General features: G+C 45.5%; 2 protein-coding genes across 4 annotated transcripts; both read right to left on the bottom strand.

The window, feature by feature from the left end:
* Positions 1–39,951: 39,951 nt before the first annotated feature.
* OCSTAMP (osteoclast stimulatory transmembrane protein) lies at positions 39,952–47,268 on the bottom strand. Its single transcript, XM_060079162.1, is given in 4 exon segments — positions 39,952–40,227; positions 40,230–40,730; positions 43,508–44,510; positions 47,225–47,268. Coding segments are annotated over 4 exon segments (1,692 nt in total). The 3' UTR covers positions 39,952–40,083.
* A 5,992-nt stretch (positions 47,269–53,260) lies between these two features.
* SLC13A3 (solute carrier family 13 member 3) lies at positions 53,261–100,867 on the bottom strand. Of its 3 annotated transcripts, XM_060078030.1 has the most exons (12): positions 100,608–100,858; positions 97,756–97,916; positions 88,542–88,608; positions 85,435–85,620; positions 83,081–83,206; positions 78,777–78,872; positions 77,697–77,801; positions 73,266–73,363; positions 67,860–67,972; positions 59,281–59,442; positions 56,215–56,352; positions 53,261–54,801 (listed from the first exon to the last, which is right to left on the bottom strand). In XM_060078030.1, exons 1-12 carry the CDS (start codon positions 100,841–100,843, stop codon positions 54,625–54,627), a joined length of 1,665 nt encoding a protein of 554 aa, XP_059934013.1. In that variant the 5' UTR covers positions 100,844–100,858; the 3' UTR covers positions 53,261–54,624. The 3 variants fall into 3 exon arrangements, with proteins under 3 accessions (XP_059934013.1, XP_059934015.1, XP_059934014.1); XM_060078032.1 differs by lacking the exon at positions 88,542–88,608 and having other exon boundaries at positions 83,081–83,125; positions 85,437–85,620; positions 100,608–100,867; XM_060078031.1 differs by lacking the exon at positions 77,697–77,801 and having other exon boundaries at positions 100,608–100,843.
* Positions 100,868–144,179: the final 43,312 nt, after the last annotated feature.

Below are 144,179 nucleotides of genomic sequence, written 5' to 3'. Positions count from 1 at the left end.
ACTATACTTCAATAAAAATATATATATAATAGAAAAAACAAAAAAACCCAAAACAAAAAATAAATTAAAGCAGAAATTAAAAATTTAACACCTACAGAAGTCCAAGTCCATTTGTGTAAGCAATTTTCCCCAAACCTTCAAGAAAAACAATAATCTACAGAATACATGCCAGAAACAGAAAAATAAACTTCCCCAATTCAATCTGTATGGCTCCTGTACTCTTGAGGCCAATGTCAGTTTAGGATAAATGGAGAAAAACTTAGCCACTTGTTTCCCCGTATAAACTTAGATGCAAAAATCCTAACAAGGATTAACAAACTAAATAAAGCAATTCAATTAAAAAAATTTTTTAAAGAGCAAGCTGTAGGTACTATTATTATCCCATTTTATAGAAGAGGAAATTGAGAAGTTAAAGTAATGCCGTAGAGCTGGGCTTTGAATCCTGGCGGTGTGGCTCCAGAAACCCTGTATTTAACCCCAAGCTAATTACTTCCTCAGGCTCCCAACTGAGGCAGGATTACAGAACTCCTGAAAACTCTTCCTGTACCCGGATAAAGTCAGGGATGGGGGGGCATATCTCTAAATTTATGTGATGATGGGTGTGGCTTGAGGGCTGTGCAAAATCCTGGAAGAGGGGCTGGAGAATTAAGGGCATCCGGGAGGAGTTTCTGGGAGGAGTGGAGAGAGTGCCTCCCTAGCCCTCCTCCCAGACGTGTCCTCATCAACCGTCCTCAGAATTTCCTCTTCCTGAGAAGCCTGCCTCCTGTCCACCACCCTCAGCCCAATTCCCCCTCCCTTTGAAAAGTTGGCCCACACCTCATGGACCAATGGTTCTCCACAACCTCTGGTGTGGCGGTGTTACTCAGGGCAGAAGGATCAGGAATTGCTTCCAAGCCAGCAAACAGAGAACCTGCTTGTTTCTGGGATCTCTGCCCTGCAGCTGTGGTGAGCGTGTCTGGGTAGCGTGAGGGTCTCCCAGGTGAGAGTCCTGCTCCTGGTACCCCCTCCTTCTTTCCTCACAAGAGCTGTGTGATCCAGGGAAAATTTGTACCTGGCTGGGGTGGGGGGAGGGTAAATTCAAACAACTGGAATCTTCAGCCCCAGTCCCAACTCTCTCTTGCAATGAATTCATCATCCTCTACAACAGAAGTTCTCAGAGTGGTCCCCAACCAGCAGCATCAGTGTCACCTGGGAACTTGATAGAAATGCAAATTCTTGGGCCCCTCCCCAAACCTCCTGAACCAGAAACTCTGGGGGTGAGGCCCAACAGAGCTATTGGGTTTTAACAAGCCCTCCAGCTGTTTCTGATACATACTCTTTTGAGAACCACTGCCAGAAAATCTGGCTTGGGAGTCTGTAAACTGCTGCGGGCAGAGGACAGATGGACAATGAGAGGAGAGTCTAGAAGCCTCAATTATGCAGTAACCCAAGGGCTCTGAACAGATACCAAGAAATCTCCAGAGCTTCTGGAGAAGACTCAGTCCCTGTACACTCCAGGTCCTTCCCTGTGGCTCTTAGGGACGTGCCACTCTGCTTAGTCCTGTGAAGGATGTGCTGCTAGACAAAACCCAGCACGAGATTTGGAAATAAAACTGTTTGAGGTTTGTAATCCCAGCTCCTTCAATTACTGGCCTGGAGACTTCCCCTCCAGAGTCTTGGTTTTCTTGTCAGTTAAAATGGGATGGGTAATACTGACTTTCCAGGGGGTCTATGAGAACCAACAACGATTTTAATGAAAAGAACAGTGATAAAGGCAATTAACATTTCCAGGGTGCTTAGTGAATGCCAGGACCACTGCTGAGTGTTTACAGGTTATCTTAATTCAATCCTCAAAACGACTTTGAGACAGGTTTTTGGAATAACTTCCTTTGGCAGATGGGGAAACTGAGACTTAGAGGCTCATCATTTTGTCCATGGAGACCCAGTGGCCAGGCTAGAATTTGAACTTGTCTTAGTTCAAATTCAGGCTCTTAAATCAGCCTGCACATAATAAATGTTATCAGAATTTATTCTCACCCCCGCCGGTGTCCTGGATTTGACTCGATAATGAATGGTTGGCCAGGGCACATGCAAATTCGAGGAGCTTCTGGAAACAGCTCGTTACCATTTGGATGCTTTTTCTCAGCGCACTTCATTCTGACCTAGTAACCCGCGCTTCTCCCTTAGCCTCTTCGTGGAACCTGTAGGTCCGTAGCCAAGCTGCTCTGTCACTTGGCTTTCTTTAGCGGCAAATGCAGACCAGACTCAGGAACAAGTGCTATATAGGGTCTCAGCCTGCGTGGGATTCGCGCAAGTTTTTGTTTCCACCAGGTGTGGGCACAAAACCTACCCCAAGCTCAGCAAAAAAACCCCTCCAAACTAGGTTCTCACCTGTAGCGCACATCCTTCGTGCAGGACCCCTCACTGAGCAATGCGTAGACCGGAAGGCTCCGGAATTACCTGCCGCGAGAAGCTGGAGACCAGGGAGCGGGCGAACAATGAGGAGAACTGCACATGCGCAGAAGGAGCCGTGAGGGGCCAGTTCCCTGCGCTCTCCTCCCGGTAATCCATCAAATTCGGGACTCCGTTTCCCATAAGTCTCAGCGTCCCCTTCCTTAGAGAATGTCAGAGGAGCTCTTGCTTTACTTGGTGAGTTGGACAATTTGTCCACCTCCACTCAAAACTGGATTTCAAAAGTAATACACCAAAACTGTGGCTAAAACGGCAGATACACATAAATCTAATGAAGATTTGATCAAAGGAGAGTACTCATAATCTCCTCTCCCAAAAATGACCATGTTAGGTGATACCTTTATTAAAATAGGACCCTAAAAGTGGTATGTTATTTTGACCTTGTCATTAAACAAGTGGTTAATAATTTTCTTATTCTTTTTGCATTTTTACTTTGAAAAATTGCAGACTTAACAGAAAAGTTGCAGGAATGATTCATTTCGAATGAACATCTGTAAAATGTTTACTTAGCCCCAATTGTTATTATTTTGCCACATTTGCATTCTCTCAATTGCCGTCTCATCTTCCTCACCATTTGAGAGTAAGTTCAAACACGAACTGTCACCCCTAAAATTAGCATATATTTTCTAAGAGTAGAACATCCTTTCACATAACCACCACAAATCAAATTCAAGAAAGTGAACACTGATATACTATTATTATCAAATATGTAGACCATATTCAAATTTCACCTGTTGTACCAATAATGTCCTTTATAACTTTTTTTTTCTGATCTAGCATCTGATTCAGAGTCCTTATATCCAGTTGTCATGTCATTTAGACCTCTTTCATCTAGTTTCTCAGCCTTTTTTGTCTTTTATGACATTGGTAACTTTGAAGAGGACAGACTTGTTTTGAAGTGTTCCTTCATTTGGATTTGTCTGTTTCCCCACAATTAAATTCAGCTTATACATTTCTTGGCATAACATAATGGATGTTATGTTCTTCTCAGTAAATTATCCCAGATGAGTTTCACACACATGATGTCGGCTTGTCCCACTTTTGGTAATATTAACTTTGATTCCATGATTAAGATGATGTGCAGGTCATCACAGACTTCAAACTTTATCTGAGCAGTTCCTTTTCCAACTCTCCTTCGGAACGGTTATAACCTTTACCGTATTTCACAGGCTATTTTCACCCTCTGATGTTTTCTCTTCTTTCACAGATCGTAAACTCAGGCAGTCCCTCAAAATCTGATCTTCCATCCTCCATTTCCAGCTTCATCCCCATTCTTCAATGTCTCTTCCACTCTTCCATTAGAGGAAGACATTTCCTCTTGTTTTGTATCAGAATATATAAAAAAATCTTATACTCAAATACAGATAAGCTATAGCTGGAAATAGGCTTTATTTCCTATAAGTTCCTGACACTGAACTCTCACAACATGCAATGTGATCACTTCCAGGTCAGTTCCATCCAATTCAGTGAATGCTTGCTCAGCCCCTTCAATTTGATGACAGTCATGTTCAGGATTACTTCCTCTTCACCCACTTCCTTCCTCACTTTCCCATATTTTAATTGTGCTTTTAAAAATTGAGACCATGTTCCTAACTGCTGCTGATATATCCATTAAAGGGCAGGTCAAATTCTACTCCTTTATGGAATGTTCATTGTAAACCATTTACAAATATATAGGGTAGCCAAAAAGTTGGGAAACATGGGTAAGTATCTGATTTATGTGACCATGTTACATCATTAATGCCTACACTCCGACAGGGTAGGGGGAGGTCACACAGCGTGAGTCTAACAGGATGATGTGCTACCTCATTGTGCCAGAATGGAGAGGAACTGGTTGGATAATTAATTTCCAAAGCTGGGTTGGATGATATGGTCATGTGGAATTGGCTGCACATTGTCTAGATCTGAAACTCTGACTTCTGAGGGATGCTAAAGGCAAGCATTAATCTTGTGAAAGAGACACAAATCAGCTGAAGGATGCACCCCATATGCAATTAGAAAGGCTGATGAAAATGCTATGTTAATGTCCTATGTTCAATGCAATTTTGCAAAGCATATGGAACCACATGTTGCTAAGGAGGGATAAGAATTTGAATATATCACATAAGTCATTAAATATATCATGTATTATAACACCAATAAACCATTATACGTATCCAGAACTTATTGCCACCATGTATATTGATGGGAAGGAGTCAATAACCAGAATAATTAGATTATGCTGGTTAAAGTCCACAGCTATAGGAGTTTAAAGTCTCATAAGAAGCCCTACCTCTCTACAAGATGCTTGAAATCTTTTTTTTTTTTTTTTTTTTTTTTTTTTTTTGTGGTATGCGGGCCTCTCACTGTTGTGGCCTCCCCCATTGCGGAGCACAGGCTCCGGATGCGCAGGCCCAGCGGCCATGGCTCACGGGCCCAGCCGCTCCGCGGCATATGGGATCCTCCCAGACCGGGGCACGAACCCGTATCCCCTGCATCGGCAGGCTGACTCTCAACCACTGCGCCACCAGGGAGGCCCTTGAAATCTTCTTGCTTATATTCTTCATTTACATTCTGGGGCTAGTGCATATATATATATTTTTTTTTTTTTTTTTTCTTTTTGCGGTATGCGGGCCTCTCACTGTTGTGGCCTCTCCCGTTGCGGAGCACAGGCTCCGGATGCGCAGGCCCAGCGGCCATGGCTCACGGGCCCAGCCGCTCCGCGGCATATGGGATCCTCCCAGACCGGGGCACGAACCCGTATCCCCTGCATCGGCAGGCGGACTCTTAACCACTGCGCCACCAGGGAGGCCCGCTAGTGCATATCTTAATCAAAGCTCTGTTGTTAAGGCTAAGGGTAAAGTGTGTAAAGAGTAAAGTGCTTAACAGAAGGTCTTCAATAAATAAGGTGACTGTATAATTTATTGCTCTAACCAGGATACCTTTGAGACCGAAAAGGGGCACAAGTAATAATTTCACCAAGCAGCATAAACTTTTATTGCCTTGGTTAAATCAGAATACATGGCAACCCTATCAATAAATGGTAGTTCAGTGAGAGAAGTTCGTGAGAGACAGAGATAGAGAGACTGGGAGGGACAGAGAGAGACAGGGACATGAAGAGATTATCAGAGCTGACAAGAACCCTCAATATCACCCAGCACTTATTCTCACATTGTGATTTACATGCCCTAAGGAATTGGTGGATCTATGCAGCAAATAAAGAAAACCACAGGATTTACTTGACACATCATCTTAGATGATCAACTTTATTTTATGTCATATAATATAAGCCATGATTTTATGAAAAATATAAACATGGAGTAAGTTACAAGATCATCATGCACTTTTAAAATAAAACCAAACCTTTTCAACAAATGCTATTGGAGCAATTGAACATCCACAGGCAAAAAAATAAACCTTCACCTCAACTTCATACGCTTATGCAAAAATTAATTCAAAATGAATCATGGACTTAAATGTAAAACTATAAAACTTTCAGGAAAAAAGTCTTCAGGATTGAGTACTAGGCAAAGAATTCTTAGACTTGACACCCAAAAAAGCATGATCTATAAAAGGAAAAATGTATAAACTGACTGCATCAAAATTAAAAAGTTTTGTTCTGCAAAAAGAGCCTGTAGGGCTTCCCTGGTGGCACAGTGGTTGAGAGTCCGCCTGCCGATGCAGGGAACATGGGTTCGTGCCCCGGTCCGGGAAGATCCCACATGCCGCGGAGTGGCTGAGCCCGTCAGCCATGGCCGCTGAGCCTGCGCGTCTGGAGCCTGTGCTCCACAACGGGAGAGGCCACAACAGTGAGAGGCCCGCGTACCGCAAAAAAAAAAAAAGAGCCTGTAAAGAGGATGAAAAGACGAGCTACAGACTGGGAGGAAATATTTGCAAACCAGACATCTGACAAAGGGTTGGTATTTAAAATATGTAAAGACATTTCACAACTCAACAGTAGAAATAGTCCAATTAGAAAGTAGGAAAAAGTCAAGGTTATTTCACTGAAAATGATATTCAGATAGAAGATAAGCACATGAAAAAATAACATCATTAGCCATTAGGAAAATGCCAATTAAAACCACAATGAAGTATCACGACACACCTATCATAAAGGCTAAAATAAACAATAGTAACATCAAATGCTGGTAGAGCTGTGGTGAAACTGGATCATTCATACATTGCTGTTGGGAACGTAAAATGGTATAACCACTTGGAATAGTTTGGCAATTTCTCCTACGCAATTGTCATACAACCCAGCAATTTTACTCCTGGGCATTTATCCCAGAAAAATAAAAATTTATGCTCACACGAGAACCTATATACTAATTTTTATAATAGCTTTATCTGTAATAGCCCCAAACTGGAAACAGCTCAGATGTCCTTCAAGAGGTAAATCATTAAACAAACTATGGTACATCCATCCCATGGAATACTACTCAGCAACAAAAGGCAAATTATTGGTACATATAACAGGTTAGATGACTCTTCAGGGAATTATGCTGAGTGATAAAAGCCAATACTATATGATTCCATTTCCATAGTATTTTTGAAATGAGAAAACTTTAGCACCTGAGATTAGTGGTTGCCAGGGATTGGGGAGGGGGGTGGAGGGAAGTGGGTGTGGTTATAAAAGGGCAACACCAGAAATCCCGGTGGTGATGGAAATGTCTGACATTATTATAGTGGTGGATACACGAACCGACACATGTGATTAAATTGTATAGAACTAACACACATGAAGTAAACTGGGGAAATCTGAAAAAGAATGGAGAATTTTATCAATGTCAATATCCCGGTTTTGATACTGTACTGTGGTTTTGCAAGATGTTACCATTAAGCCAGGGAAAACTGATCTAATGGTACATGGGATCTCTTTCTTATTTCTTACAACTACATATGAATCTATAAATATCTGAATAAATTGTCAATTATTAAAAATAAAAAATAAGAGACTCAAAAGGTCTTCACTTTTTTGTGCAGTCTCAGGTCACACCTGCAGAAGCTCAGGTATGTTTGTATCAAGCTCCTGATAAACAATGTGAAAGAACCCAACACCCTTACTTTAAAGATGAGAAAACAGAAGTACATCAAGGTTAGGTACCTAAGCCCCTAAAGCTTGTTAATATTAAACAAATTATCATGATTTCTGCCTCTATAATTACAATGATGGAGAATTTGGTGGCAACTGTCAAGATCTCCAGCCCTGGGTTCAAAGACCTTTGGGATACATCCCATCAGTACTACAACTGGCCGTGTGATCTTAGAAAACTAATCTGTTTGGATTTTCTACTCCTTAAAATGAGTTAATTGTACCTACACCAGTGGGATTTCAAGATGCTGAAATAAAGATAATTCATGCTAGCACAATGGATGCGTGGTAGGAGACTCTCAAAATAACCCTTTTTTGGGGGGCATATTAAGTGCTAGATGCTATAACTAAAGGCTTTTTGTATAGAAAGATAAAAGGTACAGTCCTGGCTCCATGAGCGAAGCCTTGGAAGAGAAAATAACATCTATTTTTAAAAACTGTGCAGCGCGAAGTATAAAAAATAAGTGGGTGCAGGGAGTTGATGAGCCTGGTTAAGAAAAAATGTGGCCAGGTGAGGAGGGGACAGCCTCAGAAATGTGAACTATGCCCAAGATTATGCCCTTGCGGGGAGTGCCAAAGAGCTCAGTCTTTTATTTTTTTAATTAAAAAAATTTTTTTCCCTATTTTTTGGCCATACTACACACCACGAGGGATCTTAGTTCCCCCACCAGGGATCGAACCCATGCCCCCTGCAGTGGAAGCAAGGAGTCTTAACCACTGGACCGCCAGGGAAGTCCTGAGCCCAGTCTTTTAGAGTCGGACAGATCAGCGGGTGAAGCCCTGTGCTGCCCCTCAGTGCTATGTGACCTTGGGCAAATCGCTTATATCTTGAATCCTCCCTTACTTTGTCTCCAAAATAAGAATAATGATTTCCTTAGAGGGCGACTGTCAGGAAATAAGATCACGAGTATGGAAGCACTTAGCACCTGCTAGGTTCTCAGTATCTTCCTGCAGCCGGCTAAAATGGCCCCAGTAGATGCAAAATGTCACCGTCTTTACTTTCTGTATAATCCAATTCTACTTGCTCAGCCACAGATGATGGCAGAAAACATGTATTTATACGACTCTAAGGTAATTTCACATCTTCGTTCTTAAAAACAGACTCCTCTGAAGTTGTCAGTTGATTGAGAAATGAGGTTCTGATTTTAGAGAAGCTCTCAGGCACATCCTCTCCCCACATGTGCTCTTTTCCTTTCCTCCTATTGTGCCTCTGAATTAAGTGTTCCCTGCATGAAGGCCAAACAAGGGAAGGAGCAGGCGGATGGCTCAGGGGTGGGTGCTGTCTGATGGGGCTACTAGAACAAAATGTCATAGACTCAGTGGCTTATAAACAACAAACATTTCTCCCAGTTCTGGAGGCTGGAAAGTCCAAGATCAAGGTGCCGGCAGATTCAGTGTCCAGATCCGGCTGGCCTCTGCCTGGGGCATCTCACCTTGCTTGGGCTTCGGTTTTGGCTTCTGTCCTGCTGCAGCGTTTGGTCCCCCTGGCTTTTAGAGGGAGTGAGCATCTGGACCTGACCTCCCCTTTCACGGCCTCTGGTCCATGAATCCACCCTCTATGCCCACCTCATCCCAACCTAGGCCATTCTCAGTCTCTGGCCCTCTGCACGTTTCCCCTGCTGCTATCAAAACCCCCCACAAACACAAGGGCCTTAAAACAACACTAATCTGTTATCTTACAGTCTGGGGGTCAGAAGTCTGAAATCGGTTTGAAATCAGTGAAAAAACCAAGGTATTGGCAAGACTGCATTCCTTTGGAAGGCTCCAGGGAGGATCCGTTTCCTTTCCTTTTTCAGCTTCCAGAGGCTGCTTACCGTTCCTGGGCTCTTGGCTTCATCACCTGATCTTCCTGCCTCTTTTTTATAGGGGCCCTTTTTTTTTTTTTTCTCTTGCGGTACGTGGGCCTCTCACTGCTGTGGCCTCTCCCATCGCGGGGCACAGGCTCCGGACGCGCAGGCCCAGCGGCCATGGATCACGGACCCAGCCGCTCCATGGCATGCGGGATCCTCCCAGACCGGGGCACGAACCCGCATCCCCTGCACCGGCAGGCGGACTCCCAACCACTGCACCACCAGGGAAGCCCTATAGGGGCCCTTTTGATTCTATCTGGACCGCCTGGATATTCCAGAATACTCTCCCCATCTCAGGATCCTTAGCTTACTCACACCTGCAAAGTCCCTTCTGCCATGTAAGGTAACATATTCACAGGTTCTGGGAATCAGGATGTGGCCCCCTTGGGGGTGGTGACGGTCATTATTCTGTGGACCACGCCCTTCCATCGTTCCCAGCCCGTGTGGGGCAGGCAGCACATGCTGGATTCCTCCACGTCACTGATGGGCCATGGGACAGTGGAGGTGCTATTTGACACCATTTCCCTGCCAAATGCAGGTAACTGCCTCTCCTCCTCTCCAGCTGCCTCACGTGGGGGAGGGGCACCACATGGGACCCCTCATCTCAAAGATCCAAGTGGGGAGAGTGTCAAGTGGAGTGTGTTATATGACATCATGATCGGGGTACACAGCAGGCATGAATAAGATCACTGGGGAATTTCCACCCTAAACCTTGACCAGACCATCCTACATCCCCTAATCCTTCCTGTTTCCAATATACTCAGGACCAGAAGATTTCCATTTCTGTTACGGTCATGACCAATGACTTCATGACTTTAATTTTCAAGTCCAAATTGATATGTTTATATCTGCCTTCATTTTTAAAGGGTATCTTCACTGGGTATAGAACTCCAGGTGCATGGCCTCAACCAAACGCCCCATCACCCCATTCTCCTCTCTGGCTGGAATCCCACTTTCTTACCAGCACCGTGTGACCTGCAAAACTTCTGTTTGACCCAGTATCCCAGTCCTGTAGGCAGTGACTGGCTTTGATTGGGAAATGAGAAGATCCTGGGTGTGACGGTCTGAACTCTATATAAGCAGGCTCAGGTGTGTGCCAGGCTTGCTGGCCGTGCTGGGGCTGACCTCTCTGAGAGGATGAGTTCACGCCCTGTTTCACTGCAAGGCAGAGGAAGTTTTGTTCACTGCAGATCTGGGAAATAGAGTAGCACACTTTGGCACGTGGGGACAGGCCCAATATAACTGAAATCCCAGCTACTGCAGTATCGTGTGTGGGCTCCTTGTAGGGCCCAGGAGAAGAGGGGAAACTTCAGGCCCAGGTTGGGAGGCTGTCGTGCGTTCCTGGTTTCCTCTGTGTATGTGGCTGAGGTATGTGGTAGTGTATGTGGTATGTGATTTGGGGTGGGGACGGGGGGCTTGGGTGCTTGATCTCACTTATTTCTGCCCTCAGTTTTAAGGAGTGAGCTCTCTGGAGCCTGTTTTGCCCTGAGAACAGAAGGAGGAAGAGGAGAAACATGGTTCTTTCATTTCTAAAGGTGACATCACAGGTGAATCACTTACTTCTGAGTTCCTTCCCAAATACCAATTTACAGGCCTAATAACATTTGGCTGTTTGGGGCTGTAAGGGAGTATCTTTTGCAGGCCTCTCCCCTGGCTTCTGGTGGTTGCTGGCAGTCCTCGGCATTCCTTGGCTTGTGGGTGCATCACCCTGGTCTCTGCTCTTATCCTCGCGTTGTGTTCTCCCCGTGTCTCTTCACATAGTTGTCCCTCAGTGCATGTCAGCCTCTGTATCCAGATTTCCCTTTCCTAAACCATTGGATTAAGGCCCATCTGTTTCTCATTTTAACCTGATTACTTCTGTAAAAACCCTATTTTCAAGCAAGATAACATTTCTGAGGTCCTGGGGGTTAGGACTTCCATGTATCTTTTTCCGAGGACCACTATGAATCCATAACAGACTGATACAAGAAAAATTAACAAGACTTATTTCTTCTGGTAGAGAAGTTTTCCATTTCTGTTATGGTCACTGGTCATTCAGTTTTCAAGTCCAAATTGATACATTTATATCTGCCTTAGTTTTTAAAGGATATCTTCACTGGGTATAGAACTCCAGGTGCATGGCCTCAACAAAATGCCCCATCACCCTATTCTCCACTCTGGCTGGAATCCCACTTTCTTACCAGCACTGCATGACCTTCAAAACTTCTGTCTGACTCAGTATCCCAGCAGCTGTTCTTACAAGCCTGGCCCCGTGTAGGCACAATTCCAATGACAGCCAAGGACCCAAGGGAAATTTTCACACAAGCGTTTAAGGCTCCCTGTGTAGCACCCTGCCCTCCAAATCCCAGCTGTTTTGGAAGCTCCAAACTCTGATGCCCAATCCCTACATCCAGCAAGGTCACTGCTTTCTACTTGGGTTCTATGTCCCTGCACTGTGGCTCTAGAAATGCCATCAAAGAGAATGCCAGGATGACGTGCTTTTCCTCTGTCAAGGATCACAACCTTGAATAGGTTGCTTTCCGGGGTGTAAAAGTAGTGGTTGTATATTTATCTAGCTTTTTCCACCCTTTCACAGTGAGAGGGTAATTCAGAGCAACTATTTCATCATGGCTAGAACCAAAGGTGTCTGTCCTTTCATATAAAGTACAGTTCAAACTGATTTCATTTTTGAAGGTCTCCCTTGATGCCTCAAGCCCATATAATCTCTATCAATCCACACTGTGTGGCATTGAACTAGTGATTGTATTAATCAGGGTTCTCTGGAGAAACAGAACCAACAGGATATATCCATCCATATAGATAGATATTGGTATATTATATAGATATAATGACTAATTATAAGGCTGAGAATAATGTAATTATGAAGGCTGAGAAGTACCAAGATCTGCAGTCAACAAGCTGGAGATCAGGAAAGCCGATGGTTTTGTTCTAGTCCAAGTCTGAAAGGCTGAGAACCAGGAGAGCCGATGGTGTAAGTTCCAGTCTGAAGTCTGGCAGGCTTGAGATTCGAGTGGCGTTTCAGTTTAAGTCTGAAGGCAGGAAGAGAGCGATGTCCCAGTCCAATGGTCGGGCAGGAGTGTCTTTATTATTCCACCTGGCTGGGAGTCTGATCAGAGGCTGGCAGTCATAATCCTGCAGATGGTAGCTTCACTTTGTTGACTCCTCAGCCAAACATACACAAAATGTATGTTTCTTTAGCTGTTACTTTTTCATGAGGATAGGTAATTTTGCCTTCCAGACTCTACAAGGACAAAGTTTATTTCTTACAGTTTCCATTGTGTATATGTGTGTGTGCGTGTATATGTACGTATATATTCATTCCTTATATTCTGCCTGCCTCCCTATTATGGACAACCTGAAAGATATCTACCAAGGGCCACAGGAAAGCATGTATACCTATAAAGAATAAATTGTTATTTCAGGAGTCAGTAAAGTTTAGAGACGTGGCTGTGGTCTTTCCTCCGGACCAGTGGGCTCATCTGAGCCCTGAAGACAGAGAATTGTACCGGGATGTGATGCTGGATACCTGTGATCACCTTGTGTTTTTGGGTAAGGAGAGCTTTCTTTGTTAGTTTAAAACTGCCCAGGGTAGAATTTTTCCTTCCGTGGGACCATCTGCAAAGTCCCTGAAAATGCTTGGCTGAATTTCACCTTGATATTCCTCGGTAAAGTATTGGCCCTGGGTGGTGATAGGCAGTTTCATCTCGTGATGACGGAAGCTTCATATTCTCCAAACCATCACACCTTCCTTAAAAACCATGCCGCTGGGCCTCCCTGGTGGCGCAAGTGGTTGAGAGTCCGCCTGCCGATGCAGGGGATACGGGTTCGTGCCCCGGTCTGGGAGGATCCCATATGCCGCGGAGCGGCTGGGCCCGTGAGCCATGGCCGCTGAGCCTGCGCGTCCGGAGCCTGCGCGTCCGGAGCCTGTGCTCCGCGACGGGGGAGGCCACAACAGTGAGAGGCCCGCATACCGCAAAAAAAAAAAAAAAAAAAAAAAACCATGCCGCTGAGGCTTGTGTCTGCCTAAGAAATAGCTGGGGAACTGTTAAAAATGTAAATGGCTTTTTTTTTTTTTTTAAAACAGAACAGTTCCTGAGAGATTTTTGAGGTGATATGAGATTCATTATCACCAAAAGTATGGGTCTGAATTCTGTAATAACCACAGCATGGTCAAGGTCATTTATTTTTCTTAGGACACTGGACTTATAAGGCAGAAGTGATAGCCTCTTTGAGGCGAGGGAAGGAGCCCTGGATGGTGGAGAGAGAGGTGACAAGTGCTCCTTGCCCAGGTAATTGACAAGCAACAAGTAACAAGCAGGTGGAGGCCGTCACAGCTCACATCCCAACTGGTCAGACTAAGCTGGGCCCCTCAGGTGACAGGAGAAGAGCTCTCCTGTGGGCTTCTAAAGAAATCTTATTTTTATCCCACATTCATCCCTCCCCCTGTACTCCTCTCCTTGTTCCTCCAGTCTTAGGGTACTAAATGGTGTGCTGGTTAAAAATTTTGAAGGGATAGGAGTATGAAGAGCTGAACTGGTCAGATACTTGGGAGGTACTCCCATTGGTCCTTTTGTTCAAAATCAGTTACTCATCCACGAATGGATTCTTCCATTGATATTTGTAGTGTATCTCAATACTTTTACGTTATACTTAATACTTTAAAATTGAGCCTATTTCTGCCTTGATGCTTTCGTTAAAACTCTATTTATTCAGAGTCTGTCCTTCTCTTATAAACTCTGAGAATACTTGAGTTTCAAAAATGAAAAGTACAGCTATTTTAGGATGCTATTGAATGCACAGATTAATTCGGGAAGAACTACCATCCTCCTTCCCATTGATGAATATTGCTCTGCTTTCTATTCAGATGTTGGTTTTACATTCATTAATACGTTTATTTTTTTCTCAAATGTTTTGACGTATTTTAGATTATTTTATTTATAACCCATAGATCTTGTCCATATTATGAAATTTCAAGCATACATTATTAACTATAGTCACAATGCTATGCATTAGGGCCCCAGAATTTATTCATGTTATAAATTAAAATTTGTACACTTTGACCAACATCTCTCTATTTTTTCCACCCACAGCTGCCCCTGGCAATCATTGTTCTTCTGTTTCTATGAGTTCAACCTTTATTTTTTCTTTTTAAAGATTGCACATAGAAGTGTGATTACACAGTATTTGCCTTTGTCTGGCTTATTTCACTTAGAATGTCCTCTAGGTGCATCCATGTTGTCACAAATGGCAGGATATCCTTTTTTATGGCTGGATAATATTTCATTTTGTATATATACAACATTTACCCATTCATCTATCACTGGACACTTAGGTTGTTGCCATATCTTGGCTCTTGTGAATAATGCTGCAATGACCATGGGAGTGTTTATCTCTTCAAGATACTCATGTTATTTCTTTTGGATATATGCCCAGCAGTGGGATTGTTGAATCATACGACAGTCCTAATTAAAATTTTTGAGGATCCTCAGCCAACACTTTGAAAGTATTACTCCATTATCTTTTGCCAAACTGCTCCCACTGAAAAGCTTCACATCAATCAGGCTCTTACCATTACTGGTGATCAGTACCTTCTCTCTTGGAGCTTTTAGAATTTTCATTTCTATTGTTCTTATAACTCATGATCTTTTTACCTGGTTTGGGTTTTCCTTTTCTATCTTCTTTGGTGGTCAATGGGGCTTTTCAATTTGCAGTCTCTTCACTTTAATTCTGGGAAATTATCAGGTTATTTCTTGTTTTTAAAAACATTTTTATAGTTTGCCCTCTTAGCACAGCTGGCAGTACATCAGTCTCATAAAATTTTATTGAGGTATAATTGACTTAAACTGTGCGTATTTACAGTATACAACTGGATAAGTTCTGACATAAAGATATACCTGGGAAGCCATCCCACAGTCAAGATGGTGAACACAGTAATCATCCCCAGAGGTTTCCTTGTCCCCTTCAATCCTCCCCTCCTCACCCTTCCCTCCTGCCCCCTCATCCCCAAGTGACCACGGATCTGCTGTCACTCTAGATTGCATTTTCTGGAGTTTTATATAAATAGGATCATGCAGTACACACTTTTTGTTTTTGATTTGTCTGGCTTCTTTAACTCAGCATAATTATTCTGAGTCACCCATGCTGTTGCATATATCAGTAGTTAATTCTTCTTTACTGCTGAAAGTAATCCATTGTATAGATGTACAAAATTTGCTTATCCATCCATCTTTTCACAGGCATTTGGGTTGTTTCCAGTTTGTTTGTATTTGGAGGATGTCTTTCTTGTAGTTTTAATTACTCCTTTTCACCTAGAGTGAAAACACTGCATTGCCTTTGGCACCTTAGCTAAAAAAAAAATCAGTTGTCTATATATGTCTTCATAATATACGCTTACTACTCTTTTAATGGCTAGAGAACCTGTGGTTATGTCACCTCTTTCATTCCTGACATTGATACTTTGTGTCCTCTCTTTTGTCTTCCTGATCAGTCTAGCTAGGTTATCAATTTTACTGATCTTAAAGAACCAGCTTTATGTTTTATTGTTTTTTTCTGCACTGATTTCTTGTTCTCTATTTTATTGATTCCTGCTTTGATTTTTTTTATTACTTCTTTTCTTACTTTGGTTTAATTTGTTCTTTTAAGATTTTAAGGTGGAAGCTGATTGATATTTGATATTGTGCTTACCTCTTAAATCAATTATTGAGAGAGGGGTATTGAAATTTCCAACTATAATTGTGAATTTATTTCTCTTTGACATTCTTTTTGCATCATGTATTTTGAAGCTCTGTAGGTGCATAAACAATGCTCCTGATTAACTGACCTCTTTATCATTATTAAACAAACTTACATATTTAGCATGTAGTTATGATTGATTTTTTTATTCCTTTGGTTAAATCCAAATTTTGTATGTCTGATTTTTTTGCTTTCATTTAAAAAATTATTTCTTTAAATTTATTTTTATTATTAATTAATTAATTAATTTATTTTTGGCTGCATTGGGTCTTTGTTGTTGTGCACAGGCTTTTTCTGGTTGTGGTGAGCAGGGAATCTCTTCGTTGTGGTGCACAGGCTTCTCATGGTGGTGGTTTCTCTTGTTGTGGAGCACAGGCTCTAGGCTCGTGGGTTTCAGTAGTTGTGGCACATGGGCTCAGTAGTTGTGGCTTGCGGGCTCTAGAGCACAGGCTCAGTAGCTGTGGCACATGGGCTTAGTTGCTCCATGGCATGCGGGATCTTCCTGGACCAGGGATCAAACCCATGTTCCCTGCATTGGCAGGCGGATTCTTAACCACTGTGCCACCAGGGAAGCTCCTTTGCTTTCATTTTTTAAAGGGTTAGCTGGGCATAGAATTCTGGTTGATAGGTTTTTGTTTTCTTTTTCTTTTAAACATTAAAGATCTTACTTTTTTTTTTTTTTTTTTTTGCTTGCAGTATTCCAGTGAGAAATCTGATGTCATCCTTGTCTTCATGCACAGCACTTTTTCCCCCTCTGGTTGATTTTACAGTTTTCTCTTTATTACTGACTTTGAGCAATTTGATTATGATATGCCTTGCTGTGATTCTCTTCATGTTTCCTAGGCTTGACTTTGCTGGGCTTCTTAGATCTGTGAGTTTATAGTGTTCATTGTGTTTGGAAATTTTTTGGCCATTATTTCTTTAAATATTTTCCTTTCTGGTCCTTCCATCTCCCTTTCTCATCTCTTTCAGGGATTCCAGTTGCCCATATATTAAGCCATTTGAAGTTGGCAAATCTTTTAGCATTTTTTTCCCTTATGGGACTTATATTAATGGATGGTGATACTTCTCTTTTAATCCTGACTGTTCTAACTTCTGAGTTACATATTCCATTTCTTCAGTCCTTTTTCCTCTGGGTTCTCCAACCAGGTTTCACAGGTTACTGTGTTGTCTTTGTATAACTTTGTCTTTGGCCATACGATTTTTCTATACATGTGAACTATTAGGTTTATTTAAATATTATATCTTCAAATCAATTTTCACTTTGTTCTTTTTTATTACCACCTGATTTCATCTTATGTTGCAATGTCTTTTAGACAGTATTAGTCATGTATATCTTTAAACTATTCCTCTGTAGCCATACATTTTCTAATTACTTCAATAGCATTTTAAGATCTAGAATGATGAGAGTAAAAGAAACACATGCTAGTCATCCATTGTTAATTAACCTTTTTAATTAAAAAAATTTCCTAGCAATTAACCCATTTTCATTTAGATTTCTTTACTACCCAAAAAAATAAATGCTAGAAATTATCTTTTTGTCAAACTGTGGGGTCATAAGTTTGATAGAGTCTAGGGTTATCAAGATACTAGAAAGTAAAGATGTGCTCATGCACTATAAGAACTTACTTGAGTGTGGTGTGTGTATACATAAAAAAATAGGACTCCTTTTCATTTCTAAGAATCTATGCCTAGAATACATTTCAACAAATCAACAAAGATGTGTATATATGATTGTTCTTAATGTTCTCAGCAATAACAAAAAAAAACAGAACTCAAATATCCAAGTAGAGCACTGGCCCAATCAATAATAACCCTGTCATAAAGTAAAATATTAAATATTACTAAAGTTGATAAACTAGGTTAATATATACTCATAGAGAAATCCCCAGTTTTGTTGTTCAAAGTATGTAGAGTATAATCACTTTCACAAATTGCTATATCTATAGAGAGAGATTTTAAAGGACCTTAGTGAAAATAAAACTTTAATCCTTGCTTAGAATTTCATGTGGCTCTTTTTAGAGTCTTTAAACTTTTCTGTTTTGGTGATTACAATTTCAACGAGTCATTTTTCAGTTACAAATATTAAGTATTTCAAGTTGAAAGAAATTTTTCACTGGATACACGTTGATCACTTAAATTATCCTTGTACTTGGAGAACATTTCTCTCTCATTCTTCCCCTGACAAACTCCAACTTCTCCTCCTACCCCTCCAAAGTCCTCAGTCACTGAACCCTTCTCTCCCTGCTACCCCACTAACTAGTGATCTCATTTGTTGTGATGCCCGGATTTAATTTTATTTTTCTCATACTGTCTTCCCATTAGCATGTCAACCATCACTGGTGAATTACCATGCCCTTTATGAATCTATGAATACCTTCAGGCAAAGCTCTCATCATGCAAAATATCAAAAACCTTCTACTTTTGTTCAGCGTTATGAATGTGATGACTGCAGCATGGCTTTTAGCTATAGATCGCAACTTACTGAACACCAGCGAATTCACAAGGTAGAGAAAGCCCACAGATACGATGAAAATGCAAAGGACTTTAGGCATCCTGCATCATTTACAATGGTCCAAAGAATTTATATTCTGGATAAACACCTTGAATGTAACCAATGTGGCAAAACCTTTAACAGAGCTTCAAAGTTTATTCAACATCAGAGCACACACAGCGGACTGAAACCACACAAGTGTGATGTGTGTCAGAAGGCCTTCAGGTTTCTTTCATCCCTTATTACACATCAGAGATTTCATGCTGGCAAGAGATCAAATCTGACTCAGCATCAAAGAATTCCTCCACAAAAGAAACTCTTTGTCTGTACATTTTGTGGAAGGACCTTTCACAGTTTCTCAGAAAAAATTCACCACCAAAAAACTCATACTAGAAAGAAATATTACACATGTAATCACTGCAGAAAGGACTTCAATCCATATTCACAGTTTCTCTTACATCAAAGAGTTCATACTGGAGAGAGACCCTACAAATGTAATGATTGTGAAAAATCCTTTAAAAGCCAATCGAATCTTAACAAACATCAGAAAATTCATACTGGAGAGAAGCCCTTTTCATGTAATGAATGTGAGAAGACCTTTACCCAGCTCATAGATCTTAATCGTCATCAACAAATCCACACTGGGGAGAAACTTTACATCTGTGATAACTGTAAAAAGACCTTTGTCCGTTTCTCAGATCTAACGCGACACCGAAGAACTCATACTGGAGAGAGACCCTACAAATGTAATGTTTGTGAAAAAACCTTTAAACATCAGTCAAATGTTATTAAACACCAGAAAATTCATTCTGAAGAGAGGCCCTTTACATGCGACGGATGTGGAAATACCTTTCGCTATTACTCTGACCTTAACCGACATAAAAAAATTCATACTAAAGAGAAACCCTATCAATGTAGTGAGTGTCAAAAGCTTTTTAACCATAGTTCAAACCTTAGTAAGCATATGAAAATCCATACTGGAGAGAAACCCTTTGTATGTAATCAATGTGGAAAAGCTTTCAGTCTAAACTCTAAACTTTCTCGACATCTGAAAACTCATGATAAAAAGAAACCCTAAGACTATAGAAGATGTAGGAAGGCACTTAGAAATCACTTACCTTTTACTAGAAATAAAAAATCTAAACCAAAGAGATCAATGTGGAAAGGGTTTTAGCCAAAGCCCATTCTTCTGCATGAATTCATCCTGTATGGAATATTTTAGAAATTTAAATACATGTTGAAGAAATGGGAAGATGTGACCAGAGATGTACTTTCTATATTATAATTGACTCAAATCTTTGAGCAAAAATAGTTAAACATGCTCAAGCAAAACGTGGAACTGAATAAGGCAGTTCCTATAATGGGAAGTAGGCTAAGAGGCAGCTCAAAGGGTGTAGTAGGGTGTTTGTTCATAATCTATTTTCACTGGGTGAATAAAATCATATTTTCAATAGAGGTAGCTCTCTAAAAGTATAAACTTTTGTATGGAGAGGATGCAACCCTAATCTAAGTGTAAGTAAGGAAAACAAAAGCCATCTCTTTGGAATTAAAACTTCAGAGAAGAAGAAACTTTGCCAGTGAACAATGAAAAATGAAAAGTGGGTTACTATTTAAAAAACTAAAGGATAAAGAGTTAAGAGGGTAGACATGAGAAATCCAAAGATTCTGGGTCAGTGGTGAGAAGATAGTTTCTGCTCCTGTTCTAAACAAAAACAACTCAGAGACACCCAGCCTCCCCAAAGAGCTGGCACCATTCTTGGATTAGAGAGAACCAAGAGGAGATGGAGAGATTGCAACAATTCTAGGACTTAGATTCAGGACTTGGAGAATTTATTACTTGTAGTGTTATCTGTAATAAGTTGATTTCCTGTATTCCCTGATGACTAAATCATAAGTTTTTTAGTGCATGCTAATACTGGTGTGTAATGCTGGATACAATCAGGCCTTGTGTCAGAAATCTAGACTGTCCTGAATTGGTTTCCATAATCATTGGTGGCAGCTTAACCCTGTTCAGCCAAGTGGGATGGGCGTAGTCTAACAAGTCTCTTTAGGACTGGCCTCAATCCATATAAAGTGATGGAAAGACAACACTGTTTCCTCGAGGGTCATTTTCTCATCTTTCTGACCTCTGCTTTCCCAGATATTAGAGTATAATAGTGGCTGCCACAGAGCTAAATTGTTGTAATCCCCAGATGTGGCCCCTTGTCTCATGATTGTTCCTTATGTGTTTTTTATCTCTAAGAAAAGGTGTGTATATAAGTTCACTTTTTGCAAATAACCTATAAAACTATAATGTGTCTGTTAAGTTATATATGAGCTGAAAATCCAACTGAAATAAGTTTTAAAATGAGTACAAAATAAATGTTATAAATACAATTATAAAAATGTAAAATGGTTATTGGGATAAGGAGGGGAAAATTTGGCAATTACTCCTAATTTTGGTCCTTAAAATTCTGGTTTAGAGTCAAATTTAACAGGAATTATTTTATGTGCTTAAAAACATTACGAATTTCCAACATGGCCCCTAACTGTAAAGTCTATATTATAAGGAGAAAAGAAAGAAGCTTAATAGAACAGAACAGCTTGTACTGAAAAGTCCAGTATTCCAAATTTGCTAACACCAGACTCAATAGAAGCCTAGATTCCAATAAGCAATGTCTAACATATTCTTTTTATATCTGTTGCCATGTTTCCTGGGAACTATCACTAATTATAAGCCAAAAGTCTCTAATGATATGAAAATAAAAAGGATAAAAGGATAGTCATTATGCAAAAGTTAGGCCATTCAAGACATTCTCATTGGCAAGTTTCAGCTGAAAATCTTAATTTCCTATCGGATTTTAATATTAAAACACATAAGATATTTCTACTGTTTAAGCAAATAATAGAGTTGTCGGTATGATAAGTGGAGATAGAAGCTAGAAATGCTTATACAGAGGCTTAAAATGTCATCTAAACACTAACATAGTGTGTACAACTTCCTTTGTTTGCTTTTAATAATTAATTCCTTATTTAAATTCACTCACACCTTTGAGGACAGAATCCAACAGGGTGTTGTGGGTTGACGTGAGTCGCTCCAAAAGGTACACTGAAGTCTTAACCCCTGTGTGCAGGAAAAACTCAGTTCTCTTGTGTTTCTCCTTTATCCCACACTACCACCACATTCACACTCGTGACACCAAATGTGTGGGGGGTTTTCCCACACCAAGCAATTCTGTGATACTGGTTGAGTGTCTTATAATTTAACTCATTTCTGACTATACCCACCTGGGGATAGTGTCAGATCCCACAGGGTAAGGGTACAAGTCCCACAAGACTGCCCCTCCACCCCATCTTCAAATCCCAAGTCCAGGTTGTCACCTGTGCTTCTGACAGGTTGGCTATAAATCAGAGGTTCCCGTGACCCTCTCCTAGAGTTTGATTAACTTGCTAGAGCAACTCACAGAACTCAGGTGAACAGTTTACTTGCTGTTTACCAGTTTATTATAAAAGGATATGATAAAGGATACAGGTGAACATTTAGATGGAAGACACGCATAGGGCAAGGTATGTGGGAAGGGGCATGGAGCTCCTGGGGGAGCCACTCTCTCAGCACCTCCACCTGGAAGCTCTCCAAACCCCGTACTGTTGGGGTTTTTATGGAGGCTCCATCATGCAGGCACGATGTGGAACCAGGAGGATGGAATACCATGGTTAGTCCCCTTATAAACACCTCTGCAGATGAAGGGATTTGGGTCCATTACTAGAAGGCTATGGAGACAGAGTTAGAAGACAAAACCCAACCCGTTCAATCTGAGAATTTGAAGCACCATAAATTAGGAAATTATAAACTACTAAATTATCGTAGGGACAGCTGGTTTTGATGTGGAATGAAATAAGGTTAGATCCTCAAACCTCATACTGTCACACAACAATGTGGAAAGGAACAGATTAACTTAAACATCATCTCTTTATTTCAAAAGGGAGGCACACGTGGCATAATGTTTGAACTGTTGACCGTTTTCATGGTGCCTAGTGAATGTTACAACACACTTATTAAACACGCTCTATTTCTCTCCCGTGTGAGTTTTCTGATGTGATAATGAGGTTTGATTTATGGCTGAACGTTTTCTCACATTAATTGTGTTTATACAATTTCACTCCTCTATGCCTATCCACAGAGTTTTAGCATTGTGTAAATTACTTGATTTGTTCCTTTGTTGATCACCGCTTTCTCCGAGCTCATTCCTTATGAGATTTCTGATGTAGCAGGAAGTTTGATTTGTGGCAAAATGTTTTCTCACATCCGTGACACTCATAGGGTTTCTCCCTGTGTGTATTTTCTGATGTTCAGTGAGAGTCCACAGCCGATGGTAGGCTTCCCCACACTTGTTACATTCCTAGGGTTTCTCTCCCATATGAATTCTCCAATGTACTCTGAAGGCTGACTTATGGCAGGAAGATTTCCCACGTTCAGCACATTCATACGGCTTCTATCCAGTGTGAGTTTGCTGGCATTCAACAAAGGAGAACTTCTGGTGGAAGGTTTTCCCACATTCATTACACTCGTAGGGTCTCTCTCCTGTGTGTGTCCTCTGATGGCGAGTGAGGGCCGACTTCCGGCAGTAGGTTCTCCCATACTCGCTACATTCATATGGTCTCTCCCATATAGTTCTCTGATGCTTGATGTGTGAGTTTTTGTTGATGGCGTGTCCACGTCCGTTGCACTCATAAAGATTCCCCTTTGTGTGCACTCTCTTATATTCACTGTGGTTTGACATCACAGCGAATGTTCTACCACATTTATTAAACACACTGCGTTTCTCTCTATTGTGAGTTCTGTGATGTATAGTGAGTGTTGACTTATGGCAGAAAAATTTCCCACATTTGTTACATAGGTAAGATTTCTCTCCTCTATGAGTTATCTAATGTGCCGTGAGGGCTGCTTTAGTACATAAAATTTTTCCACACTGACTGCATTCGTAGGGTTTCTCTCCTGTGTGAGATGTCTGATGCACATTGAGGGCTGAATGACAGAAGGTTTTCCCACATTCTTCACATTCATTTGGTTTCTCTCCTCTGTGAGTTTGCTGATGAACAGTGAGGTAAGATTCTTGTTGAAGGCGTTCCCACATTCTTTGCATTCATAAGGTTTCTCCCGTGTGTGACCTGAAATGTTCAGTGAGGGCTGACTTCCAAATAAAGGTCTTCCCACATTCATGACACTCATAGGATTTCTCCCCTCTGAATTTTCTGATGCATGACGAGGGCCAATTTGTCAGTGAAGGTTTTTGCACATTCGTTTCATTCATAGGGTCGCTCTCCAGTATGAATTCTTTGGTGTCGAGTAAGGTTCGTCTTTACATGGAAAGTTTTCCTACAGTCATTATGAACATAGGGTTTCTCCCCTGTATGAAATCTCTGTGTACAATAAGGGTGGACTTCTTAGAAAAGGTTTTCCTACATTCATTACATTAACTTGGTTTCCTTTCAGAATGTATCCTCTTCTATGTGAAGAGGACTGCCCTCTTGAAGAGGTTTTCCCACATTTGCTATAGCCAAAAGGTTGCTTCAAAGCCCGAATGTTCTGGTGCAGAATCAAATCTTCATTTTGACTTCTGGCTTTCCTAACTGGATTATATTTGTATTGTTTCATTCCAGAATGACTTTTCTCTTGCTCAGAAACGAGTTGCGTTTTCCCACATCTACTGTATTCATCAGGAACCTTTTTTTTTTTTTTTTTTTGCGGTACGCGGGCCTCTCACTGTTGTGGCCTCTCCCGTTGCGGAGCACAGGCTCCAGGCACGAAGGCTCAGCGGCCATGGCTCACGGGCCCAGCTGCTCTGCGGCATGTGGGATATTCCCAGACCGGGGCACGAACCCATGTCCCCTGCATCGACAGGTGGACTCTCAACCACTGCGCCACCAGGGAAGCCCAGGAACCTTTTTAAAGTAGCTTTTCTTTGCAACGATTACTTCTGAATTAGTTTTCAAATTGTTTCCACATGGATATCTGTAGGGTGTTTTTCTTGAGGGAACAATATTCATACCCAGATTAAATGTTTTCCCAAATACAGTAGCTCTCTGTGTAATCAGTGTTTTATTGCAGAAGAATACAGTTTGCCTCAAATGTTTGCCTTGGATTCCCTTGTCCTCCTTTAAGGCATCTTCAGCTTCTAGTTAATAATAACTTGTGATCTGTGACACACTTGCTATGAAATGAGAGTTCCTTACAAATGCCTTGTTGTGGTGGACTGGCCCAGCTCTTCAGGATTAAGGAAGTGTCAAATACAAACATCTCCGACTGATTTGGGGGAAAGAAAAAAACAAACAGTAGAAAAAAAGCCAGCCCACCCACACTAGCCTGTTTAACAGGATGAAAGGAAGAGGAAAGTAGCAAAGAATACGAGTACCTCTGCCATGGAAAAAGGAAAACAGTCACAAGGAACAGTAAGCTCAAAGTATACTGCAAGTGTGTCTGACACAGTATTGAATAAGACGGATGAGACTCAAAGAAGCACTCAGAGACAGTGAGACCAGGAGACACAGACTTCAGAGAGATGGTCAGCGTTACAAAGAGACACAGAAGGAAGGGGTGAGTCTCAAATTTTGCCAGCGACATGGGAACTTCAGAATTTGCACAAATACAAAGAATACAAAGAAAGATTGTGGGCTGAGCAGGGCTGGAACTAGGGTGAGGTAGGCGTGACCTCTAGGGCACCCCAAGAGTGAGTGTCTTCTTAAGTTCTGTATCTGAGGCACCTTGGTTGTCTCACCCTAGTCCCCCCGCAGTGGGGTTGAGCATGGAGAGTGAAACTGATCTCTCAGTTAAAGGATGGAGAGAAACGTGGAATGCAACTAGATTTGCAAATAGATTGTGTAAATCAAGCAAGATTTATTTTTTTAAGACTGACCTATGAATGTCTGAATATACAGCAAGTCTATGTTAAAGGAAGGTGGGGTCAGGTAGGCAAAAGAGAATGCCACAGAACTAAAGTTCAGAGTACGCTAAAAGAGGGTCTGTATACCAGGGACGGATGACTTAGCAGCAAAAATCTTTATAAATTTCGTTTAAAGAAGTACATTTAGGACTTTCCTGGTGGTGCAGTGGTTAAGAATCCGTCTGCCAATGCAGGGGACATGGGTTCGAGCCCTGCTCTGGGAAGATCCCACGTGCCGCAGAGCAACTAAGCCCGTGTGCCACAGCTACAGAGCCTGCGCTCTAGAGCCCGCGAGCCACAACTACTGAGCCCGTGCGCCACAACTACTGAAGCCCACGCACCTAGAGCCTGTGCTCCACAACGAGAAGCCACCGCAATGAGAGGCCCACGCGCAGTAACCAAGAGTAGCCCCCACTCGCCACAAGTAGAGAAAGCCCGCACGCAGCAACAAAGACCTAACACAGCCAATAAATAAACAAGCAAACAAACAAACAAAAAAGTACATTTATTCGGGGACAATGTTTTTAAGTATCTATAGCATGACAGTCACTTGTCCTCAATTACTTCCCAAGGTCTGGGGCCTATAAAAAGAGATTCCTGAGGAACATTACAAAGACGCCAACTATGATCACTAACCACCATAGAACTCTCATTTCCACTGGTTTCCACCTGCTTAGTTATCACTCACCTGAGTAGCTCTGACTTGAGAATTCCTCTACTGTCCATGGTTCTTCTCCTTGCTCCAGTCTGAAGATCACATCTGGTTTGCTAACGTTGATACCCTGTTAAAATGATATAGAACTTGGACCAAGCCCTTTGGACACTGGGGACTTGAAGGATGAAGAAAGACAGCTTCAAAAGCTGCATGATGAAGATGTCCAGCAACAGGTCATTAGAGCTAGAACATTCAGGGGGAAGGGGGGAGGGAGGGCAGTGAGCACAAGCACAACACTAACATTGCCTAAAAGGGTTTAATCATCTCTCTCCCCTGACACTCAAGGCTAAATAATGAAATTCAACATGTTTTTGCAACAGAGCAAACACATCTCTTGGTAGTTAAACAAGGAAGCTGTACTTACCCACTGAGATGCGGGTGCTGTAGTTCTCCAGCATCACATCCCTCTACAGGAGCCTCTGAGCATGGTCCAGGTGCTGCCACTCCTCCTGGGTGAAGTCCGCAGTCAGGCCCTTGAATGAAACCAATCTCTGAAAGAATACGTTTAATCTGAGGTGAACAGAAGCCCAGTGGATCCCTGGGGTGCCTCCATCCTCCACTTTGGCGACCACTGTTGTGATCATGGAAATCCATAAAGAGATACTTGTCAGCAAGGACTGTTAAAATATGTGATCAAATTGGCATTTTGGAAGCAATGCTCCAGAGCATAGGGGTCAGCACACTACAGCCTGTGAGCCTAATCCAACCCACTAAGACCCAAATCCGGTCGTGCCCATTGGTTTACACGTTATCTACATTGCTGTCACACTACAGCAGCTGTGCTGATCTGACAGAGACCATAGGGCCAGCAAAGCCAAAAGGAGTTATTATCTGGTCCTTTACAGAAAATGTCTGCTGTCCCCAACTCTAGAAAAATGGGAAATGGATTAAAGATCAAATTAGAGGGGAAGAAAACTAGGACGCCACAGTGAGACATGACCACAGGTAGTTCTGGTAGGGGTGGGAAGGAGGGAATCAATCCTATGTATGAGGAGCCAGAAGAGTTGGCCACTAATTGGTTGTGCATGGGAGATATAATGTGCAGATTATTTTGTTCCAGATTATTTTGGTAGCATCATATGCTGAGATTAGGAATACAAGACAAAACCAAAAAAAGAACTGAGCATAGGAAACTGATGCATTGCTGTTTCAGATGCCACGCTGGAGTCTGAAGGATACAAGTAGAGATGTCCAGTGGGCAGCTGGATATTTGTTTCTGACGCTCAGAAGAGTGGTGACCAAAAGCAATATTAGAAGGCATAAATAACGGGGAAGATCTCTATGGACCAATATGGAGTGATTCCCAGGCTATATTGGTAAGTGAGAAAGAGTATCTATGTATGTTACCTTTTATGTAAGAAAGGGGATGTAAGAAAATACACATGTGTCTGCTTATGTGTACAAAAGGAAATACAGAAAGGGTAGACCAGAAACCAAAGAAACTGGTTACCTTCAGGGGACAGGTGGGGACAGTTGGAAAGAATGGGGGTGACAGGAATGGGGTAGAATGGGATGGGGGAAAGCGACAACTCTCTAAGTGTATCTTTGTCTGTGGCGTCACAGACATTCTCAGAGATGCATTTCAAGGAGGGTGTGGTCAGACTGTCAAATGCAACAAAGAGTTTAGTAAAGCATGAACTGGAAAATTCCCACTGGATTTGAAAATATTTACTAGAACAGATTCATGAGTGTGCTCGCGGCAGACACAAGACTGCATCAGGTGAGCTGAAATGACATAAGCAGGTAAGAAACGTGGTTCAAGCAACTCAGAACAATCAGAGAGTGGAGGGCACTTCCCTGGTGGGCCAGTGGGTAAGACTCCACACTCCCAATGCAGGGGGGCCCGGGTTCAATCCCTGGTCAGGGAACTAGATCCTGCATGCATGCCATAACTAAGACCCGGTGCAGCCAAAAATAAATAAATAAATGAAAATAAAAACTTAAAAAAAAAAAAAAGACAGAGAGTGGAGATTGCAGGGAATGACATGTATGTGTTTAGGAAGTAATCTCCTTAGCTATGCCTGGTACCCCTTGCCTCCAACTCACAGCCTCACCAATCCTCCAATAAAATGTCTTTTCCTGACAAATCTGTACCCTGCCCTTTCCCTTCCACTGCAACTCACATCTTTCTTCTGAAAGTTGAACTGAGGCTTTGCTGAGTCACAATAATCAATGGTCTGTGAATATGGTATGATCACCCAGATTCTGCTCACCCTGGAGAAGAAAATTCTGGTCCAGTAACTCTTTTTTATTTTTGAAGTACGCGGGCCTCTCACCGTTGTGGCCTCTCCCATTGCGGAGCACAGGCTCTGGACGCGCAGACTCAGCGGCCATGGCTCACGGGCCCAGCCACTCCACGGCATGTGGGATCTTCCCGGACTGGGGCACGAACCCGCGTCCCCTGCATCGGCAGGTGGACTCCCAACCACTGCACCACCAGGGAAGCCCCTGGTCTAGTAACTCTTGAATATGCTCCTTTCAGGAATTCTGTCTTGGCCTTAAAATCCTAGGGAGAGATTTCAGTTCAGGGACATGTTCTTCCAGGTGTGATTTCTGTCCTTGGCGCCTTCTGCTTTTTCCTTCACTGGGATGGTTTTGTTTCCACCTGGGCATAGCGGCCACTTTTCCATTAGCTGGAATCTGCACTTGGGGTCCCAAGGTTCAAGTGCCTGGTGAGCTGGACCTTTCCTAAAATCCAATCAAGGCTGCTGAGAAGTGAGACAATACCGCAGGAGGCAGAAAGAGCCTAGAAGCCTCGATTACGCCTTGTGACCTAAGAAAAATAGGTCCAATGGTTTGATTATCAAAATACATAGTATAACTGCTTTCTAGGGCACACAGAAGGCAAGTCATCATGCCAGAAAAAATCCAATGGGTGTAGGCAGAGGGGAATGCATATTACAAAGATCATGAGACTGGGAGTAAAATAGACTTCATTTTAAAATCAACTCATTCACCAGAGAATAAATCACTTTAGCTCTCTGTAAATGAGGTTTTAAAATGTGCTTCAACAGGGGGCAGTAATGCCGACTTCACAGCCTGGTTGGGAGGATTGAGGGAGATACCTAAAAATCTTTGTAACACTGATTGCAAGGGATACGTGTCGAGGGTGTATTATATTCTGGGCTTGCTTTTTACTTCAGAACAACCCTATGGGGCAAATATTATTCCTAGGCTCATTTTACAGATGAGAAAACAGGATGAAATAACATGCCCTGGGATGCAGTGCTGTTCTGTGGCAGCACCTGGTCTGAACATAAACATCATGCTCTTAAAACCTCATGCAGCGCTGCAGACATCACCCCCCAGCGCCAGCCCCCCAAAGTCTTTTCCAGTCATATCTACACCCTGGACATTCTCCTCAACTGAAGCTCACATCTTTCTTTTAATAAATGCTTAGTATAAAATAACTAATATAATGATTACCATATTTGTTTCTATAAATATTCCTTCCCTTCCCTAACGTCCTCCAGTATTCTTCAACCCAGCCCAGCAGGCTGCAGATCCAAGCGCCTCAGCGGAACTTTGGGGACCGGGTTTTAGCCATTTGGATGTACAAACCTTGCACCTTCACAGAGCACCTTCTTCAGGCAATGAAGGGCTGCAGGGAGCGCCCGCCATGAGGCCTGCAGGTCAGGAGCCCGGCCCTCGCTCCCCTTCTCCGGGACCATGGGAAACCCGGCTCCGGGCCTCCCTGGAGAGGGATGCGGGGAGAGCGCGCATCCACTCTCCGCGGACCAAAGCCAGCTCCGCCCAGCCACTTCCCCTCCAGCCCCCGAGGGCTCGGAGCTCCCTGCCAGTCATTTAACTTATGGGTCCACCCGCTTCGCTCCCAGTTCACCAGGCGCAGGTGACCACGGAACGCCGCGCCCCGAAGGCTGCAGGACCCTCCGCAGGAAAAGCCTAGAAGAGAACACGTAGACGCGCCCACGTAGAGAGCCGAGGCCGCACATGCGCAGAAGAGGCCGCCGGACCGTCCTTCCCAGGTTTTCCAAAGGGCGGTCGACGCTTTTCCGGACTACATTCCCCATAAGGCACCGCGGCCACCGCCCACAACGGAGGGCTTCTTAGAGGAGCCTCTGTTGTCCTTACTCAGCTTGGTTTTATTGCTAGGAGCCATTAATACAAAAAGAAAAGGGGCATATGAATTTCACCGAAGACTATAGATGAGAAGCGAAGATTACAGACTGTGAGGTGTCCACCAAAATGCTAATGATTCCCAAATCCTTATCTTTCTCCTAAACTTCTCTTAGGAACACCAGAGGTGTATAGTCCCTTATTCTTCCTACTGTTTTTCCCACTCAGCATCAGAACACACACTGGGGAGTATACCCAATGAGCATTTCAAATGTGAGAAAGCCTTCTATAGTATATGTCAAGGATCTCATAGGGGAGCAAGCAGAAGAATGTGACCAACACAGCAAAGCTTTCACCTATTTTGGTGAATCCATATAAATATTTTGAATGTAGGAAAACGTAGAATTCAAACATTCTCTAATCCAAGAATTCATGCTGAAAGGAAATCTATCAGTGGGGAGCATTGCATGGCTTGTCCAGCTTATGGCTTGGAAAGCACAGGACTGGAGGATTGGGTGACAGCAATAATATCCAAGGAAAAGATGTGTAACAGGGAGCTCAGCTCGGTGCTCTGTGATGACCTAGATGGGTGGGACTGGGGGGGAGAGAGGTCCAAGAGGGAGGGGATATATGTATACATATAGCTCATTCACTTCACTGTACAGCAGAAACTAACACAACATTATAAAGCAATTATACTCCAATAAAAAAAGACGATGTGAAGACACAGAGGGAATGAAACCTACAAGCCAAGGAACGCCCGAGGCTACAAGAAGCTAGGAGGAGAGCTTGGCGAATCTCCCTCACTTCCCTCAGGAGGAATCAACCCTGCTGACAAGTTGATTTCAGACTTCTAGCCTCCGGAACTGTGAGACAATAAATTTCTGTTGTTTAAGCCACCCAGTTTGCGGTACCTTGCTACTGAAGACCTAGCAAACTAACACAGAAGGCAAGATGGCAGAAGGAATGATTTGAGGACAGGCAGAAGTTACTGCAGCACTATGGAAATTTTTTAAAAGGAAAATACTTAACATCAAAGATAAAATTTACCTATGAGCCTGTACCTAAAAGTGATGATTTATGTAATATTTTTATTCTATTTTCTTCAGTGCTTATGTCAGTGAGGATCTGTGTGTATTCTATTCTTTCTGCCTTTACACACACACACACACACACACGCATGCATTTGAAATTCAGCTAGTAAGCTAAGAATACCCTCATGGTCCTCTTCCTAAAAAAAAAAAAAAAAAGCATTTATGGCAGTGGGCAAAAACTGTGAAGATCTTTGTGTTTGTATTAGTTTTCTATGACTGTGTAACTAAGTGTTAAGGACCTGGGTCCTTGGAGTCTAATCAGTAGAAATTGATAAGAGGCCACAGTGGAAATTGCATTGTCAGTATCTGCTTGCTGGTCTGCCTCTTTCCCATCCTCCCTCCAACCATTTCCCCTCCTCTCCCACCCCTTTCCCATTGCTCCCCTCCCCTCCTGCTAGACTATCCAGACTGATTCATCACCTCTGAGGACCAGTCCCTGAGCTCTGTGCTAACAGAGCCATGAGCCATGGAGTTGGGGACCTGGGAAGCTATAGAACTCAGACCCCATCCCCCTATCACTTTCCCTGTTTCCCCCCTTATTCTTGCAATAATTTCCCCTCTGTTTTTTAAACCATTCATTCAACAGATGTTTATTGCAGCACCACCTATATGCTGGAATCAGCCTGAGATTCACTATCTCTGCCATAGATTCAATGCTGGGATTTCTACCCTTGCAAGACCCACTTATGTCGTATTGTCCAAATAACTCAGAAGAGAGATATCCATACACATCAGAAAGAAAATATAAAGTCATAATTAATTTTATCCTAATAGAGCTATCAGGAGGATTGTAGGATGGCGTCATGTTCCCCTAAGAGATGTTGAAGTTTTAACCCCCAGTACCTGTCGATGTGGCCTTATTTGGAAATAGGGTCTTTTCATGATCAAGTTAAGATGTGGTCATTAGTGTGGACCTTAATCTGATATGACTGTGTCTTTACTAAAAAAAGGGGGGGGGGAAGCAACATGCAGAATTTGGACACAGAGACAGACACGTACAGTATTATCATGGGCCAGCGGCTGTTGACTATAGGTGAACTTTGCTGCCCTGGCAGAAGGGTCCTGCTGCTGTGAACCTGGGTGGACTCTTCTGTGGTGGATAACTATTGTTGTTAGTTTTTTTGCTTCTGTTTTTGTTTGGTCCTCTGACATCCATATTGACTTTTTCTGATAACAAGCACTTCAACTTTCCTTTGAGGAGCCACCCTATTCCCATTAAGGTCTGCCATGTACACTCACATAGGCTATGCACTGCACAACTTCAGAGGAGCCATCCATTTAAACTGCTGAGTGGTGCCCACTGGAATGGAACAGTACCCAAACTATACAAGTCAATGACAGCTACTGAATGACAGTCCAATAAATTGCCCATCCTTCTCCTGGCCTAGGTGGGGTTGATTCATTCTGATATAGATGCCATGAAGCCACTGCTCATCAATTCCTGCCACGTGGATCCCTGGGGTTATCCTGGTTATGGTTCTTTCCAACTCCAATCAATTCCTTTTGGATTTAATTAGCCAGAGATACTTTCTCTTGCCAACAAAGAACTCCCAACAAGTCACAATCTACACCTCACACTGGTAGCCAGATCTCAGCAAAGGGTGTTGAGTATTAAGATTAAAGTTAGTTTTTATTCATTATCTATTCATTTGTTCACATAATAAATAATTGTGGCTACCTCTCAGATTTGTATATTTATTAAACTGGGAGACTGTTTTACTAAATATACAAATCTAGGCTGTCTGCAATGTTAATGGTGATCCCTAGGGTTGTGCAGTGCACAACCTGTGCACCTCTACCGAACAGCCCTGGACACCACTCTCTCCTCCAAGAACCATGTTTCCCCAAATGCATGGAGACCCCTTCACCTCAGCAGGGGCAAGAGGGTGGGCCTTGCCCTGATGTGCCAGGATGCCCTCCCTGCCTGGACATCACACTTCCTGGTTCCTTCCAAGAGCCCAGTCTGTCCTGGGAACAGTCTTTGATGACACTATAGTAAACAGGGGTGGCCTCCTGGGGCGGAAGCTGGGGCACGGCAAGCCGGCACTGAAATAGTTCATGGAAGGCCTCCCGACAGCGCTGGGACATGAGGGCATAGATGATGGAGTTGACTGCACTGTTCACATAGATGCAAAGGAGGACTTTGTTGAGAGAAGGAAGGAAGAGAAGGAAGGAAGGAAGAGAAGGAAGCCAAGGTTGAGGTAAGGCGGGCTCAGGAAGGAATTCACGCCACCAGGGTGGGGTAGGGCAGCCACAGCAGAGCAAAAAGGACCACCACCACAGCCAGCATCTTGGTGACCTGCAGGGTAAGACAGGAGAAAAGAAAGGCATGGGTGCCAAGGGAGAACCCTGGGTTCTGGGTCTCTCTGTGAGCTTGCGGGAGGAGTAACCCAAAAGAGTATCCGGGCCTCGCCAAGCTGTGCCCTCGTACATGCTCTCCCTTCAACTCCATCCCCACCTAGAAAACCACTATACAGCCTTCCCTGCCCTGCTCAAGCTTTTGGAAACCTCCCAGCTCCAATCTACCTCCAAAGTCCTTGGATAGGCTACCACATACTGTAAGCAAATTCATTCATCCGCTGAGCCTCAGTTCCTTCTTCTATAAGATGGAGACACAGTACTGCCTTCATCATAGGTGGACATGAGGAGTGAAGGAGTTAATGCCAGTAAAGAATGTAGAACAGTGCCAGGCGTGTAGTAGATACTTATGTGGGTTTACTGTGGGTTTACTGCTGCTGCTGCTACTACTACTAATATAACCTCTACTACTATTACTATTGTAATTGCATGAGGTGCAGAGCTGGGCAGAGCTGGGTTAGAATCCTGGCTCCACCACGAACCAGCTGTTTGGCCTTAGACCTGTCCCCCTCTCCCCAGCATTCCTAGCCACACGCTCCCCTCCGGCTCTTTCACTCACCCCGCTCCCTTCCTCCTGAAGCTCCTTCCTGTCTTTGCCCTTGACCGCCTGTAATGCCTCTCCCTGCCCCCTCCTCTTCCCTTCCTAACTCTTCAGATCTCAGCCAGCACTTCCCTGACAGCATAGACTAAATAAAGCCTCCTAGAGGTGGTACACACTGGAAGGTGTTTCAAAAGATGCATAGTTTCTAAATTCCGGAATGAAGTCACCACAGGGGGACATCTGTCAATGGAGCCGGACATCCTTAATACCTGGAAGGACAGCAGCTCACACGTGCTCCTACCCCTGGAGTCCTCAGTGACCCCTTGAGAGACCAAAATGCGGGTGGCAAGAGTTCACTTACTAGAGCTTAAATTGCCCAAATAGTTCTGGCACTGGCTCTGTCCAGAAGACCCTGGATACATTCAATCAGCTCTGGGGAATACAGGAGAGAAAACTTTCTCACCAAGTAAGAAGCTAGCCTGGTATGTTCCAGCTTATGATCACGTCTCAGAGTCCATGAGTTTAGTTCCTTTCCTAACAGGCTTGGCTCCGGCTGAGGTAATAAACTCCTGTGCTATAATATTATCCAGGAACCGTAAAATCGCAGGAATTCCCTAGTAGGTCTTGACACCTGATTTTACCAAATTCAGATCCTGTTCCATTCCACTTTAGGTTCGTTTGGGTGATAAAGGCTGGATGGCAGTGTGGGGGCTCTGGAGCCAGGTTGCCTGGGTTCAAATCTTGGTTCTGTCACTTACCAGCTCTGTAACCTTGGGCAGCCTCTCTGTGACTCAGTTTCCTCATGTGTCAAACTGAGATGATAACAGTTCATACATCATAGAGTTGTTATAAAAATTCAAAATGTAAATTTGTATAAGCACTAAGACCAGTGCCCGGCACAAGGCAAATACCCAACACATGTTAATTGTTGTTATTATTATTCTCCACCTTGCACTGGGCTTTCTGGTTTCCTTTAATGCCTCTTCCCTGTTGGAATTGTACATTGCATTCTGCAAGGACTCTCGTAGGCATGAAAGGAATACTCGGTCCATAGACACAGCCCACCCAGTATGAAAAAAGACATTAATGTCCCAACAAAACAACCATAATAGGTACCATATGTTGAATACTTACTATATGCCAGATTTATATTATTTACTACCATCCATTGAGGTAGATGAGCACTGTAATTGTTCTCATTTTACAGAGGAGGAAATCAAGTCTCAGCAAGGTGAAGTGACTTACCCAAAGCCACACAGCAAGACCTTAGCAAAGCTAGGAGCCTGAACCCAGGTCTGGAATACTCTTTAATAAGAAAATTCAGTAAGAAAATTCCTATGTAATTTAAGAAGTTCTACATCTATTCTAAAGAAACCCTCTGACATATACAATGGGTCATAAGCAGGATGTCCACTGCAGCATTGTTTACAATAGCAAAAATTAGAAACCACCTAAACATCCACCGACACTGAACTGCTAAACAACTCATGATATTTCAATGCCCTTCAGCAAAGACAAAGAATGAGGTAGGGCCAAGACATATTGGTGAATGAAGAAACAAGCTTCAGAACCGTACATATAGTATCATATTTACATATACATACACATATAGAAAAATATCTGCATGGTACCCACTCAACTGATCATAGTGGTTATGTCTGTGGGTGCAAGAAGGCAAATAGATTTGAGTGTGGTGGTCAAAGGAGGCTTTACCCTACTTTGAGAGACCAGTTAAGATCATAGGCTCTGGGAGCCAGACCCTTTGGGTTTAAGTTCTGGCTCTGCAGCTTATTAGCTGTGTGACTTTGGGAAAAATAGTTAATCTCTCTGAATCTCAGTTTCTTTGCCTCTAGAAGAAGGAAAACAATAATACCATCGATCTCATATACTTCTGTGAGGTTTAAATAAGATGATGTATATAGAGGTTTTTACCGAGTTTGGGCACATCTGATGGTGTGCTGGAGCCAACCCATACCAGCTCATGAGAGCCAATTGCGAGCATCTCTTCCTAAGTCCACTTCCAGTGACAATGTGTGGGTCGCTTGAAATCACATGGTGGGAGTGTTTACACCATGGAAATCTGCAAACACCATGGAAATCTGCAAACACCACAAATGAGGGCTTTTATAATTTTTTTTTTTTTTTTCGGTATGTGGGCCTCTCACTGCTGTGGCCTCTCCCGTTGCGGAGTGCAGGTCCCGGACGCGCAGGGTCAGCGGCCATGGCTCACGGGCCCAGCCGCTCCGCGGCATGTGGGATCCTCCCGGACCGGGGCACGAACCCGTGTCCCCTGCATCGGCAGGCAGACTCTCAACCACTGCGCCACCAGGGAAGCCCTTTTATAATTTTTTAATGTATTTTTAGAACCAGTTGTTAAGCATTTACTAGCCTACTCCCCACACATCATAAGCACCCAGCAAACACTAGTTATTATTATCTGTAATGTTCAAATTTTTATAAGGACAAGGATTCATGTATTACTTGGGCAGTTAAAAACATGTGTGGATGAGTCACTGCCTAAGCAAACAACAAGGCAGCTTTGTGGGAACAGGAGCTGCGATGGGGGCTGGGTGTCATGGGAGGCCAAGGGTGCCCCTCAGGCATGAGGACAGACACCTCCAGAGAGTGGGTGGAAAAGTGGCTGGAGTGTGGCCCTGCTCATTGCTGCTGGTGATTCACTGCCTAAAAATACCTCAGAGCTGGGGGCATGTGGGTGGAAGGGGCAGGTGGTAGCACATCTGTTCTCCATCCTTTTGAAAACCCAACCACCGAGATGTGCCTTTGATTGTCAGTTCCATTAAAGGATAGATCAGATGCTCTGGGCCGAAGCTCCACCTGTGTGCCCTCCCCGTGTAATGACACGTGACTGTAGGGAGCCTAGGCCGCTGGGTCCCCTTTGAGTCCTGGCATTCAAATAAACGCTTTGGGACTTCCCTGGTGGCGCGGTGGTTGAGAGTCCGCCTGCCGATGCAGGGGACACGAGTTCGTGCCCCGGTCCGGGAAGATCCCACATGCCACGGAGCGGCTGGGCCCGTGAGCCATGGCCGCTGAGCCTGTGCGTCCGGAGCCTGTGCTCCACAACGGGAGAGGCCACAACAGTGAGAGGCCCGTGTACCGCAAAAAAAAAAAAAAAAAAAAAAAAGCAACAACAAAAAAACCAACTCAGGGTTTTACAAGAATTAATCAGGATTCATGGTCCCCCAGATCCACTCTAGCCAGAATTTGGAGGGGAGCAGCGGAGGGAGGCCAGTTTGGCCCAGGGGAATCCACAGACCCTCTTTCTGCTGCACTGCCAGCTCAGGACAGGCTGCCCACATTCCTTGGCTCAGGGCCCCTTCCTCACAATGATATCACTCCAAGCTCTGTTCTGGTCATCACATCCCCTCCTCTTGACTCTGACCTTCCTTCCTCCCTCTTATAAGGACCATTGTGATTATATTGCCTCCCCACACCCCCCAGAAAATCCAGGGTAATCTCCCCATCTCAAGACCCTTGACTTAATCACATCCACAAAACCCCTTTGGCTATGTCAGGTGGCATATTCACAGGTTCTGGGGATTAGGGTATGGACAGCTTTGGGGGGGCATTATTCTGTCTACCACATTCGTGGTACGAGGGAGCTGGCCTTAGGAGGCAAAGCTGATGTGCTTCCTGGGGCCTGATGTGATTCTCTCAAACGTACTGGCTGTTTAAGTTGAAACTCTTGTCTGGGGATGTATTTCTTTTCTTTCCTTTTTTTTTTTTTTTCAACATTTTTACTGGAGTATGATTGCTCTACAATGGTGCGTTAGCTTCTGCTGTATAACAAAGTGAATCAGCTATACGTATACACATATCTCCAAATCCCCTCCCTCTTGCATCTCCCTCCCACCCTCTCTAGGGGATGTATTTCTTAGTGCTTTGTATCTTTCCCTTTGGCCACAAACTTGGCCTGATGCAGGCTGCTTCCAGTGCCTGACTATTCCCTTCTGCTAGCCCAAAATCTTCAGGAAGGAGCCGAGACCAGAGAGAGAGCAATTCTACCTCCAGATATCTGGCTGTTCAACTAATTGTTACTGAGTCCTTGCTCAGGTTCTGCTTTAGATGCTAGGAAAACTGTGGAGGACCAGACAGATAGCATGGGATTTACATGTTTGTGGGGATGACATGAAACACACCAGCAAGTAAACAAAAAAAAGAGGCAGCTAAACATACAAATGCATATGGAATGAAGGATATTGATACGGGTATGTATAAAGATGGTAAAACAAGTTAATATGATAGATCAGCAGTCAGCAAACATTTTATTTAAAGAGCCAGATAGTAAATATTTCAGATTTTCTAGGCCATGTCTCGACTACTCAAATTTCCCATCAGAGCAAAAGAAGTCAGAGACAATACTTAAACTAATAGGTGTGGCAATGGTCCAATAAAACTCTATTCATGGAAACAAGCCCGATTTGGCCCACAGATTGGAGCTTGCTGACTCCTGTGATAGAGTAGAACTAGGTGGGATGGGACAGTTTTAGGTAGAATAATCAGGGAAGGCTTCTCTGAGGAGGTGACATTTGAGCTAATGCCCAAATGATGCAAAGAAGCCGGCCATGCCGAGACTTGAAGGAAGAGTGTCCCAGGATGTGGGAATAGCAAGGCCATTGCCCCGAGGTGCAAACCAGCCTCTGAGGAGCTTAAGTCCATGCGGCCAGGGCATAGCGAGGGAGGAAGAGGCTGGCTCAGTCAAGGTGTTGTGACCCAGGAAAGAGCTCTCAAAGGGATAACGACAGACAGGTTTTTTTTTTTTTTTCTTTTGGCCTTACAGCATGCAGGATCTTAGTTCCCTGACCAGGGATTGAACCTGCGCCCCCCTGCAGTGGAAGCACGGAGTCTTAACCACTGGACCGCCAGGGAATTCCCTAAAGAGAACTTAATGAAGGCAAAGAGGTGGGGACTTGGTTAAGGGAATGATAGTGACACCCCCAGAGACCTGTACCTGGTAGATGGAAGCTGTGCCTCTCTGGATCGGAGGGGGAACCGTAGCAGTGGGAGCAAGGTCACCCAGAGCGTGGAACGTGGCCTTTGCCAAATAAGTGCCCAGAAAGCCACAGGGATGAACAGCCTGACCGCTCTCTCCCTTCCCACTTTAAATCACCTGCCAGTGCCTCCCATTGGCTGAGCCCAACCAGGAGTCAGAGGTCAAGGGAACCAGGGTGATAGAACCACAAATGTCAGACTCCTGGGAAAGAGAGCAGGTGAGAGAAAGGCAGAGAACGACCTGGAGGGAAAAACAGGGAACACCAAGCCCACAGGGTAAGGAGGTGCGATTTTATTGTAACTTCCATAGGGATGGAGTTGCCATAAAATACGGATTACCCATCAATTTGAATTTCAGATAAACAACAAATATGGGTTTCGTGTAAGTAGCCTCGGGACATACTTATACCAAACCCATATTCATTGTTTATCTGAAATTCAAATTGGACCAGGTGGCCTGTATTTTTATTTGCTAAACTTGGCAACCCTAGATGGGAAAACCCTGAAGGAATTTGAAGCAAAGGAATAACAATCTAATTTAGAATTTAATAAATACATTTATTTATAAAATCAAGAAAATTTTAATGACTATAAATAAGTTCAGAAGATTCAGAAACATATAAATAAGTTCCAGGGGCGTTTACACACAGTCAGGGTGCAAAGTCTCCATCTACCAGGTACAGCAGCCTATGCAGACGGAAGCCTGGACAGACACCTGGCGCCGGCCGGAGGAACCCTGTCTTCACTTCGCATCGTCCTTTTCTGTTTATCTAGGCCTTTCCTGCCCAATATTCCACCCTTAACACATTCCCGTGTGCAAAGTAGGTCACACTAATTGTTGTTACGCAGTCCTTATGCAGATATAGAAACCAAGGCTCAGAGAGGTGAAGTGACCTACCCGAGGTCACACAGGGGAGCTCGCAGAAGGGCCAAGGTTACCACTCAGGTCTGGGCAACTCCAAAGCGCTTTCCTCTAGGCGCCACTGCTCTCTGTCCTGCCAGGTATCCAGCAGGTCTGTCTAGCCGTTCTAAGTGCTTGCAGCCCGCCCAGGTTTCAGGAGCCCTGTGGAGTGCCCGGGGCCAGCTGCTGGCCTCGGTGCCTGTCATATCTTCGCTGGAGCCGGGCATGAAGGTGGCGGACCCTCCTTGCCTCCTGGGTCGTGAAGAAGGAGGCAGCGATGCTGTGCCTCAGGCGACGGGCGTAGGTCTCCAGGAGGACCGTGGAGCAAGCGACGAGCTGCAGGGCGCCTGCAGCCAGGTGGGCAGCTGTGTGCGGGCGCCGGGGGGGCAGCAGCGGGCAGCCAGGGGTGACGAAGCGCAGCTCCCACTGGAAGGAGTTGTGGGCAGAGAGGAAGGGGCTCTCCGGAGGCGGCTGGTTGAAGAGGAAAGGGATGAAGCCCAGGATGGTGTATGCAGCCTTCAAAAAGGAGAAAAAGGCCAAGTCAGCAGACAGACACCCCAGCCGTTCCCTGCCCCCCACCACATCCGGATGCTTGTGGGTCTGGATGGGTCCAACTTTCCCTGTCCTCATCTGCAAAATGGGCACAAAATCTGCCCGTTTTGACGAGGGTCAACTGAGATCAGGAATCTGAAACAGGCTTTTTGACGAATGAAAAGCACCATACAAATGCTATTTATATTGTTATTACTTTTGCAGGGAACGCTTTAGAGAAAACCAATTCATGCTTAAGGGCATTTACTCTTTTCTGAGCCCTTAGTGAAACTTCAGATGTTCTAGTCCATCAAGTAAGCACAATTTTATGAGGATGAGTCCATGAGGAGCCTCATTTAAAAGCCAGGAACCTGGGCTTCCCTTGTGGCGCAGTGGTTGAGAGTCCACCTGCCGATGCAGGGGACACATGTTCGTGCCCCCGTCCGGGAGGATCCCACATGCCGCGGAGCAGCTGGGCCCGTGAGCCATGGCCGCTGAGCCTGCACGTCCGGAGCCTGTGCTCTGCAACGGGAGAGGCCACAGCAGCGAGAGGCCCGTGTACCACACACACACAAAAAAAAGACGGGAATCTATGGTCACACCATTGGTTACATGCAGCCCACCCAGGAGTCAGTCCCAGCAAGGGTGGGTCCCAATATCCTGCTCCTAAGTATTAGGCCCTACAGTTTCCATGGGGCATGTTGGAACGAGAAGGATGGGGTCTAGAGAAGCAGGGAGGTCAGAGGTTAACCGTTTGAACTTCGACACCGGACTTCTTGGATTGGATCCTGGCTCTGCCCACGGACATCTTCCCCATAAAGCACAGTGCTGGGGACCCACAGTACTTTTAGGGGCCTATGAAAATGTTTTATTTTCTTTTAAAATGAGAATTAAAAACCAAACTTTTAAGTTGAAGAATATGTTTTACCATATAATATTAATATATTTGTCATTATACCAATGCAATCATTAATATTTTTTCTGGAGAAAGGCATCCACAGAAGGGCCCACCAGAGTCACAGTGCAGCCGTGGTACTGCAATTACAGGCTGGATGAATTGGGGCAAGTTCACTAACTTCTCTGAGCCCCGGTGTCTCCATCGGTAAGTCAGTGGTGATAGTAATTCCTGTCTTACAGGATCACAGTGGCAATTAAATGAACTATTTTATTTCATCAGTTCTGGGATTCTTTTTTTTTTTTCCACATTTTCACATCTTTGTGATGAAGGTGTGTCTTCAAATCAATATGACTGGTAACATGCTTTCTGGTCAGAGGGTGCCAGCAGCAAAACCTGTGGACTGAGTGTCCACAGTCTGGAAGAAAATGCTGGGAAACATAGTGGAGCATCACCAGTGCTCTCTCTCGAAGGCACAGAGAACAGGACCAGGTGAAAAACCAGACACTGACAACTCAGCCAGAGCCATTCCAAAGAGTCAGGCTTGAATGGGAGGTTTTAGGAAAAGCTTCACAAAATTACTTCACTATTTTTCTTGTTATCCATGAGAAAAATGATAAAATAAATCTATGTTAAATGATCAGTGAACTGTTTTATATGAATATAATTAAAATTCTACATGATAAGAAGGCATTGTGTCATGGTTTAAGTGGCAGCCTTTTCTTATCTAACGATGCATAGAATGATGATGTGACTTGCAGAAAATGCATCTTAGATTTGATGAAGTACAGAAAATCAGGTGACACACTTAGCACATTGCCTGACATGTTTCTTTACTGTGACTGACAGTAAGAAATGCATTTTATGAAGAAAATTTTCATAGAACAATACATCCCCCATCACCTATGATATACTCTGAAATACATTTCTAGCCTATTCTATCCATTAAAAAAAAAACAGCGACCATGACCCCCTAAATTGATTAAATTGATTTCATTCAGTTTGAAGAACACTTTCCTAGTCGATATATAATAAGTGCTCAGCAAATATTAGTTATTAATATTATTAACTCAGGGTCTGACACTTTGGCATGTTTTACGCAATGGACTTTTGTGTGAGATCTCACCATTAAAAAGAAAAAGATTTGTGGCCAAAGAAAAGATTAAAACCCCCAAAACTTGATGAGATCATACTTTTTTCCAACAGTAAATAGATGGTAAATATATATTACCATTAAAATAGTAAATATTTTAGGCTTTGCAGGCCATACAATCCCTGTTGCAATCATTCAACTTTGTAGAGCAGCCACAGACAATATGTAGACAAAGTCATGGCTAATTTGAGTCCAATAAAACTCAATTTATAAAAACAGGAAGCTGGCAGGATTGGCCCGTGGGCTGTTCCTAAGGCTTCCTCCAGTCTGTTATCTACAGATGTGAGCTATTAATAATAGTCACTATTTATTAAACATCTCCCATGTGGCATGGAGCCGACTAGATACTTCTACCACATTTTAAGACTCACAGTAACCTTGCAGGGTAAGGAGGATTGATCCAGTTTGTACGAGTGAGAAAAACGAGGCTGGGATATGCTGCGACGTGTGAAGAGTGGCCTTGGGGGCAAATTATTTTAATATCTCTGGGTATCAGTATCCTCACCTGTGATAAGGGGTGAAAACAGAAGCCACTGCCTCAGGCTGTCGTGAGAATTACATGGTTCATCTGCCAAAGCCCCTGGATCCCACAGCGTATCCAAGGACCACGACTTGAAAGCAAGTAAAATTCAATTTTGAGTCAAGGGTTTAACAAACCCTATCCTTTCCCTCAAGGAAATGACTCTATTCGCACCTTCCTGTCACGGCACTTACATCATATTTGATGGTGAGCGTGACGGGCACAGCGGGAAGCTCCTGAGCCCAGCCCACGGCTGCCTGCGCCAGGAGAAAGGCCACGTGGTCCATGGCCACTGTCACAGCTGTGGCCATCAGGAGCAGGGTAAGCAGCCCCAGCCTTAGGAGACAACTCAGCAGCTCCCCCTGGGACAGCCTTGGCCGGGCTGCCCACAGCAGCCAGGCTGGTGGGGAGGCCACCAGGTGCGTGGCCCCAACCTCTGCCAGCTGCTGAGCCAGCTGCCAGGTAGCATAGATGTTATCAAACTGCAGGTCAGTCAGGTATTGATGGAGGTACCAGGCTGAATCCACCAGGAGGCCCAGCAAAAAGAGCCCCGTGACTGCCCGCTGGGTCCCCAGTGCTGCCACCTGGGCCAAGGACTCCAGGCTGGAGAAGTCCTCCAGGACCTGCTGAGTGACCCTGAACATGTGGAGCCGGAAGGAGGAGCCATCGCCCTGGGCCTGGAGCGTCAGGCCCTGGCTGCCTGCTTGGCCGTAAGGGCCCAGAGCCTGGGAGGCTCTGTGCAGCTGGTGAGTGGTGTTGAGCAGACTCTCCAGGGAGCCCTCCGTGACACACCTCAGCACCTGCCCAGCCGCGTGCATGTTGGCCAAGATGTTGGGGACCACGACAATGGCCAGGGTGGCGGTACTCCAGGATAGGAGCAGGCGGCGGCCCTGCTCCGTGCCCAGGGTGGGCACGCTGAGTGCAAACAGACAGCGGGCAGGGGGCACCAGTCCCAGGCCCAGGAAGGCCAGGAGGCCACAGACAGTGGCCACCATGGCCGAGGGCCCTAGAGGATAAAGCAGCAGGGACACCAGCCCATGGTAGGTCAGACCCGCGGCAGCAATGGCCAGGGAACCACACAGGAGGAGCTGGGTCAGCAGCTGGCCACAGCTGGCTGGGACAGGCTGGGAGAAGGCAACCCAGGCGGCCTGCAGCAGGGCAAGGGCCTTGTGGAGCCCCAGGTACCAGAATCTCCACCTGCACACAAGGAAATAGGGGGAGCCTCTATCAGGAGGGTTGGGGCATTGTGTGTCTGCCCAATGCCCCTGCCCTACAAACTCGTCAACTGCCAACAGGCTCCACCCCTTTAGCCACAGTGGTGGGCACTCCTCCCAGGTGGGCCAATCAGAGTAACCCACCCCAAACCCACATGACCTAAACTGAGCCAATCAGAGCCTTCCCTAGGATTATTCTCACTGAGTTGTCAGGGAAGAACTAGTTTCCATGCAGTTCCTGAGGATGAGAGGATGAATACCTGGGCTGCGTGTGTCTTGTGAGGGCAACTAGTGCAAGGGAATGAAAGAGTCATGGAGAGAGAAGCACAAATGAAAGAGAGAGGATGAGAGAGAGAGAAATGGGGACAGATGCTTTTTCACTTGAATTCATAGTCTTGGTCAGCTCAGTGTGACCCTGGACACTCCTTCTTTATGGATCTCAGTGTCTCCTCTATAATTTAGAGGATGGGAAGAGTGGACCAGTTGATCTCTGAGGAACTTTCCTCCTCTATTGTAGTCTTATTTATTCATTCAACAAGTATTTATTAAGCAACTATTATGTGCTAGCCGTTGGAGAAACAGGAATGGATAAAACAGAGGAGAATTCCTGGCCTCATAGAGCTTCCATGGAAGAGTGATAGCATAGGAATAGTAAGAAGAGGTTGGGCTCTGGATACATTTTGCTGGAAGAGCCAACATGATTGGCAGACTGATTGGTTGTGAGTGTGAGAGAAAGAGGGAGGTTCAGGATGACAATGAGGTTTTGTGTCTGAGCAGCTGAAAGCACTGAGGTGTTGTTTCCTGAGATGGGAAATCTGTGGTTGAAACAGGTTTGAGTGGAGGAAGGAGAGGAAGAATTCAGCTGGCAGTCAGAAATTTGAGGTGTCAATTTTGCCATTTGGCAGAGCTGCTGAATGTGTGATTGGAAACAATCTGGAATTCAGAGGAGAGAGCAGGCTGGAGATATAAAGCTGGGAGTTGTGGATTGATAGACGGTATTTAAAGCCATGGGGTAGATGAGATTCCTTAAGACAGTGTGCTGACGAGAAGGAGAGAGCTCCGAGGACAGAGCTTAGTGGCACTCCATGGTTCACAGGTTGGGAGATGAGGAGGAACCAGCACAGGAGACCAAGAAACCAGGCACTGTGGAGCTTGGGAAGCCAAGTCAATGAAATGTTTCAAGACGAAGGGAGTGAGCAAACGTGTCAAGTGCTACTGATGCGTCAAGAAAGATGAGAGCTGAGCAATGACCATTGGATTTAGCCACGTGGAAGTCACTGGTGACCTGCACAAGGGCAGCTGGGTGGCTTGTTCACTAGAGTGGACCCAAGGGAGGCTGGATGGAGAAGAACATGAGGCACGAGTGCAGACAACAGTTTCAGGTCATTTTTGCAGTAAAGGTGCAGAGAAATGGTGTAGTAGTTGATATGGGAAATGGAGCCAAGTTCATTTAAGATGGAGGAACTTGAGCATGTTTGCAGATGGGGGATCCAATCAAGAGGGGAGACATTGATGAAGGGAGGCTCACTGGTGTGATGTTCTTCAGTGAATGGCATGGGTGAGATTGAGAGCATGGAAGCTGGGGCTGGTCTTAGAAAGGAGCAGGGGCTGTTCATCCTTAGTAGCAGGTGGGAAGGCACAGGAAATGGTTACAGGTGATGGTGAATGGACAGGTAAGGTGTGCGTACTTACGTACCGGTATCAACCAGTATACACAGAACAGAGCAATAGTTAAGGGCGTGACCTCCAGACTGCTTGGGTTCAAATCTCTGCTTCATCACTCACCATCTGTGTGACCTTGGTCAAGCTTATTAACCTCTTTGTGCCTCAGTTTTCTCATCTGTAAAATGGTGCATAAAAGTGGTACCTCATAGGGTCATGGCACATACGAAGTACCATGTCAGCTAATACCTGTCACTAGAGCCTCAATTCCACCAGGGCAGGGACTTTGTCTCTTTTGATCACTGATAAATCCTAAGTACCTAGAATAGTGTCTGATGTATTGTGGGTGCTCCATAAATATCTGTGTACTGTAGCATGTTTGCTTCTGTTTGTTCAGGGTAGCAGGAAGGCAGATCAGCACTGATGGTGAGGATGCTAGAGGAGATGATGGAAATTTGAAGGTGAAGAAGAAGCTATAACATAGGTGGCCAGGAAAGTGGGAGAGTAAATGAACTCAGGAAGTTATACACATGCTGGGCGGCATTGAGGACCCACTTGAGGTTAGAGGTGATGAATTATGGTCTTCCCAGTCCCGCTGACATTTGAATTTGGGACTAAACTCCCTTCTACTGTATACTTCATATTTGAAACATGGTAGCTGTTAAAATGATAGCTAATCATTTGAATGATATTGGAATGGAAAACCAATTCTAAGTCATATTGGGTGCCAAGGTCTGTGCTGAATGTTGTAAATGCTAAGGAACCAGCTGCCATTCGTTGGGTGCTTACTCTGAGCCGAGCACGATGGCAAGCCCTAAGCGTGCGTTTTCTCATTCAATGCTCACAACAGTCTCGTAGACATTATTATTACTCCCATTTCACAGATGGGGAAACTGAGGCTCAAAGAGGTGAGGATTTACCCAAGGTCACACAGCCAGGGAATGGCAGAGACTGAGACCTAGCTCATACCCATCAGGCCTGACCACTGACTGTTTTCTTGCCTGTGGCCCCCAGTGTCCAAGTCCCCAGACCTACCCGGTCCTGACGAGATGCTCAGCTATCTCCCGGGGGGCCCTCATGCTCCCTGAACAGCAGTGGATCTGGGCAGGCGGGCACAGGCAGCGAAGGTAAGTGGAGAGGAAGTGGGGGGAATTCCGTCCTCCAGAAGTGACCAGAACTGTCACTTCTGCTTTTCTGCCCTGAATTAAGTGCCTCTGGTGGCCTTGTCCCGCCCTGCCTGGGCCCACCTCCCAGGGGGTTGGGCAAGCTGACTCATCCTCTTCCGGCAGGCAGGAGCCAGTGGAAGGTGTGGGAGGAGAGAAAAGGCCTTTTCCAAGCAAAGTCTCTAATCCTGATAGCAGGAAGGTAGAATTAGTCCCATTTTACAGAGGAGGAAACTGAGGCTCAGAGGAGCCATACAGCTCATTAGCGGTAGTGCTGGGGCTAGAACTCAGCTCAGCTTCATGTTCCCTCCCCCTGCATAGTTATGTGCCCCCAGAAGAGCCTGATCTCTAACTCTTAGGGGGTGGAAACCCACAGGAGACAATTGGACCTCTGCTATGACTCTTTCCAATCGTCAGGGACTCTGGTCTCCCTCTCAGCTCCCTTCCTGTCTTTATCCCAACATGGACCTGTCTTCCAATCACAGTTCTGTCCCTCCCTAGCTGTGTGACCTTGGGCAGGTGATCTCGCCTCTCTGTCTCAGTTTTCTCCTCTTAAAAGAGCGTAAGGATAAGAACAGTTAACATTTATCGAGCACTTGTTAAGTATCAGGCACGCTGCTACATAGCTTCTATTGGCGTTCACTGAATCTTTTTTTTCCAACAACCCTTTGCGGCAGGGACTGTTATTTCCATTCTTCAGTTCAGAAAACTGAGATCCAGAGACTTAAGTCCCTTAACCCAGCCGCTCAGTTAGTAACAGGTAGAGCCACGATTTATAGTCAGCATCCTTGCTCCAGAGTTTACTGGTCAGCCACTGGGCCCTACTGGTGGGGAGGGAAGAATTCTCAAGATTCATGTTGACCTTGGGATGCATCTGGCACTGCCAAGAGCAGGCACTCAGGGAAAGTGAATTCTCTGTTTGTGGGCTCTGCCGGTCACTGCCCTGCAGGTACACTTCTGGGCTGTCCTGAAAGCCTTCCCTTCCTGGAAAGCAGACCCTCCTCCCCGCTACACTCCAGTGTCTCTGTGCCCCATCACTGCCAGCAGGACTACCTCCGCCAGGAGGCCTCTCCTGAGCCCCCAGCCCCCCACCCTACAGGATGGACTGGGGCGGGGGGCACAGTTAGGCAGTATTCCAGACTCCCTGTCATTTCCTTTCTAAGGACATTGCCTGGGTCACTTGCTCAGGCCTGAAGGAGCGTGTTCCATGGCCCAGATAAGGGAAGTGGCATTCTCATAGTCACACAATTGGATGAGACATCCGTAGTCCTCAGAGGGCTTAACACCCTTCCTGGATCACAAGCCCCTCTAGGAAGCCAGGCCACTGTCAAGTCTGCAAAGAACTGGGCGCACAGAGTAGACCAAGAGCGGGAAATGCAGGCACCTGCAGGGGCCACCTAAGGTAAGGAGCGGAGGGCCCGGTGGAAACGGCGGTGAACTGCCGTGTGGAGGCCCTTCGAAAAGGGTAGCTTCTACTCTGCTCTAGCTAAGGGTTGAAGCCCCTCGAAAATGAGGCCCAACATTACCAGGGTGGCCAGTTTTTCCAAAGATGCCAGTCATTCCCAATTTTATGTAGAAGCCTCCAAGTTTCAAAGGCCAGGATTTTTAAAAAGTGAAAGACCATTGTGCAGGCCGATCTTGGTAGGTCTGTGGGCCAAAGCCAGCACGAAGGCCACCAGTTTACAAGTTCTGACAGAGGCCTCAGTAGGACTGATGCAGGGAGCAGTCTAGCTGTTCCTCTGATCTTCAGGGTCCCTGGGGTGGAGGTGGCAGACCTTCACTCAAATGCCAGCTATGCCACTTACTGTGCTGTATGACCTTGGGAAAGACACTGTCCCTCTCTGAACTTGGATGTACTCTGCTATAATGAGGAGAATACTAGTACGTGCTTCTTAGGGTTGAGAATTCAATGTGATAATGTATGTTCAGTGCCCAGTAAACAATATATAAATGCTCCAGGCCAGCTCTTTCCAACCTGGACTGATAGCTTGGCCTGAGTGAGCCCCAGGCTTCTCAGACCAGATCATACAGGCCTCTATGATGCCCACTGGACCAGATCCCATGGCCTGGGTCCCATCACACAGGAAACTTCAGGGCATTGTGCTGGTAGGAGGGAAAAGTCTTGGAAAACACTGGCATTTGCCTAGTTACTGCACTAGCACGAGGGAGCTGATTGGTTAAGGAACATGTTGGTCATTCCCCCAGGACATCTAGTGGATGCATAAGATCTGGGAGGATGTGAGCACAGGGAGGGAAAGGGCAGAAGATATTTTTGGTTTTTCTCAGCACATACAGGCAGTCACTTCTGCCTATATAAGGCTGGCCTGAGCCTAAGCCCACAACATCCGGAAGGAGTGTCTGAATCATCAAAAATAGAAAGAGCTTTGCTGAGGGGAATTCTGGGTGGAGGATTCAGAGCCATAAGACAGAACATGAAGAGGAAGTGGTAAGTCTTCAGTTCTAGAACCACAATCAGAGGTCCATAGAATATTAGAGTCATTGAATTTTACAGCTTGTGGGGGTAGACTGTTGCCACCATCCAGTTGGCTTCAGAATGTGGAAAGGTGGCTAGAGTCTCATCCAATAGGCAGTGCTCTCTGAGAGAAATGATGTGAGTCACACAGAAAAGTTTTAAATATTTAGTGGTCACATTAAAAAAGTGAAAATAATTTTAATAAAATATTTTATTCTACCTAATACATCCAAAATATTATCCTTTTAACATGTAATTAATACAAAAAATTATAAAGGAGGACCTGGATTGGCTGCATCAAAGGACTCCCTTACATTCTGGCTTCTGTTGGTATGACGGTTAATTTTATGTGTCAACTTGGTTGGGCCATGGTATCCAGATATTTGATCAAACATTATTCTGGATCTTTCTGTGAGGGTGTTTCCAGATGAGATTTACATTTAAATCAATGGAGTTTTAATAAAGCCAATTGCTCTCCATAATGTGGTGGGCCTCGTTTAATCAGTTGAAGGCCTGAATAGAACAAAAGGCCGGCTTCGCCTGAGCAAGAGAGAACTCTGCTAGCAGGCTGCCTTTGGGCTTGAACTGCAACTCTTCCCATACGTACACATCTTGTTGGTTCTGTTTCTCTGGAGAACCCTCACCAATACAGCTGTGCTTGCCCCTTGGGGAGCCCCAGCAGGAGAGCTGAGAGAGAGAGAGGGGAGGAAGATCCAGGACAGCTACTTCCCTGTGACGTCATCAAGGGCTGGATGTGTCCCTGGACTAAAGTTGTCGGCTCCAGCTCAGCAGCTGTCCCACAGACCCCGGGCTGAGAGGTGCTTCTCCATGCCTAGCCCTCCCTCTCACCACCAGGGTCTATGCTTTCTCTTGTGGTTTCCATAAGCGACCACCTGCCCACACCTTGTAACTAGACCCTCATCTCTCAGATGGGGAAACCAAAGTCCAAACAGTAAAGGGCCTGCTTAAGGTCATACAGATGTTATGGGTGGAGCCAGCTGTCCAATGCGGCTTACTGAACTATTCGCTCAGTGAGTTTTATTCACCTTTCCCCCCCATTTACCACCACAGCTTCCATTCCTCTGCCCACATGATCCTGCACTTCTATTTGACGTTTGTGCCGGAGTCTGTCTGTGTTCATGCTATCACTCCACATTTCATCACGTCTGCTTGTGGCCATGTTTCCGCGGGGTGCTTCCTCCGTGTTTTATTTAAATGCCCCTCTTCCCCAGTGATGGTCATCTCGGTGGCCTCCGGCTCCTTGGTACCTCAAACAACTGTGGCATGAATATCTTCCTACATTGTCTCCTTAGGGACCCATGGGATAATTTTGCTGGGATATAAGCCCAAGAACAGGATGGGCCATAGGGAACGCAGACAATGAATCCCCGATTACTGCCAAGTTGCTTGCCAGGCTGATGGTAATAGTTTGTTGTCTCGCCAATAGAAAACAAGGGTTTCTGTGCCCTCCCATTTCACCATCACTCACTGTCCACTTTTCTAGTTTTTGCCAGTCTGATTGGCATGTTGTTGAACCTTGGTTTAACTTGCACTTACCTGATTACAAGTGGTCTGAGCATCTCTTTATAAACCCGCTGGCCACTTACATATCCCTTTTTAGAACGGCATATTCGTAACTTTCACCCAATTTTCTCTTGGATGTTATGGTGGAAGGCTTCCAAAGTTGGTGGCTAGCCATCTTCTGCCCTGTATGTGGATGACACTCCTCCCATCAAGGGGCGGAATTATTTCCCTCCCCTTGAACCAGGCTAACCCTGTGCCCTGATGTGACCAACAGAATGTGGCAGAATTGACGTTCTTGGACTCCCAAGCCCACGCCTTAAGGGGACTTGTAACTTCTGCTTTTGCCTTCTGAGAAGCCCACTGCCATGTACAGAGGTCCAGGCTGGACTCCTGGAGAAGCCACGTGACCCTGGAGGGTCCACAGCCATCATGGACTTTCCAGCACCAGCTAAACCCCCAGCTGAGTGGCCCCAGCCACACCATGTACAGCAGAGACAAAACCAGGCCTGCAGAACTCTGACCAAGTGCAGAAATGTGTTGTGTTTTTTTTTTTTTTTTTTTTTTTTTTTTTGCGGTATGTGGGCCTCTCACTGTTGTGGCCTCTCCCGTTGCGGAGCACAGGCTCCAGACGCGCAGGCCCAGCGGCCATGGCTCACGGGCCCAGCCGCTCCGCGGCATATGGGATCCTCCCAGACCGGGGCACGAACCCGTATCCCCTGCATCGGCAGGCGGACTCTTAACCACTTGCGCCACCAGGGAGGCCCTATGTGTTGTGTTTTAAGGCCCTGAACTTTGGGGTGATTCGTTATGCAGCCTCAGGTAAGTGTTTTGTTTTTGTCTCTTCTGGCATCTGGGTATTCCTTGTGTATTCCAGATGAGTCCTTGGTAAATTTCTAATGAGTCTGTACCACCCCTGCCATCTCCTTTCCTCCCACACCACCTTGAGCACATGGCTGACTCCTACTGGTCTCAGCCCAGGGCCGCCTCCTCAGAGAAGTCCTCCCTGACCACCCTGGCTATCATAGCCTCTGAGTAGGTTTCTCACATTGGCCAGTTTCATTTTCTTCTTAGCCCACGTTATGACCCAGAGTCACTTTACCTATTTGTTTACCTGCCTACTGCCTGTCTCCTGGGCTAATTTCCATGTGGCTCGGGACAGTGAACTAGCACGTAACAGATTCTAAATAAATACTGTTGAATGAATAAATGGAAGAATGAGTGAATAAAGAAATGAGCTAAACAGACCCCAGATTGAAGAGTGAGTTTGCTTTCTCATAAATTCTGGTATAGATTTACTTATCAAATGTTTACTAAGCATCTACTACTATGTACCAGAAACGATTCTAGGAACTGGACTTACAACACTGAACAAAATAAAGTTTGTATTCTCATAGGTTTATTTTCTAGAGGGAGAGAAAGTTAAAAAACAAGAAAGTAAGTAATACAGTGTCCTGACTAAATATTAAGGAGAAAAATATAGCAGGATAAGGGGATAAAAAGTAATGAGGGTGATATTTTAGACCTGATGGTCAGGGAAGCTTCTCTGGGGAGGTGACATTTGAGCAGAGACCTGAATAAAGTGAGAAACAAGCATATATTTGGGAGCAAAGTGTTCTAGGTAACGGAAAGAGCATGTGCAAAGGCCCTGAGGCAGGAGAGTTTGAGTATGTGGCTGGAGTAGAGTGGAGAGGGGAGAGCAGTAAGGAAGTGAGGTCAATTCTGTGAAACCCCCAGTTCCAGAACTTAGGGCTTTGAAGCTCTTTTATGGCCACAAAGGCAAATAATCTCCAGGCCCAGGGTTGATTAACATTCTTTATTTTATAGAATTTTCAATCAGAAGTATTTGAAATCACGATTCATCCGGTTATAAGCCCCTTGGGTTTCTCTGTGAATCAATTTCTCCACTGCCCCATCCAATAGGAGTGCACGCCCCACCCCAACGGGCTGTAACTGTGACTAAATGTTGAAGTAACCCCACGGGAAGGACAAGGAGCCCATTCTCCCTCCTCCCCACTGCTCCCAGGGGAACATCCATGACTCACTTGTGCTGTTTCAAGAACAAGTTCAGTCCCTGGGTGCTGCTTCCCAGCCCGAGCTGCTTGGGGAACCTCATCCCTCAGAGGCGTAGGAAGCCGGGGATGTGAGCTTTCTGGGCCCCTCAGCCGGTGCCTTTTCGAGATGTTCCTACTTGAAGCAAGGAGGGATCAGATCCTCTAGGACAGGCCCCACCAGCCACTGGCTCAGGGGAAGTCTTAATTTGTCCTCGTCTGTAGAAGAGGATTATGGTGTTTCCCTGCCTGAGACATTTACCTCTTACAAGGCCCCAATTTATCTTTTGACTTTTCTCTCACCCCTGAAAAATGTGGCCTTTGCTAATCAAACATGCTTACCGCTTCGGGTCGGGGTGGGGAGGTAAAGACCAGCTCCTGGAACAAGAAGAAGCCTGCAGCCACGAAGGCCCCTGCGGGCCACATGTGGAAGGGGCCTGGCTGGAGGGGCCACGGGTCACCTGTGAGAGGGCATGGCCCAGACTTGGCCTGACCCTGAAACTGTGGCCACACCCAATCAGACTGAACAGGAAAATCCTAATAAGCTTCAGTAGAAAGGTCTAGAACTCCCCTTGTGCGCTCGGGAGCCCGGAGAAGCAGCAAGGAGGCTTTGCACGATCTCTATGTCCTCAGGATGTCATCTGTCCCTCCCCCTGTCTCCAGGGATTGAAAATACCCCTGGCTGCTGGGTATCAGCAGGGGTGATATTTGAATAACTGGCAGAGAATTGGCCCCCACCAAGCAGAGCACACACCAGCTGTGAACAGCTGGAACAGCTGGACTGGGACCCAGCAGCCCCAAAGTCTCTTGAAGGAAGGCGATCCCTAAAGGCAAGACGGTCTCTCCAGATGGTAACTTGTGTAGTCAGTGAGGGATACTAGCTGTGCTTCCCACCCTACCTATTCAAGACAAACGCCATTCCAGATTTGCTTATTGTTGCTGAAATTGGGCTTTCTTGCATCCTAACCACAGAACAGCTCAGAGATAAAGGAGCCTGTTGCTCAGGCAGCAGATCTGGGAGGTAGCTGCACCCTGAACTGCATGACAGAGGAGAAGGTATCCTAGATAACGAGACTATGGACCCAAGTGGACCACTGGAAGTCACCCTTGCTTGCTGCGTACTGGATCACAGAGAAGAATTGCTTGATCATCCTGTAGGGTCCTGGCAGCAGATGATAGCGCGAACTTCTGGGAGGGCCCAGCCCAGAGACAGTACCTGAGGGGGACTCAGAGGGTCTGAAATGTGTCATTGGCCAAGGTGGATGGCAGTGCTGTGATATTGGTTAGGTGGATGTTGGCCCAGTCCGGGAAGGTGCCCAGCTGGAAGATGGTCTGTGCCCAAGTGTTCATGGCCAAGCTGAGCAGCAGGACGCCCATCACATTCATCAGGAGTCCCGTCCGCACCTGCAACGGAGCCCAGAGTGAGGGAGGGGCCTCCTCGAGGCCCATTATACAGATGGAAAAGCCCAGGCTCAGAGCCCAGAGTGAGGGAGGGGTCTGCTCGAGGCCCATTATACAGATGGAAAAGCCCAGGCTCAGAGCCCAGGGTGAGGGAGGGGTCTGCTCGAGGCCCATTATACAGATGGAAAAGCCCAGGCTCAGAGTCAGAAAGTCCTTCACCCAAGACTGCACAGCTGGGAAGTGATGGAGCCAGACACAAACCGAGGTTGGTCGATACCCAAGACCCTTCCATCTTTACACGCCTTAGGCTGACCCTCAAGGAGCTGAAAGTGTCCCCATTCACTGAGTGGTTTCTAGGTGCCAGGCACTATGCCATGCAGTCATCACAGAGCTATGTACTTTACCCTGAAAGCAGCCCTGTGAGGGCTGTTATCATCATCATCATTATTCCCATTTTACAGAAGAGGAAAATGAGGCTCAGAGAATTTGGCTCACCCAGGATCACACAACCTGAAAATAATCTGCTTTGATCAGTAAACATACCCTCTTTTTCATTTCCTGTCTCCCTCATAGAAGGCAACCTCCTTAGAGGCAGGCCTGTGTCTCCCCTACACTGCTCAACCCCCGGCCCAGAACATGGAATGGGCTCAGCAAATATCTGTGCAGCGAATGAACCCACAGTGGATGAACGTCTGCCTGCCTGGGTCCCTGCTGTCTCTGCTCTGTGATCTCTTTCTGCCTCTCACGGTCTCCATTTGTCCTGGGGGAACTCTGTGCCTGGAGAGCCTGCGTGGGTTGAGGACTGGTTAAGCAGATTCCCCCTTCTCAGTTGCACCAGCTTAGGACCCCGAAGCTTAGGTTCCTGAGCACCCACGGTGCAGACACCCCAGGCAGCCAGTGGAGGGGGAAGGGCGGCAGGAAGCAGGCGGAGGAGGGGGCAGGAGCCGGTTCGGCAGGGGAGCCCGGGGTGGGGCGGGGGTCCCTGCCGAAAGCTGGAGGTCCCCCGCCACTGCCACGACCCTCGGCCTCTGTCTCCTCTCCAGCAGGCTGGGCACCGAGGCCTGGCCCTAAGTCCCAGGTGTGGTCCACTGCTCCTCTCCTAGAGACGCTGCCACCGGGCACAGAGCGCTTGGCCAAACAAATCAGAAGACGGGGCGGTGCCCAGAGAGAGGGGAAGCCCCTCATCTCTGAAGCAAACTCTGGAAAGTAGTCGCTGAGGCAGTGCTTCCTGAAGTTGCCTAAGCATAAGAATCATCTCAGAGTGTTTGCTAAAAGGTATATTTCTGGTCCCACTCGGAAGGACCTATTCAGAAATTGCGGGATGTTGGGGGAAGCACAAGTCCTGCCTTGATGCCTTGCCCACCCCTGGCATCCACCCACCTCCCCAGACCTCTGCTAGAAAATGCCCAGACTCACCATGTCTTTGACCAGCAAGTGTCCAGAGGCGAAGGCGATTGAGTTGGGGGGTGTCGAGACTGGAAGCATAAAGGCATAGGAGCAGCCGACTGTGCCGGGGATCATCAAATAAAGGGGGTGCACCCTCAGACGGATGGCCTGGGCCCAGCAGGGGCAGGAGAGACCGAGACCGAGAAACACAGAGAAACCACACGGGAGATGGAGACAGGTGGAGAGACAGAGATGCATGGAGAGAGATTGGCGAGTGAGAGAGAACGAGAGAAACAAACGGGAAGACGGATTTAAAGACACACAGAGAGAAATGCGGCCAGAACGGACACAGAGGCAGAAGTAGAGACAGACAGACAGGAAGAGAACCAGACCGAGGGAGATATGGAGAGAACATTCCTAGGTTAGCGACATTCCAAGCACACGCAGGTTCATCAGGGAGGATGCGCTGGGGGGATTATTCTAGAACACTCCCTCTTCCAACTTGAGTGCGTATCAGAATCACCTGGAGGGCTCGTTAAAACCCAGAGCGCTCGCGCCACCTCTTGCAGAGTTGCTGAGTCAGCAGGTCTAGGGCAGGGGGCCCCAAGAATTTGCATTTCTAACAAGCCCCCAGGTGGTACTGATGCTGGTCCAGGGACCACACCTTGAGAATCGCGGCTCTAAAAACCCTCAAGTCCCCGGCCTGGTCCTTCTCTCAGCCTAACAACCCAAACAGCTGGCCTCTGGGTACCTTTTGTTGGGGCCTCACTGGATTTCAGAGATAAAGAGAGCTCAAGGTAGCACCCCTCGGCACTCATTTACAAATTTCTAAGACTGTGTGGATCAAAGGTATCTGTGGGTTGGCCTCAGTTAGCAGACCACCGGTTCATCACCTCCCCCAAATGACATGTCCATCTGTGACTCATGTTGATCACTTTGCCAGCATTTTATTTATTTGTTTGTTTGTTTGTTTTATTTAGCGGTACGTGGGCCTCTCACTGCTGTGGCCTCTCCCGTTGTGGAGCACAGGCTCCGGATGCACAGGCCCAGAGGCCACGGCTCACGGGCCCAGCCACTCCACGGCATGTGGGATCTTCCCGGACCGGGGCACGAACCCGTGTCCCCTGCATTGGCAGGCGGACTCTCAACCACTGCGCCACCAGGGAAGCCCAGCATTTTATTTTAAGATGAGGATTTTTGGCCCCTCTAGGGAATTTTTGTAAAACAAAGCACATACGTTTTCTCAAAAAGCACTAAGATCACCCCCTTGCATGTAAAATGTTTTGATTTTGATGATAAGCAACGTTTAGAAGAATAAATCATTTGCTAGTATCTTCTTCAGCAAAAGCTGCCCCTGCAGACCTGACTGGGTCTGCTCTCCCTCCCCTCCCCCAGAGCACCCCCATCTCTCTCAATTGCCAGATCCATCAGATCCTGGGGAAGGGTGTGATTAAATCCAATCACACTTAGCAAGGCTATGGGGACCCCTACCCCACACTGCTGGTGGCAGTGGAAATGGCAGGCCCACACTTGGGAGGGCCATCTGTCCATCTCTTACAAAATTGTAAATGCACATGCTCTTTCACCCAGGGATCTCGGTTCTGGAGATCTAGATGTATCTACATATAAAACGGTGCTCAGAGAAGGAGAGGCCAAGGCAGCACTGTTGGGAAATAGCAGAGGCTGGAAACCACCTCTGTGTTCATCAGTAGAAGATTGCTTAAACTATGGATTCATAATGGAATATTCTCTAGTCATTGAGGAAGAATAAAGTGTATCTGTGTGTGCTAATACAGTGTGATATCCATTATAAATTGATGCATAAATTAATAAAAAGCAAAAAGTGATTCAGATAGTGTGCCTGGCATATCACTGTTTGCATACAAAGCATATACTTACAACATTGATTTAATTTGATCATTTTGGTCTATATTGAGATAATCATATGGTCTGGTCTTCTTTAGTCTATTTAAATATAAAACTATACTGAGTGTCTGTTAATCAGTTTTGAAATTTCTAGTAGAATTCATATGATCGTGGGTCCATTTTGTTATTCGCATCCTTGTTTACATGTGACATTGAGTTATAGCTTTCTTTTCCTTTGCTCTCCTTCTGTTTTTGGTGTCAGGGTTTTGCTAACCTTGTACCTTGATTGAACAGCTTTCTCGATCTTTCTGTGCTCTGGAACACTTGGGATAACTGGGGACTATCTGTTCCTTGCAGGTTTGCAAGCTCTCACCTCAGACATCCCTCTGGGGCTAGTGATTTTTAGAGCAGTGATTCTCAACCGGGGATAATTCTGTCTCCCCAGGGGACATTTGGCAATGTCTAGAGACATTTTGGATTGTCACAATTTAGGGGGGATGCCTTTGGTATCCAGCAGGTAGAGAACAGGGATGCTGCTAAACATCCTACAATTCACAGGACAGCTTCACATAACAGAATTCTCTGGCCCAAAATGTCAATAGTGCTGAGAAACCCTGCTTTAGAGGGAGGCTAGAGCTTTGCCTACCATTAGAATTTCTCCTAAGGTTATTTGTCCACTCAGATTTTCTACTTCTTCTTAATCCATATTTGGCAATTCCTATTTTCCTAGAAAACTCTCCATGTCACCATGGGTTACTTTTCCCAAAGGAGGAAATTTGGTGCATTTGGAAAATATTTACTCTGTTTATGCATTTCTTTTTTTTTTTTTTTTTTTTTTTGCGGTACGCGGGCCTCTCACTGTTGTGGCCTCTCCCGTTGTGGAGCACAGGCTCCGGACACGCAGGCTCAGCGGCCATGGCTCATGGAGCCAGCCACTCCGCGGCATGTGGGATCCTCCCGGACCAGGGCACGAACCCACGTCCCCTGCATTGGCAGGCGGACTCCCAACCACTGTGCCACCAGGGAAGCCCGTTTATGCATTTCTTAAAGAAAAAAACAGTATTCTTTTTTAAAAAAAAATCATGGTTCTGACACTATCATGCATTTTGGACGAGAGCGATGACCAGCTGTGGCTCCTGGTGGAGCACCCAGGAGCGAGAAAGAGATTTCTGAACGTGTGTTGGGGAGAGGTGTTTCCCTCCCGCCCCAGGACCCTATATGGACCCTCACCAGTTCCGCCAGGACAGGCAGAAAGATGATGATAGTGGCCGTGTTGCTGGCAAACTCTGTGAAGAAGGCGACAACCACAGTGATGATCAGCACGGCCAGCACTGGCGGCACCTTCTCCAGGGGGTGCAGCTGCCCACCAATCCATGCGGATAGCCCGGACTCCTGCAGAGGGGAGGAAGCAAGGACACCTTTTCACCCCCCGCCCTCCAACAGCTGCCCCCAACCCCGAGCCTGGGCCAAGGGGGGAAGGTTAGGGTCGGCCACAGCGATGACAACTACACCCTTTCACATACGGGTTGACTGAAGTTCAGAGAGGGTAAGTCACCTGCTCAAGGTCACATATTCCAGCCTGGACTTCAGTCAGCTTCTCTGCTTCCTGAGCTGCTCTGGACTCCATACTCTACAGGCCCAGGGCCCAAACCCCTGGATCCTCAAATAATCCATTTGGTTCTCCAAATAATCCATTTGGTTGTGGGACCCCTAAACTTGAGTGGGAGAGGGGAACTGGACCCTCCATGCTAAATCTTCTCATTCCTCCAGTGATGGTTATTAATTACAAAAATATTAACACATTTATACAAAATATTCATTATTAATTTTATAATTATTATGTATTAATACATACCAAATATATAATATATACAAGATATGATATATATCATATATAATAGGAAATGTGTCAGATATATATCAAGTACAACACAATGAATAGGATTATCAATAATAAAGATATTTATAATGAGTATTACAATGGTGGTACCACAAACACTAACATTATTAACATATTATTCATTATAAGAATCACCATTATTGAGGCTTTACAGGGTGCCAGGCACCTGCCTGCATTACCTCCCTGACTCTTCCCAACCATCCAGCAAGGTAAGCTTTCCTCCCTGTGTTACAGAGAAGGAACCCTAACTTGGCAAAGCTTTTGTGACTTGCTCAAGGTCCCCAAAATAGTGACTAAGATGTATTTTGCACTCAGGGCCATGTATGTCAGTAAACTAACATTCTCCTGCAAAGTTCCTTGTCACTGGGCACCCTCCACTGGATACACCAGACTGTCACTGCACCTCTTAATGAAAGGCAGTGCCCAGAGCGGACCACTGCCCTCCAGGACAGAGAAAAGACAAGGTAGATTGTCTCCTCCCTGGCTCCAGACTACACCTGCCATCAACGCTGCAGAATTACCTCTGAGCTCTCTCTCTGCTGAGTTCTCCAGGAATTACTGTACTTACGAGTATTTAATAATGATACCCTCCCCCACCTCTGTCCTCACCACTTCAAATGTATCCTTAACAACCCGGAATCCAATGCACCTTCATTAAGACCCCAAAGAGGAAAAACTGATGTAAAATTGTGCTCGATGCTGCCCCCTGGTGGTGCCATGCAGCAATATCTCATTAAAGCTGCAAGGGCGCTGCCTGTAGGTCATTTTCTTAACAAAGATAACAAAGCTGTAGGCTTAGGAGCAGATCAAGGGCAGAGTTGGATTAGACCCTTAACATTTAGAATCAAGTGTATGTCTACCATAGCCCTTTTATGGTAGACATACACTTGTATGTCTACGCAGTATCTTTTGGTACCAACAAACTTCGGTTTATCAGAGACAATTTATGCTCTTTTGTGTTTAATAGAAAATTTGCTGCTTATTCCAGAACTTAAACTTTCATAGTGGATTCTAGAATGCAGTATTCTGTTTTTACATAAATAAAATAATACATTTGTCGGTACAATATGACTTAAAAGTTACCTTCAAGGAATGAATAATACATGCTAGTTTTCCCTAGAAGAGACCTTATAAAATTAAGGTGCTGCTTTCACATCTGCACTGTTTGATAGCTTAGAAATTATAGTATATGGCAGAGTCGAGCCCCAGCCCCTCCTCTGGCCCAGGGAATGCTGCAGGGAAAAATGGGTCCACTAGTTTTTCCCAGAGGCCACAGCTCTGGCAAAGAGACCGACAGCGTGTGTGCAGTTAAATGGAGAGCGGCTGGAGAGAGGGAATATTAATGAATTGGATGAATGAGGAGCCAAGAACTTCCCTGTAGCCGGGCCTCTGGGTGCCAGGCTTCCAGCCAGCGTCCCAGCAGCCACTCAGGGCCCTGGCTCAGCTTCCGCAGCCGGAGGGAGGCCTGGCAGCTTCCAGAGAGAGGAGATCCCCCAGCTGCTCTCAAGGGGACTCGAACGGGCTTCACCTGCCCTTTCCCATTCCCTTGGAATCGGAAGCTCTGTTTCCTTGGAAACACACGGCCACATGGTTTTCCCAGGGACTTCAGGGCCAACAGCGGGCAAGGTCAGAGGCAGCAGGCCCAGGGGGTGAGGACAAGGGCTCTGGAATCAGATTAAGTTTGTCCCCCCACCTTAATCCGTTCTAGCTGTGTCATCCTGGGCAAGTAACTTAACCTCTCTGTGCCTCACTTCCTTTTCTGTAAACTGAGATGTACCAGTCCCTGTCCCAGAGGGTTATTGTCGGGAGAAAAGGAGCTAATCTGTAAAGCACTTAGAAAAGTGCTTGGGCACCGGGCAAGTGCCCAAAACATGCCAGCTGCCATTAGTGGCATCAAGTCACGAGATGTCAGAGGTGGCGGAACACTCAGAAATTGTCCCAGGCTCTGATTGTCAAACTGTGCTCCTTATAGCCCCCACAGATGCCAAGAGGTACCTGAGGCCACATCACAGGGGGGAGGGGGAGGCTGAGCTGCCCCCTCTTCCTCCTCCTTTCCCAGTTCCACGAGGTCCTCTCTCCCTGATCTCTCTGACATATAGTAGGGTCAGATCTTAAAGGAGGGTGTTATGGTACAAGTGGAATGTTTAAAGTTAAAACCTCTGGGACTTCCCTCGTGGCGCAGTGGATAAGAATCCGCCTGCCAATGCAGGGGACATGGGTTCGATCCCTGGTCCGGGAAGATCCCACATGCCACGGAGCAACTTAAGTCCGTGCGCCACAGCTACTGAGCCTGCGCTCTAGAGCTGCCAGCCACAACTACTGAGCCTGCGCTCTAGAGCCTGTGAGCCACGACTACTGAGCCCGCGCGCCTAGAGCCCGGCTCCGCAACAAGGGAAGCCACCGCAATGAGAAGCCCGTGCACCGCAACGAAGAGTAGCCCCCGCTCGCCGCAACTAGAGAAAGCCCGCGCGCAGCAATGAAGACCCAACGCAGCCATGAAGACCCAATGCAGCCATAAATAAATAATAAATAATTCTTTTTTAAAAAATTGAAATCTCAATAGAAAACCCTTGAAAATCTCTTTAAAAGCCTCATAAAACACAATAGGCTCAGCTGTGTGTGTACAACTCCATGTAAGAATTCTTAGGTAGAGAAAGCTAGTCAATTTGATTAAAGGAAAGGAGGAAGACTTTACGCACATGTGTGAACATTCGAACCACTGTAATACTTACAAGCTGTGTGGCATTGGGCAAATTAATGAACATCTCTGTTCCTTGATTTCTTCAAGGGGTTGTGGTGAGGCTTAAATGAGTACAGGTAGAAACGATCCCTCTATATAGTAAGTACTGAACAGGGCTTATTATTATTTATGTAACTTAACGAACACTTAATATAGTGCTCACTCTGTGCTGGACACTCTTCCAAGTATTTTGTCAATGTTAACTTATTAATCTTCGAAACAACTCCATGAAGTAAGTAGTATAATTATCTATATTTTATGGTTGAAGAAACTGAGGCACAAAGAAGTTGTGATTTGCCCAGATAAGTCAATTAAGTTTGGAATTTTGAGCCCAGGATCTGGCTCTTACTTCATCAGTCTACCTCGTCAATAAAATAACAACAACAGCAACAATAATAATAATAAGATAACTCTCCAGCAGGAAGTGAGGGATTCAGGAGAATACACACGTTTCTACTTGCCTATAGGGTCTGTTCCACCCTGATTTAATACCAAGCTTGTATCACTGAATATATTTGTAGATAAGTTTATTGTGGGTAGAGATTAAAAGAGATATAAATGAAGGTGTCAGAATAAGACCTTTTTCTATGAGACAGTAAAATTATAATAACAAGAAAAGTGGTGAGGTTGACATAGGCTGCTGGCTTTAACACTTGGTCTGTATCAGCCCTCTGCCAGGTACTTGCCATCCATCATGTCATCAGTCCTCAAAACAGCCCATATTGTAGGTCTTGTCCAACAAATATTTATTAAACGATCATGTTATGTACTAGGACTTTTCTAGATGCTTAGAACAGCAATGGATAAGACAGGTATGGTCCCTGCCCTTGTGGAGCTTACATTCTAGTAACAGAGATACCAATAAACAAACAAATGAACAGGATAACTTGGGGGGTAGGTATGGTGTAAAGGAAATAAGTGGGGTGATAAGAGGGAGAGTGACTGTGAAGGGCGGATGCTACTTTAGACAGGGTGGTCAGGGATGGTCTCTCTGAGGACGTGACCTTGGAGCCGAGACCTGAGGGTAAGGACACAGAGATCTCAGGCAAGAGCATTTGGCAGAGAGAAAGCAGATGCAAAGGTCCTGGGGTGCAAATGAGTCGTGTGGTTGAGGAACATTAAGGGGCCAGTGGGACTGGAGGGGAGCCCATGAGGGGATAGAGGTTAAGAGCTGACATCAGGAAGGTAGGCAGGGGCTGTCGTGTGTAGTCAAGCCATCAGACTAGAGTCTAATTATATGGGCAGTTTTGCAGCGGGAGAAACCTGCAGTGAGGACACCAAGTGGTCAAGCTCAGAGCAAGCACTGGGATCTGCTTCCAGCCCTTCAGAACCAGCAGGTGGGAGTCCAGTCCCAGTGCAAAGGCCTCTAAGCCCCAGGAGGCCTGGCTGTGACCTGGCGAGGGCACTGGGCAGGGCTAGGAAGCAGGACATGCCATGAGCACTCTGGTCCCTCCTGCAGCAGGCCGCCTGTGGGGGGGATGGTATGAGCAGGGGTTGGGGGAGGGAGCAGCTGTCACACAAAGTCCTTTTTGAACAGAAACCGAGGCCAGCTGCCCAAGGCTGGGCCAGGAGCCAGACTGGCCTCCCGGCATGCTCATCGGTCCTGCAGCCAGGCCCACTGAGAGTCAGTCTTTGTCCACCACTCCCTGAGCTTGGAGAAGCCTTTGGGGTGCAGGGCAGGCTCAGGGTGAGGCGAGGTTCATATCATCTCGATAAATGGCATCATTTCCACTGAGTTGCCCAAGGCAAGAACCTCCCCTTTCCCATAATATCTAATCGTAATAAACAACTATGTCTGGCTATGTTCTAAGTTCTCCACATGTATTAATTCACTTAATAAGTGTAACAACTCTATGAGATGGGCACCATTATTATGCCCATTTTACAGATTAGGAAATGGAGGCACACAGCTCAGAGGTGAAAGATCGACTCCAACGCAGATGGTCTGGGTCCACCACCCATGCTTTCTACCATTGCATTGCATGGCCTCCTCAAGGCCATGGCTAACATGCCACTTCCTCCCAGAAGCCTTCCCTGATACATCCCCAGTAGGAGGCAATAGTAAGAATAGTGAGAAGAGTCAGACAGATGCAAGTTCAAAGCCCAGCTCTGTTACCTATGAGCTGTGTTCCCTAGCATGAGTCACTTAACCTCTCTGGCCCTCAGGATTCCTAAAATGGAGACAAAAACAGAACTTTTGCTCATCCATCCTTTTGTTCCTTTTGAAGTCTGTACCTTTGTATGTGTCATTTATTGAAAAAAATGAACAAAATAAAAACACATTTCACATAAAAAGAGTAGCTATGTAGAGAAGCTGGATGTGCCCCCCAGTCCCGCTTCAGTGAGGCCTTGGTGTGGGGTCCATAGCATGATGGTTCCGCTCTCGTGGCTCTGAAGGCCTTTTGTCCCAGCGCAGGGAGTGCGGGCTGCAGACAGCCTTCACTGTCATCCCCTGAGGGACCGTCTCAGACCGGAAGTTGTCCTGCCCCAGGTTATACCACTCCTGGGGCGGAGTCTCCCCACCTCTCCTGCTTCCTTCCCTCCCTTCCACAGGACACAGCCTAATGCCTGCTCACTAATCCCCGCCGCAGAGTCAGCCTCCTGGAAGCTGAGCCCGCAATCACCATGGAGTGAGTGTTTCCAGAGAACACACGGGAGCTCTTGGCTCCTATTAGCGGTGTATCCCTTCATTTACTCTCTTCTTTAATTACTCCCAACAACCCCATAGAGTAAGAACTTCAAGCCCATTCATAGCTGAGAAAACTGGTGCCCAGAGGGCTTAAGGAACTTGCCTAAAGGGCCCCAGCAAGGAGTAGGATAGCTTGGATATGAATCCAGGTACTCAGATCCCAAGCCTGGGTTTCCGTAACACTATTTGAAACTGATAATTAAAACTGAATTTTATAATGCCATTTGCAGCAACATGGATGGACCTAGAGATTATCATGCTAAGTGAAGGAAGTCAGAAAGAGAAAGACAAATATCGTATGATATCACTTATATGTGGAATCTAAAATATGACGCAAATGAACTTATTTACAAAACAGAAACAGACTCACAGACATAGAGAACAGACTTGTTGCCAAGGGCGAGAGGGGTGGTGGAGGGATGGATTGGGAGGTTAGGATTAGAAGATGCAAATTATTATATAGAGAATGGATAAACAACAAGGTCCTACTGTATAGCATAGGGAACTATATTCAATAACCAGTAATAAACCATAATGGAAAAGAATTTGAAAACGAATGTGTATATATATATATATATATATATATATATATATCAATCAATTTGCTGTACAGCAGAAATTAACACAGCATTGTAAATCAATTTTACTTCAATAAAATAAATTTTTTAAAAAACTGAATTTTCTTTTCTTTTTTTTGAATTTTATTTATTTATTTTTATACAGCAGGTTCTTATTAGTTATCTATTTTATACATATTAGTGTATATATGTCAATCCCAATCTCCCAATTCATCCCACCACTCCCACCCTCCCACCCCACTTTACCCCCTTGGTGTCCATACTTTTGTTCTCTACATCTGTGTCTCTATTTCTGCCATGCAAACACAAAACTGAATTTTAAAAAGTAAGCAATTTGAGAAGTAATTTCAGGTTTCCTTTACCTTAATTTCCCATTGACCCTTAATTGGCTGTGGCCTCTCATACCTTGGCTTACATGGAGAAATTTAGGGGGGTGGGGTGGGGCCCAGCTTCATGAGCTGTGGGTTCAAATCCCAGCTCTGCCTTCTGGCTGCACAAAAGTAGGCAACTTGTTTAGCCTCGAGTTGCCTCCATTTCCTCATCTTGGAAATGAGGACAGCAACAGTATCTACTTCAACTGTGTCTTTGAAGATTAATAGAGTCAGTATTTGCAAAGTGCTTCCTGAGGTGCCTGGCACTTGGTAAGTTCTCAAGAGTGAGCCGTTAGGAGGCTGGACTCTGAAATCAGATGGACTGGAGTTCGAATCCCACCCCTTAAGCAGAGGGCAACTGTATGACCTTAAGAGAATTGCTTCATTTTTCCAGGCCTCGGTTTTCCTACCTGGAAAATGGGTATAAAAATATTCCCAGGACTTCCCTGGTGGCGCAGTGGTTAAGAATCCACCTGCCAGTGCAGGGGACATGGGTTCGAGCCCTGGTCCGGGAAGATCCCACATGCTGCAGAGCAACTAAGCCTGTGCGCCTCAACTACTGAACCTGCACTCTAGAGCCCAAGAGCCACAACTACTGAAGCCCACGCACCTAGATCCCATGCTCCGCAACAAGAGAAGCCACCGCGATGAGAAGCCCACACACCGCAACAAAGAGTAGCCCCCGCTCGCGGCGACTAGAGAAAGCCCGTGTGCAACAACGAAGACCCAACCCAGCCAAAATTAAAAAAAAATTTTAAATAAATATTCCCCAACCCTGAGAGCCAGTGTGAGGATTCAGTGAGATAATCCGTTATGATACATGTTGGACACTGAAGCTGCACTTCCTCTGAGCAGGGCTGGCTGTGCTGAGACCCCGCGTGCCTCCGGAAGTTCTGCTCTGTCAGTGCCTCACTCGCCTCAGTCTAGTCCCGGCTCTGCGCCTGTGCTCACAGAGCCCTCTAGAATCACATTAATAGTAACACCAAGTAATTAATATTCACAACACCTAACATAGCGGTCAAGAGCATAGGCTCTAGAGCCGAACTACCTGGATTCTTATCCTGAGTACATAGCTGTGTGGCCTCAGGCAAGTTACTTTACCCCCCTGTGCCTCAGTTTCCTAATCTATAGAATGGGGATAACAATGGCATCTATCTCATAGGCTTGCTGGGAAGTTTAAATGCGATATGTGTAAAGCACGTTGAACAGTGCCTGGTACAGGGTGAGCCTGCTAGGGTGTTACTCCTCTGTGCTCACAGGACCCTCTAGTCATGCTATTAGTAGTAGTACTAGTGTAATGCTCATTGCAAGCTCCTTGAGATTCTACATCGTACCTTTTTTCTCTCTTTCTGGGCAGCGCCAGGCACAGCATGGAGCTGTGAGGTGTTAACTACGATGACCCTCATGTGGCAGATGGGGAATCTGTGGTGCCCGTGGGGCCCGTGTAGTCTGCTGCCTCTGCTCCTGCGCCTGCGGCTGCCCCGGGACTGGCGCTCACCTCCCCAGGCTGCAGCCTGCCTGCTGCTCTTACCTCACAGCCTTTGGCCATGGCGAAGCCCCCTCCCAGGAGAAGGATGATGTTCCAGGGCACCGTGTCCTGAGCCTTCTTCCATGTCAGCAAGGGCTCTGTCTCTGTGTTGGGAGCTGGGCAGAGAGAAGACACTTAGCCTGGGAGGGGACCTCCGGGCAGGGAGGGGACCCAACACACATTCAGGACAGTCAGCCGGAGGAGGGGATAACGGCCCCAGCAGCCCTATCTTGGTGGGGACACTCAGGGGTCTCCAGGAAGCCACAATCTGGCTCCAGTGTCTGATTTGTGGCATATGCTCTACTCAGAATGCAGCTTGAGAATCTTCTGGAACTGGGCAGTCCACAAGCAGAACATCCTTTAAATCTAGTAACAAGCCCCTCTGGGTAAGTACTACTTTCTCATTTACAAGAGAAAAGGTCCTCTTTGTAACTGAGAGGGAAAAAAGAGGAAGGAAATGCAGGAGAATAGAAACCAAGGGAATGTTTGCTCCACGGAAGTACAGTATGGTTTGTATTTCTTCTAAAGCAGCCATGTCTGCAGTAGTTTGAACAAGGGGTCGGCAAATGTCTTCTGTAGCGAGTTGGGGAGTGACTAATTTAGGCTTTGCAGCCCTCTGTTGCAGCAAGGCTGCCACAGTAGCATGAAAGTGCCACAGACAAAAAAACGGACACACGTGGGTGTGGCAGTGTTTCCATGAAATTCTATTTACAGAGTGGGTGGCAGCCCGATTTGGCCCACGGGCTATAGTTTGTCATCCCTGCATTGAGAGCATTCTCCTGGACCCTGGCTCACTGTGTGCCCTTGAAACGTGACCTTGCCTCTAAGCCCCCATATCCTCAGCCAATACCTGACACAATAATAGTACCTGGGGGTTCTTGTGGGCACTGATGAAGCAATGAGGGAGCTGTGAGCGGAGCAACGTTTCTGTTTAGTTTGGAGCCGTATCCCAGTGTCCCTGACTGACACCTGGAAGTCACTCCATAAGTACTTGTCGAATAATATATTCAACTCACACAGCCCAGTGCCTGGTGACAAATAAGCACTCCTGAACTGGCGCTCTTCACCGCGGGCTGCCAGCGGCCTCTCTGGAGGAGGATGGGTCTGGCCCATTCACAGCAGTTCGCCCTCTGTCAGGACAGTTCCTGGTTAAGTACCCATTGATATTTTGTTTCCCCTTTTCAGTGTTTTTCAAAATTTTACACCGTGGTTTTCTAAAATAAAAGTTAATAATTGGATAATAAAGACAATCAAAGCTACTTAATAAAGGCCGCCCCTAGATAATTTGCAGCCCTTGGGTGTACCCACGCGGTTCCGATGTCACACACCGCCAGGGGATTCTTGGGCCAAACACAATGTATGATTTAAGCCCAGAACTAGAAGAGGCAGCTGGAGATGTCAGGAGGCCCAGCCCTCTGCCTTCAGGCGATAAAATAGCATTTCATTAAAGAGACAGCCAAGGTCTGAAAAAGTAAAGTGACTCACTTTACAGGGTGGACAGGGTAGGCAGAAGGCCCTGAGGTGAGTTTAACACAATGCAGGTTAAGTGAGTTAAGTGGTGAGTGCTTATAAGACTGCTCACCATATGGTAATGGCAATTTTTTTTTTTTTTTTCCGGTACGCGGGCCTCTCACTGTTGTGGCCTCTCCCATCACGGAGCACAGGCTCCGGACGCGCAGGCTCAGCGGCCATGGCTCACGGGCCCAGCTGCTCCGCATCATGTGGGATCTTCCCGGACCGGGGCACGAACCCGTGTCCCCTGCATCGGCAGGCGGACTCTCAACCACTGTGCCACCAGGGAAGCCCTGGTAATGGCAATTAACGTTAGCTGTTATTGCCTTTACTATTTTCCCATCCAACCATGCCCTTGCCACTATTTCTCATAAGTGCAGCCTCTAAACTGTCGAAATTTCTCACTTTCACGTTATGCCAGCTGCCTTCTAGAGCAGTAGCTGAAAGCACAGGCTTTGAGGTTGAACTAGAAAGAATTCAACCCTGGCTCTGCCATTTGGCTATGTGACTTGGGCTAGTGGCTCTACCTCTCTGAGGCTCAGTGTCCTCATCTGCAAGAGGGAGCAATAGTACCTTCTCAGAGACCAACTGGGAGGATGACACGGGCCCATATATGCAAAGGGCTCAGCACAGGATGTGGCTCAGAGCAAGTCCTCGGTCATTTATTTAACAAGTGTATATTGGGGACGTACCATGTGTCAAGCACTCTTCTAGACACTGGGGATATGGGAGTGGCGAAAACAGAGGAAATCCTGCCCACTGGAAAACTTACATTCCAATAAGTGAGGCAGGTGATAAATCAATAAATGTATAATGTTGGGACATTTTATGTGCTATGAAGAAAAAGAAAATACAGGAAAGGGACAGAGTGGCAAAGGAGGGGTGCTTTTATAGACGGTGTAGTCAGAGAAGGCTTCTCTGGAGATATCTGGAGGAAGAGCTTTTTGGGCAAAGAGGAAATGAAAGCTGTCATCATCCACATGGTGGTCATCTTCCTCCTCCTCATCAACAACACCCTCCACCTCCTCTTCCTCCTCCTCAACATCCACATCATCATCCACATCATCCACATCATCATCATCATCATCATCATCAACAGCATCGTCATCATCATCATCATCAACAGCATCGTCATCATCATCAACAGCATCGTCATCATCATCATCATTATCGTCAACCACAAGCACAGTGCCTGGCACACAGTAGGCAGAGCATCAATACTTGCTGAGTGACCACAAAGGGAGTTGCAAGTGCAACTCAGATCCATAGAAGAATGGAAGACAGTGGGTAAGATAAGAAAATCAAGGTTGGCTTGGATGTCTGGGTTCCACCTCCTGTCTCTTTTTAACTAGCTGTGTGACCTTGATCAAGTCACTTTCTCTCCATGGAAACGGACTGACCACTCTCTAAGGCTGCCTGTAAGACATGGGTGTTGAGTACTAGAAAGCATCATTTCAGCCAAGTCTGCACGGGCCCACTGGTTGCCCAAGGATGGGCAGTGCGGGTGGAATTCCCTCTCCCCACGCACTGGGCAACACTGAAAACTCCAGTTTAAAGAACCCTCAGCTGAGGCAGGATGCTACACTCCATGGGTCGGATCCAACCTAGAGATGTGTTTTAACCCTACTGGATAGGCCCACGTAGTATTCGTTTTCCAGTGTTAGTTGCCAAAGTTTAAAATCAGGGAGATTTCATAAAATTCCAGATTCTTTGCTTCTCTTAAAAAATCGGCAAATCTGGCAAAACTAGTCGTGCTTTCCTGCAGGGGGACAGTCAGGAGAGACTGAGTATCAGCTGCCCCCTTTACTTGGACATCGGCTTGGCTGTTTTCCACGGATCCCACCAGGCTCTGCCACTGAAGGTCTTGCCAATTTCGATCCTCCTCTGCTGCTGTTTTCCTTGTAACACAGAAACTGTCCTCTGTTTCAAAAATGTGAAGGGAGAGATGAACAGGGAGGGCCGAGTTTCACCAAACACATTCTCCTGCATCCGATCAGCGGCACACAAAAACGCTATGTGGCGTTTGAGTTTGGACGTGTCCTAGAGAACCGCTAAAGCCAGGGGTGAAAAGTGACTAAGGGCCCCACTCACTTCCTAACTGGGAAAGCAAGGCCCAGAGGGTATAGGAACTTTCTCAAGGTCACCCAGCAAATTCGTAACAGAGCTGGGATTCCGCACATGTATGCCCTAGTGCCCTCCCCACAGTCCCAGCTGAGTGGAAGCTCTGGGCCTTATGAGCCCACCCACAGGTGACAGAACCATGGCTGGGCACCCGATCTAGAGCAGCCAGGCCACAGGCTGGCCAGGAAACTACGAGGCTACGAGGTGACACAGTAGGAAGCGATCTGCTTTTATAAGAACAAGCTGGACCAAGCAGTTTCTGACTCTCAGAAGCATCAGTAGGAGGTAGAGAGACAACTCGGTGAAGAGAAGTGATAGCTGAAGATGCAAGAGCGGACAGAGAGAGAGGGCCGGGTGATACGGAGGCCGTGAGCGGGCTGAGTTCCGAGGAAGCAGAACGTGTGAGGAAATAGGTACTTTGAGGGAGCGGTGGCTGGAGGGAGCAGACACACCCGGAGACGGAGCAAAGCCTTTAGAGAGTAGCTACTACGAGGAAGCAGAAGGTGTGTGGGGCTCAATGCTTCCAGAGACAGAAACAGGAGGCAGCAAGTAGCTGGAGCAGTGGGATTAGGTACTGTGGGGGAGGGGGCGCTACCCCACAAAGGAACAGAAGTTACAATGAAGCGGGAGCTAGGATGAAGCAGAAACCACCAAGATGCCAAAACTCAGAAGCAGTAGAAACTCTGAAACAGACCAAGAAATGATACCGAGAGTGGATGGTGAGGAAAGCCGGCTGGCCACGAGACAGAGAAGCAGAGAGGAAGAGAATAACTGAATCCCGTTCAGTGGCAGAGCCCCAGGGGCCACAGCCTAAGCCTCCTCCAGGTCCAGCTCTGCTACTGTCTGTGTGCCCCTGGGAAATCGGCTCCCTACTGGTCCGTGTGCCGCACTGCACACACACAAAACCCCACTCCTCCTGGAAACTGGAGCTGTCCTGTGTAATACGCTATTTTTTTTCCAACAATAGAAGATAGTTGGATTACGACCCCCTAGTTCCTGACTCCTGGTCCAGAGCTCATCCCACTGCCCCAGATGGAGATGGGCCAGTCACAGCCTCTGTCACCGGTGGCAGGTGTTGGCACCTTCTTCTGCAGACACCGGCTGGAATTCCGGTGGGGTCACAGATTGGTGACCTGAAGGCCAGCCTACAGGCAGTTTGGTGTGGAGGGCTCAGTGATTCCCTGAGGCTGAATTTGAATGCCTATAGCCAGTTTTGCCTCAGTTCCCCCACCACTGGCTATCCATTTAAACCCAGCTTGAGGTCTTCATCTCCGGGCCCTTAGGCAACTGACTTGCAGCTCCTGCTTTGGGCCCACAGTTTTTCTGGGCAAAGTCGAGGCTACTGTATAGGTTCTTATATGACTAAAGAAAATATTAATAGATGTCCGCAAACCTCTTATTGAAGAAATTAAAAACATTTTATTTGTGGACACAAATTTGAATTTCATGCCATGTTCACGAGTCATGAAATATTTTTCTTTTGATTCTTTTCAACCATTTTAAGAATGTGAAAGCCATTATTCTTAGCTCACAGGCTGTATAAAAACAGCCAGCCAGCCGGATTTGGCCCATGGACTATAGTTGCTAATCCCTGCCCTGGACTGTCACCTCTGGCAGCACTGAGTACCCAGACATGGTAAATGCTCAGACAGGGAAAGGGAAGAAGCAGCACCACGTTATTAGTACAACAGGGCTGTCAGTCCCAGGAGGGCCCTGACTTCAGGCCACTGATTACCACGCTCCAGGCCACCGACACCCCAGCCTTGCCCACCTTACCTTTAAAGTCAAACCACCACTTGAGAGATGGCTTTTGGGACGGGAAGAAGAACAAGATGGTGACAATGGACACGCCAGTGACAGCATCAGAAATAAACCTACAATGACAAGGCCCCAAAGCATGTGACCCTGGGCATCTCAGCAGGCCAAGGTTTGGCAGATTTGCAAATGAGGATTTGTTGAAGGGAATTAGGCCCACCATGAAGGGAACATTGTTGGAGGCCACCGGATTCTGTTCTGCACTGCTATCAGCAGGGATGCAACCACCCACAGATGCAGAAGCTCTTTATCCACTGCTCCCTGGGGCATTTAGACTCTACTTGAGCCAAACAAATGCTTATCCTCCCATTTCAAGGGCCCTAGGAAGAGGGACTTGATCAAAGAGGGGAGAATCTGAGAGCCACAGAAGGCTGGGGTCTATGGTACCCCCATGCATCACCATAACCGGGGCTCCTGTAACAGTCCTGTATGTATTTGTTCAGCTCCTGCTTGCCTTCCTCCTGGGATGGGCAGCTTAGTACATGGAGATGCAGTCCATTCACACCAGCAGAGCCCAGATGGAGCCCACCTCACAGCCCCTCAAAACCTCACTACCACCTTCCAAGGATCCACAACATGTCCTATGGAGACATTAAGCCCACAGAAGTCTCAGAAACAGCCCTTGAGGGCAGGCATCTTCCATTTCAGATGAGGAATCTGAGGCTCAAAGAGCAATAGCAACTTGCTCAGGGCCAGACCATAGTCTGTAGAGGAGATGGCCTTGAACTCAGATATATCTGGCTCCAAGTTCAATGAAGCACAGAGCCAAGTGCCAACAAAAGGGCTTTCAGCCCACACATTCGGGAATAAGAGTATTCAAACAGCCAAGAAACTGGAAAAGATGGTCAATATCACTGTAATAGAGAAATACAGATCAAAACACATGCTAACAGACAGGCAAAACGTGAAAAGGGTGATAATATCTAATGAGGATGTTGAGAAACACATGCTGGCAATACATTTCAAAACTTTACATGTGAATACCCCTTAATCCAGTTGTTGTACCTCTAGGAATTTATCCTCAGTAAATAATTGGGCTCTTGTACACAGATTATGTACCCGGATGTTCATTATTGATAAGATTAGAAAAAATGGAGGATTTTTAGTAGGGACATGTTTAAATACATTGTGTATTACAATATATATAATGAAATACCCCTCAGCTGTTCAAAAAAAGGATAAAAGATATTCTCAATTGTTACATTTGACATGGAAATACAACCAAGTTACCTTGTAAATTTTTTTTAAAAAGCAAGTTTTTATCTGCAGTATTGGACACGATCCAAAAAGGAATTGGTTAAATAAATTAAGATGTGCCCATTCTATAGACTATAATGCACTGTTTAAAAAGAATGAAGTAGGTCAGAAATAGCAGGTTGTCTATGATCGTATTATTGTATTTTCCAATTTTTTGTTATATGTAAACATATATGTATGTGTGTATATATTAATATGGGTTGTGTGTGTGTATCTGAAATGTTATACACCAAACTGTTAATGGTGATAATCTCTGGGGAATGAAGGAAAACTAACTTTTACTTTTTCAATTTAGCATTGTTTGAGTCTTTTATAATGAGCATAATTTTGTAACTAAACAACAAGAAAAAAGCAGATTACAAATACTGTGTTTCACGTATATGTAGAACTGAATCACTGTGCTGAAACTATCACAACATCATCAATCAACTGTACTCCAATATACAATAAAAAGTTAAAAAAAACAACAAATACTATGTTTACTGTAATCACATTTCCGTTTAAAAAATTCTTGTGTTTGCTAGGCTTCTTTTTAGTGAGTTTGCATGTGTTTTAAAATTAGTTGTATTGAGGTATAATTAACATGCCATAAAATGCACCCATTTTAAGGATATAGTTCAATGAGTTTTGACTAATGTATACGGTCCTGTAACCACCAATGCGATCAAGATGTAGAACGGTTCCCAGACAGGCATTTTTTAAGTCAGAAAAAAGACATACATCAGAACTGGAGACTGAGGTTCTAAGTGATTTTCACTATTGTTGGAATGTTTATTTATAACACCAGTTTTCATTTGAAAAAAAACCCAAAGTACCTATATTTTGGCAAAATTAAAGAATGGTCATAAGAGCCACTTCTTTTGGCTCCATGATATTATATTGTTTCTTCCTCATAAGAACCCTCGTGAAATGGGAATGTGTATCCCTCATTTTACCAGGGGTGGGGGGAGTCTGAGGCTCAGAGGGTGAAGTGTGTAGGGCTGTTCTATCCAGTATGGTCACCATGAGCCACATGTGTCTAGTGGACACTTGAAATGTGACAAGACTAAATGTGGCAGGTGTAAAACACACATAAGATTTTGAAGATTTAGTGTGGAAAAAAGAATGTAAAATAGCTCAACAATAATTTATTATATGGATTACATATTGAAATGATATAATGTTAAATAAAATACATTATTCAAATTAATTTCATCTGTTTGGGTTTTTTTTACTTTTTTATGTGACTACTAAAAAATTTAAAATCACATTTGTGGTTCACATTACATCTCTATTGGATGGTGCTGATCAAAATCATCAGAGCTCGCCAAATCCAGAGGATGTATCTTCCATCTAATCGTGTTCTAACTCACACCAGAATCTGACACATTTGCCCACTCACTCTTTCCTTAAACACTCCCCTCTCTTGGCCTGCGCTATTCCGTTGCTCCAGTGTTTTCCCCTACCTCGCTGACTGCTTCTTCTCCATTTTCTCTAATGGGATCATTCTCTACCCAGCTCCTAAATGTTGGGGTTCCTCAGAGTCTTCTCTACGCTCCTATATGCTTTCCCTGGCTGAGCCCATCAATTCCTAGGGATTTAAATTGGAAATTTATATGGTGACCCCCAGATTTATATCTGCAACCTGACTCCTCTGAGCTTCAGGCTTGCGCATCCAACTACCCTTTGCAGTATTTGAAAGGCATTCTAGACTTGACACGTCTAAAACAACTCCAAAATGGAACTGTTGATAAGCCACCCCCAACCCCCTAAAGAAATGTTATTCTCCAACTACCCATCTATGCAGCTACTCCTTTCCCTCAGGCCCCCAAATCCCACCCAGTAGCAAGTCCTATCATTTCCAACTTTGAAATATATCTTGTCTGCTCCATCTCCATTGCCACCACTTTCATTCAAGCCATCGAAGCTTTCGTCCTCAACCAGGGTTCAGTAAACATCTCCTATAAAGGGCACACAATACAAAAACAGCCACAGACAATACATAAGTGAATAGGTGTGGCTGTGTTCCAATAAAACTTTATTTGTAGATACTGAAATTTGCATTTCGTATAATGTTCATGTGCCACAAAATGTTTCTCCTAGCCACTTGAAAACATTTAAAAAAATTCAAAAACAAGCGGTGGACCAGATTTGGTCCATGAGCCTTGGTTTGACGACCGCTGGGATCATCTAGGTGGTAGTATAGTTCCTAACTGTTCTCCCTACCTATATTTTGCCCCCACTATCCATTCCCTAATAAATACAGCTAACATGTGATTGAGCTCTTTCTAGGTGCCATTCTAGTCATTTGACATGTATTAACTCACTGCTCCTTAGAACAATTCAATGAGAATTGGACTATTTACAATACCATTTTACAGATGAGAACGCTGAGGCACAGAGAGATTAAGTACCTTAAAACCCTCCAATAGCTTGCTACTGATCTCCCATTAAAAAACAAAACAAAACAAGACCAAAACTCTTAGCATGTCCAACAAGACCCTTCATGGTCTGGTCCTCACCTGCCCTTCCAGTCACATGTCTGCCAATTTTCCTCCCTCCCACCAGGCCCTGGTTACACTGGGCTTCTTTCAGTTCTTCAAATGTTGATTTCCACCTCAGGCTTTTAGTAGATATTCCCAGTGTGTCTCTAATTTTTACTCTTCCTAAACTTTGGTTCTTTCCAGAGCTATCCAAAGTCAATGCCCCCCACTCCATTCTTTTATAGTATAACCCTCTCATTTCATAGCACTCATTACAATTTGCAGTTATTTTGTTGTCTATTTGTTTTTATCTCTGTCCCCAGGTGCTGGCATAATGTTTAACACAAAATAGGTGCTCAATAAAAGTTGTTTGAGTGAATGAATGAATGAATGATGTGCTCAGGGTTGCACAGTTTGTAAGTGGCGGAGCTGGCATTCGAACCCAGTTCTGTCTGATACCAAAGGCAAAGCTCTTAACACGTGAGACCCTAAATGTTTTATCATCCAAACCTAAACTCTTTTGAGGGCAAAAGAAGGAACTGTTAATAATTACATGGGATGAGAGGTGGAAACCTAGCCCAGTTCTCCCCAGCTGCACTGCCTCCTCAGCTCCGGCGGCCCAGCCCCAAGTCTTCCCTGTTGGACGCCATCCCATGGGTCCCCAGAGTCTCACCCAGGGGTGAAGAGGCTGGCCCAGCCGGGGATGAACTTCGGGTCCCGGGAGAAGAGGAGGATGGCGAATATGCAGAAAAGGATGAACACGGCCTGTTCAGCAAACCTGTGGCACAGAGATGCAGACACCATGGTGACCGTGGGCTGTGGCCGGACCACAGCACAGGAAGCCCTCGGGCAGGGGCCCACTGGGTGTGACTGGGCCAGGCCCTACCTCTGAAAGCTGGAAGTAGTTCACTCCCCAGGTGGTCCTGAAAGTGAGGGGAGTGGTGTCCCAGGTGTAAGTGATTCCTTTCCTGGGGCTCCCATGCTGCCCTAGGGTCCCTCCTGAGCATCAGGCACCCCTCCCCACAAACCATTCATCTCATTCCCGCTGGGAATTTCCCATAGTCCTAGGGACAATCCAGAGAGAGAAAGAAGTGAAACAGAGACAGAGTCAGAAAAGCAGAGAGAAAGGAAACTGACAGAAACAGAGAGGTAGGCAAAGAGAGAGGAACAGTCATACATACAGAGGGGGACAGACACAGAGAGGGACAGACATGGAGAGAGGGGTAGACAGAGGCAGAAAGAGAGAATCCCTAAATGTTGGAGCAAACATCTACCCAATGCGCCCATTTCACAGATCAGGGAGCAGGGCCCAGAGAGGGTTAGTGCCTTGCCCAAGGCTACACAAGAAATTAGTGGCAGAGTCAGACCTTGTGTGAAGGCCTGCTAACTCTTAGTTATTTTCACTACGTGAGAAATATGCGCTAAACAAGGTTCTGGAAGCCACCCAAGGCAGCATCGGGTATTCCATGAACCAGGAAGGAAAGTGTGCATTAGGTGGGAAGGTGACAGGGTCCCCTTCCAAGTTCAACCTGAGAGGCTTACTGGTCCTCAGGGTATCTACCCCAGCGACAGGGCAAGAGCTGACTGTGTAAGTCATCTCCCTACCCTCCATCTCTAGGCTCCCAGGCCATTGGTCCTGAAATCCCCTTGGGACTCAGTCTCCAAGGGGGTCAGGGATTAAGCCAAGAGGCAGCTCTCCTGAAAGTCTAGTACCTGGCTCTCTCCCCACCCTGAGAACCCCTGTGCCACGTACTTGATGGGCCCCAGGTTCTGGAATTCCTCCTGAATCATGGCTCGAGCTCTTTTTTCTGCATCACTTCTGATCTCAGATTTCTTCTTCCTCCAGCCCCTGAAACAGAAAGTGGGGAGGTTAGGAGTGGCCACTGCAGTCTAACTAACATCTCATCTACCCCACCACCATCTGGCCAGGTCTCACTATCTCTGTTTTGGAGACTCTGCAACAGCCTGCTGAGTGGTCTGCCTGCCTCTATGTTCCCTTTCTAAAATCTGTTCTGCCCACCTAGAGCCTGGATAGTCTTTTTAAAATGTGAATCTGATCATATGGTTTCCAGGCTTAAAATCCTTTAGGGGGTCAAACAGACTCATGAATAAACAGACAAACCAAGGAAATAAAATAGAAAGTCCAGAAATAGACAAAACCATAAATGGGGATTCAATCTATGATAAAGTTGGTATCCCAGCTTGGTGTAGAAAAGATGACCTATTCAGTCATTGATGTTAGACATATAGATCAATGAAAACGAATTGAGAGTCCAGAAATAAACCCACATTTCTATGGTCAATTGATTTTTGATAAGGGTACCAACACCATTCAATGGGGAAAGAATAGTCTTTCATCAAATGGTGTTAAGACAACTGGATAGCCACATGCAAAAAGATGAATGTGGACCCCTACCTCATACCACATACAAAATTTAACTCAAAATGGATCAAAGACCTAAAAAGAAGAAGAGCTAGACCTGTAACATTTTTTCGAAGAAAACATAAGGGTAAATTTTCATGGCTTCAGATTAGGCAAATATTTCTTAGACATGATATGAAAAGCACAAGCAACCAAAAATAGATTAATTGACTTCATTAAAATTAAAAACATTTGTGTGTCAGTAAATGGTATCAGGACAACTGGATGGCCATCTGGAACAAAAAAAAAGTTGGATCCAAACCTGTACCCCAAGGTTGGATCCTTACACTGTACCCTAAGGATAAGCTCCAAATAGATAAAAAATTTAAACATAAAAAATATTAAAATACTAGAAGAAAACATGGGGTTATTCTTTTATAACTCCTATAATGGGAAGACCTTTCTAACTGTAACTGAAAATTCAGAAGACACATAAGAAAAGATTGATAAATTCATCTGCATAAAATGTTTCTAGAAAATTCTGCATGGAAGAAAGCACTATAAGCAAAGTAAAAAATCAGGAAAAAATATTTGCAACTCATGCTCAAAATAAGCACTAATCTTTCAATATAGAAAGAGTACTTGAAATCAATAAAACCAAGACCAACAATCATTTTTTTTTAATGTACAAAGGATATAAACACACAGTTTAACAATTCACAGGAAAGGAAATACCAGGGTCTCCCATGAATATATGAAAAGTTTTCATATTGCTCCTCAATATGAAAAGTTTCTCAAAATTACTTCTAAAATAAATGCAAATTATTTTTCTCTGATCAGATTGGCAAAAATCCACTTTGTTGCATGGAAACAGACACTCTCATACATTGTAAATGGGGGAACAAATTAGTGCAATTCCTATGGAGAATGACTCGACAATATCTATTAAAATAAAGTGTTTATTCTCTGACCCAGAAATCCCTCCTATGGGGCTTCCCTGGTGGCGCTGTGGTTGAGAATCCGCCTGCCAACGCAGGGGACACAGGTTTGAGCCCCGGTCCGGGAAGATACCACAAGCCGCGGAGCAGCTAAGTCCCTGAGCCACAACTATTGAAGCCCATGCGCCTAGAGCCCGTGTTCCGCAACAAGAGAAGCCACTGCAATGAGAAGCCCGCCCACCGCAACGAAGAGTAGCCCCTGGTCGACGCAACTAGAGAAAAGCCTGTGCGCAGCAACAAAGACCCAACGCAGCCAAAAATAAATTAAAAAAAAAAAAAAAAAAAAAGAAATCCCTCCTATGGAAATCTACCTTACAAAAATACCTGTTACTATACAAAATGGTATCTGTCAGGGAGACCAGTCACCAGAAAATATATAGTATCTGCTTGTATTTGCTTATGGAAACTCTGGAAGATTACCCGAGAAACCAATAAAAGTGGATACCTGTTTGGGAGGGATGTACTGGGTAATCGAAGGCACGGCTGGGAAGAATCCTCACTGCATACCTCTTTGTATTGTTTTTGATTTTTGAACCGTGTGTATGTGTTGCTTATCCAAATTAAACAAATAAATGCTTTTTTAAAAACTCACAACGGTTCTTTTTTGTGAAGATCCATGTCCCACAAGGCCCTCCGTGATCTAGCCCAGGGTTTCTCAGTCTTGGAGCTCTTGACAGTATTGGGGCAGGATCATTCTTTGTCATGAGGTGGGATAATTCTTTGGTGTAGGGGGTTGACTTGTATGTTGTAGAATGTTTCGTAGCATCTCTGGCCTCTACCCCATGGACCCCAGTAGTATTTCCTCGGCTGTGACAACCAAAATGTCTCCAGATGTGGCCAAAAGTCCCTGGGTCGGGGGGAGGTGGGGGGAGGTAAAATCTTGCCCAGTTGATCATTTTGCCTCATCGCCCACAAATCTCCCTCACACCCTGAACTCAGTCCCTTTAACCTTTTTTCATTTCCAGAAGACCCCTTGCTACCTCTGGCCTGGGGGCCTTTGCACTCATTGCTCTATCTGCCCGGAATGCTCTTCATCACCCCTATCTCCTTCTTCCCTTTACTGAGTTAATCTATTCACTCTTCCTATTCCTGCTCCAAATGCACTTTCCCAAGGAAGCTCTCCTGCCCTCCCAGCAAGGTGAGAGCCCTCTAGTGTGCACCCTCAGATCTCACCATCCATTTCCCTCCCAGCACTAATCATGACTGGTATTTCTGTTTTGATTAGTTGTTCACTGTCTGTCTCCCCCGACCTAGACTGCAAGCTCCCCAAGGGCAGGAACGCCTCAGCCTTGCCCAGGGGCTGCATCCTCAGCACCTGTGTGACAGGACCAGGCACGTAGCAGATGCTCGGTGGATACTTGCTGAGGGAAGGTGGTGTCATGGGATTGGCCGGAACCTTTCCTGCTACCCACCCAGAAATACCTCTCTCACTGGGCTTCCCTCCACCTGCATTTCCTTCATCACAGCCTCCTCCGAGACCAAGTATTGCAGATGTCCAAGGAACAGACAGGAGAAAGGGGCTCTGTTTCAGGCTCAGCGCTGGGCAGTTTTCGCACTCTCCCTCATTTAGACTTTATTTTAGCTGTAGATCATTATTTTCCCCCAACTACAAGTGAAGAAATTAAAGAAGCAAAGGCTCAGCCAGAGCTGCTCAAGGTCATGCAGAACCATGATGTGAACTCTGGTTTATCTGAGTCCAATGTCTGGGCTTGCTTCTCTCAGCTAAGCTGGGCTTTGAACCCTGAGTTTCTGCTCTGAGGGATCAAGGAACACCACGATCAGAGCCTTTCTATTCTCAAGGTGTTTTCACATCTCTTTGATCCAGAGTAGCTCTTACTGGTCCCATTTTACAGATGAGAAAAATTAAGGCCCAGAGAGGTGAGGGGACTGAGTCAGAAAATGACTTTATGACATGCCTGCTACCCCAGCCCTGAGCTGCAGCTCCTATTTTAGTATTCTCCAAACTCCAGGCATTCATAACCTACTTTCACAAACGTTCCTATAGCCACATACCACAGGGCTCATGTCTCCTTAATATTTTCCTCCAACTAGACTCAGCATTTTAGTTAAAGAAATGTATTTAAATGGAAAACTTTCTATCGCTCCCATACGTAGAAAACAAGAATCACTTGTCATACGTAGAAAGTACCCACAAAAATAAAGACATGAAAGCAAAGCAAAATGGCTAGATACCACTGCTGGCTTTAGTCTCTGGGCCTGAGGCTTGCTCTTTCTTTTGTAAAAGGCTAATTTGGAAAGGTTAGAGAGTTAAAGTTTTTCCTCACCCTACTGAGACTTTCTCCCCAGCAGAAGCAGATGGATTCTACATGAGTCGATAAAGGAATATTTTTCTCACTGTCTGAGTCGATGTTATTTGATACCTTGTCCTCATGACCCCCGGACTCTCTCCTGTATTGAGGCCCCGTGAAATGGGAAACACGGCACATCTGCTCCTCTGACATGAGTGTGTACCTTACTTAAGTAACAACAGTTAGTAATTATTGATGGTGAGCGACATTCACTAAGGGCCTGGGCTTAGCAGGTGGGTTCCCACACCACCTGTGATCCCCACATCCCTGGGAGGTGAGGAGGACTACAGGCACCACATTTGACATGAAACTGTAACGACTTAGGACGGCCACTCGCTACTGAGCACGGTTCATCCCGCCGCAAAGCTCAGGTGAAACCCCAGGGTACCTCAGGGTTATCCCTCCATACAGGAAGGAGATCCAGAGCCAGCCCACCAACAGGAACAGCAGCATGAGAGGGAAGGCGAAGATGAACCAGGAGCCGAAATTCACCACGTCGCACTGTGGGAAGAAACTGGAAAAAAGAGGGAGGTGAGAGCCCGCCGAGGTCAGCCACGCCGATGGATGCACATATACTTATAGAGGAAAACTAAAGGAAGCATGCTAAATATTAACAGTGGGATTGAACGTCGTTCCAATTTTTTTTCTGTATTTTCTGAGTGTTCTATAATGTGTCTATATTGTGCATGATCAGAATAAACTAATAAAATTGTATTTGGGGAGCAAAGACCAAGGAGAACATTCAGGGCAGCCATTTCCCTGTCTCCCCAGGTTCCCCAATGGGGATTCAGAACCCCACATTAACCCCATATTCCTTTCAAATACCCTCCTTCCTGACCAGAAGGTCCTAGCTTGTGCAATTAAATGTTGTATATGATTTGCATGTAATTTGCGTGCACTTTACTCAAAATCCTTCATGTTTGATACTTCTACTTACAGCTCCAGCATTTTCCCCCTAATTTCTTTTCAAGTCGGAACAAAGGCTTGCTCACATCAGAGCAGACAGGCAGCCTAAAAACCCTCTGATAGCAAATGCCCTCCCATTCTCCCCAACCCCCAACTCAGGATCAGCCCCTGAGGCCCCCAGAGCCCACGTCTTTCCTGTCCAGCCCTGGGGATGTGCTCCAGCAAGAACTAATACCCAACACTCTGCTTTGTCCTCCCAGTCAACTGCCCGTTTGCTGGCACTTCCTGCTAATGGAGGAGACTAAAGGGTCAGCCCAGATCGTCCCTACATCTGAAGCAGGGCCAGCTTGGCTTCTGGTTTTCCAGTCTCACAGCCAAGTCTTGCTCAAAGAATGGAGACAAAAAGACACCAAAGGTTTGCAGTGGGCTGAAATCAACTGGGGAAATACTGATACCTGGCCCCCATCCCATACCTCCTGAATCAGAATCTCTGCAACCGAGATCCAAGCATATTTTTTTTTCACCTTCCCTGGAGACTCTAAAATGCACCCATGGCTGAGAATCACTGTTTTTCATCATACTCTTAAAATCAAAGGATTTGAGAACCTGAGAATATGGTGCAGGGTTAAGGTTTTAAAATTGGTTCATGAGGTAAGACATGGGCGTACTTAAGTTTTCTCATGAAAATAACTTTGACTACCCGCAAGTATAGTACTGATTTATGTACACCAAGCCCACTCTCAGGAAGACCAACCCAACCAGCTTTCCCTCCATCATCCCAGTAAGTCCTTGATTCTTTGGTTGAATACCAGATAAAGAAGCTGGCCAGCACATGTGGCCATGTTGAATATCAAATAATTTTGTTGCTGTTTGTTTGTCAAATGCTTACATTCATAGATTAAGTGCATCTCTACTGCAATGAAATCTTAGAAACCCCACCTCTCAGAATCCTGGAATCTGAAAATACTTAGAATCTTGAAGGATTCTAAGGATTTTTTAAATCTTCAGACTAAGAGGTTTGGAATAATGGAATCAACGACAAGCCATCTTGTCGAATCCTTCTCTGATTCTCACGCCCTGACAGATGGCCACCCAGCCTCTGCTTGAACAGTTTCAGCGATGGGGAGATTTCACTTCTTGGCAGAATCCACTCCACTGCTGGCCCGTGTGGCTGGTTGCAAAGCTTCTCACGGCACATCACAGCCACACAGCAACACCTCCCACCGGGGTTGGTTTTAGAAGCAGATGTCATATCATGTCACCCCTCGGCTCTCAGCTCTCCTCTGACTCCCCATCTCACTTTTAGGAAGAGCTGCGTCCTTACAATTGTTGCCTTAGTCTGGCCTCTTCTTACCTTATCCCCTTCTGAACCCCAGCCTGGCTGGTCTTTGTGCTGTTCCCCAGGACAGTCCCACCTTTGTACGAGCTATTCCCTCTGTCTGGGATGCTCTTCCCTCCTGTGTCCACAGAGTTCACCCCCTCACTTCTAAGTCTCTGCTCAAATGTCACCGTATCAGAGAGATCACACATCCATGACCAACCTACATAAAACAGCATCACTCCTGTCACCTCCACTCCGTTATTCTGCTTTATTTCATAACTCGTCACACCAACATGTTATATATTCTTTTGCTTTTTCCTGTATTGCTTGTCTCTCCCGCCAGAATGGAGGTGCCCCAGAGTAAGGACTTTGCTGGGGTTTGTGCATCGCTGGGTCCCCAGAGCCTGGCCAATAGAAGACATTCAACAGACACCCCTGAATGTTGGATAGAGGAGGAGAAGAGTAGAAGGAACAGAAACCCCAGTGCTGGGGAGGGGGGCGGCGCTGGCTTTTACCTCTTGAGCTGGCCAAGTAGGATGAGGTTGGGGGCCGTGCCCGTGAGGGTGGCGGTGCCCCCGATGCTGGCTGAGTAGGGGATGGAGATGAGGAAGCCCTTCCAGATGTTTCTGCGATATTCCTCCTCCTTCTTAGAGTTAGCCTGGAGATCCGTTGGAGCCTCCGCCTCCTCAGGACAGTCTTTGCTTTAAACAAACCCAAAGAGAAGCCATTCAGAAGACACTCAGAATTCCTGGCCTTATGGGGAAACACACTGCCCAGGACGGGAGAGCTAAGTGAACTTTCTAGAAGGCAATTGGCACAGGCTCCAAAAACCTCTAAAAATGTGCAACCCTTCAGCTCAAGTGTTCTACTCTGAGAAGTTGTCCTAAAGTAATCACTGGTATTAAATATAATTTAAATGGAAAACAACCTAAATAACCATCAAAAAGGGATTGGCTAAAAAAGATGATCCTCTTTCTGGATGGAATACCAATGCAGCTATTAAAAATGGTGATTTAGGTGGGTGTTTATTAAAATGAAAGATGTCCATTATATAAAGTGAAAAGGTAGGTAAAAGCACTACTTAGTTTTTTTATTTTAAAAATATGCACAGGGCCTCCCTGGTGGCGCAGTGGTTGAGAGTCCGCCTGCCGATGCAGGGGATGCGAGTTCGTGCCCCGGTCTGGGGGGATCCCATATGCCGCGGAGCGGCTGGGCCCGTGAGCCATGGCCGCTGGGCCTGTGCATCCGGAGCCTGTGCTCCGCAGCGGGAGAGGCCACAACAGTGAGAGGCCCACATACCGCAAAAAGAAAAAAAAAAAAATATGCACATATTTCATGAATATATGAATATTAAGAAAAGTCTAGAATGGTATACACAAAGTTGTTTTGGTGCCTTTCTTGGGGACGGAATTATGGATTTTTTTCCTCTTTGGCTTTTTATTTGTACTATCTGGGTTATTTTCCTGGTACAGTTGAGGAGTTTGGGGGAAAAATAAAATTAATAATTGTTAATTATATGATTAAAAGATAATGATGTTGACACAAATTTATTGAGGTGAAAAGATGTCCACTACACTCCATTAAGTGAGATGATGCGTTATAAAGTGGCATATGTAGCATGATCAATTTTTTAAAATAAAGAAATGCACTTATGTATATAGAGAGATATCAAGAAACAGTCTAGAATCGTATTTACTTAACTGTTCTAATCTATCTTTGGGAGTGAGATACTGAGAACATTTTTCTTTTTGTTTAAGAGTTTTTTTTCTTTTTACTTGTGCAATTATAAAATGTTTACAAGCAAATAAAACTAAGAATTGTCCCTGCCTAACAAATCAATTTCTTTTAAAGAATGAAAGATAGTTCAAATATCTTCAGGCCTTAATTACTAACATGAGGGGCCCCTTCTCCAGAGGGCAGTGGGGATGTGATCTGGGTCTGAAAGGAAGACAACGGCTGGAAGCACCTGGAGACAGATGCCTTGGCCTGACGTTTCAGGGTGAGAGGCCTGGTCAGGAATCTGTGGCCTCCCTCAGACCTGGAGCCCCAACCAGACTGAGCCTCACAGGAGAATGAGAGAGGGAAAGGGCCCTCAGGCTCGTCTTGTTCACTCCCTTCCTCGTTTGGATGGGAAACGGAGGCCCGGAGTGGGGCTGGGGACTGCATCCAGTGGACATGGAGTTCCAGAGAGTGGGGATCAGCTCTTTTCCAAAAGACTCAGCACAAGCTCTGCGTGGGCAGGTGGTTCCCAGGTTGCATGGTAGTGAGTAGCTGGGCCAACTATAGAACCCATATCTCAAAGCTGGACTCAAAGCCCCCAAACAAGGTGCCAGGAAGGAGCGCAGGCCATGGGATAAGATAAACTCATGTAAAATCATGTCCCTCCTCTGCTAGAACCCTCCACCAGCTCCCACCTCATTCAAAGTCAAAGCTACCTCAATGGCCGATGAGGTCCCACATGCTCTGTCCCGCTACCATTATCTTCCTTCCACACAAGCAATCTCTCTGACCCCCAGGTCCAGCCACACTGGCTTCCTGGCTGCTTTGAACTCTCAGGACTTTTGCACCTGCTGGTCCTTCTGCTGAGAACTCTGTTCCCACAGATCCTTCACCTCCTACAGCCGTTTGCTCAAGAATGACTTTCTTAGTGAGGCCTTCCCTGACCACCCATTTAAAAACTGCCCTTTACCCCAACCCCATCCCTAGCCTGCTTTCCTGCTTTGTTCTCCTGCATAGCACTCACCAACCTTCTGACACACCATGGATTTTACTTGTGTATTTGTTTCTCCACAAGGGCAGGGGTTTTTTTTCTGTTTGTTGCTGTATCCCTGACAGTACCTGGCTCACCGTAAGCTCTCTATAAATATTTGTTGAATGAATGAAACAGACCTGACTGATGCCCAGCAATGCCTTGAGCAAGTCACTTCACTTCCTGCTGTTTGTTTCATCACCATTAAATCGAGATAACAATGCCATTAATAACAAGCATTACCATCCGTGCATGGAAGGCCCAGAAACCTGCTCTAGCTACATGTTCTCATTTAATATCAAAACAGCCCTATAGGGTGGGTTCTGATATCATGTCCAGTTGGTAAGTGAGACTAGCTGAGGTTCAGAGAGGTTAAGTGACTTGTCCAGATCACAGAGCCGGTGAGCGGCAAAGCCAGGCTTCAGAGCCAGGCCTGCATGGCTCTAAGCACCCAGATCTTATCCACTCTGCTATATACAAAAGACACCAAAGACTAGACGTGCTGTCAGTGTCAAGATACTTCCTAAGTCACACAAGTGCGAAGGGTGCCTCAGGATATGTTTTGTCTTTGGAGCCGCTTGGCCTGGTACACCTTCTCCTCCACGACTGTCGTGGGGCTTGTGCCTCCTGCTCTTCTGGTCCCTCCTTCTAGACCCTGCACCTCAGCAGACCTTTAGGGATTTAATGTGCTCCCTTGCCCTTCCCACATTTGCTTTGTTCAAGGAGCCTGGAGCCAAAGCTATAAATGGTGGAAACTTGGGCATTAGGTCATTTGGAGAAAAATTGGGGGGTAGGCGGAGGAGCATTGAATTCTTGTTCATCATCTCCTTATATCAAGCACTGGCTCCTCTGTGAATTTCACCAGGAACTCACTCTTCTGTGCCGGCAATAAATTGCATCTCCGTGGGCACAGTATGCAGGCCGTTTTTCCGCACAGCAGCTAGGAGGAAAGAACACGATGTCTTTAGTGTGATGTAGTAAATGGGACAGGAGTGTCCCATTCTTGCGCAGTCAATCAAGAGTGCTTCCTGAGGTCCTGACCTATACGAGTCATTGGATCCAAAAAAAAAGGTACTCCAAATTCCATCCTCCTGTCCCACCCATCCCTTTTTGGAGAGGGCTTCAGGGCCACGGGCAGGGAGTTAGCTGCAAGGCTGCTTGACAACCCATAACTCAAGCCTAGGCTAACCTGAGCTGTCATTGTCAAAGGGATGTTTGGGAAAGACTAGCTCTAAGTGGTAATGGGTCAGCAATGGGATGGGTGACCCCAGTCTGTCATACCTTCAAAAAGCATTTATTGAGCACTTACTGTGTACTATTGACTATGAGCTTGGGGTACACAGTGAATAATATAGGACAGTGTCCTTGCTCCCATGAAAGTTATATTCTAGAAAGGGAGACAGACAATAACCAAATAAAGAAAACTTCAAGTTGTGATGAAAGTGACAGTGGAAATGAAAGTGGGCGATGTGATGGAAAGTGACTGCAGCGTGGGGAGGAGGAGCAGGTGGACTCTTGTGATCAGGTCAACAGAGAAGACATGAGCTGATGTCACTTGAGCTGAGACCTCAAGGATAAAAAGGAGCCAGTCATCTGAAGAGTTGTGGGAAGAGGGGTGGGGGCAACAGGAACAGCAAGTGCAAAGGCCCTGAAGTGAGAGTGTGTGTGGTGTGTTGGGAAGCAGGAAGGAGATCCGTGGGGCTGGAGGGGCACGAAGGAGGAGGAGAGGTGGGAGAAGAGGCAGGAGTGAGGCGGCAGGGAGTGGTGTGGATCACACAGAGGTCTCGGGGCTCACAGCAAGGACTTTAGCTTCTCCTCTGAGCCAGATGGGAGTGGAGCCAGGGGAGTGTTTGAGCAGAGGAGAGTCAGGACAGGATCTGACTGCATTTTTTTTTTTTTTTTTTTTTTTTTTTTTGCGGTACGCGGGCCTCTCACTGTTGTGGCCTCTCCCGTTGCGGAGCACAGGCTCCGGACGCGCAGGCTCAGCGGCCATGGCTCACGGGCCCAGCCGCTCCGCGGCATGTGGGATCTTCCCGGACTGGGGCACGAACCCGTGTCCCCTGCATCGGCAGGCGGACTCTCAACCACTGCACCACCAGGGAAGCCCTGACTTCATTTTAAAAGAAGCCCTTGCGTGATAGGTCAGTCTCCCTGCAGGAGCCTTGGAGTGTCGTGGAGACAACTGAAGGGATTCAAAGTTTCTGTAGCTGAAACCATCACCAAGAGCAAAACAATCCATCCCAGGGCATTGGAAATGTGACTGGTAGCTGAACACATGGGTTCAGGGTTCAAGTCCTAGCTCCATCACCCGCTTTGCGACCTTAGATCAGTGTGGTTCCCACCTGGGGTCGATTCTGCCTTCACGGGATACTGGACAATGTCTGGAGACATTTTTGGTTGTTGCAACTGGGATGGGGGGAGTTGGGGTGCTACTGGTATCTAGTGGTCAGAGGTCAGGGATGCTGCTAAACATCTTACAGGACATAAGTCAGCCCCCACAAGAAAGAATTATCCTACCTAAAATGTCAAATAGTGCCCAAGTTAAGAAGCTCTGGCTTAGATAAATCCCTTGATCTCCTTGAACATCTTTAATTCATAAAATAGAAGTAATAATTCCCCTAGGGTTATCAAGAGGATTAAAGAGTTGACTTATTTGCTATAGACAGAATGTTTTCATCACCCCCCAAATTCATACGTTGAATCCTAATCCCCAGTGTGATGGTATTAACAGGTGGAGTTTTGGGGAGGTGATTAGGTCATAAGGGAGGAGCCCTCATGAATGGGATTAGTGCTCTTATAAAAGAGACCCCACAGAGCTCCCTTGCCTCTTCCACCATGTGAGGACACAGTGAGAAGACGGCTGTCTACAAACCAGAAAAAGGCCCTCAACAGACACCGGATCTGCTGACGCCTTGATCTTGTACTTCGCAGCCTCCAGAACTGGGAGAAATAAATACCCAGCCTCTGGTATTTTTGTCATAGCAACCTGAACAACTAAAACGTCATTTAAAGCAGGGATTAGCAAACTCATTCTGTACAAGGCCAGTAGTAAATATGAAAAGCTATATGATCTCTGTTGTAACCACTCAAATCTGCCATGATATCATGAAAGCAGCCATAGACAATACAGAAATGATTAAGTGTGACTAAACATTTATTTTTGGATACTGAATTTCATATAATTTTCACGTCACAGAATCTTCTTCTTTTGATTTATCCAACCATTTAAAAACATAAAAACTATGCTTAGCTCACAGGCTGCGTGAAAAACAGGCAGCAGGCTAGATTTGGTGGGCCCAAGTTTGCCAGCCCCTGATTTTAAAAATTTAACAGGAATCTGAGCACTCGTGGGGATTTAGAAAATGTGGGTTACCACCAAGAAAGAATAAAAGAGTGGTCCCTGAAGTCTGCAACTGGTCTGACCCAGATACAACACATCATTCTCTTGTTGGATCTAAATAATCTTACACATCACCGACTTCAGACAAAGTCACTCTGAGACTGATAAAATGAGCCAGAGCAAGGACACCTCATAATCTCGTTTAAGTGCAAAGCCATTTGCCACCCACAAAATATCAAGCTTCCACTTCTCTTGCTAAATAAATGGTTACTTCTTGCCTAATCACAGAATCGTCCCCAGTCTCTGACAGCACCCAATCTAGAGCAAACCCTGCTTCCTTAGCCCCCATCCCCATCCCAAATGACCCAACCAAAGCCCAAATCCTATGAGAGGTGCTTTCTAGCACCCTCTGAGTTGACTGTAGTCGCCCGTGGTGTGTGCTCTCCCTCACTGCAGCAACGACAACAAACTCAACCTGTTTAACTACAGATGTATTCCTGGGGGGCTTTGGCCACGTGGACTGGGTGGAAGGGTCTAGACTCCAGCCTCAGCTCTTTCCCTGTCTCACCAGGGTGCTTGGGGAAGTCCCTTCCCTTCTCCACTCTGGGCTGTTCTTTTCCTGCTGGTACCACGAGGGAGCAGCATTCCATGGTGGCTGACTGGGTCATTTTTACTGTGCCTGAGGCTGGCCCTGCTGACCACCAGCAGGGGTCTGAAGGCTAAATTCAGATCAGCTCACCCTGGGCCATGGGGACAAGGGCTTCAGGGCTCCCGTGATGGGAACACATGTCCACATGCAACACACGGGGCCGGAGGCCGGGGCACTGAAGCAGGAAGTGAAGGGCTGTTAATAGGACACTGATGCTGGTGGGCAAAGTCGCTCCCCAGGGGATGGCCAGACAGCAAGAACCCTGACCCAGTGACTCCCTACCCCCCACCCATCTCTAGCTCTCTCTGTACCCTTCTCATCCGGGTTGGGAATGGCTGTCACGCAGCATCAGATGTCCGCAGAGCTCACCAGCATCTCGGGTATAACAATAGACCACCTTCCTCAGCCCTGGATGAACATTAGAATTTGCTGAGAATGCCCAGGTCCCACCCTGGAGGTTCTGGTTTAGAGGCTCTGGGGACTCAGTATTTTTAAAAGCTCTGTAGGTCATTCTTTTGGGCAGGCAGGGTTGAGAAGACTCCCCTGAAGTTAGAGATGGGGAACTAAAGCCTCCAGTGGCTGCCCATGACCTTAGAGGGGGTGAATGCTCACCAGTTTGCCACAGTCCTCACCTGGCCGCTTTTCTCAGCCATGGAAGCTGGTTGCTGCCAGCATCGGAGTTGGAGAGCCCTGATACAAAACTGTACGTGCTATAGAGGAGGCAGTGGAAGCTATTCATACACACACGGCTATGAACAGTAATTATCTGTAGCAATTAAAATTAGGAAGGAGGGAGTTTCACTTTTTCTTTATGCAAATTAGTAATGTGAAAAAATTTGATACAAAGCATTATTTTTTTCTAATGATGATGATAAAACCAATGAAGATGAAGTTGAAAAAAACTTGGAAAACCAAGGTGCTACTCAGCCCCTAGCAGCTCAGCTACTCTTAACCATTTATCCCGGGTCATCCCTGTACTTCCTGTGACCACAGTGACCCAAGTGACCACACGAAAACAGGCCAAAGTCTCCAAAGGTTCTGACTTCCCTGGGTCCAGAAATCGCAGGCTGGTTAGGAGCTTGGTGCTTACGTAAGATCTTATTCAAATAATAACAATCCCTGAGTTTATATTGGGTGGGGGAACTGAGAACTTTCACATTTGTAATCTTACAGCAGCCTCAGAACAGACTGGGAGAGCTGGGCAGGGGTTATTACCTTCCTCTTTACACCTCGGGAAACTGAGGCCCGGAGACATGGGGGAAGCGTGGGATCAAGATGACCCACTGGGTTAATGGCAGAGTCGAGCTTGTTCCCAGGACTACTGATTCCCCACCCCTTGAATCTCACCCCACCTCCAAAGGCACCCCCCTGGCTCTGACCTGGAATAGTTAACTCTAATCGAAACTCCCCGGTATGACTGAAATGTTCTTGAAGTCTGGCACACAGAAGGCTCTCAGGAAAGAGTTCTTGTATCAGATTAGGTAAACAGCACCCCAGGGAAAGTCAAAGGTCCCCAGGATAGGCAGTTTTACATCCATTAATTTACTGAGTTCTCACAACTACCTGGGTGGTAAGGATTAATATCCCCATTTTATATATGAGGAAACAGGCGTAGAACAGTTCAGTAACTGGTTTGTTTATTTATTTATTTATTTCACACACTTATTGATTATCTACTACGTGCCAAACAGTGTTCTAGGTGAACAATACTATAGTTCACAGCAATGAGAAAGATTGACACAAGCTCCCATGGAACTTGGAGTCCATGGAGGAGACAGGTAATAAACAAATCCTTCTCAACTAGCAGTCATAGGAAACTTCAAACTGAGTCAAGGTGTAGGGTCTTATTACCCACTCTTTCTAATTCCTGGAACTCTTACACTGGTTTTTATATAATAGCAATTGTATAACTGCCACGTATTAACCATATCTATGTGCCAGGCTCTCACTTCTCATGTAAGCCTCACAACGATATGTACGAAACGGGTGGTTTTGTCCTCATTTTATAGATGAGAGAAGAGCCTCAGGAAGAGGCCCCCTCTCCCAGCCTCATGAATGAAGCGGGAAGAGGAGGGCAATGCTTAACTCAGCTTACAAGATTGCTTTTGGAATGACAGCATCTTGGGCATTCCTAAAGGAAAGGCATGGGTGGCAACCTAGCCTTCTTTGGGCAGAAAAAAGGAGGGGGAAGAGTGGTAGAGTTTAGATTCAAAAGCCAAGTGGGCCCCTTACTGGCTGAGGGACTTTGGGCAAATACTTCACCACTCTGTGCATCAGTTTCCTCCTCTGTAAAATGGGCATGATGATAGGGCCACCCTTGCAGGGCTGACGTGGAGGATCTAAGGAGAACATGCATGTAGAAGGAGAAGCCACCACCCATGTGGCCCTGGTCCCCCAGGCAGTGCAAGGAGCAGTGTGTAAAAGAACTGAAGAGAAGCAGCAGGGCTGCCCTCCAAGGCTGAGGATCTGCAGGGGCTTGTCCAACAAGCCCTGCCCTGCCCCAGGCTCTATCTTGTTCTGGCTTGTAAGCACAGATTCCAGATTCAGACAAAGCTCAGCAACTAACTCACCATGTTGCTTTGTGCAAAACATTTTGCCTCTCTGACCCTCCGTCTCTTCGTCTGTAAAGTGGGTGTCATCTACTCCATAGTACTGTCATGAAGATTAAATGAGCTAATGGGTATGAAAATTTCAGCACAGTGTCTGGCATAGGGTGGGTCTTCAGGAAATGGTAGCTCACATCACCCTTACAGTTGTTGCTCTGGGTGTCCCTCAGGGACTTAAAGCCTCCAGGAGCCTCCTCGCCCCTATCCTGGCCCATAAACAGAGTCTCCACTCCCTCCACTCCTGTCCTTACCTCCTGCCACCACGACAGAGCACAGAAACTGGATGAAAGAGAACATCTCTCTTTGCACTGGAATTACCCATTTTAGGTCTTGGGGCTGATCATTAACTAATCTCCGCTCTCTGATCCCGCCGCCTATGAAAACAGGGGTCTGCCCCAGCCTCCCAGGGTCTCCTGCCTCCTGACATCCTGCAGCGTAAGCGAAAAGACTCTGGATTTTGCATGACGCTGTGTGTGACCTTGGGCAAGTCCCTTCCCCTTCCCGAGTCTCAGGTTTTTCATCTTCTTTCATATAACGAGGGAATTGGCTTTCATACTTTTTTTTTTTTTTTTTTGCCACTAAACTCTTAGAAAAAACATCTTCTATGGGAGGCAGAACAACAGAGGTTAAGAGTACAGGCGCTAAAGTCAACCAACCTGGATTCAAAATACCAGAGCTGCTGTTTTGGAATTATGTGACCTTGGGGACTACTTTAACCACTTTTTAAATTTCTTCCTCCATTTCCATTGCTCTAAATGAGGTCAGAGCTAGCTCCATGTCATTCAGATGTAAGGCCCTTAGATGAGACCTTGCATAAAAGTAAGTACTCAATAAACATTGGTGATTGTTACTTGGAAGCTCAGCGTATAAAGTAGGTAAAGTGGGGGCAGCTGGGTTGAAATGAGAGCAGAGTTAACTGCTTGCTGCCACCCCAAGGTGACTATGAGGTATTCTCTTGGAGCCCCAAGACTCAGGGGAAACAGTTTGAAAGCTGACAAAGCCAATACTAGGCTCCTACTAAGGAATACTAGGGATCTGCAGACTATGGTCCATGGGCTGAATCTGGCCTGCTGCCTGCCAGCTGTGGTTTTCACATTTTTAAGTGGATGGCTAAAATCAGTAGAAGAATAATATTTTGTGATGTAAAAATTATACAAAATTTTAATTTCAGCACCCACAAGTAAAATTTCATTGGAACACAGCCACACCCACTCATTTACATATTGTCTATGGATGCTTTCTCCCTGCAAGGGCAGAGTTTGAGTAGTTGTGACCAAGTGGCCAGCAAAACGTATTTTACTGTCTTGTCATTTACAGAAAAAGTTTGCCAACCCCTGCTACAGAACATCTCTTCCCTTCCATGTGGAAGACTTTGACCTTGCATAGACCCCGGCTCTACTATTTTACCAACACTATGATTGATTCTTCACCTCTCTAAACCTCGCCTGTAAAGTACTTATAATCATTTCTAGCTTTCAGGGCTGTCACGGAAATAAAATAATCAACACCCTTTACTGCATGATGGGGAAATACCCATACCACAGTAAGTGAGATTAACATAGGTGGCACATGGATCAATATTTAGATTTTTAACAGATATATATTTATTTTCACGCATATTCGAAAAAATATAACTAGCACACAAAGCCCACGGTTTCGTGGAAAATGCTGTGTTCACTGGAGTAAATGATCCAAAGCTACTGGAGCAGATGTAGGATCCCCTCTCTCAACACGCACCTTCCATCTCTGGGTCCTAGGTAGCATCTCTCATCTGCACTATCCTATTCACATCCCAACCAGCAGGAGTAGGAAGCAGGAAGGGCAGTACTCAGAAGCTGCACACACCATTCCCACTCATACCCCATTGGCTAATCTTGGTCACATGACCACATGTAACCACAAGGGAAGCTGAGACATTCAGTCTTTTCTCTGCACAAGCATGTGCCCAGGTAGGGGTTCTATTACTAAAAGAACAAAGGAAGAATTAATACTGCAATCTCTGCCCACATATATACCAATTTAAAACTTCCTTTTAAAATACATTAAAAAAATAAAATAAAATACATGTGTGTAAAGAAAGATGTTTTAAAGCAGACGGATGTGGCAGCCATTTTGCAACCATGAGGGAAAGACCAAGGGAATCACAGAGATACCAGTGAACAGCCCTGACATCCTTGTGCCTCTGAAATGACCCTGGAACTGCCCTTCTCTGACTTTTTGACATTTGAGGAAAATAAACCCTTGTTCTTTAAGTCACTGGCAGACAGGCATCCTTTTACCTGCAGCCAAAAGAATTCTCACTGATGCAGCTGATTTCATGGGGAAGAGAGTGGGCTCTGCAGCCAGACTGCCTGGATGCAAACTTGGGCTCTACCATTTGCTCGCTGTGTGACTTGGAGAAGTCAGTTCCCCTCTCTGAGCTCTCATTTAGTCACTTAAAAACATGGCAGCTACTTGTGTTTTGTTTTCTTTAGAACACAATTTCAGAGATATAAGTGAATCCAATCCCTCAGTTCACGGCACATTCTCACTATCTGTTGCACAAGGCCACTCTTTTTGTTTTATTTATTAATTTGGTCCATTTTATCCCCATTTCCCAATCCCATCCTTCCCAGAGCAACCATTGGGATGCGTTTAATGTGTAGCTTTTCCTTTGTTTATGCTCTTGCAAACGTTTTGTCTTTTGTGAGTATTTTTAATTTACATAACGATATTGTGTTCTATATCTCCTTCTGGCTTTCCCAAACACAACTAGGTTTTATGAGATTTATTTATATAACTATATGTCCCTCTAATTCTTTGTTCCTAAAAGCAGCATAGTGCTCAGTGACGTGCACCCACCACACTCAATCTCCTCCTTTACTGGCGATGGTGGCCATACCACAACCCTAAACCTAACCCGAACCCGAACCCTAACCAGCATACCACAGGGAATGCTGCACTAAACATGGTCACACGTGTCTCCTCATGAACCTGTGTCAGATTGCCTTTATCACTTGCATTCAGGGCCAAACTTCTGAGTTCCAGGGTATACGCACTCTTAATTTGATTAAATATTTGTAGAATGCCCTTAAGAAAGGCTGACTGTCCACACTGTCTAGCAGCGCACAGAGTTCCAATGGCTCCCATTCCTACCAACACTGGGCACTATCCAGCTTTCTTATTTTTGCCAATCTCATTGAAATAAATCTTATCATTGTTTCAAGTTGTATAGTACCTACTTCATGAGGCTGTTTTGAGAGGCCAAGGAATTAATGTACGTAAAGTGTTTAACTCATTGCTTAGTACATAGTAAATGCTCAATAAATGCAACTTTTAAAAAAAGGTGCCATGGTTTGACTTAGTGAATTCTCAGTTATTATTATTAAACTTGGCACATAGTAGGTGCTCAATAAGTGCATCCCCTTGGCCTTCCCCAACACCTTCTGGATGTCCCCACTCCCACTCTTCCACCTTGGTGGAGTTCCTCCCAGTCCCTTCCCACAGACTCACCTGCTTTCTCTTCAGTCTCCCAGCTGAGGTCTTTACGAACCTCCTGGCCAAAGAGACTCTTCAGGATGGCGCTGGCGATAGGCAGCATCATGGCAGTGGAGGCCGTGTTGCTCAGCCACATGGACAGAAAGGAGGTGGTCATCATCATCCCTAGGATGAGCCTGGGAACAGAGGGAGTTAGAGGCAGATCTAGAACTGGGGCCTCTGGTTTGTATCCCACTTGTTTACACATGGAAAGTTAAGGCCCAGAGAGGACAAGCTAGTGACCAAGTGGAAACCAAATCCACTCACCACGCTTATTCTAGATCTAAGGAAACTGACTCAGTGTATGTAAGTGAACTGACCTCAGGTGCCCAAGGTAAAATAGTTCTAAAGATACACCAACCCTGATATTTTCTCTCCTTTGCCCACAAATCCTGGATAGCTCCCATTGCAGAATAAAGGTGTCTTGGTTTGGCACCAAGACTCTCCACTGTTTCACCCTAAGTGGCCTTCCCAGCCTCCTCTCCCCACCCTTCCCTTCCCACTCCTCCCAGGCACCCCTGCTCAGGCTCTGCTGAGCTTCTCGCCAGCTCCCAAACATGCCTTGATGTCCTGCCTGCCTGCCATTGCTTGGTCCCTCCCACCAACAGGAATCTAAGTTTAGTGATTTGCTTTTCTTTACATTGAACTCTTAATCCACCTGGAATTTATTTAGTTGTATAGAACAAAGTCGGATCTAAGTAGAATTTTTTCGTAAAGAATACACAAATTATTCTAGCACCCACCACTTCTTGAATCCTTCCCTTTCCCACAGATTTAGATTTCTTCCAGATTATTTATTCTGTGTTTTAAAAATCTATTTCTGAACTAGTGTCATACCGTTTTCATTGTTGTAACTTTAAAACATGTTTGACAGCAGCCTCATCCATTTTTCAAGGCCAAATGTAACTTCCTCCAAGAAGTCACCCTATATCTCTCATGTGGGCTCACATTGCATCATGTGTCCCTTAGGTATTAAATTCTGCTCTGTGTTGGGATCAGTTCTATAGATGGAATCTCTCCCATAGGACTGACAGTTCCTCCATGAGGAAACAGCTATAGAGCCTAGCAGAATGCCTGGCCCAGAGCAGATGCTAGAAAATCATGAGTTATTCAGAACCTCCTTCTCCCTCATCGCCACCCCCATTCCCACCACAAAAAGAGCTCTCAAACCTATCCATTCAGTCCATCTCCACTGCCACCACCCTAGTCCAAGGTGGCACTATCTCTCATCTGGATCCCCAGAACAGTCTCTTACCTGGGCTGCATCCAGCTTCTCACCTTCATCTGATCCCCACATGGCAGCCAAGAGGAATTTTTTTAAAAATGCAAATCTGGTCATGTCACTCCCCAGCTTAGAATTCTTTAAAGCAGAGATTGATAACCAGGGGGGCCATGGATATAATTCAGAATGGACATGATAGGGGAAAATACACCTCTATTTTACTAACATCTAATAGAAATTAAATATTTCCTTCAGTGCTAAACTTAAGCAAAAAAGTTAAGTATTATTAGAAGGGGAGGACTTCCCTGGTGGTGCAGTGGTTAAGAATCCACCTGCCAATGCAGGGGACATGGGTTCGAGCCCTGGTCCAGGAAGATCCCACATGTCGCAGAGCAACTAAGCCCGTGAGCCACAACTACTGAACCTGTACTCTAGAGCCCGCGAGCCACAACTACTGACCTGCATGCCACAACTACTGAAGCCCGCTCGCCTAGAGCCTGTGCCCCACAACAGAGAAGACACCACAGTGAGAAGCCCGCACACCACAACGAAGAGTAGCCCCTGCTCGCCACAACTAGAGAAAGCCCATGTGCAGCAATGAAGACCCAATGCAGCCAAAAAAAAATAAATTAATTAATTAATTAAAAAATTTTTTCTCTATTAGAAGGGGAGTTGGTTACCAATAAAGATCACATTATACCATATCACATTATAATAGTTGAGACATCTTGGAATATCATTGACACTCAGAACTGCCTCAAAATTACAGTTATGAGGCTGTTGCTAGATCTCATCATTTATTGTGTTAATAAAGAAGTACATATAGTATTCTATCACAAATTTGTGTGGTTTAAAAAAATTGTTTGGATAAGTGCATTTTGCTGTAATTGTTGTGGTTGTTGTTTTAAATCCTATGTGTTGTGCCTTATGCATTTAAAAACATTACTGGGAAGGAATCCTTAAGATTCAACAAATTGCAAAAAAAAAAAAATTAAAAGAACAACAATGACCTTATTTTAAAGGCCATTCAATCATCTTAAAATAAAAGTTGGAAACCTAGCTAGGGGACCCGAGGCCCTTAGGAATGGACCCTACCTCCCTGCCTCTCCAAGGCCATCTTTCCATCCACTCCCCACCCACCATGTCACCTTGGCTGGTAAATAGAAAACCAGGATGATAACAGCCAGCATTTACTGTGCAGGTCCAAGCTACTGTATCATCATTTTACAGGCAAAGAGAGGCTAAGTCACCTCCCAGAGCAGGAAAGGTGGGATTCAGCCCCAAGTAGTCTGAGTCAAACTGCTAATATGGCCCCCTCTAAAACTACTGGACAGGAATCCCTGGGGGTGAGGTCTGGGAATCAGCATTTCAACTGATTCCCATGTGATTCTTACGCGTACTTTCGAGAACTGCCCAAGGGTCTAGCACTGTGTCTGGCACACAGAGCGGCTCACTAACTATTTGAGAAATGAATAAACAAGTGGATGGTGGGACATGATGAGTTTGTTGCCCTGGATGACCAGAGTAGGAAGAGTGGGTTTGGGCTCCAAGAGATGTGGTCCCTCTGCCTCATCACCTCTGGGCTGGACCCATTACCTGGCCTTACCTGGCCGGTTGGACCCCAGTGAGCATCAGGACCTTGAGGGCAATTCTCCGGTGCAGGTTCCACTCCTCGATGGCGCTGGCCATGATCAGACCGCTGAGGAAGAGGAAGTTGGTGTCCAGGAAGTACTGGGCGCAGACCTTGTTGGAGGGCAGGATGCCCAAGAAGGGGAAGAGGATGATGGGGAGCAAGGCCGTCACCGAGAGGGGCAGGGCCTCTGTGCACCAGTACACCGCCATGAGCAGGATGACGAACAGGCAGCGGCCTTCCTGCAGGGGGGAGATGCAGGCCCAGGAGGGTCAGCGGAGCTTGGGGTGGCAGAGGGAGAAGAGGTCCTGGAGCAGGGCCCATCAGGGCCCATTCCTCGGGGAGGCAGTGGAGAGGGTAAGTGCCCAAGGCTCAGACTTTGAGCCGGTGGTGTCACCGATGTGAGCCTCATTTTGCTCAACTATAAAAGGGGGGAAGCTGTATCTGTGCCTTTTATAGGATTGTTTGACGGTAAAATGAAATACCCCATTGTCTTAGAGGTAGACCCTGAGATGAGCATGAGCGGGAAATGTAGTTTGCTCGACAGGGAATCTCAGAAAGTTCTGGAAGGGCAGTGAGGAGGTGAAACAGAGAAGGACGCCAAGACAGTGTATTAACAAGAAGGTTACGACGGAGGGCAGCTGGGGCTCAATCTTGATGGGGACCCTAGAAGACAGTGTAGATCGTGCCTCAGAGTAGTTCCCCTGGGGGGCAAGGAAGGTGGCTATTTACCTGCCAGCTCTTGGTCATCACTGGTTGAGGGCTGCTCATGGGAGCGTTAACTCTCCAGCACTTCGACCTGCCCTGTGCCGCAGCCAGATAACAAGTTCATGCAGAGCATCCAGGGTTCTGCAAGAAGCTATTGGCAGGTGCAGTGGTAATTGCCAACAGGGATGTGGATAGAGCACCAGTAGCAACTGCCGCATCCACACACGGCATTTAGCACAATGTCCAACACTTGGTACCCACTCTGTAAATAGTAATAATAATTACTGATATTTATTGGGCTAGTAGGTACCTGCTATTGTTTATTCCTCACAAAATCCCAGTGAAGTATGTATAATTATTATGACCATTTGGCGGATTGGGAAACTGAGACTCCAGGAGGTCAGTAGCAAGGCAACGGTTGTGCAAACAAGACAATCTGCCTCCAGAGCCAACTCTCTTAACCAGGTACCCCACAGCTGTTATCAGCTGAATGCTAGAATCTATGCATTCAGGTTGACAATGCAATTTCAAAGATTCAAAACAAAACGGAACTGTGGTTGCCAAGGCTGGGGTTAGGATGTTTGTGTTTTGCCGGGGGGGAGCTGCAAAGGAGCACAAAGGAAACTACTGGGGTGACAGAAATGTTCTAGACCTCGATTGGGGTGGTGGTTACATGGGTTTGCACATTTGTCAAAACTTGTGAAACTATTCACCTGCTGATGAAACAAGAGCGCAGTAATGGTAACATCTTCTGGTACATCAGTGTCCCACAGGATCCATAACAAATAGTGTCTTATTATTCCCATAGTCACTATTTAAATAAAACTGCCTACTGCCCTGACCTTGCTTTCTTATATTCTCTCGAAGCAATGATCTTGCATGTTCCAGTGAACACAGACTATTTCTTGGATTTGGTGCTGGCTGGTGCCATTTATTCTTCTTACTTCTTACTCACAGTAGGTTTTGTTGACTTTATTCAGTGTCCACAGCACACTGAACTGAATTCCATCCTAACAAGCACCATCCTAACAGAACATATCCTCAGCTACACAGCACAGGCATCAAACTATGTGCAGACACTACAATTACTTAATCCATCTAAAGGGGCAAGGTCCAATGGTCCAGGGAGACCAATGAGATGGCTTTGGCCATAATCCAAGCAACAGATACTGGCAGCTAGGGTCTGATGGGGGCAGTGGAGGTAATGAGAAGTCGTCAAATTCTGGATCTATTTCTAAGATAGCTTTGCCAAGGATCTGTTATGATGTGTAAGGCAAAGAGAGAAGCCCAGGTTAATTCTAGTTGTTGGCCTCAATGGAAGAATGAGGTTGTCCCTTACTGAGAGAGGGAAGACTGTTAAGACACGCCTACATCCATTTCCAAACCTTGAAAACACATCCTGAGACTCTGCTTAACACGCCCAACATTGGAGAATTTCCATTTCCCAAGCGCCTTAGCTTTGGTACCAGTGTTTACATTCTCTCATGCAATTTACAGACCTACAAAAAGTCTCTTGCAGGGGGATTTTTGTAAGACAAATCCTCTTTTCCCATTGGTCTATGTTTTCTTTTGTTGCCTGTGCCTCTGGTGTCATATCCAAGAAATCACTGCCAAATCCAATGTCCTGAGGTTTTTGTCTTATGTTTTCTTCTTAGATTTTTATAGTTTTAGGTCTTATGTTTAGATCATGAGCACATTTTGAGTTCATTTTTGTATGTGATGTTAGATAAAGGTCAAACTTCATTCTTTTGCATATGAATATCCAGTTTTCCCAGCATAATTTGGTGAAAAGATTGTCCTTTCCCCATTGAATGGTCTTGGGACCCTCTCCAAAAATCATTTGACCATACAAGTGAGGGTTTATTTCTGGGCTTTCTAGTCTGTTCCATTGGCTTATATCTGTCTTTTTGCCAGTACCACACTGTTCTGATTACTGCAGCTTTGTAGTAAGTTTTGAAATCAGGAAAACTCCTGAGTCCTCCAGCTTTGTTCTTTCTCAAGATTGTTTTGGCTATTTGGGGTCCCTTGAGATTCCACAGGAATTGTAGGATGGGTTTTCTATTTCCACAAAAAAAAAAAACCCATTGGGGTTTTGATAGGGATTGCACTGACTTTTTAGATCACTTTGGGTAGTATTGATATCTTAACAATATTATGTTTTCCAACCCATGAACACAAGATATGTTTCCACTTACAGTCAGTCCCCTATTTCTGATGGTTCAACTTAACGATTTTTTAAACTTTATGATGGTGCAAAAGTGATATGCATTCAGTAGAATTTTGAAGTTTGATCTTTTTCCAGGCTAGCAATATGCAGTCTGATCCTCTCTCCTGATGCTGGGCAGTGGCAGCGAGCCTCAGCTCCCAGCCAACCACACCATCATGAGGGTAAACAACCGATATACTTACAAGCATTCTGTACCCAGGCAACCATTCCGCTCTTCAATTTCAGTACGGCATTCAATAAATTACATGAGATATTCAACACTTTATTATAAAATAGGCTTTGTGTTAGATGATTTTTGCCCAACTGTAGGCTAATGTAAGTGAGCACATTTAAGGTAGGCTAGGCTAAACTATGATGTTGAGTAGATTAGGTGTATCAAATGCATTTTTGACTTATGATATTTTTAATTTACAATGTGTTTATTGGGATGTAACCCCATTGCAAGTTGAGGAAGATCTGTATTTATGTCTTTCATTTCTTTCAGCCATGTTTTGTAGTTTTCATTGTACATGTCTTTCACCTCCTTGGTTAATTCCTAAGTATTTTATCCTTTTTGATGCTACTGTAAATGAATTATTTTCTTAATTTCCTTTTTAGATTGTATAGAAATGCAATTGATTTTTGTGTGTTGACTTTGTATCCTGCTACTTTGCTGAATTCGTTTATTAGTTCTCACAGTTTTGAGTTGTTGGGGTCAGGGAAGAATAATTGTAAAACAAATCAACACCACTTGAAACGAATATTTTAAGAGGTCAGATTATTGGACACACACTTTAAAGATTGAAAGCAAAAGCAATAATATGGAATCAAATACCACGATTAAAAATTGCCTAAGTTTTGATTTCCTAACATCTTTTTGGTTCCTATACCAGGCAGATTCCTACATATCAGGGATGAGAGATCTTAGATAATCATAGATTTATAAGTATTTATAACTTCCAGGCCTTTGTCCAAGCAAAATTGTATATTGAATCACAAAATAAAACAGACAAACCCTGAGAGTAAAATTTAGTTAAAAGGAGTTTTTCTGGGAGAAGTGGGATGAGGAGCTCCCTACTGGGCCCCCTGTTCGCTCCCTCCCTCCCACCCACCCTGGCAAACCTAATACCTCCCTGATCCAGGAATTCAATGGAGGACAGTCAGACCATCGCCAAGCCCCCTGCTTTACGGATATGAACACTGAGACCAGAGAGGCCACAGATAGGTGTCAGGCATGTTTCTAGAACCCCAAACTGGGGTTTCCCAGGCAGCTGAGATCCTGCGCCGCATCTGTTATAGAAAAGTACCTCTTTCTCTCAATGGGTGCTTGGAGCCAAAAGGCATCGTTCCAGGGTTCCACAGAGGCAAACAAAGGGGCAGACCCAACCCAGGTACTCCTAGTACAGCAAACAAAGATGCCGGAAAGTGGCAGCACAATAAACAGCACCCCATTTACAGAAGCTTCTGGAATGCCCACATTCTGCCAGTGGAGTTTCAGGGACCACCCTGGAAGCCAATGAATCCAAAGGTTCAGACCACAAAAAAGCAAATTTGGCCAACAAGGTCTTCTTAGGGCTTGGAACCTGTGAGTCCACAAATGGACCTGAATATCAGCTAGAGACAGTTTTCATAGCTCAGAGAGGTCACGTGACTACTCTGAAGACACACAGCTTCCTAGAGATGGAGCCAGGTTTTAAGTAGAAGGCCATGTCCTGGCTCCTTGTGTGGCAGAAGCGTGATACCACTTGTCTCCATCCCCTTATCCTGCTTCATTTTTCTTCATATAACCAATTGCTGCCACCTGTATTTGTCAGTGTTTTCCAGAGAAAGAGAATGGATAGGACATATCTAGATACATATAAGAGGAGATTTGTGATAGGATTCGGTTCCCACAGTTATGGAGGCCAGGAAGTCTCACGACTTTCCATCTGTGAGCAGGAGAACCAGGAGAGCTGGTGGTGTAATTCAGTCCAAGGTCAAAGCCCTGAGAAGCAGGGGACTGATGGTGTAGGTTCCAATCTGAGTCCAAAAGCCCGAGAACGGGAAGCACCGATGTCCGAGGGCAGGAGAAAGTGGATGGCTCAGATTGAGCAGAAGGGAATTTGCCCTCCCTCCACCCTTTTGTTCTATTCAAGGCCTCAGCTGATTGGATGATGCCCACCACATTGGTGAGGGCAGATCTCAGTCTACTGATTTAAATGCAACCTCTTCCAGAGACATCCTCACAGATACACTAAGAAATAATGTTTCACCAACTAACTAGGCATCTCTTAGCCTAGTCAAGGTGACATAAAATTAACCTGAAAGCAGATTTTGTACTTTACTGGTTTTCTCTTCCACTAGAATGTAAGCTCTAGGAGGGCAGGGATTGTGTCCCTGAAGCCAAGAACAGTGCCTGGCACATAGTAGGAACCCAAAATATTTATTGAATAACTAATATGTGCTTCTGCAACTCAGACAGTGCTTACAACATGTTCACTATCATCCATTCAGCAAACATTATTCCTGACCACGTGCTAAGCACCAGACTGGGAGTTGAGACTACGAAAATGACTGAGACATAGTCAAGGCACTTTTACCAGGAAATCTGACAGTGCCAATCATAGGACCATTCTCAGTGGCTAGTTCTTCTCAAACTCAAATGACCTTATCAGACTCTACCCACCAAATATCCCTCAAGTGGTGTGCTGGTAAATGTTTAACAACTGGCTCTCTGAAAAAACTGTGGATGTATATGTTTGTGTGTGTGTGTAAAAGTTCTTGATTATTATTCAATTCACCTAAGAAGTCACTCATGTCATTGACCAGTGAGTTTAGTTCCACTATGAATGTTGGTTATGTTTTCATTTACATTAATTATTAAGACAAAACAGACACAATGAAGGAATATGTCAGAACGTCACTCACTTACCAATGGTGTGTCTTCTTTACTGAATCAAATGATGGGTTTTCAAATACCAGAAGAATAGTCCCTCCTTTTTTGTTCTAGTCACAATATAACAGCTATAGACAACATATTTTAAGTGTGATCTGTATTACTAACTTTTCCCATTACCTTCTTAAGTCTAGACAAGCAACCAAACAATGAGCTAAGCCCTGATTTGTAGTGTTTACTGATTTCTATGGTGTAAATATGCCCACATGGCTGATTTCAAGCCACCAAGTTACATCACTGAGCACAGTGTTGGAAAGAGATGGACTGTATCACAACACTCCACAGTCTTTCCTCCGCACGTATAGATGTAAATAACAGTAGATGTAAATAACCTCAAGACCATAGATAATAGTAAAAAAATTAGGAAGTGATGAGTTTTGACTATCTATTACCTTTGTTTTGATATAATTTTTTAACCCCAATTAATAAAATTTCATTTTAAATAGTATCTATGTTTAACAACTAGCTAGCAAAATTCATGAAGATGTAACCATTAGGTCTCATGAGCCAGTACATGGGCTCCAGTCACTCTGTGGGCCTACAGGCAAAAGAACATCTATGGCAAGCCCCCAAGGAATCTGGGTCACATTCTGGTGCAAACTTGACATTCTTCAACCCATGTGTGGTACCATGGTCCATAATGCATCCATTGTTTAAAAATATACAATTATTTGCTGTCAGAGTTGGAAACTTGCTGCTGGCTTTGGAAGACACAACTATCCTGTTTTATGCACCACCTGACAGACCAATAGGTATTCCAGTTTGAAGAATATATGTCTGTCTTAATCAGCTCAGGTTGCTACAAGCAAATACCACAGACTGGGTGGCTTAAACAGCAGACATTTATTTCTCACAGTTCTGGAGACTGGAGGATCTAAGATCCAGGTGTCAGCAGACTTGGGTTCTGCAGAGAGCTCTCTTCCTGGCTTATAGACGGCTGTCTTTTCCTTATGTCCCCACGTGGTCCTTCCTTGGTGCCAGGCATGCAGAGACAAGCTCTCTTCTTATAAGGGCTATAATTCCATCATGCACCGCCCCCCCCCCCCCCCGCCCTCATGAACTAATCTAATCTTACAGCTTTGAAAGGATACTAAATGGATAGTATGAACTACTCTATACCAATAAATTTGATAACTCAGAGGAAACAGAAAAATTTCTTGAAAAACATAACTTATTCAACTATCAGAAAAAGAAAAGGTGAATATTTCATTGTCTATTAAAGAGAATCAATCATTTAAAAACTCCCATCAAAAAACAACAGCAACAACAAAAACCCTCTAAGCCCTGCTGACCTCAATGGTAATTCTACTAAACATTTAAGGACTAAGTAATACCCATCTTACACAAACCCTTCCAGAGAATAGAGAAAAGAGGAGCATTTCCCAATTCATTTTGTGAGGCCACGGTAACCCTGCTACCTGAGTTATCCTTACAAGGGCATGAAAAGAAAAGAAAAGAAAAGAGAATATTATAATGGTCGAGGTCAGTGGCATGAAAAGCCACCTGGAAAATCTGAACCCTAAGAAGCTCTGTTCAGAGCTGCCTTTTCTATCATGCCTCACATCACTATGCAGGAGAATAATTATGATAATAATGACAACCAAAACCACCAACATGTTTTGAGTATTTATTAAGTTCCAGGTATTTTACATGTATTAATTCATTTAATGAGAGGTCCTATTATTTTTCAGAGGGGATTATAAATGACATCGATTTAGTCATGCATATAAAGCTATGACCCAGGTAATTCGGTCCCAGGGTAGTGTTGCTGCTCATGAGCTGCATATCTAAACAGAAATTCTAATCTTTAAACTCTCTTCCCCTAAACATTTAAAGGGCTCCGAGTATAATGAGAGTTAATGAACAAGTGCTTACAACTGGCCAGGTACTTTTCCTAGTAATTTACATGCATTAACTCCTTCCGTTCCACAGCCACGCTTGGAGGCAGGTATTATTAGCTCCATTTTAGCGATGGGACAACTGAGGCAAAGAGGGTACGTCAGGTAACCTGCCCGAGGTTGCTGAGGCAGAGGCAGGATTTGAACCCAAGGCGGTCTGACTCCAGAGTTTGCACTCCGTACCACTCCGCATCTCTGCAGGATCCATGGGTGCCCTTGCCACCTTCCTGCAGCCTCTAACTCTCTAGCATCCCTGGAATCTCTCGCATTCCTAGACCAAAAGAACCCCTCTCAAGCCTGGCCTTGCCATCTATGTCCCTCCATTACTTCTCGTCTGTGCCCCACTGTCTCCAAAGGGCGTGCTTTTAATAACCACCATGTCCCCTCCCAATTCTCCCATCCAGCCTTATGAAGTAGGTCCCGTGATTATCTCCATTTAACAGATAAGGAAACTAATGCACAGAGTGATTAAGCAACCTGGCCAAGGTCAGAAGGGCAGCCTACTGGATAAAACAGGCAGGTTCCCGGGCCTCTGCTTAGCATTATGTCAGTACAGAAGTGGGAGGTGGGGAGAAGCTAAGCAGGCTACTTCCAAATGTCCAATCAGCATCCGGAGGAATAGCAATGAATGAATTTTTTAGCATAAGTATATATAACCCATGTAACTTTGGGGACATACTTATACTAAAAAAATTATTCACTGTTCATCTGAAACTCAAAGTGAACTGGGCACCCTGTATTTTATCTGGCAACCCTAGCTGGACAAATACTCCAAAGATGTGAGGAGGAAAATCCCGAGTGTTCCTTGAGGACCAGAGGTGGGTCGCCAGGGCCACTTTAAATCCTGCCTAAGAAGGATTTCTGCTTCTATCTAGGACCCCCCAAAAAGTTCACACACAGCAAACCAATGGAAAACCAGGCACTGGAAGGGCGCAGCCTATCAGAGAAAATGTGTCCCACAAGGAAAGTGTTTCTGGAGTGGGGACCCTCTACTCCCCCCACCTCCTGCGATGCTCGCAAGACGATGTGTCAGAGGACGTACCAGGCCCCCAGTGGGGGAAGCCAGCCGAACAGAGGAGCCAGCAAGCACTCACCTGCTCCCCAGGTGCCTCCTGCCCTCCTGGCTTCTCTCACACTGGATGTCAGAGACCTCTCTCTAGAATATGAGGGAGAGGAAAAACTTAAGGGGGAGTCCGGGAGAGAAGGATCTCCCTCTCAGTGGCTCCCAGCCCATGGAGCACCCAGGTAGGGGAGGGAAAAAGACTTCTTCGAACCAAGTTCCACATTTTGATCCTTGCCTGGAACTGAACATTGACTTTCTGAGTAGAGATCGTGTTTGTATATTCAAGTAACTGGAGGATTTTAATTACTTCTCAAGAGTGATGGGGAAAGTCATGGTCTGCAGGAGTTTTAGTCCAGGTTATAGGGGAAGAACGTCCCCTACTGAATACATTTTAGAGCAATAGCTGGAGAGAAAAATAAACATGACTTTTTTTAAAAAATTAGCTTTATGAGCTATAGTTTACGTACAATAAAATGCGTCCATTATAAGTGTACAGTTTGCATTTCAACAAATGTACGTACCCATACAACCACCATCCCAATCAAGACATAGAACATTTCCAATAAAGAAATATACATACAAAGGAATATTACTCAGCCATAAAAAAAGAATGAAATAATGCCATATGCAGCAACATGAATGGATGTAGAGATTATTATACTATGTGAAGTAAGTCAGATAGAGAAAGACAAATATATGATATCACTTATATGTGGAATCTAAAAAAATGATACAAATGAACTTATTTACAAAACAGAAACAGACTCACAGACTTATCAAAGGGGAAAGGTTGGGGGGATAAATTAAGAGTTTGGGATTAGCAGATACAAACTACCATATATAAAATGGAGGACCTACTGCATAGCCCAGGGAACTATATTCAATATCTTATAATAAACTATAATGGAAAAGAACCTGGGAAAGAATATGTATATGTATATACGTATAACTGAATCACTTTGCTGTACACCAGAAACTAACAGAACATTGTAAATCAACTATAGTTTAAAAAAAAAAGGTATAGAATATTTCCATCCCCCAGAAAGTTCCCCTTAGCCCCTTTCAGGTCAATCCTCATGCCCCCTCCAAAACACTGCTGTCTGTGATTTCCATCGCTATAGATTGGTTTCTCCTGTTCTTGGGCTTTACTTAAATGAAATGATGTACTTTTGTATTTTCTGCTCAGTATAATGCCTGTGGATTCATCCATGAAGTTGCATGTATCAGCAGTTAATTCTTTTTTACTACTGCATAGTATTTCATCCCGTAAATATACCACTCTTTCTTTGTACATCTTCTTGCTGGTGGAAAGTGGAGTGTTTCCATCTTGGCATTAATATGAATAAAGCTGCTGTAAATATTCAAGGACTTCTGCTTCGGGGTTGACATCCTGCCAGTTCTTTAGTGCAATGTATTAATTCTGCACATTATAGAATGGGGGGGGGGAGAAGTGTTGGTAAATTCTGGCTGCAAGTGTTGCCTTTCAAAGGCCTTGAGTCCCAGGCATGCATTCTCCCTCTCCCTCTTTCCCCTCTTTTCTCTCTCTCTCTGTTTCTCTCGCTCCCTCCTATTCCCTCCTGGCCCTCTGGGTACTCTTGCTGGGATGTCAACATCAGTCCTTTGTGGAGGAATGATTCCAGATACAGCACGTGTCAGCCAGGGAGGTGATGTGAGGGAAATGGCAGGAGTTGGGAAGTCGATCCTTGGCCCACACGGGGCTTGGGCAGTGAGTGGGTCAAGAGTGTTGCATTACCTTGCTGGTTAGGGATTGCAGCAGGGCCGAGGTGACCCCAAATGGCTTCCTTGCCCCAGCTGAGCTTCCTGTGGGCAAACTGGATTCAGAATTGCCATCTGGATGCCAGACATCTGGTGAGGAATTAATTAGTACTACTGACCCTCACCCCCATCCCTGCGCCCCGGCGGGCCTCGAGGACAATAACTGGCTTCTGGAGAGCAGAAGTCTCCCAGGAGGCATGGAGGCAGGGACCAGAGAGCTGGCCTGTGGACACTAAGCGGTGGGCTCTCAGAGATCCAGCGGGCCAAGCCCGTTCCCACCTCCAGGTCTTTGCACCTGCTGTCTCCTCTGCCCGGCCCGCCTGGTCCTCACTCCTTGATCTCTGGCCCCTTGATCTCTGCCCAGCTCACTCCTTCTTGCTGTTCGGCCTCATCTCAAAGGTCATCTCTTCACAGACCACGCTATTGTCTGTGGTCTGATCTCCACCATCCAGCCTTGTTCTTGTCAAGCACTTACCAATGGCCGAAGTATTTCTTGTTTGTTCACTTATCATTAGCTCTCTTCCCACCAGACTGTAAGCTCCATACAAACAGGGCCCTTGTCTGTGTTTGTTCACCTCTCTCTTCAGGGCCTCGATGGACATTTGTTAAATGAATGATTAAGTACTCTAAATCAGGCATCACAAGCTCAAATGCAAGGGACAATTTAATGAACGAAGTGGGCTGGCATAAGAAACATCACCTTGTTTTCTCAAGTCTGATTTGCAATTCTGACAGTGCTGTGGGTACAGAAAACCATCCTTTTAGCAGGGAAAAAAATGCCCAAGTTTGATGATAAATTATAGCTGGCATTGGGCTTTAGTGTCATGGGTGCAATAGGGAGGAGTGGGGACTGTGGTGAAGTGGGGAATATAGGCCCCTTGGAAACAGCAACTGCTGCTCAGCTCCTGACTGTTGTCATGGGGAAACGTGGGGCCCATGATGCCAGATCTCCTGTTTTTTCAAGAGAAGCTTGAAATTGTGCTTTTATGCAAAATCTCACCATTTTAAATGATTTGCTCATTAAAAGGAAAGTGTGGGCTAAAAAACACATCTGCAAAATGCATCAGACCCATGGTCACCACTTTATGACCTCTCGTCTGAATGGTTTTAATTAGTGGAAAATCCCAGAAAAGTGCTCACACATACACAACTTGGAATCTAATGTCAAGTTGTTCACAGATTACTAGGAATCAGGATGCTCTGTGAAAAATCCCTGCTCCGTCTTAAAATCCCCATTTTACAGGTACAGAAACTGAGGTCACAGGAGGAGTGATCTCTTCAGGACCACACAGAGCACAAGAGAAGATCTCATGGATCCCTGTCCAAATAGTGGATCAGGGAGTGGGGTCCAGTGAATCCATGATTTTACTCCAGTGCACAGCACGTCTGACCCACCTCTACCTCTGGGCCCCGTTTGGTGAACTCAGAGCAGCCACATGGACACAGGGAGGGTCAGTCTGCGTGTCTGCAGAATGGAATCTTCCTTTGATCCCTCAAGGGCAGATTAGGGTAGAAGGAGGGTAGAAGGCTAGAGTCACATGATCCCGAGACCCTGTTCCTTTGAATTTTAACTTCTGGAGTCCAGAGGTGGGGGAAAGTGTCTGATCTTGCAGGCTCACTTTCTGGGTCATCTCAAGAGTCAGCAGTCTGCCACTTTGCCACTTTGTTCTGTCCAGAGGCTCAGCTTCAGGAAGGGGAATCTTGCTGCGGTGGCCCAGGGTAGACGGAGTCATGGCTCCAGGTGAAACATCTCTCACATCCCCAGCCTGTCCCCTCTGCCAGCAGAAGCTGGAGTGACTCAGCTAAAACCTCCAGGGGTGGACAAGCCCGAAGGAGACTGCAGCCCGAGAAGACAGGGGGCAGAAGCCAGAAGGCTGGTCCTAACTATGAAGGCTGATTGATCCCAGAGGCCAGAATTTGGAAGAACTTGATGTGGATGTGCTTGGGAGATGGCTGAAATGGAAAGTGGTCAGCTTTCTTTTTCAGAAGGGAAAAGAATGCCAAGGAAATCTCTAGAGCTGGGCTGTCCAAATATAGTAGCTTCGGGCCACCTGTGGCTATGTAAGTTTGAATTAATTAAAGTTAAATGAAATTTAGAATTCCAGTTTCTCGGTCACACGAGTCACATTTCAAGTATTCCATAGCTATGTGAGACTAGTGTCTACCTTTCTCAATGGAGCAGATCTAGAACATCCCCATCACCACAGAAAGTTCTGCTGGACAGAGCTACTCTAGAGAATTCAGGACTGAGGGCCAGGAAGTCTGGGTGTAGTGGTTTGGCCACTGAATTCTTGTGTCAAGTCACTGAGTTCATTCACCTGCAAATTGGAAATAATAATTTTCCGATATCTACGTCACAGAGGATCCCATTAGAATGAATGCATGTGAAAGCATTTTGAAATACGTACTTGACAGGCAGACTATTTTAGGAGTGAGATTATGAATAAATGTGTTCATTATATGCTCTGCTTTTCCAAATTTCAACAGTAAATATGTATTTTTTTTAAGTAGACGTTCCCTGAATACACAGTTAATATATCCGTAAAATTCTGGGGTTATGTTTTCTTTTTCTGAGAATTAGGAGATATTTCACTGTGCAGAAATTTGAGGCCAGCCTGATGTCTTCCCTCTTACAGCTCATCATATTTTTTGCCTGGATAGCCATAAGATTTTTTGGTTGAATCCTCAAGTTCATTCATATTACCATGATATAGCTCAGTGTTGATGAATCTCTGTAAGTTTCTTTCTAGGAGACAGAAAATTTGCATATGTTTTAAGTTAGTTTGGTTTCAGAGATGTTTTGTACCATTAAAGATTCCAACATTGTTTTGTTTTACTTGTTTGATTTCTTTTTCTTTCTTCTTCAGCGATACCAATTATGCAGAAGTTGGATTTCCTTTGTCCCCTCTATTGATCATTTTTCTTTCATCCTTTCTTACTCTTTCTTTCCCACTTCATTTTGTTCAATCTTCTTTTTTTTGGGGGGGGTTTTTTTTGTGGTACGCGGGCCTCCCACTGTTGTGGCCTCTCCCACTGCGGAGCACAGGCTCCGGACGCGCAGGCTCAGCGGCCATGGCCCACGGGCCCAGCCGCTCCGCGGCACGTGGGATCCTCCCAGACCGGGGCACGAACCCGCATCCCCTGCATCGGCAGGCGGACTCTCAACCACTGCGCCACCAGGGAAGCCCCTGTTCAATCTTCTTTAGCCTGTGTAACATGTCCTTGATTATGTTTTTAATATTTTCCATTTTGCTGTTTCTAAAAGAGCTTTTATAATAGAGTGGTTTCACTTTTCTCCTCCCTCCACTTCCAGAAGACTGCTTTTTTTCATCTCCGTCTACTTTTTATTACCTCTACTTTGACACTTTTATTTCTTATTTCATCTTGAGATTTATTTTAGGAAGGCCATCATTTCTTTAATTTTTTGTGTATTTCACAGAGACATGTCTGTTCACTAGTTTCTCTTCATTACACAACTCTTCCAGTATTTATTCTTTGTCTACTTTTCATTTGATGTTCCCTTTCTTCTTATTTCTCACACAGTCTTTTTGTAGGTCCCATGCTGGCTACTTAACACAGTTCTTTGTTAAAAGAAAGTGTAGGGAGAGGGGCTAGGAGGAAGCTGGGGCAGCAGGTGTCTATGCAGCAGCCCTGTGGATTATCTCAGAACCCTTTCTCACCACCACTGCCCTGAAATATATCTCTACTCTAAGCAATAGACTTAGTGTGAAGATTAAGTGTAAAGACCCAAGAATGTCACAGTTCTTCAGTGTCTCCTTGAGTAAGTCTCTTCGACTTACCGAGAGAGAAAATTAGAACGCTTACAACCATATGGTTGATCGTTACCCGTCCTTCTCTCACCTGCCACTTTAACATCCTGCTTCTTACCAATGGTCTTCGAGCCTCTTCATCCAGTTCATCTGGACTCTGAACTGTCACCTGCATTTCAGCGACTCTCCCTTCCCGTGTGCATGCTTCAGGCTTTGCTGGGATTAGGAAGGGCTCATAGAGTTGAAAAATACTTCTGGAGAATTCTGCCTCCTGCCCAGGGGCTGCAGAAGCTCTTGGTTCCCCCCTGCAGTGGGGTCCAAATCCCATCACCATTGTCAGCTCTTCTTCAGAAACCAAGGGTGGGACTGTGGTCTGCCCTTCTTTCATCAGAGGTGGCATTTTCTTCTCCATTTGTCGCTTTTTGTTGCTGTTTTCAGACTGCTTCAGAAAGGTGAATGGAATAGAAAAGTCTGGACTCCACCAACTTAAACCAGAAGTGCCTTCCACCTAATAATTTTGTCATCAGAAAGTACTATATTTCCTTTTGCTTATCTGGATTTTCTAATCTTCCTTCAATAAACATGCACTGTAGAAATAGTATGGGCTTTGGAATCAGACAAGCCTGAGCTATAAGCTCAATCCTTCCACACTCTAGCTGTGTGACCTAGTTATTTAACTGCCCTCACCCTCAGTTTCCCTGTGTGCTGTAGGCACATAATAATAGTACCTACCTCGGAGAGTGATTTATTTCATATAAAATAAGCACTGACCCAGTGATGGACACGTGGGAATGCTCAACAAATATGAGCTATTGTTACGTTGGAATAATTATTAAAAATCATATATTAATGTTACTTTATTCCTAATAATACAAGTTTAATTTCTTAAATGCTGAGCTTCAAATACATTGTTCTTAAATCTTTAAATAAATCCTAAAATATCAGAGCCAGAATGAACCTGAGATTACTTAATCTAGTGGTTCTCAATAGGGGATGATTTTGACCTCCAGGGGACAAAGGGACATTTTTGGGTGATTGGAGGGGCTGATGCTAGTGGCATCTAGTGGGGAGAGGCAAGGGATGCTACTAAACATCCTACAGTGCCCCACAACAGAACAGTATTTGTTCCCAAGAGGATCAATGTCACCAGTGCTGAGGCTGAGAAACCCTGGTCTAATTTAACCCCTAATACAATGACTGCTCAGAGAAGGAAACTGGCTTGCCTGAGGTCACACAGCAAGTCAGAAGTAAGGACTTGTTTTATCTGGTTTCATGGAAAGACCATTGCGCCCTGAGGTTTATCAGACAGCAGGAGTTGGGAGCTGGGCTGGGACCAGGGTGAGGCAGGTGCGTGACCCTGACAGTGAGTCCCTCCTTAAACTTTGTTCCCGGGGTGCCTCGCCTGGCTCTCCCTAGTCCTGACCCTGGCTGGGAGCAAGAATTGGCCCAGGGGTCCCCTTAGTCCCTGACCAGCCTGATCCATGCCAACCCAGCCCAGACATTTCTTACAGGAAGCCTTATAATCCCCCCACCAAAGAAATCCCAGCTTCTCAGGCTCAGCCAGTCCATAACCACGGGGATTAAAGTCTGCAGGCAAAACACGCAGAGGTGACAGGGGAGAAAGAAGAAAGTGCCATGTCAGGCGGTTAATTTTTGAGCTGGGGAATGATTTCCAGGCAGACACACGGCAGCTTTTCCCCCATTGCCCCTAAGTCTGCCCCCCTCACTCAGGAAAAGAAAGAAAGAGAAATGGTGTGTTCTCCGAGCCCAGGGCAGGAGCTGTCCGGAAACTGCATCCACCACCACCTTCCCTCCTGTGCCCCATCTCCCTGCTGGGATGAGTTTTTGTCAAGGCACTGGGCTGTGACCAGGCTCTCAGCAGGCACTGGAGGCTCCATGCCAGGCCCTTCAGGGAGCAGGACCAGGGCCAGCTGCCCACAGTGGTGCCCTCCTGCTGCCCACTAGAGGCCCATTCCCCAGGAGTGCCCAGGGCCAGGGCTGTGGGAAGCCCTGTACATTGAACTCTAGAAAGGCCAAAGCCATGCCTTAAACCTCTCAGTATCCCCTCATCACCCCCAGCCCAAGGCTGGGCCTACACAGTGGTCAAAACCCCTGGGGCCACTCAGGGCTTGAAACACGGTGGCTCAGGCATCCATGACTGGTGTGAGTGGCCTTGGGCAGGCTCGGAGCTCAGTTTGCTCACAGATAACCCAGGCACGATGGCATCTCAGAGTCACAGTGGTACAGCACCTGGAAAATGACCAGTTCCCGAGAAGCTGGAGCTGTTGGGATCAGCAGAAAGAGCAGTGGACAGGGAGCTAGGAGACGGGGGCTGAAATCGGGACCTGATGCCAAGAAGCAGAGGAGCCTGAGTCACGAGCTTGGCTTTCAGTGCCAGGGTGCCTGGGCTCGAAGCCTGCCTCTACCGCTTCCTAGAAAAGTGACCTAACTCTGTGCCTCAGTTTTCTCATCTGTAAAATGGGGATGATGATAATGATGATAAGAATTTCAACTTCATAGTTATTGCTATGGGGATTAAATAAAGTGAATGTAGGTTGAGTGCTGGGAGCAGAGTGCTGGTAGAGTAAGGAATATATATAAAATGTTACCTCCTACTGATGGAATCTGTTACTTTTGCACATTTCTTGCCCTCTTTCCATCAGAAGTTTCATCTCAGTGATCCCTAAAGCACTTGCAGTCTGCCATGTGGGGATGAAGGCAATGATGCTAGGTAGATATTGACCCCAAAAGGAAAGGAGTTTGGAGCACACACCACAGGCCCAGGCAAAGGACCCAGCAAGACGAGACAACCCAGGAGAAACCCTCTCCGCTGAGGCCAAGAGGCACGGAGGCATGAGCCTCTACTTGCAAAAAGGGAGTTAAGTAAGGCCAACTGAGGCTCTGGGTGCAAGGCCACTAGGAGCCACAGAGTTGCCAGTGCAAATCCTGGTCTACCACTTACAAGCTTCAAGCTTTGGAAGGACCGGTGGCCTTTTTGAGCCTCTGCGTCCTCATCCGTAAATCAGGATGCTTATTACGCCATCCTGAGAGAGCTGGGAAGGAGATCAAAGAGAACACGGATGGATGTGGCCTTTCTTTAGAAGCCCTGCAGCGCTGGCAGCATCTCTCTCCATGGTCTCCCGAGCAGCTGTCCCTCATGGTCTCAGAGCAGCAGCACTGTTATTCAAGATGGCTGCCCACATTGAGCACTTACTATGTGCCAGGCACGGTTCGTGGATTCCCTCATTCAACTCTACCCACAGCCCCACGAGGCAGCTACGACCGCTGTTCCCAGTTTACATGTGGCTCAGAGAGCTTGAGCGACTGGCCCAAGTTCACACTGCCTCAGTGTGAATGACAGGTGAGAATAATAAAGCTACCGTCCATTGAGGGCTTACTATGACCAGGCACCAAGACTTGCCTGCATTAGCTCAACTGCTCGTCTCACAACCCTGTTTAGAAATGAGAAACTGGAGGCACACAGAGGTCCAGCAACTTCTTCATCCATATGTGCATCTCTAGCAAGGGATGAAGCCGTGATTTCAGCACAGTGGTCCGAGCTCAGGGCCGTGGTCCTGATCCCTTGGGCCCTGGGCCTGGGCTCAGCGAGGAAGGTAACAGTAGTGATGGTAACAGCCAGCATTTACTGAGACTCACTGTGTACAGGTGCTGAGCTAAGCCTTTTACACTTATTGTGACTTTTGTTCCTCCCACACTCTGGTAGTTTCTGGAAATGGAAGGACAGATATTCAACAGAAACACACTTGACAGGCCCTTTCACATCCTCTCTGGATCTGTTCAGTCTTGAGGATAAGCCCGGCTGATCTTAGTGCCCACCTTCTGGAGGAGGAGACAGGCATGGAGGGTTAAGACCGAAGGTAGCCCAGGGTGACCCAGAGGGAAATAGTTGAGACAGCGCAGATGTCTAGTCTCTGATTTCCAGGCAGGGCTCCCTCCTACCCTCTCTTCTGAGAAAGCAGTTAGGAGCCACCTGTGCCTATTTGGGCTCAAGACTCAATGGGGGAAAGAGGAGGAAGTGGAGGGGGTGACTTGTCCCAGGAGACCTCTGAGGCAGCCACGCTATCCTCTGGAACAGACTGTGTTAGACCCCTGGACTTATTAGCAGGTGTTCTCACAAGTTAAAGTTCTTCGAGCCATTCATTAAAAGCGTTCCTGGGGCAGCTCACACCCCACTGCCGCCCAGGCCTCGCTAATCATTCATGAGCCAGACAGGCAGCTAGGGGCAGGGTGGCAGCTGCATGGGACCCAGGAGTCCCCAGAGGCCTGGCTCAGCCAGAGGAGGACAGAACATGTTCTTCTGAAAAAGAGGCCAACTGCCTGTGTGACCTTGAAGGGCAGCTTCTTCTTCTCTGTGGGCCTCAGTCTCCCCATCTGTGCAAAGGGCCCTTCAGTTCCCAACATGGGTGGCGGGTGTGCTTAAAAGCCTGCTCAGGGTTTCTCCACCTCTCGCTTCTCCTGACAGCCTGTCCCGCACCTTTGGAGGCCTGCTGTGGGAAGAAAGCTTTTCTCTGCTTGAAGTAAAATCCAGCCTGAAGGCATTATGGTGGGATCTGCCTTTAAATCCCATCTAAGATCTTCAACTTAGTTTCCCTATGATCAGGGGTTCAGGGGTCAGTCTCCTGGAAGGGCTGTCACGAGGACCCAGGAAGACCATTTGATATTTCTTGAACACCCTCCATGCTCCCACCTCAGGAACTTTGACTTGCTGTCCCCTCACCTGGAATGCTCTTCCTCTATAAGCGCTCAGGGCTCCTTCCTTCACCTCCTTCAAGTCTTTGCTCCAATGTCATCTCCTTCAGGTATTTGTTCAAATGTTCCCTTCTCGAAATCTTCCTGACTCTAAAATTGCCCTTACCTCCATTCCAGGCTCCCTGCCTTCTCTGTTTTTATTCTCCATAGCACTTATCAACATCTGACATACTATAGATCTTACATATTTATCTGCTTGCTTTTTTTTGTTTGCTTGTTTTTAATGTTTACCCCTCTAAAATGTCAGCTCCTTAAGTATAAGGATTTGTGACTATTTGGTTCATTGCCATGTTCGTCTAGAATAGTAGCTGGCATGTAGTAGGTGCTCAATTAATACTTTTAAACTAAATGTAATAATCACTTATGGACAGTGTCTGGCACACAGGAAACACTAAAGAAATATTGTTTTGATTCCGTATTCATTCTGGACATATTTATTAAGCACACTGTTTGCCAAGTGCTAGGGGTATATTAGTGAACAAGATGGGCAGGATCCCTATTTGTACTTTACTATTTGCAGGGTACTTCACTGTTTACAAAGTGCTTGGTTTCCCTGGCTCCTCCCCACAGCCCCATGAGGCAAGCGGGTGCATGAGACAGATGGGGAAAATGAGGATGGCAAGGGAAGTGTCTTACTTCCTCCCACAGAGCAAGTTCTTGGCAGGGATCCATCCTGGATCATCTGAGGCTGCATCCTGTGTGCCCACCACTTAGCCTAACTTCTCCTGGGCACTGAGGTCTTCCCTGCCCCTGACATTTTCAATTCTCTACCGTTTACCATCATCCCACCTCCACTCTGGTCCAGGTGGCCCTGCCCCAGGCATCCTGGGAGCTGATGCAGTGGGGGATGGGAAAGCTGACTCCTGCTGTTAAGGCCTGACCTGTGGAGTTTCCAAGCCCCTCTTGACGATGACCCTCCACTACCCACAATCCCTCACTTCTTAGGCCTTTGGGGCTCTGGGCTTCAGGGCAAGAATAAGAATGGCAAGGGAGGGCTTCCCTGGTGGCGCAGTGGTTGGGAATCCGCCTGCCAATGCAGGTCACACAGGTTCGAGCCCCAGTCCAGGAAGATCCCACATGCCACGGAGCAACTAAGCCCGTGCGCCACAACTACTGAGCTCACGTGCCACCACTACTGAAGCCCGTGCGCCTAAAGCCCGTGCACAACAACAAAGAGAAGCCACCGCAAAGAGCAGCCTGTGCACCGCAACAAAGAGTAGCCCCTACTCGCCACAACTAGAGAAAGCCCGTGTGCAGCAACGAAGACTCAACGCAGCCAAAAATTAAATAAATTTAAAAAAAAAAAAGAATGGAAAGGGAACTTTCACTGGGATTTTTCTCTGAATAAGCACTATCTCATTTAATTTTCCCAGCAGCTCCTAGGAGATGAGCTTTACTCCATATACAGTGGAGGAAATGGAGGCTCAGAGAACCCAGGAACCTACACAGTAAAGGGAAGAAGCCAGTAGGATGCAGAAGAAAGTCTCATCCCCTATAAAGCACTTCCACGGGATCCACGGGCTCATTTGTAATGCAAATAACAATACTACTACTGCCAACCATAGTAACAACAGACATTTACCTAATACCTCTTATGATCAGGAGCAGCCCAGAGTATTTTAGGTATCTGAACCAATCTTCACAACACCCCTCTGAGGTAGGTCCCATTAGTGCACCTCATTTCACAGAGGAGGAAACTGAGGCACAGAGAGGCTAAGTAACTTGCCCAAGGTCACACAGCCAGGAAGTGGGGGAGCTGTCCTGGAGTCCAGGAAATCTGGTGTTAGAGTTCATACTCTCATGATGTTGCCCTCTCCCCCTCAGAAAGCGATTCTGGGGGACAAACCAGCCCAGTGATTCTGGGCAGACCCCTTGTCCAGGGGAGGAAAGCCAAGGTCTGAAGGAGGTCCAGATCGTGCAGAAGATCAGGAGCAGGAAAGGCAGCCAGGTCTCCCAGGTAGATGGCCAGTTTAGTGGAGGTAGGAAGAGCCTCTCAGGACAGCCTCAGTTTCCCCAACAAGAGGTGGGAGCTGGGTCGCAGGCAGGGCCCTGCATCAGGCCTCTGCCAGCTCCCCCAGGCCTGGAGACCCCACATTCTAGTCCCAGATGTCAGCACAGCAGACCACGTTCCCAGGACTCACGTCTAAGGAAACTGCCTACACTTCTGTTTTTTGGACTCTGTGCTGTAAAATGCCCTGCTCGGGCACCAGGAGAAGTTTTGCTGAGTCCCAGCCCTTTCCAGAGAAATCCAAGGGGGCTCCAGACAGGGGAAGGAAATGGCTAAAAGGAGCAGGAAGACGTTTCCTTCCTTCTCCCACTCTCCAGGCCTCCCAAGCCAGCCAGCAAAGTGGATTGTCATGAGAGTAAGGTGCAAGCGGCATGTGAAATCGAGGGGACAATCCGGGCTGTGGGTGGCAGCAAACAAGGGCCTCTCTTGTTATTTCTCCCAGCCAAGGGAAAGGAGGCTGTTCCCGCCCGCTGACAGCCCAGAGGGCAGAGGGAACGGGTCAGCTCCATGCAGCAGAGCCCGGAGCGGGGCTGGAGGGCCAGGGGGTGTTTTGTCTTGCCTGGAACGCCCTCCATTTCCAAATCCCCTCCACCCTGGGAGGCCTTCTGTGGCCAGGCTGTGTGTCCACAGGCAAGCACTTCCCCTCTCTGGGACACGGTGTCCCTGACAGAAAATTGGACTTGACTGTGCCTGCCTCACAGCCTGCTGGGGGATGAAACAAACTAAAGCAGTGAAGGCAGAGGTTCTCAACCTCAGCACCACTAACATCTGGGGCCTGAGAATTCTTTGTTGTGGGGGCCATCCTGTGTACTGTAGGATGTTTAGCAGCATCCCTAGATGCCGGTAGCAGCTCCTTCCAGCTGTGACAATCAAAAATGTCTCCAGGCACTGCCAAATGTCTCCTGGGGAGCAAAAGGCTTAAGAACCCTGATTTAAAGGATTTCCCAGAGCCCAGGACACAGGCAGTGATTTATCCATGAAGGCAGGCAACATCTGTTGAGCCCTTTACAAGCATCATTAATTATTATCATACCCATTCACGGATGAGTACACTGAGCACAGAGAAGTTAAGTAACTGGCCCAAGGTCACACAGCATATTAAAAAGCCAGGATTTGAACCCAAGCACCCAAATCCAAGCTCCTACCTATCATGTTTGACCGGCCACGTTAGTTCCTATATTCAGGCCCCTCTGAGACCTCCAAACTCCCACTCCAGTGTCAGAATGACAGGTCTCTCCTCTGCGAAGCCTTTCTTAATGTCCCCCACCACACCCAGCACAATCACTCCTTTCCCCGTTGCCTCCACTGAACCATGAAGGAGTGTGGGCTTTCAACAAGGCAGACGTAGGCTCGATTGGCAGCCTCACTACTCATTCAATGGTGACTTCACCTCTCTAAGCCTCAGCCTTCTCATTTGTAAAATGGGTCCATCACCCTTGCATCACACAGCGGCTAAAAGCACAGACTCTGGGGCTTGAATGCCAGAGTCAGAATCCCAGCTCTGCCACATCCAAAACGTGGGAGCTTGGGCAAGTGACTGAACCATTCTGTGACTCGGTTTCCTCATCTATGAATGTGCCACAGTGCCAGGGTGAGCATAAACGAGCTAGCAAGCATATCCTGAGTGCTTTGAACCATGCCTGGCACTTCATAAATGCTAGAGAGGCGTTGACTATGGCTCTTAGGAGGCCTCTTGGGGGACAGAGGAGAGAGGAGGAATAAGGCATGTGGCCCAGGACATCAACAAACTTGAATTCACTTCCTGAGCCTCCCAGGGACCAGCACATTCCTGTAGGAGAGCTTAATACGGCTGAAATCAAATCCCTCTCTCAGCCCAGACTGAGAATGGACCCCGCAGGAGAGGAGAGCAAAAGGAACTGGTCAGGGGAACCACTGGGCTGGCCAGGAGGGGCATGCTGGCCTCCCCAGACCTTTTCCAATGTCTTTATCGGACTGGGGATCACTCCTCTGTCCTGTGTATCAGTCCTCCTGCCTTCCTCCGCCCCCCCACCCAGCACAGGCTCCTTCCCATTGGCTGCCCCTCCCCCTATGAATTTCAGGGACAAGTACATAAAGCTGAGAGCCTGGTACCCCTATTTTGCAGATAATAGAAAGAGCCGCAATTCTTTATCAAGTACCTACTATGCGTCAGGCACTGTCAAGTCTTCCAAGCAGGTGGGTTTCATTATGCCCATTTTTGAGATGAGGAAATGGAGGCTTGCCAGAGATGGCGTGGCCTTGTGTATCTCTCTTGTCCCTGGTGCATCTCCACTGGAGAGAGCAGTTCGGGCACACCTGTGCCACTGGTTCCAGGCCCTGGCCAGGTCCAGCCTAGCTAGGATGCTGACTTTGTGTCTTCAAGGTCTGAGGGTGTCTGAAATCCTGCTCATCAGTCCAGAGGGCATTGTCCTGCCGAGTTAGGTCAGGAAACACGATCTTGCTCCCCGCCGCATCATCAGGAATCGCACTGGCCTGTTTACACACCTGGCAGGAGCTCCAGGAAAGTGGAAAGTTGGCTGGACCTCAGAGGAACGTTTCCGAGGCCAAGGGGTCTGTGTGGGCAACGGGTGAAACCTGGCGGGAGAGCATGGAGGGGGCACAGATGAGGGTCTGGGACCACCTGGCTGGGAGGGGCTGGGAGAATCCCTCCATGTGCCCTCTGGGCCTCAGTCTTCCCAACTGAAAAACGAAAGGGCTGGAAACACCAAATCCAGCTCAGATCTTCCACAAATTAGTAGCAGTCTGGGGTTTTAGAAAGTGCATGTCTTCTGAAATCAGAGATACCTGAGTTCAAATGCAAATTCATTCATTCACTAGTTTAACAAGTACCTACTACATGTCAGACACTGTCCTAGGCACTGGGATGCTGCAGGGAACAAGACAGACACGGGTCTTGCCCTTACATCACTCACAGCCTAGTGGCGGAGGCAGACAGTGAACAGATAATGAACACTTCAGACTGGGATGAATGCCATGAAGGAAATAAAATAGGAAGTTGTTTTAGAGAGTGCTTTGTACGGTGAGGAGAGTAAGTGTTCTTGAGAAAAGGTAATCAAGGAGGACTCCTTGGAGGAAGTGCCTTTGGAGCTAAGACCCAAATGACAGACAGATCCAGCTGTGGAAGATCAGGGGCAAGAGCATCCCAGGCAGAGAACAAACAGCAAGTGCAAAGGCCCTGAGGCAGCAACAAGCTTGGCAGGTTTAAAGAACCAAAAGAAGGCCTATGAGGCTGGACCATAGTGAGAGAAGAGAAGAGTATGGGAGATTGTAACAACCATGTTTTCAAGTTTCTGAATTTGATGCTCTTGCATCTTGGGACCTTGCTAAACCTGGAGTGTCTGCCTCTCCCAGGGCTAATTCCTACAGATAGTAAACAACTCACCTGTGCATCAGTTTTTCAAATGTAAACCAGCCAATCCAGAGCCCACACCCCCAACCACCTCCTTTATTGGGCTCTCTCACTCCAGGCCACTATCTGCCTGCCGTAATCATCCAGGGGCAGGAACCAAAGAACTAGGGACAATATCTATGTCCCAGAGCCCACTGAAATTATTTGAACTAGCCAGTCCTAAGTCTGCTTACTCTGACTTGCCCATTCCTTAAATACATAATATATTGGCAGATAGTGATGAAGACCATGAAGTAAGATAAGGCAGAGAAGAAAGTGTAAAGGATTTTTTGTATTCTATGTTAGATAGGGTGGCCAGGGAAGGCCTTTGAGGAGGTTCATCTTTGAACTAAGATGAATGAAGTGAGGGAGCAAGGCTTGCAGACACCTGGGGGGAAGAGCAGTTCAGACAGAGGGAACAGTAAGTGCAAAGGCCCTGGAGTGAGAGCAATCTTGGGATATTTAAGGAACACCAAGAAGGCCAGTGTGGCTAGTGCAGAGGGAGAGAGGGGGCCTGAGCTTCTAGTAAATAATCAATAAATATTAGCTGTTCCTATCCTTTCTTGAGGGCTTACTATAATCTGAACGGAAATAAGGGAGCTTGACCTCTGCTTCCCCGCATCCCTAATCTAGAAGTTAGGCTTCAGAGATTAATTGAAATGTCGATAGAATAAAACAGTGATGACTGGAAGCCTGAGATGGGGGAATCATTGGACAAGAAGAGAGAGATGGAGGCACTCACCCCCACCCTGCCACTCACAGCTCACTGTGAGGCTTCAGGCAACTTCCTTCCTTCTCTGGGCCTCACTTTCCTCATCTGTAAAAATGGGGATAATCATTATTCCTACTTCTTAAGGCTGATGTGAAGAGTAAATGAACTAAAATGTGAAAGGAATGTAAAACAGTGTGGGGCAAATGGAAAAAAATTTTAGCAAATTATTATTATTATAAACTCCCACCACGTTTGACATGGCACTGGACAATTTCTGTATCTTCTCTTAATTAAGTCCCATAGTAGCCCTTTGGGAAGCATGTGAGTTCTCCCCACTTCACAAGTGAGGAAACCGAGGCTCAGAAATGTGAAATCTCCAACCCAAGCTCCCTGACTCACAGTTTCAGAACCAAGACCCAAACCCAGGTCTTCCCAGCTCCAAGGCCCATGCTATTTTGATCATCTTACTTCTGAGTCTCAGTTTCCTCATCTGCAAAATAGGAGAGTTAAAACATACCTTGAGTGTTGAATAAAAAAGTAAAAGTTATGGTGCAAGTATAATATACGATTTCATTGGGCCCAAATAATAACCAGGGAGGAAGGTGATGTTATGGGCATGGTATCAGTGAAGAAACTGAGGCCCAGGGAAGCCAAATGACTTGCCCAAGGTCACAGAGCAATGATGTGGAATGAGAATCCAGTTCTGATTCAAAAGACTCAAAACTGGGAATGAAATAACCATTTTCCTGGTCACCCAACTGAATTTCCCCCACCCAAGAATTAGGCATATGCAAAAACAAGTGGGCCTCTGACTTCACAGATGTACTACCGCCCCAGAACAAGTGTGCTGCTAGCCAGACTTGACGCCTTTGTGCAAACTGGGAAAAGGGGCTCTTCCTCAGGTGGATCCAGCACTGCACCAGAGTACACAGCTTGGCGTGTGGAGTGCAGGTTGGTTCAGTCTCATTTTGCCTCCTCAGGTCTCCTTGTGCAGTGCACAGCCTGTAGAACACTCTGCAGCAGTCCTGCCCAGAGCACCCCCTCCCCCAAACTCCTCCTCCTCAAAGCATCCTTAGAAAGAGTCACCTATGAGTACCCACTGTAAGAACTCATCTTGGCCAGATGGTCAGTCCAGCTAAATTTGCTTTCAGTGGGTGTAAGAAGGGAAAGGAGGCAAGATTTCTCTGCAAACACATGGGACTGGTGCAGATTTGCAAGCCTGATTTAATAGTCTCATCCGTCCCCTCTAGCTGCCCAAGGCTGGTCCTCTAATATCCACCTCCCAAGATGCCCATTCTTGGAAAACTTTGAGGTGGTCCCTCCGGCAGTGTCCTGACTTCCTTAGTCTCTGGCACTCTTTATGGCAAGAGCCATGATCCCCAGTGGCCCTGGAAATTGCAGCCACTGCATTCCAGAAGGGCATCCCACTCCTTTTCACCCCTGCTGACAGCGTTCCAAGCCAGGAGGACATAATGTAAGAATTGTTCCCATCCCCTGCCATCCCCACCCCCTGGCTCTACCCTTCAGATTAACCCCAGCCTCCCTGCAGCCTCCCTCACCAGTCACCAGGGGACAGGTGTATGAGAACCAACCCTTTCGATCACACAAGCTTCTAGAACATCAGAGCAGCAATGGCCTGTAGACCTTATCAAGCTGGAAAAACAGAACCCAGCGAGGGGCAAGTGATCAGTGCCAAGGATCTCAAACTTCTTTCCCGATACCTACAATTTTGCAAAAGTTTTTGGGAACTCAGGTGTACCCTATGACCGGCATTGGTGGCTCCAGAGTTTCCAGGTCAGGGAGGCTTAGAAGCAGCAATCTGATGTTGGGGGTGGGGTGGACACGGAGGACACTTGCCTTGAAGCTTCATTTGCACAGAAAGCACAATGTTTTTTTAGACTGCCAGCCTTTGTTTGGGGAGGTTATCACGGGATTAAAACTGGTTACGATTACAGGAATTGTCTTGAAACTATGTGTGCAGAGCACACCCACTCTGTTTGCTTTAAATTTATGTCACAGATCAATAAAAACAGCAATTTTCTCTGTTCATTATTCTCTAAGGATGCTTTTACTCACATTGTACATTAAGAGGCATGTCAGTTATTAATATCCAAGGATATAATAATAATATAATATGATAAATACATGCATATTACATGGAGGAGGGGGCTTTGAGTGTGCCGACAGAGATTTTGAGGGAGGCTAAGATCTCCCAAGAAGTCAGACCTGCCTCCTGGGAGGAGGCCCTGGCTTATCAGCCACTTTAAAAGGTAGTGACATCTAGGGCCACACCAAGAGTACCCACCGGGGATCTGTAGGGAAACAGGAGAGGTTCTTAATCAATTATAACGAAAGAAAGCGTATAAAATGCAGCTGTTAGAAGTACAGACACTGCATTCTGGCTTTGTACTGGCTGTGTGGCCTTGGGCAAGTCACCTAACCCTACTGAGCTTCTGTTTCCTCACCTGTACTATAGGGACGCTAACAGCAGCTGCCTCCCTGATTATGTGGACATTATATAGGACAATGCCTGAGAAACTCTTAGCATGGAGCCTCGCACATAAGAAGAGTGAAGCACTCAGTGAAACACTTTATTTATTAGGCTCACCACCATCGCAGAGGGTCAGGCATTTGCTGTTACATGTGCACATTGGGGATCATATGGAAGTGGATTCTCTGTGAAGCTAATGAAGTTTAAGCTTCAGAGCCACTCCCAAACCCTGTACTGAATTTTGTATCTGTAAATCTGTATGCTTTTTCTTAAAGAGAGCCCCTTAAATAGTACATGCTTCAGGCCCCGTAACACTTGGACCTGCCCCTGGGTTCACAAATCTTGCTAGAGGGCAGAGCAGACAGAAGCTTTCAGAACCCCCTGTTGAGGAGAGAGACTCTGTGTGTTTCATCACTTCTTCCCCAGAGCTCTGCCTGGGACCTCCCAGACCCATCTAGCCTTCCACCGGTGATGCTTCACAAAGCGAGGCAACTTCCTTACTCAGCCCCTCACATCAAATCTCAGAAGCTAGCAAGGAGATTGCTCCATTTTATAGACAAAGAAAGGGAGACCCAAAGAAGAAAGGAGATTGGTCCAAGGTCCTGAAGTCAGTGAGTGGTCTGGGGTGGGCCAGTTTCTGAATAAGCAACCTAATCCTTACACCAGGATTCATTGTTTTTTTCTTGCATGTCAAGAAAGTCTAATTGCTTGGATAATTCCACACCAAAGAACTTGCCCTGGATCTCCTGACACCATGTCCTTCGTATCACGTCCTCACCCCCTGGGCCCAAGGAGGGCTCCTTCCTCCAGGCATCCCTCTCTGAACACTTCTCCCAGCTCCCCTGGTCTCTGCTGGCGGTGCTGGGTAATCTGCCACTAAGTTACACACTCTCTTTACTTTTATGAACATTTACTATCTCACTGAGGGATAGTGAAACAACTTCCTGGAGGTAGAAGCTTTGTCTAACGAGCCTAGTGATACTGCAAATGGGCTGAGCAGGGGTGAGGGACCCAACAGGGACCTGCAGTACCATCTCCTTCCAGCTCCCATTGGTGGTGACTTTTATCATGACACTCCTGACCTCAATCTGCAGCCTTTGATCTTCTAGGGATTACTTTCTTTGAGATTCTAGAAACAGGTCATGTTCTGGATTCTGATAAGCCAGGGATTGAATCCCACTCAGCTGCTTGCTGTGTGATTGTGAGCAAGTCACTTCTCTCCAAGCCTCAGTTTTCTCCTCTGGAAAATGGGGTAAATAATCCTCCCCCTCTGAGGGGCACTTTCAGTCTGGATTAAATAAGATGATGCACATAAAGCAAATTTTAGCACTGCACCTTGCTCCCGGTAAGCGTTTATTAAATCTTGGCCGTCCCCATCATATAAGGCGCGTGAAAATAAGACCAGCCTGTGCGTTCTTAGGCACTTACTGTGTATCAGGCTCAGTTCTAAGAGATTTACATAGATTGCCTCATTTAATATTCACCACAACCCAGTGGACTGGCATTATCGTTTCCCCCATGTTTACAAATGAGTAAACTGAAGTTCAGAGAGGTTAAATGACTTGCCCCAGGTTACACAGCTTGGCATTCATCAAGTGTTCCTTGTGATTATCAAGTGAAATGTGCAACACAGCGCCAAGCACATAGTTAGAGCTCAATAAAAAGAAATCATCCCTGTAGAAGTGAGAAGAGCCAGAAGGCTAGGTGGGACCCAGGCTCCAAGGAGCAGCTGGAGAAGGGGAACTGCGGCAAGAGGTGTTCACAGCGGTCCAAGGCAGGGTAAAGGGGGGACGGTCGAGGGGGTCTGGTGAAATCTGTCTAGACTGGGACCTCAGCGCTGTTCCGCCTCAGAGGCTCGGGAGGAGAGGGTCCTGCCTGTTGCGCGGCCGCCCAGGGTGCGGAACGGGGGGGGCCCACAGGCAAAGGAGGCGTTACCTTGGGCGGGAGGGCGAAGACCACCGGCAGCAGCGCGAGCGGCGCGAACAGCAGCACCAGCAGCCGCCGCGCGCTCCACACCTTCTTGGCCACTGTCGCCAGCGCCGCCATCTGCGCGATCGCCCCGCGGAGCGGGCCAGTCCGGGACTGCCCGCGCCTGGCCCCCCGGCTCCGGCTTATAGCCTGGGGGAGGGTTTGGGGAGGGGACTGCGCTTGGGGACCCGCCCTCTCTCTGCGCCTCCCGGAGGAAAAGGGTGGTGCCTGCTCCCCTGGGACTGGGCGAAAGAGACCCGGGAAAGTTAGGAAAAGTTCGACCCTAGAACTAAGGAACAGGACTCCAGCCCAGAAGGCAGAGTAGCCTCCGGTTTAAACCTCCTGACTTGCCAGCTATGTGGCCTGGGGCAACTGGCTGAACCCTTCCTTACTTTCCCGTGAAAAGGGCCATACTGACAACTGGAAGATTAAATCACTTACTAGTACTAAGTGGGCTCAGGTACTGGCTCTGCCACATACTAGCTGCGTGGCCTTGACAACTGCCTCTGAACCTCAGTTTTCTCAACCAAAAAGTGGGGGTGATTACAATAATGGTCTCTACTAGACAAGAGGTCTGTTGGCAGTTATTGCTGTTGATATTGTTTTTCTTATTTTCTCCCACGGTGGGTCAGTCATCTGTGGGTTGGAGCCTGGAGGAGTCTTTTTGTTCCTCTTGGATAAATGCACAGGAGTACAATCCTGGATTGTATGGTAGTTGCACCCTTGTTTTTGAAGAAACCGCCAAGTGATGCTCTGGAGTGTTAGCACTGTTTTACATTTCTGTTAGCCATGTATGAGTGAGCCAGTTTCCCCACGTCCTTGCCAGCACTGGGGTGGTATTTTTTATTTTAGCCATTCTGATAGGGGTGTAGAGATATCTCACTGTGGTTTTAATCTGCATTTTCTTAACGGCTAATGATGTTTAACATCTTTTCACGTGCTTCTTTGCCATCTGTATATCCTCTTTGGGGGAAATTATTTCCTCCTGTTGTTTGCCCATTTTCTCATTGGACTGTTTTTTCTGCTGTTGAGTTTTGAGAGTACTTTATATAGTCTAGATACCAGTCCTTTGACAAATACGTTGTCTGCAAAAATTTTCTCCCAGTCTATAGCTTGGCTTTTCATCCTCTTAACAGACTTTTCAAAGAGCAAACATTTGTAATTTTGGTGGAGTCAAATTTATCAAATTTTCCCTTTTCTGGATCATGCTTTTGGTGTCAAACTCTTTGCATAGCCCTAGATCCTGAAGATTTTTCTCACATTTTTTTCTAGAAGTTTGATAGTTTATAGTTTTATGTTTTATATTTGTCCATGAGTTAATTTTTATATCAGGTATGAGGCTTAGATTGAGGTTCTTTTTTTTTTTTTTTTTTGGTCTATCATTGACCAATTGCTGCAGCTTCACTTGTTTAAGAAGTTATCTTTATTCCATTGAATTGCTTTTGCACTTTTCTCAAAAATCAATTGGGCATATTTGGTAGATCTGTTTCTGGTTTCCCTATTCTGTTCCACTGATCTGTCTATCCCTCTACCAATACCACACAGTCTTAATGACTGTAACTGTATAATAAGTCTTGAAAATAGGGACAGTGATTCCTCCCACTTTATCCTTCTTTTTCAAAATTGTTTCATTTGCATTTCTATGTAATTTCTATGTAGTTTCTATGTAATTTCTATGTAGTAACTACATTTCTATGTAGTTTCTTTGCATTTCTATGTAAATTCTTAGAATAATATTATCTATATCTACAAAAATTAACCCTGCATATCGATTTGGAGATAATTGACATCCTTACTCTTTTGGCTCTTCTAATCCATGAACGTGGTATATCTCTCCATTTATTTAGCTCTTCTTTGATTTCTTTGATCAGCATTTTATAGTTTTCAGCCTAAAAGTCCTATACATGTTTTGTTAGATTTGCACATAAGTACTGCATTTTTGAGCAATGTAAATGGTATTCTATTTTTTTCAGGATCCATATATTCACTGCTAGTATACAGAAATAAAATTGAATTTTGTATGTTTATCTTATATCCTAAAATCTTGCTAAATTCATTAATTAGTTCTAGGAGGGTTTTTTTTTTTTTTTTGTCAAATCCTTCAGACTTCTATATAGACAATAATGCCATCTACAAACAAGAACTGGTTTATTTCTTCCTTTCAGATCTGTATGTCTTGTATTTACTTTTCTTGCCTTATTGCACTGGCTAGAACTTCAGGCACTGTGGTTGAATAAGAGTTTGAGAAACGACATTCTTGCATGATTCACAATCTCAGGGAGAAAGCATTCAATCTTTCACTATTCACTATAATGTTAGCTGTAGGTGTTTTGTAAATGCTCCTTTTCAAAATGAGAAAGTTTCCATCTATTTTTATTTTTCTGAGAGTTTTTATCATGGATGAGTATTGAATTTTATCAAATGCTTTGGGAGGGGGCATCAATTAATATGATCAAATGATTTTTCTTCTTTAGCCTATTAATATGATGGATTACAGTGATTGGTATTCAAGTAGTGAACCAGCTTTGTATCCCTGGGGAATATGCCACTTGATCATGATGTATAATTATTTTTATATTTTGTTGAATTCTCTTTGCTAATATTTTATTAAAGATTTTTACATCTATAATCATGAGGGATATTGTCTGTAGTTTTCTTTTTTTATTGCCTTTGTCTGGTTTTGGTATCTGGATAATACCAGTCTCATAAATGAATTGGGAATTGTTCCCTTCTCTTCTATTTTCTGGAAGAGATTGCATGGAATTGGTGTTAATTCTTGTTTAAGTGTTTGGTATTATTTCCCAGTGAAACCATCTAGGCCTATAGATTTTTTTTTTATTTTTTGCAAAATTTTATATTTAATTTTCTTAATAGTTATAGGGCTATTTGAATTATCTACTTCATACTGAGTACATTGTGGTAGTTTTTATTTTCTGAGGAGTTGGTCTGTTTCATCTAAATTGTTAAATGTTTGCATGTAGAGTTTCTAGTACTCCCTTTCGATGTCTGCAGGTTCTATAGTGATATCCTTGATTCATTCATCCATTCCTGATTCATTCATTTGGTAACTTGCATCTTTTCCCTCTCTTTTTGTCAGTCTTACTAGAGATTTTTAAATTTAATCCTCTTTTCAAAGAACCAATGTTTGGAGGTTGTTTTTCTGTTTTTAATTTCATTGATTTCTAGGCTTATCTTTCTTTTTTCCACGCTTCTCACTCTTCTTTTTCTAGGACATTGAAGTGGGAGCTTAGATTATTGATTTGAGATCTTTTTCACCTTTTCAAATGTATACATTTAATGATAAAAATTCCCCCTCTCTGCACTGGTTTAGCTGTGTCTCACAAATCTTATGTGGTGTATTTTCATTATCATTCAGTTCAATGTATTTTTTATTTTCCCTTGAGATGTCTTCTTTGACCCGTGGATTATTTAGAAGTGAGGTGTTTAGCTTCTAAGTGTTTGGAGATTTTCCTATGATCTTTCTGTTATTGATTTTTAATTTGATTCCACTATGGTCAAAGAACCATAATCTTGTATAATTGCAGTTCTTTTAACTTTGTTGAGGTTTGTATTACAGTCCAGCATAACTATCTTTCTATATGTTCTATAGTCACTTGAAAGAATGTGTATTTTGCTGTCGCTGAGTGGACTGTTCTATAAATGTCAACTAGATTCTGTTGTTTGATGGTATTGTCAAGTTCTTCTATAGCCTTGCTGATTCTCTGTTTACTTATTCTATCAATTATTGAGTCAAGGGTGTTGAAGTCTCTATAAATGTAGATTTGTCTATTTCTCTTTTCAGTTCTATCAGTTTTTGCTTCACATATTTTGTAGCTCTGTTGCTTGGCATATACACATTTAAGATTGCTAAATCTTTTAGTGTATTGACTCCTTCATTATTATATAATGTCCCTCTATGTCTCTGGGAACTTTCTTTGTTCTGAAGTCTACCTTCTTTGATATTAATATAGACACTTATGATTTCTTTTGACTACTGTTTGCCATATATATTTTTTTATCCTTTTACTTTCAATATGCATATATCATTATATTTGAAGTGAGTTTCTTACAGACAGCATACAGTTGGGTCATGCTTTTAAAAACTCCACTCTGCTAGGCTCTGTCTTTTAATTAGTGTTTTTATTCCATTTACATTTAACATAATTGTTGATATATTAGGGCTTAAATCTGCCATTCTGTTTTCCATATGTTCTCTATCTATTCTCTATCTCTACCTCTATCTCTCTTATTTCTCTGTTTTCTTTTTCCTGCCTTCCTGTGGATTACTTGAACATTTTTTAGAATTCCATTTTGATTTTTACATAGTGATTTTGAGTGCATTTATTAGTATGGATTTTTTAGTGCTTATTGTAGCTATTACATTGTATGTACATAACTCAGCACAGTCTACTGGTACCAATTTCAGTAAAGTATAGATACCTTATCTCCCTTTATGTCCCTTTACTTTACCCTGTTATATTATCATTATCTTGTATTTCCTCCTCATACATTTAGAACCACATCAGACAATGTCATAATTTTGGCCTCAACCATTACACATAATTTAGAAAACCCAACAGGAAAACAGTTTATTGCAGTTACCTATATTTTTGCTTGCTGTGTTCTTTCTTCCTTCCTGATATTCAAATATTCCTTTGTTTATCATTTCCTTTTGGTTTAGAGAACTTCCTTTAGTCATTCTTTTAGAGTAGGTCCAATGGCAACAAAATCTCTTAGGTTTTCTTCATCTGAGAAGGTCTTGACTTCCCCTTTGTTCCTAAAGGATATTTTCACTGGATATAGGATTCTGAGTTGACAGATTTTTTCTTTCAGCACTTGACAAACGTTACGCCACTTTTTTCTGGACTTCATGAATTTTGGTGAGAAATTCGCTGTCATTTGGATTGTTTTTCCTCTAGAGGTAAGATGTCATCTCTCTCTCACTGCTCGCAAGGTGTTTTTCTTTGTCTTTAGTTTTCAGAAGTTTGACTATATGCCTTGGTGTAGTTTCTTTTAGTTATTTTGTTTGTAGTTAACTCAGCCTCTTGAGTCTGTACGTTTATTCTTTTGCCAAATTTGAGAAGTTTTCAACCATTATTTCTTTGAATACTTTTATGCTCCTTCCTCTTTTTCCTCTCTTTTCAGAACTCCAATGACACAAATGTTAGACCATTTGTTATAATCCCACAGATTCTTGAGGCTCTGTTCATTTTTTCAGTCTATTTCCTCTCTGGTGTTCAGATTATGTAATTTCTATAGTTCTATCTATAAATTTTTTTAAAACTATGATTTTCTAAAAATATGAATAAGAAATAAACTAAAGTCCATGGGGTCAGCACTTTTGTAACCTATCTTGGTGTAACAGTATGCATGAGTTTCATCCACAATGAATCTGTATATACTTGGTCTACTCCTTTTTTTAATATTTATTTATTTATTTATTTTCCTCTTTTTTTTTTTTTTTTTGGCTGTGTCGGGTCTTACTCACAGCACACGGGATCTTTGTTGAGGCATGCGGGATCTTTGCGTCATGGCTCACGGTCTGCTCAGGTTTCTCTCTAGTTGCAGCGCGCGGACTTCTCTCTAGTTGTGACATGTGGGTTTTCTCTCTCTAGTTGTGGCACGCGGGCTCCAGGGCGCATGACTTCTGTAGTTTGCAGCACCTGGGCTCTCTCATTGAGGCATATGAGCTCAATAGTTGAGGCACGTGAGCTCAATAGTTGTGGCACGCGGGCTTAGTTGCCCCGCGGCACGTGGGATCTTAGTTCCCCTACCAGGGATCAAACACACATCCCCTGCATTGGAAGGCAGGTTCTTTACCACTGTACCACCAAGGAAGTCCCTGGTCTACTGTTTAATATGCTTGAACCATTCAAAAGAATCAGATTTACTAAAATGTATAATTGCAGTTTATACTGTTCAAGAGAATTTAATCAAATTAGTGATCTATGTCAAATGCTCAAGGAATGTTGGCTTCATATCTTATTCATTAATGAATAATAACAGCCAACATTCACTGGGTACTTGCTCTGTGCCAGGCCCTGTTCTAAGAGCTTTATATGATTTAACTCACTGAACACAAAAATGACCTTATGAAGTAGATGCTAATATATTCCCATTTTGCAGAGGAGGAAACTGAGGTACAGAGAGCTTGAGTAGCTTATCCAAGGACATACAGCTATTAAGGAGGATTCAAATCCCAGTAGTCTAGCTCCAGAGTCCCCATGCCTAACCACGACATAGTAATGACTCAGAGTATATGTTTTATTAGATATGTTTCATTAGATGTGTTTATTAGATACGAGAAATATGACTTTTACGGTGAACATTAAAGTAAAATAACACCTCATCCCCTCAAATATTTGAGAGTTGTCAATAATTTGAGCATATGCACTCAAGAAGCTGTTTCCTAATACTCAATACCATCAGATAACAAGGGTCATCAACACTCCTCTAACCATCTAACACAGTGGTTCTCAACCCTGGCTGCACTTGGAATCACCTGGGAAGCTTTAAAAATGCTGACGCCCAGGCACTGCCCTTAGAGAGTCTGATTTAATGGTCTGGGACGTGGCCTGAACATCAGGATTTTTAAGAGCTCCCAGCAGATTCTAATGTGCAGCTGGGGTTGAGAGCCACTTTTGGAACAACTCCACTGCTTTCCAACTCCCCACACCTCTAAAAGCTAATCCATCTTTTGTCAGATTCTGGTGGAATCATTTCCCTGATGCAAAATCTGAGTTGGCTTCTATAACTTCATATCTAGAGACTTCAATCCGGTTCTCACGGCCCTCCTGAGTTCTACCGAAATTTTGCCACTTAATATCTCCAGGGCCCAGGCGTGGTCTGTGGTAGGTGCTCTGTCAATGTTTACTAAATGAATATTTAAACACTAGACTTGGTTTTCCTCATCAGTAAACTTGGGGCTAATCATACATACCTTCATTATCCCTTTTATTCAATAAATATTGACTGCATGGCAACTATATACCAGGCTATGAATACAATCATGAATAAGACCAAAAATTAAAAATCTCTGCCTACCTGGAACTTTCATTTAGTTGGGTGGGGGTGGAGTTGGAGGAGACAAATGATAAACAAATGAGTAAAATGTATTATGGCATAAAGATGAGAAGATGACAAGTGCTACGGAGGAAAATGAGGCAGGAGAAGGAGATGGCCTGTGATGGGGGGCGGGGGTACCATTTCAGATAAGGTGGTCAGGGAAGCCCCTGGATGACTAGGTGACTAAGGGCCTTAAGCTAAGCAGAGACCCAAGGAAAGTGGGCGAGTGGACCCTCTGAGTATGTGAAGGAAGCATTCCAAGAGGAAGGAAAAGCCAAGTGCAATGGCTCTGAGGCAAGAGCAAGCAAGACCTGGCTTAGAGTCATCAAGGAACTGGGTACAGAGGTGTGATCAGAAGGGCAGCCAGCGACTAGAAGACACAGGATCTTGAAAGGCTGAGTAAGGATTCTGCATTCTACCCTGAATGACAAGGGCAGCCACTGCAGGGATTTAAGCAGAGTGACAGATTCTGTTTTCATTATGTTAGTAACAGATTTACTTAGATATAACTGACATAGCATACAATTCATCCATTTAAAGCCAAGAGGTCAAGAGTTTTTAGTATACTCACAAAGTTGTGCAATCATTACTATAATCGATTACAGAAATTTTTCATCATCCTAGAAAGAAACCCCACACCCATTAACAGTCTCAACCAACCCCCAATCTCCCTCCAACCTCCAAAGCCCTAGATAACCACTGATCTACTTTCTGTCTCTCTAGATTTGCCTATTCTGGACATTTTGTATAAATGGAACCATACAATATGTGGTCCTTTGTGTCTGGCTTCTTTCACTTAGCATGATTTTGTTCAAGGTTCATCCACGCTGTAGCATGTATAAGTACTTCTCTCATTTTTATGGCCAAATAATGTTCCATTGTATAAATATACCACATTTTATTTATCCATGCATCACTTGATGGATATTTGAGTTCTTTCCACTTTTGGGCTATTATAATAACGCTGCTAAGAACATTTGTGTGCAGGTTTTTCTGTGGACATGTCTTCATATCTCTGAGGGAGGGACAGAAAGGAGCTGTCATTGAGACCGAATTAGATGGTGGAATATTTCTCAACACATGAGAGGAAGACCCGTAAGGAAACACAGATCATTTTATGTTGTACTAGATGGTATTTAAATAACATTTAATCCCACAGAGTGAAAGTTATTCCCTGTGTCAATTTTCTTTAACTCTTCATTACACCATGGAGAGGGTCTCAGCTGGGTGTTAGTGTCCCTTTAACACCTCATCACTTGGTAACTCTCTTTGTAACAGCCAAAGAAGATTTCAGGGCCAGAGACTTCGACATCTTGCTGCGACTGGACAGCGCTGGTTTCTTTTTATTTTATTTATTCTTCTAATTACTTTTGACTTAGGACAAGTGATTTCTTTCTTTCTTTTTTTTTTTAACTAAAGCCCATGATTTTAAAACAATCCTGCTTTTAAGTCAAATCTATTGAAGTTTACAATGTGAAGCAACTCAAAGAAAAATACTAAGTAACTCTTAGTATGGAAAGTGCATGGTTATGGCAAAATTCCAAAAATTGGATGCAAAGATCTGAAATTTGGGAAACCAAGAGATGGCAAGAGAAAGGCCCTGGAAGAAGTGCAGTGCTCACTTCCTATCCCGGTCATGCTGCCATGATTCCCGTAAACCCCTAGGGCAAGTTATTTCCCAATGCACCCTTTGCAGGCTGTGATGAAACCTTCTCCCATGTCCTTTCAAGTTGGAGACCTGACCTCAAGCCAGCCCAATAGTCGGCTTCATCAAAGGTTCTAGCCAGGTTAGTGTCAGACAGCCTTGGATGGTCTGCGAGGCCCTGCAGGGAGCACTTTGGACATTTGAGGCCTGGGTGTGGGAGAATGGGGTGCTCCAAACCGGAAAAACGAGTCCTGGGGATTTGGACCAGCTGACATCATAGAAACTCAAGTCCATTCCCCAAAGCCTGAGTGGAGGCAACTGGGACCAGGGTATATTGCACCCAGCGCCCCTGGACTGGCTCCCTGTTTCTGGAACCAGCTGAGAGATTCAGAGTACAGATATCTTCTATTAGAGCAGAGGTTTCAATCTGGTGACTCAAATGTAGTAGTAATAATAATGATAGCATTAATGATAGCAAGCACATATACTGCACTTAACTATGTGTGAGGCACTGTTTGCAGCACTTTACATGTATTAATTTATTTAATCCTTACAATAATCCATTTTCATTACCTTATTGAGCCTGTCACGCCGCACTGGATGAAGCAACACTCCAATTCTGGCTGTACCACTTGCTTGTTATGCAAACTTGGGCAAGACATTTAATTCCATTGGGCCTCAGTTTCCTTATCTGAAATGAGAATAAAAATTGTATGTAACTCATAGGGATGTTGGGAGGATTAACAGGCGAGGGTATAGCACAGTACTCGCATACGGTAAGTGTGCAACAATTGGCCATTGTTATTCTGCTTGTGGCAGATTTTCCAAGGACAGCACCAATATATATCTTCCATCCTATGTGTGCATCCCATATGCTCCTCTTACGATGGGATTAATACTTCACACTGAGAGCTGGGGGTCTATGTCCCCACCTCTGGAAAGTGGGTGGGGGCTTGTGATGCACCAACCAATAGAACATGGCAGAATGGATGTGACGTGATTTCCAAGGTTGAGCCATAAAGTGGGTACAGCTTCTGCCTGGTTCCCTCACTCTTTGAGACTCTCGCCCTTGAAACCCAGCTGTCATATTTGGAGTTCAAACTAAACCAGGCAGTAAAACCACATGGAGAGAAACCGAGGCTCCCAAGAAGCCACTAGCAATAACTAACTGGCATACGAGTGAATGAGCCTTCAGATAATTCCAGCCCTTCGCCTTTCAACTAAGGCCCCAGGCGTGGTAGATCAAAGACATCCCTCGGTTAAAAAAAAAAAAAAAGACATCCCTGGGTTGCCCTGTCCAAAGTTCTGACCCACATAATCTGAAAACACAATAAATGGTTGTTCTATGCCATTATGTTTTGGAGCACTTTGTCACACAGCAATTGGTAAATGTTACCACCATGATTACTTTTCTCCCCTGGAGAAGAGCTTCTTATAGGAAAGAGAGTCTGCAGACATGAGGCCTCTAGCTGGATGACTTAGAACTCTACAGGGGGCAAGGGGGCTCCAAGGCTGGACCCACTAATTAGCTCCCTGCCTTTGTTTCTTCCCCCCTTTACACTGAAAAGAAAGTAGAGTGTGGGAGGGAATTCTTTCTTTTCTTTTTTTTGGTGTGTTTTATCTTTTGTGTGTGTCGGGGGAGGGAATTCTTAAAGAACTTCCACAGTCAGAGGATGGTTTGACTACCATTTATTTTCATTCCCACTGGTATGCCCATTGGACAGATGAGGAAACTAAGGCTCATAGAAATTAAGACATTTGTCCAAGGTCCCACAGCCAGTGCACAATAGAGCTGAAATTCTACTGATACACATCACTAAACACCCCCCCCCTTTTTTTTTTTGCGGCACGCGGGCCTCTCACTGTTGTGGCCTCTCCCGCTGCGGAGCACAGGCTCCGGACGCGCAGGCTCAGCGGCCATGGCTCACGGGCCCAGCCACTCCGCGGCACGTGGGATCTTCCCAGACCGGGGCACGAACCCGTGTCCCCTGCATCGGCAGGCGGACTCTCAACCACTGCGCCACCAGGGAAGCCCACTACCTTCCTTTTTAATATGCAAATTGCAACCTCTGTAAAGTTTGTGTGTGTGTGTGTGTGTGTGTGTATATATATATATATATATATATATATATATATATATATATATATATATATATACACACACACACACACGCACACTGATTATACTCATCAGCTCAGTTACTAAGGGGCTTGCTATGTGCCGAGCACTATGCTGGTCACTTACATGAATGACTGACTCCTGCCTAATACTTCAACACCATGTCCCCTGCCTTCCCCTCAACCATTGGATGCCACCCTCTTTGTGACCTTCTTCCTGCTCCTTGAACATGCCAAGTTCTTGCACTGACTGCTCCCTCTGCCTGGATCTCTCCTCCCCACTCCTTCCCCGCCATCCCTTCATAGTGGCCGGTTCCTTCTCCTCACTCAGGTCTCAATTCAGACGTCACCTCCTCAGAAGGGCCTCCGTGAATACCTAATTTAATGAAATGTAGCCTTCCTCAACTCTCCAACACTCCCTCTGTATAAAAATCCCCTGAGTTGTTCCTTCACAGCATGATTCACCATTTGAAATTATTCCCTCCTAGATGAAGCCCCATGAGCATAAGGAGTCCAGATTGTACCGTGCTATAGTCCCAGTGCCTGGGACATAGCAGGGGTTCAATCAACTATTGAATAGTTGAACATGCTTTAAATAAAGTGTATTTTATTACTATGAACATCGACCAAAATCATGCATATCATTCGTTCAACAAATATGAATTGAGCGCATACTATGTACCAGGCATCTTTCTGGGTGCTGGGGCTATGGCAGTGATCGAATGAAGCAGAAGTCTCTGCTCTCATAGAGCTTTTATTTTGGCAGCTCTATAACAAGATGCATGAATGACATATATAGCATATCACATGGTGCTTAGTGCTAAGAAGAAACATAAAGCAGGGAGAGGGAGAGAGCCTGAGGGGAGAGTATGGGCACCAGTTTCCACTTCATCTGCACGGAAGGGACTCTCAGTGCTTCCCCCACTCCCTTCACTGAGCCCCGTACCACGGTCAGCATCTTTCAGCGTGACATCTTGGTCAAGGCCTCTACGGCTCCAAGAGCAATACTGGCTTTGAAGCAAGTCCCAGCAGGTAGGCTGAGGCTGGGGCTGGGATAAGTCACCCCTTGAGATACCCTGGAGGGAGGGAGTCAAGCAACTTGACCTCTCAGGGCCTTTCCTCTCTACGGGGAAAGGGGCAGGGCCCGGACTCTCCTGGCCTGGAGCTACAACTAACTCTGGATTCTGGGCCATCCCCTAACCCCCTCTATCCCGGGCAGAGAGGGAAGGCTTACAAACATCAGGAGGCCTTTGATCGGCACCAAACCCCCAGGGTTGTGACTGTTTTTTGTTCCAAGCTGCAGGCCAGGACCCTACTCTGCTTTGCCTCCAGCAGGGAAGACTGTGGGTAGGTGGGGGGGGGGGGGTGTGTGGGTGTGGGTGTGAGTTTGGCATAGGGGAGGAAGGCTCACGTGGCTCCTTGGTCTTTTTCCCAACAAGCAGGCTGGGCTTGTATGAGGGAATCCAACTCAATTCAGTAAATGTTTACTGAGCACCCACTACCTTCCAGGCACCAACAGAGAAACAAGGGCTGAGACAGTGCAGCAAACAGGACCCTCTGCCCCCCAGAGCATACAAGAAGCAAATGAGCAAGTGAATATAAATGGTAGCAGGTGCTCGTGAATGGGATGGAGACAAAGCTGGGGAGGTGATGGGGAGGGCTGAGGCTGGGGGTGTTAGCTTCTATACAGGGTGCTCATGGAAGACAAAGTGGTGTTTGACAGAGAATTGAAGGAAGTGAAGGCGGCAGCCATGTGAGGATGTGTGAGGAACAGTGTGACAGGCAAAGGGAACAGCAAGTACAACGGCCCTGAGATGGGAGCATGACTGCCTATTGGAAGAACCGTGTGGCTGACCCAAAGTGAGAAGAGGGGGTCAGAAAGATATCCCATGCTCTTGGATTGGAATTCTCTCACCTTCTGTAAGAAGCAAAATCTTCCCCAAAAGCAAACTTTGCAATTTTCTCTTGTGTCTTATTGGCCAGAAAAAGGTCACATGCCCACCCCTATATCAGGGACCAATCTGAGCTTCTCTGAGATAAAGCCATCTGCACCTAATAAATACCTGGACAAATCCAGGCTCTGTCCAAAAGGAATAAGGGGGCTGGCTTTTAGTAGGCAACAGACAATGTCTAGCACAGTCTCTGCCATACAGGCTGATGACCCTAGGCAAGGTGCTTAGCATCTGTGAGCCTCAGCTTCCTCTTCTGTAAAAGGGGTAGAGCAAAGAACTATTGTTTCTGCCCTACCAGCATCCATTTCCTGATCTTCCCATGAAACACCTTGATTTCCCTTAGGGCAGTGGTCTCAGAACAGCAGCCTCAGCATCACCTGGGAACTTGTTAGAAATGAAAATTCTCAGCCCAGCCTGAGACCTTTTGATTCAGATAGATTAGGGCTGGGGCCAGGCAATGTGCACCTGTGTATTCTTGGCTTATAAAGTGAAGCAAATGATGCTGTATTATAATCGCCTGTTTGTTGGTCTCTAAAAATAGTAGCGATATAAATTACATAATAATAACAACAACAGCTAATTGTTACGATGTGCCACGCACTGCAGTAGCGCTCTACGTGCATTATTTCATTAATGCTTAGGGGGGCGGTTGATGTGAGACCCAGCTCCTCTACAAGGAAGGACCGATTGCCCCGGATGCAGATGTAGTCAGCAGGCAGCCTTCATCTGTCTCACCTTCAGGAATCGAGTCACAAGCAGAGTGGCCTCATCCAAGCCCAAACCCTTCCAGGGGTGGCCCGCTCGTGTCTGGGTGATGTGAGATTATGAAGGCCTGGCCATCTCTGCCCAACTTGGGACATCTCTGCAGGGCCATTGTAGCTGCAGACACCCTGCTCCGCCGGGCGGGGGAGCTGGCTGAGGCTGTGGTTGGGTCTGCCTCTCAGCCCCACTTCTGCCCCCGCTCTCCCTTGCTTCCTTCCCTTGCTTCCCTTCTCTGGAGGCTGACACCTTAATAAACATCCTACATGCTAAACTGCGTCGCTGAGTATGCTTCCTGGGAATTCCGACCCAGGAG

Source organism: Mesoplodon densirostris, chromosome 16 (assembly GCF_025265405.1).
Source record: "Mesoplodon densirostris isolate mMesDen1 chromosome 16, mMesDen1 primary haplotype, whole genome shotgun sequence".
Lineage (NCBI taxonomy): Eukaryota > Metazoa > Chordata > Mammalia > Artiodactyla > Ziphiidae > Mesoplodon > Mesoplodon densirostris.
This window is presented reverse-complemented; position numbering and strand designations above follow the sequence as displayed.

Excerpts from the sequence above, each read along its gene's own strand:
- SLC13A3 (XM_060078030.1), bottom strand. The coding sequence starts at position 100,843 with ATGGCGGTGTACTGGTGCACAGAGGCCCTGCCCCTCTCGGTGACGGCC. Across the intron at positions 77,802-78,776 it reads CAGAACCTGGGGCCCATCAA|GTTTGCTGAACAGGCCGTGT; the intron begins GTACGTGGCACA and ends TCTGTGCCACAG. Across the intron at positions 59,443-67,859 it reads CCATGGCCAAAGGCTGTGAG|GAGTCCGGGCTATCCGCATG; the intron begins GTAAGAGCAGCA and ends TCCCCTCTGCAG.